Source organism: Taurulus bubalis (assembly GCF_910589615.1).
Source record: "Taurulus bubalis genome assembly, chromosome: 13".
Classification (NCBI taxonomy): Eukaryota; Metazoa; Chordata; class Actinopteri; order Perciformes; family Cottidae; genus Taurulus; species Taurulus bubalis.
Window position 1 is genome coordinate 21,198,981 of NC_136601.1, and position 120,000 is coordinate 21,318,980.

Here is a 120,000-nt window from a genome sequence, read left to right on the forward strand (position 1 = left end):
CTGACTGTACCAGTGCTTTGTGCAGCGTCCCATGTTTGATTGGTAAAGTTTAAACCTGCATTCATGGATTCTTTTGACCACTTGGGGCTGCGGAGCTACAAGCTCCTACCTAGAGGATACGTTTTGATAACTTTGGTGTGCATCTGACTTAATCCAGCACCATCATTAAGTCAATATTTAAATGTGTCCAATACTTATCTTCATGACCAAATACCTACAAAACGAATCACACCTTTTTAAAGCCTGTGAGATGTATTTAGTCACACACTACGCCTGGGAGTAGAGCTGCTGATGCATTCAACTCTTCATGTAGCAGCATCTTTAAATACAAATAAATGAGGGTCTTCTTCTAAGGAGCATGGTGTTTCATTTTATGCCATTTGTTGCATATTCACATGGGAGGATTATGAGACAATGGGCCCTTGGGCACAGACATGCAAAAAACCCACTGACTCACAGAGGAGCTACAGACTTTAAGTTGTTAAACCTCTTTTTGTGGTTGCTTTTGTGTCTCTTTGCAATTGTCATGCTTCATTTGTAGTTTTTTTTAGTCATTCTGAGTCTCCTTGGAGTTGTTTTGTGTCTCTTTGTCGTTTCTTTGTGTCTCTTTGTGGTGGTTTTGCTTTCCTTTATCGTTGTTTTGGTCCCTTTGTCGTCTTTTTGTAGTTGCTTTGTGTTTCTTTGTCATTGTTTTGCTTTTCTTTGTTGTTGTTTTTGTCTCTTTGAGTGACATTTTGTAGGTGAAGGCCTTACACATGTTTGGATATAAATCAATTAAGAAATCAGCCATAACAGTGGTTATTTCACTCTGGCTACTGCAGATTCACTTATCCAATAACATAATTTTTGCCTTCAGAGAAGCACTGAAAAATAAAACCAAATCTCCAAATTGCGAGTTAATCCATTTACTTTATGTTAAACTTTGGCTCACGTCCACCAAGGGTGCATTTATCCACAGAGGCTGCACTTCCATGCCTCGCTCAGGAGAACCCGGCTTACTGTAATACGTGCTGAGGGAAGCATGAGCAGGAAGAACGTCCTTCAGCTGAAAGACAGAGATGTCGTTTTGTAGTTGACCATGACCTCTGACCTACCAGTAGAGGCGGAGGCGGAGCCAAAAGGAGAATCTCCCCCCAGGGTTAAAACTACATATGAAAAAAAACACCTTCACTGACATACAAGTCTATAAAAATAACATGAAATTCTACTCATCCATGTTCAGAGGAAAGCATATTGACATAAATCCTTTCCTTCAGGGGTTCTAGTTAACACCTCACAGCCCACATTGCTGTTGGCCATATCAAAATCAAATTAATGCAGCTCAAAAAATGTGTATAGAAAAACCCAAATTAGATCCATAACTGTGCATTTACTGCCAGGTTGTCAGTAGATATTGTGACTGCAAAAAAAATGGATTGGCAGATGGATTTGGAAACATGATAGATGTGGTCATATTTCCAGTATTTCACAATAAAGCTTGCATGACCAAAGTATTGGGATTGTAAGGCACTAAGGAGTCCTATAAGAAGATGACATCTTCAGAGGAGCGTTCAGAAAAACAGTGGCTTAATATCTTAAATCTGATTTAGTACTCTTTCTCCAGCGCTATTACTGCCCACTATCATGGTCGATGAAGTCGTTCTCTCCAAAGGAAACATCAGCCTGAACCATTATCCACTTGTGAATCTGATTGGGAGTTATTTATGCTCTGCAGCGCCCTGAAGGCCTCTCATCTGCTTCGGTAAGCCGGCCCACCCATTACATGCAAGTACTTGACAAAACTTGAGTGCCCTATAATGTACAGGTGACAAATTTCCCTCTTTCTAGGCAATCCTGTCACTCTTACATGAAGTTTGTGTCTGGGCTGATGAGCCACTGGAAAACAACCAAAGAGGTGGGCGCTGAGCTCATCTTCATTTGGAAGGGCATCGCATCGAACCCCTCCAAACAGCCTCATGAGAGGTGGGACTGGAAAGAAGTGTCCATAATAAGAAGCGTCCACTCCTTTACGTCAATGTCCCACAGCCCTGTTTTGTCTGGCTTCCCGGATTCCAAGTTTAGACACTGCCCTAATTTAAGAGGATAGTTTGATTTGGGGGAATTGTGCTATTTTTTCTCTCCATCTGGAGTAAAACTCATGCAATCCTCCTTTATGTTTCTGTGTGTGCTGGATGCCAATGCAAAGAAGAGTGACTGTTAATGACCCCATACACACACACATGGTTGGTGCGTCCTTGGTGAGAAACTTGAATAAACATAGCCGTTTGAAGGAGATGTTTTCACTGTAATATAAATATATATTAGAGATGAATTATGACCTGTTTACCCAAAGCTTTTTTGCAGCTTTTACTACATCATTAAAATTACTCATGGCAAGATTTCTGTTCTCCTTATCATTTAAATAGTTTTTATTAAGCAAAAAAACAAGTACGGCTAACAATTAAAGTTGCTGATGGTTCAGTCTGGAGCCTTGTATGCCGGCTGCTATAACCAAGCAAAACCAAAAAAAAGGATCTGTATCTGCAAAATAAGGTGATCAGGGATCTTTAAAAGTTATATTTGCTCCGTTTTATTTTTTGTGTTGATCCAATCCGTGATGATCCGTTGCACCATAGTCCTTGTTGAGGTGTCGCGATATACCAGTATTTACGATAACCATGATATTAAAGAAATTATAGTATTTATACCACGTTATCGGATAATATTGTTTTAATCACCCAGCGGCTCTCATATTTATAGACACAGTTACGGACTGACTCCACCCCCCTATTTTGAGTGTAATTTATTTGTCAAAACACACAACTTAAGGATGAATACCGATAGCATTATTATAGTTTTTCCCCCATATGTGTATATATATATATATATATATATATATATATATATATATATATATATATATATATATATATATTGCAATAATGCTGTTATCCTGAATTGTTTTGTTCAAGATAATCGATCAAATCTGATATTCTGACAGACCTAGTTAGACAGATACATGTGTGTATATAAATGGATCAAATATTCTGTCTGCGTGCCTCCTTTTCAGCGTCAGCTTTCTCTGTACCTTTTAATGTTCCAATCTGCTTCGCTTTTCTTTTTTTAAACACAGGCATAAATGAGGCGTTCACACATTTATAGATTGTTTCTGGTGATGATTTTGAATCCATCTGTAGGGGACGCGGCCAGTGGGAGACGCAAGAAGAGGCGTAAATGTTGGTGGGAGAAGGTTTGCCCTGCAGCAAATGGTGTGCGAGTGCAAGTGCAAATGTGTTTGTGTTTCTGTACAAATCTGCATATAAATGTTGTTTTCACAAAGAAATGACTGCAGTGGAAACAGTCCTCGCATCAAGGTTTTAGAGCAAAATTATAAAAGGTGAAGAAACGATGAGGGCGGCCAGATGTGAGGAGGAAGAAGAACAAACCATGTTAATTTATTCTCCTGCGTTATATATACACATACTAAAATACATTATTGTTGGTTAGAATCACTTTAATGACATTTTATTCTCTGTGCAACCAAAACAATTAACGAATCCCGTCCTCAGGACGAGGCTCACAGCGTTTCCTGGTGGAAGACATGTTGGAAACATGGTCCCAGTTTGCTCCTGCTCCGCTTCCTCCGTCGGCTCCACAGCAGCCGCCCCCCCGCCGGCAGCAGCAGATGTAGCCACAACACTTTATGAGCCGTTTTGCTGAGCCATGAAGAAAAACCAGGGTGACAGCGGATAACCTTGGTTTCATTGACAGAAAACCATATAGTGACATATAGTCCGCCCTTGTATGCACGTGCACACACAAGGCGGACTATATGTCACTAAATGGCAACTGTGTCATCATTTTTACCTATGCAGGCAAGATGAAGACAATGGACCCCGTTTGGAGGTGTTTGACATGGTAGGGACATTATGGTCTGAAGGAACACTGAATACAGAAAACACTGTCCTTGCAGAAAGTTTCTTGAAAGGAACATTTATACCTGAGCAGATCTTGTGCTGAAAAACATGAAGCAGACTGTTCCGCCGCCCTGGAGGCATTTTAGCAGCAGTAGCCCGAAGCGCACATATTAAAACCTTCCTCCAACACGCAAGTTTCAACTTTAAGCGGCCACCTGTTTCTGTGACCTTTTCCTCATTAAAGGGGATGAACAGCTTTAAGTTGTTATTGTCATGAACAAAACATGTGTGACGGAAGCTACCATGATTCTTATAAAAACTCTTCTTAAATGGGAGATTTTGCAGGCAACAGATTTATTAAGAGCCACGACCTTTCCCTCATCTCTCATGTTTCTCATGCAGTTTTTGAAATACTCACGAAATGCCATCTATTGGTTTCGTGTACATAGACAGGAGTTGACTGGTTTAATCTTTGTGTTACTCAGGTGTAAAGTAGTGCCAGTGGAAAGTCAAATAGGATCCTTTTTTTGTAGCGGACACACACATTAAATGTCCAATGTCTAAGTGATGAAACCAGTCAGAGAAAAATACGGACACTTAGTGTCCCTGTACACAACACAATGTATTACATTTCCTGACTATTTCACAAACTGCCGTGAGACTGTGTCGATATATCCGAGTTACAATAAACAGGCTTCACTATGAACCTTCATCAGATAGAATGTGGACCCCTTATACAGTAATGTAAAGCCCAAGGGTGCATGTATCCAGGCAAAGTTAATGCTGAATGCATCATCACCTGTAATACCAATAACTAATCAAACAGGGGTTTTAGTCCACCGCACACTTACTTACGAAACACAAGGTAATGTTGCATTGATTATATTAATTTGGGGAACTGTTGCAATGGTGGAGCACGTTCACGTCTCACAGTGGAAATGGGATTTTAATCCATTGAAGCTCCTCCTCCGTTTCCTGGCCTGATTGCTGGGGAAATTATTGCTTCATTTCGCCTTCTCTATTGAGGCAAGCGCTGTATAAATAGGCACGCCGGAAATAGACCCCCACTCTCAGAGGAGCCTCTCAGGAGAGGACCGATGGCCAGGTTTCCAACACTGAGATATAGGCCATAACTTACAGACATCTGGGCTGCCATGATGGTTTGTGGAATCCCTTCAGTTTGTGAAGAAGCAGTGGCAAACAGTCAAATATTTGCCTGTTTTAGACTTTCATAGAGTAAACTTGGATGCACGGAAGTCGTTTAAAAAATAAATGATTCCTCCTGCAGCCAAAAACTGTTTATTCATTTACTATCCATTTACTCTGCTCTGCCTCATTTACTGTGTGCCATGACGTCCATAGCAGTGTGTGCAGGTCTGTTTACCCGCCCTGTTCTGAGTAATGTTGTGGCAATTATCTGTTGCACATGAGCGGACATGTTTCCCCCAAAGACTTAGTGTTCCCCACAAGGCGATAACGAACGATGATCTCACATGTCTTTCCGGATCTGTCAGATATATGATGACTATGCAACTCCTGGGTATAACGTGTGAACTTTTTGATTAGATCCTTTTTTTAGTTTTGATTCAGCCTGAGCAACTTCAATTGTAGTCAAGTCGTAGAGGTATCTGATATATTTTAACATCTGACAAGAAGAAAAAAGACAACCCAAAGAATAACTCCATAACTGTGCATTTACTGCCAGGTTATCTATAAAAAAAAAAAAAGATTAATCATGTGGATGGATATTGTGACTGAAAAAAAATGGCTTGGCAGATGGGTTTGGAAAATATGATAAATGTGGTCATGTTTCCAGTATTTCACAATAAAGCTCACCTGTTAAAAGATCCCCGATACTCGATGATGACCGGGTGTGACCACATCTGCTCTGATTTATGATGTCTTATTGACACCAGCCATTTTTGCCAGCATTATGACATGAGGGCTGATCATCATGTCAAAGTAATTTATTATGGTCCAGTTGCACTGCCCACACAGTCAGAAGGTTCTGAAAGGGGTTGTTGAATGGAGTAGCTATGGTGTCATGTTGGCAGTAAGAGAGACGAAGACAGAGAACAAAAAAAACACAGAATTATCATGGGAGTAAAATGGCTGCCGAAAGGAATCTAACCCAAATCTCCTTCATCTTCTGTCCCTCGAGTGGCACAGCTCTTCAAGGGAAACAGATTTTCAGGCAATTGTCTTCTGATTAAATCCTAATCTATTTTAACACTTCAGTGATGAGACAGTCTTCGTTATAAGTCTTCTTTTACACTGAGGTCTGTCAAACAAAAAGACGGTCTTTCAATCAGGAGACTGCTGTTCGTGCCCAAGTGTGATAATCCAACGTTGATTTATTTGTTGTGTAACTTCCGTACTTAAGTAACGTCACCTCCATAGATATTTAAACCCAAACTGCAACCTTTTCCTAAAACTAATAAACTAGTTTTGTTGCCTAAACCATACCAAGAATTTTACAATATTTTCCTAAACCTAACCAAGTAGTTGTGTTGCCAAAACCAAACCAAACGCCCCAGTGAATGCTGGAGGTCACGGTCCGAGGAGGCCAACAGGACCACATCATCAGCAAACAACAGAGAGGTGATCCCGAGACTCCTGAACCTGAGACGTTCTCCAACCCCCGGCTGCGCCTAGAAATCCTGTCCATGAAAGCCACGAACAGGACCGGTGATAGAGGGCAGCCCTGGCGGAGGCCAACACCCACGTGTCTGACTTATTACCGTTGCAACGGGTCCGGCACACCATACTCAATCACTACTGAAATCAAAAGTGAAATCATTAACACTTTTAAGTAGCCTCCCAGAGTAAATTAATCCACATTTGACATGATTACTGGGTTTAAATAAAGTACATTTGTGGGCCAAGGTGAACGCTCATTATACTTTGTCATTAGTGGTGTAGTCCAGGAGATGGATCCCATAATTCTCAACGGCAATTACTACGTTTGTAGTTGAAGTACTTCCTACTATGGTCAATTCAAGATGCTAATAGGAAGGAACTGTTGAACAACCAACAGTATATACTGTGGGCCTACTGTATGTCTGAGAGAAATACTTTTGCATTTGCCTTAAGGCGACTAGTTCCCACAGATGGAATACAAAACTCTATTTCATTCCACAAGTTTAATATTTTACCCTTAGGATGTCCTTTTGCTGCAAAATAGTCATCCGAGTATCCAAATACAGACAGCGTTTTCTCCAGACAAGGCCAGGCGTCTGTCTGCTAACAAGTTTTTAATTATATGAGGATTAAATCTTCTGGGATCGAAGCCAACAGGCATGGACGGCTCCCCCAAATATGAAGTTGTACAGTCCCACAGCCACAAGAACACTTCGCTCAAGTACCTCCATTTGCAAATATAAACATGAAAGTATTAATTCATTAGGGCTTATAGGACGAACAATAAATGCAATATTCATAGATAGACTGGAATAAGTCGAAGGTGTGCCGATTGTATGTCTTCAGCAGCATGTTGAAGAGATTGCTTGTATGACTCACTAGTGATTCAACACAACATGCATAGAGTTCAAGTGGCTGAGTTGAGAGAAAACCGCTTCTAGGCAACAGCAATACGTGTCTTGAACCCAATGAGGCAAACAAGTTAGCAAGCGGGCAACGTTATGCAGGAAATACAAAACCAAAATGACAAGAGGAAAAAGATGAGGCCGTTGGGAACATCAACATTTTCCTCATGCATTATAAAATTACAAATGCGACTAAACTTACAATACTTTTTTGAATCATCCTCTACAAAATGAACGTCCATGGCCATTTCTTACAACATTACATCACAACTCGTGAACTACAACATTGTGATGAGCACAAGAGGAGGACGTCCACATGGACTCTCCTCAAGAACACGACCCCATTGGGAGACAGCAATATTCTCCTCTTATAGCAGCTGTGGCCAGTGTTGGGCTAGGCACATTCCTTGAAAGATTGAATCAATTGCTCATCATTGAAAATGTAGAGTTCTTCACAAAGTACTCACCCAAAAAAAAAGGAATTTGTTAGATTACATTGATTAGCCAGCTACGTCAAAGACCTCACACCCACAAGTCACGTCTCTTGTATTTATACACATGTAGAAATAGAAAGCAAGACATTGTGGTTTAACAAGCAGCCTACTGAGCATCAATAGCTACCTCAGCGTTAGCCGGAAGTTCAACAAAACTCATTCTGGAACTGATTAGGCTAAGCAATGGCTATCAAAGAAGCTGAGACGATATCAAATAAATAAGACATGTAACATGTATCTGCCAACAAAGATTTGACAGATGTTTTTTTTGGCAGAGGCTAAAATAAAATGTATATTAGCCCTCCATCAAACCTCTCGTTGAGACAGCAAACAAGCTCACGTCCTAACTGTCAAAGTAACGGAGCATTACTGGGAGTGGGATAAGTAACTGTCATGCAATTACCGAGTATCAAAGTGTGAGCCCTTGCACTAAACATTCCTGAAGAGAGTGATTACGCTACTGTAACGTCTTCTGAAGTAGTGTGTTAACACTGGTTACGGCTAACACGTTAGCATACGCAGCAGGTAGACAAAGAGCAACGCGAGTGTCCATTTGGAGGTTGAACATCCGACATATTTTGAGGCCAATACTAACCATCTGCTTAGCTGAACCATAAACCCTGAGCTCTGTAGTTCATCGTCGTCACCAGCTAGATTCTAATTGTGTATGTCGTTTGATGTAGTGCACTGTTGGTTTATCAGCTCTTTGCTGAAAACAGCTGCTGTTGGAAATTAGGTTGATGGGAGCACTGACACTGAACCAAGCAGCTAAAAGAGGACACAATGCTTCAAAGAGTGAGATCATTATCTGCCACTGTGACTTACCTCTTTGACAGTCACACTCAACATAAGAAGAACAGGATAGTAGAGAAAAACCACCCACCTTACACCTGATAATCAGCCAGGGTAATTGGAAACACCTGTGTGGCTGTACACAGCCATTAATTTGCACAATAAGAAACAACACCTGTTCAAGCAACAATGGCCTGACTTGAGAGAAATTGTCTTGGAAAGATTGTTTTATTTAATTTCTTCACCAGGTTGACTGTTTTGAGTGTGTAAAAATGAATGTTGTTCATATTGATTTAAATTAAGACTATATCCTCTTATATTTAGAGGATTTAAATAATGTCTTAATTTCTGTGCTTCATGTCAAACTGAAGATTAACTTATTTGCCCAGTAAATAATTATTTAGTGCAAACTGGCATTAGACATGCTTATAAGTGTCCTATATTTAGAAAATGTCTTTCTAATTCACACAGCAAAAATCCATTCAATTAAACCGATTGTCTTCGACTACAGGAGAGGAAACCCATAATACCAAATATAATCAATTAAGCATATTCATTACATTTTGAGGCTTTGCCAATCACGGCCCTTCAATATCAATTGAATTATAACTGGCATGGTTAGTATTTGACAAGAATACATGTACGAGTCAGGAAGTGAGGGCAAATACTTTTCCATCGGAGCAGAAGCGATGGAACCAAAGCAGAGGCCTTCGACTTTGTGCTGCAGTTCTTTGGTACTCGGCCATAGTGAGTGACACGCGGTGCTGTGAGAGGACGCACCTTCCATCAAAGATGTTGCTTCGCTAATAATATCAAATGAGAGCAAACTGATGGGCCCCTGCTGGTTGTGTGGAGAAATGGCATGCTCGTCAGAAGTCCGTTTCCACAATATTTTATAAATCAAATGTTATTACATCGATGGAAAAGATAGAAATAGCTTTAAGCCTCTGAAGGAAAGAGCGTTTCTGTTCATTTACAAAGACTGTTGGCTTCTTCATTTGTGTGGATGTGTTTCTTTTGAGATTTTAAATGCAACATTCAAGCTGATTACATATCACAGCCCTTTGTGCCCAGAAATAAGTTGTTTTTTACTGTTTAGTAACTGTTTAGTAACAAACAAACACTAAATTATTGACAATCTGGTTAGTTATTCTAAACGCAACCTAGTTGTTCTAGCTTTTTGCCCCTCAAAACGTTGGACCTCATCTCATGGCCTTCCTCAGCGAGCGATACCTGCCCAGGTGTCATCATGTCACCTAAATATGCAACTTCCTTCACGTAACTACACACAGTTGTCAACTTTTCCGTACTCAGGCCACTCGATTTACGTTTAAAAGCGAGTAAGTGAGCCTCGAGTTTTGAATATTAAAGATCAAGAATGAGTCTCCTCATTCAAATTGCTCACTAACAATGTGAATTATCAACGTATGTTTACATATTTGCCTTTACCCATAGTGCTAACTTTGCTCTAATGTTTGAGTCATAACAGGAGGTCAATGCTGTGTTTACTTGTTTTGCTCTTCCACCTGAATTACTGAAAAACATGAGGGAGAGAATTATCTTAGAAAAATCACGTTATAATTATGAGCCGATTTGAAATTAATATTTTAACGCCTTCTGTTCTGACTTTTTCTGTGTGTATTTATTCATCTGGGCGTTCATGGATCAGCATATTTTTTTGTGTTCATTGAAAGTGGCTGTGTTAATTATGTGTAAAGAAAAGCCGTCTGTGTCATTATGCACAGGGCTGAACGTTCACCTCTTACATAATACCAAATATCTACTGTCTTTGGGCTACAAAGCGGAGGAGGCGGAGGCAATCTGAAATGCTCAAACAACCCATGCAGCGCTGCAAGAACGCAGATGCTTACAAGCTTTTCTGCATTGTGTTACTGCGATACTGTAGGCAGAGCAACTTCCTGGGAAACTGTACGAAAGGAGTGGTTTTAGAAACATTCATTTAACTCGAGAACAGCTGTGCCACGCATTTTAAGACGTTACAGTAATGTATTGAAATGTAAAGCACTTAAAGTGCTTGCTTTGTGTTTTCCTTTCCATCCCTGTCGAGCATGAAAACTGATCCTTCAAAATCTGAATAAAACATAATTCCCATTTCCGAACACAACGTGCCCTTTTCTGTTGCGAGAGCCAACACTCCCCCATACATTTGAGTTACTTTGGCCTGGCAATCTGACACTGGGATTTCCTACAAGCAAGTGTAGCGTGTGGGCTGCTGTGTTGAGCTGAGATGTGCAGGGTCATGTGTGGATGCGTGGGTGGATATGTACAGTACCGGGTTCTAAGTATATTCACTGGTACACACTGTTGGCAGCCAAATCAACTTATCTTTGGAAGAAATTATCTATCACATAACTGTAGTACTCACAAACATTAATACAAGCATGTCTACATGTCTCTAAACAGCATCTAATGTAGTCCTGAAGTCAGGGTTTCTCTACCTCAGAAGGCTATTTGACAGAGGAAATAGTTCTGTAGAGACAAATTACATGATCTGTTTATGCCATCTAGTGGAGAATTAATATGACTGGCTGACAGAAATGAAGACCAATTCCTGTAACAGTTGAGCAATCATCATACCAAAGTAAAATACCGAAGTGTTGTCATTCTACAAGCCTTCTGTTAATTTTTAATGATGTCCTTTTTTTATATTTAGTTTTTTTCTAGTCACAAAATAATCAATGGAAAATTTCCCATTTATATTTTTATTTCATTCATTTATTTATTTATATATATACATTAATAAATACATATACATAAATACAAATATATATATATAAATAAACTATATATAAATATTTAAATACACTATATTTAAATATATTTAAATACAATATATTTAACAAATATATATATATATATAAATTATATATATATTCATATTTATACATAAAATTATAGCAGCCTAGGTAAATGGCCACAAGCTATGAAATCAAAATTTACAGGATTACTAGGAGGCCGTGAGAGCAACGGTTACCAAGACAACGGTACACATAAAACAGCCCGACCTGCATAGCAACGTTGTGGGACTACTTTATGCTAAAGCAGGTTAGTTGTTCTGCGGACACGGTTCATAAATATATGTATATATTCACAGCATTATCAGGCGGTAGGTTGTATGCATTATTAACATCAAATTAAAGAAGTGTGTAAAACGGTTAGCATTATGCCAACCTGTACGGCAACTAGCGTTAGCTAGACTGTGACGTCACGTTAGCTAGTTCGGCAAAGTTAGCCTGTTAATTACGGGATGCAGAAGGAGCTAAGAAAACGTCTCCAAACGTGATACGTTCCTAAAATAGACAGCGTGTTTGAAGGAGCTGAAATAGAATACTATGCACCCTTTAAGCACAATATAAGTGGAAATAAAGATGATATAATAATTGTCAGTCGCAGACTGGATGTTGTAAACAATAGTGTCTTGAAGTTGAATCTCACGCAAAAAGCAGAAAGGGGTTCCAAAGCTGAGGAGCCTTACATAGTATGTCAATAGTAAATTGACTATTTGGTCTCATGCTGTTTGTCCTCCACAAAAAGGCTTTAATACTTCTTCTTCTTCTTCTTTTTGTAACCTGCAGCCAAACAAACCGCTGAGCCATTGCGTTGCCAGATGTAACCTCAGAGATGGAGTCGCCACATCCAGGTAAATATTTCTTCATAATGCCACGAGTCACACAGGCAACACATTGTGAATACAGTCAGTGATTGATCATGTTTCCAACAGAAGCACCAGCGATGCCTTCAGGCAGCGATGTTGTTTCAGAGAGTGACAGCGCTGTAAAATCACCTGGACCAGGTACAGTGGGCCATGACAGGCCAGTAAAATAGGAAGCGGAAAGAATGAAAATGCTTCTTTTCTTCTTACAAAACACATTTACATCATTGCGTTGTTTACAGACGTGAGGAAGAGTAGGGAGACTCAACAGAGCCCATTCAAAGTGCCAGACAGTAACAGCATTTCCCTTCTGAGTGAGAGTGAAAGAGTGGACCAAAAAGAGGTTGGTGTGCGTTTTTTAGTTTTTTTAATACAACTGTGTAAATACAAACAAGTCCTTTTGCACACACTGCACGATACCCGTGTGCGACAGTGACTGCAAATAGAAAAATCGAGTCCTGCTGCCGTCCCCTCCTCCATGCACAGGAGACGCGTAAATTCCTGGCTTTGCCAATCGATAAGAAGACGACCCTTGATGCTCGAATGACAGCCGGGCTGAGGAAGGAGCTGGGGGAAGAAGAGAAGATAAAGGGGGTGAAGAATCTCAAACAAATCAAGAGTAGGACAGGGCTCCCCAAGCAGACGCCCATCAGACACGAGCTGATGAAGGCCATGATGAAACGAGGTGAGCGGAGTGGGCGAGAGTAGAGTGCACGCCATTGGCGAACGTTAATGTGACCGGTTGTCTGTCCTCCGTCCGCAGAAAACATTGCCAAAGACAGCAAACATGACTTAGTCGCCATGGAACGGCAGAAGGTAGTGTTGGAGGTAAATGATTCCAAGAGGTAAAGCCGTGTCAGCAATCTGGATTCAGTTTCTGAATCTACTGTGACGGATGCTTTTTGAACCTTTGCTCTCTGGGGGTGAAAAACAACAATTTGTCTGTGTAATAAATAATAAAAACAGTCTCTCGCTTCCTCCTCTCCCACAGTTATCTCTGATGGCGAAGAGGTTAGAGATTACGAAGATGGACAAGGCCATTGCGAAAAAGGAGAAACAGCTGGCTCAGTTTGAAATGTACATTGGGGAAGAAAACCTCGAATTTGAGGAGTTCCTCAGGGAGAACGAGAAGAAGTCGGTGGAGGCCAGGACATTGTAAGAAGAAGCATCGAGAGACCTCACGTCAGGCGCACGTTGGACGTTTCAGTCACGTTGCGAACACTTGTCTTCCCTCTGTCCACAGTTTTGAACGCGAGGCCAAGTCCAAACAGGAGAATAATTCAGAGATCAAGAAACTGACGGCTGAAATAGGGGCGGTTACAAGGTTGTACTCTGATGATGCTGTAATATTAACGCGTATGAGTGTGCACTTTGCCCATGTGAGAAACATTGAGGGTTCTGTCGTGTGGCTTTGAAATCTAGCCTTCTATTTCTCATAGCGAACTTGCCAAGTTCGAGGAAATCCTGATAGGCTGCAATAAATACAAGGAGCTGCTGTTCGAGCTGTCTCCTCCAGAGTGGCAGGAGGCCCAGAAGGCCAAGGCTCTGAAAGTCCCATCTGATGGAGACGCTGAGGACAAGCAGGAGTCAGCTAATAACAACGGCAAGTACAAAACCAAGTGAATCAACAGTAAAAAAATAAACCACGAGGCCCAGGGCGATACTGTTCCATGTCCTGATTTTTTCATTCTAACTCCAAGGAGCGCATTGTTACGGTAAATATGGATCGTGCTTGTGGAGTGATTTGAATGGTAACGTGCCCACAGATTTGAAGAGCAAGGGGTCCGGTCCAGGTGGAGCGCTGCCTTCCATTAAAGAGACCAGGCTCGAGGACACACTGTGAGGAAACACCAAGACACCCAGCGACATCACACCACATTACATTTAGCTGACGCTTTTATCCAAAGCTTACAATAAGTGCATTCAACCATGAGTACAAACTCAGAACAACAAGAATCAAGGAAGTACGATTTCTTCAATAAAGTTAAAAGTGCCATTTAAGTGCTACAAAAGTGCTACTACACTGATGGCTGCACATCCCGTATTTATCCTTCACATTCACACACACACACGCTAATAGATGGGCTAAATCAGGACTATGACTTCCATTAGGTGTTCAATGTGAGGCCAAATAAATATGTCTGACATAATAAAGACCTATGTCTTTGCATAAAGTCTATAATTTCCTCTTATGGCTGTACAGTATGTTTATGTGTTCATTCAAACATCCTTTCACAATAAATGTCTCTCTGTTGTAGCAAACAGCATGCTGGTATCCTTCTGAACACCTTTCAGTAAAATCATGTTAAGCGGCTTAAAGCCTTCTTTGTCCTTCTCAGGAGCACAACCACTAAACTTGACAGTGACAACTCAGAATATGAGGTCAGTTGCCCACCTCCCAAAAAACCCTTGAAAATCTACTTCTCTGACTTATCGTCTCTTTTCATCTGGGGTATTTTCGTTGTTTGTTTCGCTTCTGAAGGATGAGCCGGAGCTGTTCTTCACCGATCCCCAGCAGCTACTGGATCTGGTGACAGACCTGACGGAGAAGAACTTGTCCCTGATTCAGAACTCCAACAGGGTGGAAGAGACCGTGAATGAGCTGCGGAAGTCTTTGGAGACAACCAGGAAGAAGATGTAAGCATCAGGAGTCGAGGGAGGATTTTTGGCATTTTGCCTGCTGTGTTGCTTTAAGGGGGGTTTCACTGTTTACCTTGATGATTCAGACTTGAAGTAGTTTAACCCTTTGTCTTCTCTCTTTACTCCCTTATCCTCTCCACTTTACACACATCATCAAATGCTGAATCCCTTCTGTCTGAAGCCAAAAGAAGAGAGAGCAGTTAGCACTGCAGATAAACGACATGAGCCAGAGGATCGACGAAGAGAAGGCCAAAGGCAGCAAGCTCCATCAGATGATTCAGTTCCATATGTCGTTGAACACAGAGGACCAGGTCAGATATCCAAGATCCGATTGCTCACAATGCTTAGCAATCCTGTACAGTGGCGCTAGCAGTGTTTGAGCAGCAGACGCTTCATTCATTTGTCTCCTCTCACTCAATAGGACGCCATGTGGGACGCTCTGGGCGAGAAGGTGGGGGACGTCTACCGCCGCTGCGTGGACGACAGGCTGACCAACCTCGGCACCTTGGAGAAGCTGGCCCACATTGAGAACTGCATGGTGCTGCTGCTGCAGGGCCTCGAGAACCTCCCAGAGGAAAGCTTCATGATGATGAAGAAGATCAAGGACAGCGAGAAGAGGAGCAGGTATGTCTCCGTGAGCAGACAGGGCTCGCTTTCTCGTGCCTGCAAGAAAAAGTTGATAGAGCAATCTTTTGTAGGGTCATGCCAAATGGCAATGGGAGTGCTTTGCATTGCTTGTTTTTTTTTTCTCCCTTCAATATATCGTTTCCAAACTTGGTAATAAGAATTTGTTGTTGATGACTTCATTGTGTCGCAGGCAGCGTGATGAGAAGCAGATAGAGAAGAAAGAGAAAGAGAAGGAAAGGATGAGGAAGTACTCGGCGAGATCTTTGGCTAACGCCAAGAAAATAGTAGGTCTTTTATATGTGAATACATTACAGTTAATAATTAAACATAAATAATTTGCTTTTTTACATGATCTTTTAATGAATTTGAACACTTAACAGAGGCTCACAGCGTATCCTGATCCAATTGCACACTTTTTCTTTTTCAGAGTGGTAGAAAGCTCATGCCCAAATCCAAGCCTGTTGCTCCGAGAGCCAGAGTCAGGGACGTGGACAACACCCCCGCTGAAGATGAGATGTATTCCTACCTCTTCACCTATGAAGAGTAAAAAAAACAGAAATCATCTGGTAGAATAGAATCAAATAGAATCAGTACATCAGCTGAAATGTTACTACAACAATAGCATTAACCAGGGAAATACTATTCATGTGTAAGAGAACTATTACATTACAATAAAGCAGCGGGGTTGCAGTGATAACCGAGTCTCTGTTTGCATATTAGCATTTTAAATGTTTGGATTGTTACGATCACACTTACGTATTTATTTATCAAACATGTTTTCTTCCTGCAAAACTGCTGCTCGGTTCTATAAATAGTCTACATGTCTAATTTAGTCTAATTTAGATACAGCATGTATCCGAAATGAGGAGCCCCCGCCGCTAGGTGGTGCTGTTGCAGCGTCTCCTCGCCGCTGAGGAGAAGGAGGATGAGGAAGTGGCAGCAGCAGCAGCAGGACTGGACTTGGAGATGTAACTAGTTAGCTGCCTCCACTATCACACCAGCAGCTGCCGGGACACCACTAGCGAGGAGACCCCTTACTCATATTTGACAATGCGATGGGTAACTGCTGGACATACTGTGTCGGCCTCTTCCGGAGAGAAGCCAGCAGAATCCAGAGAGGAGGCGGGTAAGTGAAGCGCGAGCTCAGGGAGCTAGCTTAGCTTAGCTACCGGGGAGGCAGCAGCAGCATCATCATCATCATCATCATCATCATCTGAACCGTATCCGGTCGCTGCTGCCGGTCGAACCAAGACCCCACCCCTGTTGTCAACAGCTGTCAACGACTTAGCTAAAATACTTAGCTAAATGAGCTCAACCTGGCTGTTATGCTAACGTGACGTTAGCATAACAGCCAGGTTGAGCTCATTTAGCTAAGTCTCTAAACTTTTACTTCCCAACGCAGTGCATTTTGTCTGTTTGCAGGCCGTTTTAAGCGAGGGGTTAATAATTAATGTATTTCAGTCGGACTTTTCTTGGTGCTTTGTTAAGAGCACCAAGCTGGGTCACACCTCCAGCACGTCCGCATGTTTGCGTATTGAAGCTGACACACAACCCGTAGTAAGGCAGTTATGAAAGGTGTTAGTCCACTTTATCTGCTCCCACTAGGTCGTGTCTACAGAGCATCTTACCTGGAGTAATGCCACGTAGGCTTTGTGCCAAAGGGAAATAATAATATTCAGTTAAATTCATTGTTGTATTGTCTCGGAGCTTAAATCAACCTGAACCATGGCCCCTTTTCCCTGCACACGTTTAGTCATGTCCCAGTGTACAGACATCGGTGTCATCAATGACGTCATTGGGGCTGGTTCCAGGGTCCTGGTGGTGGGACACACACATACACACACACACGTGGGACTGAGCTTAAGCTTAAGTGACACCTGCTTTTCTTCCTGTTGCAAGTCAAATATCTGCCATGAAAAAGCTTTGTTTCACCCCATAAGTTAAATGTTTATTCACCTCATTAACTCTTTCGTTCATACATTCCTACATACCTTATCACAGATATATTATGCCATCGTGTGTACATTTATCCAAACAATAATTAACCCCCAAAACAGCTTGTTTGTCACTCATTGTTTGTCGATAATTTTTCGATTTCAAACAAATTGATGACTTCCAGCTTATGCTTTTGTATTTTTTTATATTTTAAAACCTTTATTTAATCAGGAGAGTCCCATTGAGATTAAACATATCTTTTTTGAGGGAGACCTGGTCAAGACAGGCAGCAGCATAAAAACACACAGTTACAGACAGAAAACACAGAACAAGACAAGTTAAAAGAAACTAAAAACTAAGAGACAGTGACATAATGGAGTCAATTTAAGAAACATTTACATTTTTGGGAACCTGCCTCTATTCTTTCATTCTAGATTTAAAAGTGGTATCAGTTCTTTGAGCTTTAAAACATTCTGCAACATATTCCATGATGAGGGGGCTGAGTACACAAAAGCCCTTTCCCCCATTTCCATTCTGGCATCTGGGACAGTGAGCATAAAAAAGTCCTGAGATTGCAAAGAGTATTTGATGCCTATATAGATGATGTCAGTGTGTTACTGTAACTGATGCTTACCAAACCGCATTAGTCAGCACAGCGATCACAAATGCGTTTAGATGTGAATGGAATAAATTAAGTTTTTTATTCGAAAGGCAAATTGGCCAATTTGAGAATATAGGCCAATCATTTATGTTGTGTGAAGTCGCTGGGGTTGATTCTTGGGACGGGTACAGATGAGAAACAAAATGATTCACTGTGCAGTTTTTCCTGTATACAGTCTGGCATTGTCCACATCAAGCTAAACCAGCAAAACTGTTTAAGAGAATGACAAATACATGATAATTGTTGGTATAAAGGGCCAGAGCTACTGATCTACAAGGAGCACAGGCGGCTTCTTTGTGGATTTTAATGATAGTGACGGTCTGTTTAATAATCTGTCGCGTGAAAATGCAGCGTTTCAGACTAAATGTCGAAAGCGCCTTCTACTTTTTCACATGTTCCAGATCATTGCCGGCGTGTTCATACTCTCTTCATTACTCCTACAGGTCAAAGTACTTCCGAAGCAGCACCACGGGGGAACATTATACAATAGAGGTATGAGTCATACATGTATACTATTGTTTTCTGTTATTAATGATGACTATTCAGCATCGTGCTATATGTCTGATTGTGTCTTCTTTTTTTTCCTTTTCCAGTTTGAAAATCTGGTGGAGAGTGACGAGGTAAGTCTGATCACGTTAAGTTTCAGGAAGCTTCAGTACCCGGTGGCATTGCAAAAGACTGAGTGTGTTTTATTAGACGTACAGGCCAATTAAAGCCGCATTACGCTGGTAGTCTCTGCATAGATTTAACTTCCAGACCCCCGTCAGACTCTCCTCTGGTAGCTGTTTACTCTAGTGATGGATGCAAACTGACGTGTGCAGCCTCTCTGTGGGAGTAACTTGATTACTGTCTGCAGAGTCCCAGACTAGTAGCCCTTGAGTCAGACAGTGCAGCAATGAGGATGCACTGATTGCTTTGTGGTGAAATGTCGTGTTTGTTGCATTGCAGGCTGAGAGTCCGCAGCCCTGCCCGAGGTAAGAGACCTGCTGGGAATTTAAAAAACAAAAACAAATCTGTGTTCCTTAAGAAACCTTTCCCTTCAAAGTGTGTTTTGTTGCTCTTTCACAAAGGCCCATCAGTGAAGATGAGATCAAGCACCTCAAAGAGCACCGCTACACCGCTCTCTCAGATCATCAGATCCTGATCGACCAGAAGATCCAAGCCGAGGTAAAGAGCCACCTGTCTACATTAACAGCCACCGCTGTTTCATTTTCTGTTTTACAACCTATTTTGCTTGATTTTTGTAAAAATGTTATTATTTGCTGCATTGTTTTTTCTGTTTGGTAATTTTCTGTGTTTGTTTAATTTTTGTTTGTTTGTTTATTTTTGTTTATTTGTTTCTGCTTCAGTTAGAGGCACAAGAGGAGAAGTTGAGGCTAGAAGAGGAGGCTAGAAATGCCGCCCAGCGCGAGGCCGCCAGGTTGGCGCATGAACGCAAAATGAAGGAGGTGAGGCGGCGCAGAGCGCTCCCTTCTGCCGCTTTTGACTTACTGCTTGGCAAAAACAACTTCTCCTCTAACCCGCCGCTGGCCCTGTGCAGAGGCTCCCCCCGTTTTCAACTCCTCGGCCTTCTGGGTCATAAAGGGACGCAGGGATATTGTCACCTGTTCTGTCTTCTTTTTGTCCTCCCTTGTCCAGCCTGGTAAACTGCTGACTGTCTCAGTGCTTCATTCAGCTGACAAACCACTTGTTAGCATTCTGGATCCCTTTGTAGATGGAAGATGATGTAGAATACACAGCGAGCACCAAAGCGTTAACAGACATTAAACTCGCCGTGACCCTTATTCATAAGAACCAGCAGTGAAATGAGGAAAAGACGGGGCCCACGCTGCAAATAATGCCATTACTGTTGCAGTCTCCACATCAATGTGGACTATTGGAATATAATAGCATTGCAGCAAGATAAATATAATGGATATATATATTTACTATAGTGTTTCAGGCAAAGGCCTGCTGCAGGAAAATGGCTTTCTGATGTAATGAAAATGTGACTCCACAGCTGGGATTGAGATTTCTTTCTTTTTCATGCCTCATTCCACTGCTTCTCTAGTCTTTTCTCTTTGCTTTGTCAAAGTTATTGGCTCGCACGTTTCCTCAATCGCACCAAAATGGTACCAAAATGTTATTTCTATGTTAATATTGTTAATATAGTCTGTATTTTCTTCATGGGGAAAACAGGACTATCTTTTTTCTTCTTCTTTTCTTTACTAGATCTGTGTGATTCTGTGTTTTTGTTGTTGTCAGCAGCTGCCTGCCCAGAGGACACGCGGGAAAGCAGATGGCTCCGGCGGTGAGCCTCAGCAAAGAAAGTGAGTCACTGAAGTTCATGAGACAACAGGATAGCTGTTAGCCGGGGACAAGCCACGGTCATGAGGCGCCGCATAGATTTTAGTATTTGTACAAAGTAGACCGTAACGCTGGATGTGTTTTAAAGTCTTTTATCTGCGGCAGCTGCAAAGAGACATTTGGAGAACCAGCATCTGGCAAATCAGTCCTTCAGTAATGAGTATTATATCTATCGGCCCCTCAGATGTATGATATTTACACGTGTTTATATTTGGCAGACAGAATCTGACATATTTATTTTTTCCGAAGCTCTCAACAGAAACATGAATTTTGTTATGTGAGCACACCGTTTCTTCCTGCTGCAAAACAGATGTTAACGGTACTGCAAGGTTTAAATGCTGAACCCACGTTCCCTATTCACGTGCATCATAAGAAGCGTAGGGAGGCGTTTGCTGTTCAGGCCCACTGGGCTTCGAGTGACTGCTTTTACACACCTGTTGTTGTTGTTGTTGTTGTTGTTATGGTGACTGTTGTCCCGGTCCGTTCCAGACCAAACGCGGGGGAGGATTTTGACGTCTACCTCCAGAACGTGAGAGCCCAGTCGGACGCTTTCAGGGGCAGCAGTAAGTGATTCTGTTGGCTCTACGTAAAGGTCTACATGCTAAAGGCTCCTGTTGTAACGGCTGACTCTCTGTTTCCAGGACTGCCATCCGACACCAACGTGGTGACTCCCAACACCGAGTGCAGCTGGGACTTCACCACCAAGACCCGCTCCACCAACGACGACGGGACATCGCTGGATCTGGAGTGGGAAGACGAAGAAGGTGAGGGGGGGCTGTCTGTACATTCAGCTCTGACTATAAGAAAAGATCCTGTATACACGGCAAGAAACGTAGTTTGTTAAGTGTTAAATCTTGGGTTGGAACCCTCTGAGCCACCAGTTTATGGCGTGCTGCACTTTTCTTTTTTCACCTCTGCTATCGCAATGACCGCTGGTGTGCCTGCGTTTTAGGAATCAATCGCGGACTCCCGGCCTGGGAGAGGTCCCGGACGGAGGAGGACATCCTGCGCGCGGCCCTGAGGCCCGGCAGCAAGCCGGTGACCAGCGGCCCGGCCTCGGCCTCGGAGGATTCCACTGCGCTGGAGTGGGAGAACGACTTTGTGGGCAGCCACCCAGAGGACAATGCAGACTCTGAGTTCGAAGGGTTCGTCAACCCGGTCCTAGACACTCCCTCCGAGGACGCCCCGGACTGTGGCCTCAGGTCGGACAACCAGGACAGATAGTGTCCAGCACCAAAGCAGACGTTCCCGTTGTGTCCCCTTCACGTCAAAGCTCACCAGCTTCTTCTTCTTCTTCTTCTTCTTCTTCTTGCCTCATGAAAAGGACGTGTGCGTAGTTGCTCTTCATAATCCGTAACATGAGACTGATTCTGCAGGAAAAAGTTGCGTATCTCCACACTACAGTACAGCGTGGCATTTTTATCAAATACACTTTTTTTTCCAGTGCCTTCATTTGCCACAATTCATTTTTATTTTTTTTAGCAGAAGTCCTCCCTCAGCCTCCGTTTCAGCTCCGCCCTTCACTTCTCTTCAGTTGTTGCATGAGACACAGAATTCCATATAAAAGGAATAAATATTAGACCAAATCATTTTTGACAAATCAGTGGGGGCAGGATCGTTTCTTCAGTCGCTGATGATGGCTTATCATCATCATCATCATCATCATCATCATCATCGTCATGGATTGATCAATCTTCAGTCCTACGCCTGTCTCGTGTCTCTCTCTGTTTGGTTTATTATCTATTATTATTAGTATTAGTATTATTATTATCTACGGCCGATAGCCCAGCATGTTGTCAAGCAGCAGCGCCCTCAAATCAGTGAATGTTCTCTGAGCAGAAAGCTCCAGTCCCACTACCGATGTGGTACCGATCAAAAGATCAGCCGCGTAACTGTCATGTGGATCTTCTGATATTCGTGTCGATCAACATGAGCTGTGAGACATTCATTTACATTCAAAACGACTGAAACAACGGCATTGAGCTCTTAAATGCATAATTAAGCACACACACACACACACACACAGTGACTCCCCTCCATCGGTACATCGTAGGCCATCCTTGTTTTAAACTGCCATTTTTCTGTCTTTCTTTCCTTTTCACTTTTATTAGAAGATCTTAGATTTTTTTTTACGTCAGAAACAACAGCACAGAACAGCGATATCATTGCCAGTTACCGTGACATCCACCACAAATGTGTATATAATGGATTATTAAGGACAGCAGGTCTTTTATCTCTACATTGTTTGCATAGAATTATTCATTATTCCATCAAATATATGATCTACACTGGGCTTTTTCAGAGGCAGACCGCTCCCTAGACGGCCAGCTGATGATGTTGATCATACTTCTGGTTCATTTTGATATCCAGTGTTCCCACAGTGGAAAATATGGAGAGATATAGCAATGGAAAATGCATATGCAACATACGACATAGGTGGAACATAACGGGAGACGATTTTTCTCAACAAAACCCCCTTCATGTACCACGACTGATTTCTGATCGGTTGCCGGCTTTTTTTTAGTGTTCAGCAGGAGTTTTTCTTTAATCTGGCGTGAAATCCAAAGCCGTTACTGTGAGCTGAAGAGATTCAGCGTCATAGTTAGTATCATCATTTCTGTTGAGGTTGTGTGAGTCTAGAGGAAAAAGAGATGAAGGTTATCAAACGTACAATCATGACTCTGGTGTAAACTTTGTTTTACTCCTGTAATCGATCCAATGCTGCTCTCCCAAGGAATCTGCTGTATACTTAATTTATATAATATATAATATCCTTTTTAGACCAATCTTGTTGTTCACACTGATTAGTTAATCTGTCTGAATCAAAAGTAGTTCACTGATTGCACTGAAACGAGCCACGCGTGTGAAGAGGAAACTGATCTGAGAGCTGCGTTCTGCTGCTGCAGACGACACACAGACGGTCCTCCTTAATGTCCGAGTGTGTCATTTAAACTGAGTTTTGCTTTGAACACATTATGCACAAATTATGCTTTGCTGTGATCACGTGAGCTCTGATTTAATCACTAACGTCCTGTAAACAAAACAAAAACAAATGTAACTCAACATTCCTTTGTCACACTGAACCTCAGAGAAAATGAAAAGAAAATCTGGAAAAAATGTATGGGGCATCACATACAGTTCCTGTAATATCAAACTAAGTTTAACAGAATGATCATCATCGTCATCACATGATTGATGATGAGTAGATGGTTCATGTGGTTTTTGTCATTTTCACACCGGCACGACGTTTGTAGTTCACACGCCTAAAATACAAGCCTGAGGGCTTACAGGTTCTACACCCGTTTAAAGGGTCGGTTCTCTACTAGGAGCTCGGGACGTTCTAATGAAGGTCTCTGGAACAAGGAGGCACTATCAGGATGTCCTCTCATGTTTACATTGCACTCTGTTTGATTGTGTTGAAGTTTTAAAAAACTGTCCGCTCATCCACCAAAGCCTCTTTTGCTGCACAGCTAATCACTTTTATTTTAATTGTTATTAAAGTTGGTACGAGTAAGTTACTAGTGATTTTTATTCATATGATTCACAAAAATCACATGACTCAGACAAACAAACAAACCAGGAATCCTCAACCTCTCTCGAATGTATTTGTCTTAGAAGTCAGTTAAAGAAACGACAAAATGATGCAAAGAATAAACACAGACGGGATGTGAAGAGTTGACGGGTCAGACTAGAATAAGTGACTTAACGTTGGGTCTCCTGCAGCAGCGGCTGCTCTTAAAAAGCTCCAGCAGACGTTTCACGCTGGAACCCGTGACATCAACCAGCGTCGACGTGAGAGCTTCTGCCCACACTGGTCCTCTGTCTGAGGCCGGTCGCTTCAACAGGTTGATGATCTGTAACTAAATGTCCCCTTTTTCTGTGTTAAAAACATAGCAGTGACTCGAGCGGCTGCATTCCCGACAGTTCATGACTCAAGTGTTACTCACCGGCTGCTCTGAACACTGCAGTGAGCGGGAAGGGATTTCATAATTCTGTGGGTTGTTTTTTTTTAAGTACGAAGACGTAGACACCAGTCAAAGAAAGGTGTGACGCCTAAAAGAATAGCCAAACTAACTAACCCTTATTTTATTTATTAAACCAACCCAACCAGGTGACCTCTGGGATGTGTGGTGACGGCACACCACCCTTGATGAAGGCTTGGCAGCAAAAAATATCAAAGCTGAATGTAGTCAACCCAACCAAATGTGTATGATAACGCATTCTCGTCTTATAAATATGATGATAAGTCATGTAGCTAATCACTGTGCTTCTTTTTAAATCACATTGCAGCAAGATGCTTGGCAGTTCCACAAACTGTTACTGTTAAAAAATAAATGAAACAGCATCTATTGTCATCGTTTGTGTGTCTCTTGATGCACTATTAGGGAGTCACTAGACTAGACTGCACATGTGGAACATGAACACCATAAGAGAGCGAACAGCTGGACCAGAGGACTTGTGCTTCGTTTGCAGCTTGGACTTCTCTGTAAATACACGTTGTCTTTGCATATCTACGTTTGAGATAGTTTGATTTATTTTGTACATGAATGAATAAAATACATGATTACATGAAACAAGGGTTTGCTTTTTTGAATGACAAACGTTTGGAGACCTGCCCTTTTGTAAGTTATTTCGGGGTGCAATGAGTTAGAACCGTGACGTAATTCAACGTTTTTCATATCCAAACATCATAATAAATCCATAGCTGTCTGAGGCCCTTTTAGTTGAGAGATTCATCCTATTGAAACAATATTCTGATGATTTTTTACTACGGGATACCGTGTTTCTTGTGGCACTTGGGGTTTCGCTTGAGTGCAGTGACTCCAGCGTTCTAAATAAACTGGCAGGTGTGTCATCTCGTGTGTAGTGATTCCTGTAAGAATTGACATTAATATGACACAGTCTGAAGTCATCACACTGTGGGGAAGCATCGGTTATTTCCATCACAGCTTCATCCTGACAAACAGTTGGCGGCAAACCTTCCGCCAACTGTTTGTGCGGGATAGTGTCCATCCACCTTTTAACCATAACATGCAGCATCAACAGAAATGTTCACATTTTCACTGTCAACGACAAGCGTCAAGCCAGGAAGCACATTACCGCCCTGTGGTTCATCTCTGCACGCATGAGATGGGAGAGGCAACCACTGCAGGGACAGAACCATTAGAACAGCGGTTCTCAAATGGTGGTACGTGAGATTTAAAAGATATATATATATAAAAAATTAGCATCCATTCAAAAATAGTTATTTCATAAATATTCAATAAAATATAAGTGTAAGTTCATGAAGAGAATTGTATATATTCTATATTAAATCAGACACTGATGGCACAGCGCTGTGTATTACATATTTTTTTCAACCCAAAATGATTTTGTACTAGTCTGAAAACTATATTTCACAGGGTGTGCATCACTGATCAAAGGTTGAGAACCACTGCATTAGAATAAAGATGTATTCTTGCAACTGTGCCAGTGAGATTGGGACGTCCGACAGTGTCCCTTTAACAACCCAGCGCTGTGTGTATGTCGCCCACTAGCGGAGGGACATGGACACTGCACTTCATTAGGAATTTGACGACTGAATGAAGAGAGAGTGTGTGAGAGTGAGTAGCGGTTCGTCTGCGGAAATGCGTGCGGAATAGTAATTATTAGTATGATTAATCAAAGTTAAATGGGTAATAACGCGGGGAGTGTTGAGGCTCGGAGCAAGTGACTACAAAGGACGACACCACACGACGGACCGCGGCTCCAGACTGAGTGGAGCCAGCAACTTGTGAGACGTCCCAGGGCCGCAGCACGACCGCCGTAAGAATCTCAACTTCACGCACACGGAAACCCCACGGAGGCGTTAAAAAGACCAGCGCTGATGTGTGATGTGTTTCAGGTGCAGCCGCCGATGTTCCGTTTGGCGCCAATGACCGTAATGACCTAGCTGTTGGGTCATGTATAACTGTCAACGGGGTTGAAAGTTTGTTCACTCCGGACTATCCCCTTATCTCTGCGCGAGGAACGCGAATTGGTGTTTTGGAAAGGTTAGTTATTGACTGGACTGCTTTTGTTAAAAGGACAATATGACTGTTCCACGGTGTGTTATGGTCGTGTTTTAGGGTCAAATAAATCAAATTATCCTCGCCTGTAACGTCAAAGGGAGCACTAGTTTGTCGGGGGGAGCGGAGTGATCCGCACTGCGCCTCCCCAGTCTACTTGTGTCCAGGATCTGGAGGACATGGCGGAGGGAAGGGACCGGGGAAAAACGGGAGAAAAAGCAGTAAGAGTAGGAACCACAGCCCCGGAGCAACACGAGAACTCATTGGCCATGGCTTGTGCGCGTTATTAAAGAGGTAATGTGACTACGCGAGCCGTTAGTAGCTTCACTAAAAGAGTGGAAGTGAGCCCCGGGGAGCTAACGTAACGCACGCCAGCTCCGCTGCGTCCCTTGGACGGCTAGCTGCTAGCTTGAGAGAAGTTCAAAAAAAGTTTCAGGAATGGAAGAAGAGAAGGAAGACTGAAGTAACTCCGGCTCCCCGTGAAGAGGTAGAACACGGAGGCTCGGGGAACTACGTTTTTAAAGACTTGAGCGACGTCCCGGAGACGTTGAAGCTCTCAGACTAGACCACGGTAGTTGTTACCGTGTTGAAGTTTAGGTTGAACAAGTTCCGTTAACGGCAAGCGAGGCTAGTTAGCACTGTCTCGAGGCTGCTTACATTAGCTCGCGACAACCCCTGGGTTGTCGCGAGCTAATGTAATCAGCCTCGAGAAAGTAACGCAGCAACGTCTCTGGAACGCAGTGTACGTCATGACTGTGTGTTTTGGGGTTACAGTTAACGTTAAATCAACTCTGTTTTACTACAGTTTGAGGACCCGTGTCCCGCTACCGTTAGTGGGTCTTTCCGTATCTCTTTACGTACCGACTCCTTCTTCCGTATTGTCCGTTGCATGTCGAGCATCGCAGGCGACCAACGGTTGGTTGTTGAGCTGGATGGCGGCCCTCCGGAGCCGTGTGACCCCCGACCAGTCACTCGGCTGTGATGACCTCACGTCATGCAGGCCCAGTGGATGTTTACCACTAACAAGTTGGCTCCTTGTTCCTATTTGTATTCAGTGGTTTGGGCTTTTTCGAAAGGGCCTCATATGTGTATTGATTCTCACATTAATCTACCGTTGTATCTTCTGTTCCTGGAACTTTTAAAATATGTGAACCAACAGGGAAAATGGAAAGAAACCAACCACTCCCTCTCAGTTGTACGAAAGTCACATTAGTTAGGCTGTATTTTTCAACATTTAGAAGCTGTTGGTCATACTCTTTGTTGTGACTTACTTTTGATCATGTACATACACACACACTGATGATTTTCATAAGACCGACCACAAACTATCTTTAATCACGGTTACAGTTAATTCAGGCAATGATCAGTAAATCAGGGACTTAAGTGATCTTCCCCCTCAACCCCCCTCTTTTTATGTGACTTTGTGAAAGCATGTTCGGTCAAGATTGATTTGCTTTTCAGCCTTTTGATGTCTTTGATGGTAAAAACGCAAAGAGCTATCAGTGCGAACCGTGATCAGTTTGTAGAGACGATCAGCTTTTATCTCGGGGCTATTTCATTCAGATGCTTAATGGCTGTCCATTCAGGCAAGTTCTGCCTCTTCAGATCTCCCTGAAACGGGCAGAAACGTACGGTTTGATCATCAAACCGTACGTTTCTGCCCGTTTCAGGGAGATCTGACATGTCCTTGTGTTGCAATCTATCGTTTGGCTTTGCTCACTCTTTTACAATGAGCTGATGAATCACTGCTGATCCGGTCTAAACAAGGCTGCATCCAGATCTCTTGACGGATTGGGCTCTGTGGAAACAGCTGCTGGTACATCGTCTGGTGAATGTCAGAGGGGAAAAAAGAGTTACAGGCTGGTACATTTTTTTTTGTGTGTGTGTATGCGCATACATGTTCCACTTCAGGAGGTTTCCCTCCGCTTTCATGTGCATGCAGAACAATGAGTAGTGGAAGTGGGTGCAGTGCTGTCGGACAGCTGTGTGTTGGAAGGGAGGGATCGGGGGCAGAGATGGGATGAGGGAGGAAGCAGCTCTTTGTGGTCACATCCTTTCTGACTGAGGCCAGTTTCTCAAGCCCCCAAACAGCTGCTGCTGGAGGCTACATGTGTTTGGCTGCATGATATGGGCTGAAGTGTCAGATATCGCAGCATTTCGTTAGTTGTGCATCAGGTTTGAGATGGTCAGCATCTCCTCGTTAGCGGGTGGGAACAGTAGTTTAGTTGGACGTTCTGAAGTAATAATAGTACATTAATTTTAAAGGTGGTGATTCAGTATTGTGTTTTTTGTGACTCATAGCTTTACAAAGAGAAACGATAATATCAAAGTATATTGAATAAAATGAGCGTTATTCATTTAAATTTCAGTAAGTTTATTTTCCTGTCTGATGCTCTTTTGCAGCATTTCTTAACCACTGTAGTTACTAATTAATTATTACAGCAAGACCTTGATTTTTTTTTTTTTTTTTTTTTTTTTTTTAATGTAACATTTGCTGCTCACATTCTCTGCTGGCATCCTCACGCTTTTGGAAAATAAGTATAAAACTGCTGATGTGAACATTTTGTTTTTCAGCCCACAAGTATATGCACTGAATTAGCTGACCAAAAATATGGATTCATTAAGGAATTTTAGGAAATGGTCAGGTAAAACAGTTGCTGAACATTTTCCCCTTGGGTCAAACATGTCTCATGTGTTTGTTTATTTTTTTTAATTTTTTTTTAATGTATTTATAAGTTCTACATGCAAATACCTATCGGATAATTGTATCACCCAAGTTTCAGCAGGACCTTAATTTAAATTATGCCTCGGATTTAAACAAAGGGACACACATGGTTTATTTGATCATCCCGTTTGTCACACAAGCTGTGCTGAGGCTCAGATTTAATTTGTAATAAGTTAGTGTATATATATATATATATATATATATATATATATATATATATATATATATATATATATTATTTATTTACAAATGTTTGGAATATTCGCTTGTTAATCGATTTACAAACGGTGCCAAAAGAAGCGAGTGTGTTGCTGACATGTTTCTGTTCTGTCTTGCAGAAAGCTGGTGGAGTAGAACACTGACTGCACCGGTTGGAGAAGGCCATCCGGAGAGGACCTAAGAGTTGTTGTTGAGCAGCAGTCCTCTTGCACCGGTGAGACCTGCTGCAGCGTGTCACTACGGCAGAGGTCCTGATCTCCGCTCCTGCAGCCTCCATCGGTGTTGGTGACCCAGCTCCAGACCGCTTGCTGCAGGGCCCTTCCTGAGCAGCAGCAGCTGCGTCCTGCTAGCTGACTCCCCTCCCTCCCCTGCTTCCTGTCCTTGGTCAGACAAGGCTAAAGCCTCCTCTCCCCTACCCCACCCCTCATCTCATACTTACACACTAAAGTACTTTCTTGTTGACCACACATTCCAACACCGCTTTAGACTACGGGTGCTGATCAGAGAGATCAGCAGCAGGGGACTTTTACCCCCCCACCCCCTGGCCCCTCTGAAGTGAGCAGCCACTGCAAAGGTCCTCCCTTTCACCTACAACACAGCATCCAGCATGACCACCATGTCCAGTCTCTTCTCCTTCACGAGCCCAGCGGTGAAACGCCTGCTCGGCTGGAAGCAGGGAGACGAGGAGGAAAAATGGGCCGAGAAGGCGGTGGACGCGCTCGTGAAAAAGCTGAAGAAGAAGAAGGGTGCCATGGAGGACCTGGAGAAGGCTCTGAGCTGCCCCGGGCAGACCAGCAAGTGCGTAACCATTCCACGATCGCTGGACGGCCGGCTGCAGGTCTCCCACAGGAAAGGTCTGCCTCATGTAATCTACTGCAGAGTGTGGCGGTGGCCGGACCTTCAGTCCCACCACGAGCTAAAGCCCCTGGAGGTGTGCGAGTACCCGTTTGGCTCCAAGCAGAAGGAGGTCTGCATCAATCCATATCACTACAAGCGGGTGGAGAGTCCTGGTAGGTACTTGCACTTTCTCCGAATAGTTTTGTCAAAAAATATTGACTTTTGTAACACTGAAAGGTTAATGTTTAACATGTACTCCCAACTATGTTATTTGTCCTCTCGAAACAAATTATATTTAAATTATCATCTGCGCATTTGTTATTTTAATGGCACATTTACAAACAGGTGGTCCATAAGGCCCAGTCAGTACCAGATCTGTTATCCGTATTGTAAAAAGCCAGATGGGTAAGACCAGCGTGGAGCTCTGTGTAAACTGGTGCTGGTAAACAAATCCACAGAGGTCAGAAGGCTGTCATCAGCCACCCCCCATTTCACAGAAAATCAATATTGCCTGCTCTTTTGGAGTCTTATTAGATTATATGCTTCTAGGCACTCCAGATGGGGTGTGGCATCAGAGTGGCGTTCTAAATGCATAAACCACTCAGACTAAACTCCCAGCGCTTTCTCATCACTGCCCCCATCTCTCTCCCTTTCTGTCACTAACGCACCGCATTGCATCCACTCGGACGATCCGAGGGGACAGCCTCTCTGACGTTGGTTTGGGATAGTCAGCTCTGCATTGACCGTTGGAGGACAGGGATCACATGTCGGTCAGGAGAGACTGCACGTCGTATCATTTTAAAGCAAAGCTTGCTGGGTGTTTTAGAGGGACAGCCTTGAAGACATTAAATTCACTCAAGATGATAATCAAGGCAAGGCGGAGGAAATGCGCTCTATCCTCTTGCCGAAGTGGAAAAACAAAAATAAATGTGGATGACCTCTGTGGTTATCTTAGCCAAGGTCTAAAGCGGCTTATAAGGAAGGCCAAGTTGTTGGTGAAACGATTTCAAGACGTAGGTCTGGATACTATATGCATTTTTGTTTAACAAAACAAAGAACAGCTTCTGATTATCGTCTGTGAGTAAAAATAGCTTCAAACTTCCAATGAAAGTGTTATATTATATTTGGGAAATTCTGCGGGTCTTTTTTGTCGTCTTCTGACATTTTTATAGGTCAAATGGTGAATCTGGAAAATAATTGTTAGTAGCAGCTCTAGTGTTACACAGGAGTGTGTGTGCCATGGCTGTGTTTCCTTATAAGTAATGGAAAGGATACATTATTAACAAGGAAACAGATTTATGATCCCTAAAAGCCATACTGATCATAAAACAATCCATTTGTTCTCTAAATGATAAAACGCCTTGGTGTTTTTTTTTTTTTTTTTTCCCACCGTCTGTGTGCGTTTGTGCAAATGATCTGTGCCAAACTAATTCCCCCCCTGCCTCCTCTGTCCCACCACCCAGTGCTTCCTCCTGTCCTGGTACCGCGGCACAGCGAGTTCAACCCACAGCACAGCTTGCTGGTACAGTTCCGCAACCTCACCCACAACGAGCCGCACATGCCCCTGAACGCCACCTTTCCAGAGTCCTTCCAGCAGCCGCATGGCGGGGGCGGCGGCAGCGGAGGAGGTGGTGGAGGCGGTTCGTTCCCCATCTCGCCCAACTCTCCGTATCCCTCTTCTCCAGCCAGCAGCGGTACTTATCCCAACTCTCCGGCTAGCTCGGGGCCCTCCAGTCCATTCCAGCTTCCAGGTACGCCAAACACGCCCATGTACCTGACCCTGGGCAAGGGGACAAACTATTTTGGTGGTCTGAAGCATTGCTGTCAAGTAGCCTATGACAGGCTCTGGTGTTTTTTGTTAAGTTGTGTCATGTAAAAAAATGTGGAGCTCCAGGTAAATCCATTTTAATATGCATATCGTCTTTGAGTATTTAGAAAAGTGCTATATCAATGAAAAGTATTATTATATAATTTACGAATCCCCCAGTATTAGAATGACCAATAGTTTAAAACCATGCACAATACACTTCATCACTATGCAGTGTAAATGCTTTTAACAATACTATCGAACCACGTCAAGTTATATTCATCCAAATCAAGCAAAACCCCTCAATGAGAACAAAGGAAGTGCCAGCTAAGCAGTGTCTGCTGGCTGCTGTGAAGGCTCTACCTCAGGGGAGCAGGCAGCCGTTCTGTCTCATTGTTACGGCCTGTAGACGGAACGGATACATGAGGACGCATCGCTTAACCGAGACGTTCCATTCTGCCATGTTCAATAGTCTTGATATATCAGAGAAATACCTTGTGGACTGTTCGGCTTGTACTCGTGTTTGTGTGTGAGGGTCTGGTGATTACTGCTCTGGTCCAGATCTGCTGACGCATCCGTTGGCTGCAGGGCATTCGGGCAGAAAAAGGTTTTCATGGTTTTATTTGTGCTGAATGGCCCTGGTTATTTGAGCATCATAAACATAACAAATGTCTTGCTGCATCTGAGTGGAGGTTTAGAATTGTTGTGCCTCAATATGAGCTCACAAAGCTCAAATTGCATCTCTGTTGGGAATGGGTTAGCTTGTGGCTTAGCAAGTGAGGGACATGTGACACCTTTTCTGGGGTTGTGTGTGTGTGTGTGTGTGTGTGTGTGTGTGTGTGTGTGTGTGTGTGTGTGACTATTTGCTAGCAGCAACAACTGGTCTCATCCTCACTAACTCTCTTAATGTCTCAGCTGACACCCCACCCCCAGCCTACATGCCCCCCGACGAGCAGCTGGGCCCGGAGAGCCAGTCCATGGAGACCAGCAGCAGCCTGGTGGTGCCTCCGAACGGGGCCAGAGGAGGTGAGGAGCACGCTCATTAGTATCAGGACCCAACTCTGAAAGGATGTAGTACCAACCAGGAAGTACAAGTTGACAGCTTATGGTGAAGATGCTGGACAGCAGTTCAGTGTACTTGAGGCAGGATTTTGCTTTTCTACTAAAGTTATGTAAAAACGTTCTTCTCAGTCTTACCATATTTGTGCGTGCAACTGAAAGCCGGGCGATTCCCACATGGCAGTGCATTGCTGCAAAAGTAACGCTGGCTTGTGTGTAACTGCCATTTTCCTCTGCGCTGGCATTCAGTGGTCTCATGGAAATTAACCTTTAATGCCAAATGTGCTGTTTGTTGAACATTTGGTTATTTCCATGTCTAAAATAATTTCCTCATCACTGTATTTGCCCCCAATCAGAGGCCTCTAGTTTTTGATATTTGCTGTCGGATCAAATATTGATTGTATACTTAGTTGGTTTTGTTCTTCGCACATTGGAATTTGCAAACCGGTTAAGATGAGTCAGACGGCTAATACATACCTACATTTGAAATATTGAATGTGTCATTCATTTCTTTAAATGCCTCTGTACTAATGTGGGCGGGGGGGAGATGACTAAATAATGAACTACTAAGTTAAAGTTGGGGGGGAAATACAAATTCTTTCCAAAACATTAAGCGTTAACGAGGCCCTTCGCTCTTAACTACACTCATCCTTGTTAAATAATGAATCCAGTCCCAATGGTTTTTAACAAGGCTTTATATGACTTAATAGACCAGTGAACTGTATGATGATGAATTTATGATCAGTTTTGTTTGAACTGTGAAGAATTTCACAATCCCGCTCTGTCCAAATGCATTCACCCTTTTGTTTGAAACGATACATCTTAATCAACGCGTGCTTTCTCGAAGATGTATGTGTGATGAGGTCATCAGCCACATTTATGACTCGCCTGTTTTGTTTTCTTCAGATGTGCAGCCAGTGGAGTACGAGGAGCCGAGCCACTGGTGCTCCATTGTCTACTATGAACTCAACAACCGTGTCGGCGAGGCTTACCACGCCTCGTCTACCAGCGTGCTGGTGGACGGCTTCACCGACCCTTCAAACAACAAGAACCGCTTCTGCCTCGGACTGCTGTCCAACGTCAACCGCAACTCGACCATCGAGAACACGCGCAGGCACATCGGCAAAGGTACGACTTGGCGGGCGTGAAACGTTTTGTTTTGTTCTCGCACGGCTGCGTTTTCTTTCCCAGATGTCCTGACCGTGGCTCGTCTGTCTCCGTTTCCCAGGAGTGCACCTGTACTACGTGGGGGGGGAGGTGTACGCAGAGTGCCTCAGCGACACCAGCATTTTCGTCCAAAGCCGTAACTGCAATTACCACCACGGCTTCCACCCGACCACCGTGTGCAAGATCCCCAGCGGGTGCAGCCTCAAGATCTTCAACAACCAGGAGTTCGCTCAGCTTCTGGCCCAGTCGGTCAACCACGGCTTTGAGGCCGTGTACGAGCTCACCAAGATGTGCACCATCAGGATGAGCTTCGTCAAGGTAAGGCCTCGCTACACGCACGCACAGTTATGCAAACAGGACAGGGTTCTTAAGGTCATGGAAAACCTGGAAAAGTCATGGAATTTTATAAAAATGGTTATTTCCAGGCCTGGAAAAGCCCTTGAAAAAAATAAAGTCCCAAAAGTCATGGACATGTGTTATATGCATGTGTTCATGACGTTCATTTACGCTGAGTTTGAAATAATGAGTATGCTTTTTAAAAGAAAGACGCTCAAAATATAAGCAGGCATACATACAGGAATCTATATAAATGTTTATTCTTTTCATCAAACTATTGTCTCATTCATTTGTGTCATTTAAGATTTACTGTATGCTTTGGAATTCTCATTGTTAGTTTAAATACTGAATTTTTTCACTTTCTTGTATACACCGAGATTTCACAATGTTTGGGTCATCATAATGGCGTTGTTGTTAAATTGGTTCTGCCTCCTCATAGGGCTGGGGAGCTGAGTATCACCGACAGGACGTCACCAGCACCCCCTGCTGGATCGAGGTGCACCTGCATGGGCCCCTCCAGTGGCTGGACAAGGTGCTCACACAGATGGGGTCGCCCCTCAATCCAATCTCTTCTGTGTCCTAATAATGGACTCGTGGGAGCTTGGGAGATCCCTTCTACTATATATATACTTTTTTTTTTTTTTTTTTTTTTTAACTTTTCTTCCCCCCCTCAGCGATTTGATAATTTAAGGTGGTCTTAATGGCTGAACTGTTTACACTTAACTTTGGGAAGGGATATTGAACTCTGGCTGGATATTTGACAACAGCAACAGTCGGAATGAGTCGTTGAAACGGAGTACCATTGCGTGCGGGCGCCCGGAGACAGAGCGGTAACGGCATGGACACACTACTGCTCGACAATGCCAAGACGCTTGCAAGAATCCAGGGCTCTGCTGTCGCATTTGAATTCGTCAAATGTTCCTTTTTTTTTTTTTTTTTTTTTGCATCAAGTTTTGATTGTTTTTCTCAAATGTTTTTATTTCTCTGTATGTGTAGTTTTTTTTTATTTTTTAAACGTAGCAGAACAGTCTCACTACTCCGCTTTATGACCGACTGACACATTTTTAATTCTACCAAACTTTTTCTCACATCGTTGTTTCGACATCAGATATTTACAATGAAGACCGACACGAGGGTGTTTACCATTAGGATCAAATGTAACGGAAGCGTTTTTAATTTTAACTTTTAAATAGTCTCTACTGCTAAAAATGAACACTGAGCTACTGCCTGTTTCAGAAGGTGGTGTATGCCGACCTGATAGTTTTTGATATGGGAGATCAATCACTGAACACGTTTAACATGCCATGAGCTAACAACATTGTGAACGTCACGTCTATTGCAGCAGAAGTAGTCGTCTATGATATAATCCCACAATGGACATTGTCGTTATTGATTCTTGTTTTTACTCTAGTTCAAGTCGGGTTGACTGTATTCTACCATACTCACTGTATTAACAATATTGTGCACTCGTGGATTTTGTGCAGGCATATTAAATTTTGACGTGGGTACCAAGGCATTATGTTGATAGATAATTGACTTCATTAGCACAATGAAATAAACAGGTTATTTGTTAACGATGATTGTTATTTTTTTCTTCTGTTTGTCGTCTTTTACATTTTAGTAATACTTTAATCAGGATGAGCCAGGATGTGCACAGATGTCGACGTAGTAATTTACACTATTTATACTGATGATGGATTTACAACACTTCGCCACCGAGCCTTCCCTATTGAATATCGGTCTACCTCTGATTATACTTGTTTGAAGAGCTTAAACCCGTCTAATTGTTGCCATGGCAAAACCATAAAGGCACCACAGCAAACAAGGGCAATAGTACATTTTAATGAAGCCTACATCCTTTTCAGGTAAAGCTTTCAGAGTCAATACATCTGCTGTGTTCTTTATAATCAAATACATATTTGAAAAACTCAATTAAAAGCAAAGCAGTGTTGATCTTGTGCTTTGAGTAGAATTACCGCTTGATTTCCATGTGTTGTGGTTAATTTAGCAGAGCGGCTGAATGTCGTCTTTGTTTTGTACTTCATCTTAATCAGGAGTAATCCAAATAAGAATCAAGTGGGAAGACCAAATCTTAAAATATTAGACTATACATTACAGTAGTTGGCAGAATTGCATACCCACATAACTTAAAAACTGAAATGCTATAATGCAAGAGCATTTTAAGGACAAGCGATACATCATAGAGTGATTTGCGCTGCTCTTTGTTTATTACATGTTTCATAATCTCTTAATATTTCTCCTTGAGTTATGCCTGTGCAGCAGTCCTCCAGTCCAGGGATGATCAACGTAACCATGCGACGCAGGACGGCTTCCTATTGGTCCACGTCGATATTTACCGTAAGTCTCCGTGTAGCTGGGTATGAAGCCGCCTAACATTCAACAAATACGATACAACACATCTCACGTATAAATACAACTCGAAACGTGCCACTTAATACCAAACATCGAAAAGCGTTTCTTTCCAACTGCGTCTGTGCTGCCGGTAACCGACAGAAGACGCGGAAGCTTTCGGTGATGCTTGAAAATGCTCTTGCGTCAAACTACCGTCGCAGCCGGATGTGATGTGGCTCCCGAGGAGCAAGCCCAAGATAAACACGTAGCCGGACGGATAGGGGCGAGGATAATACATTTATAAAGAGGCTGCCTGTAAACTGACGAAATGGAGTAGCCGCTGAGAAAATAAAGATTTCAGTAGGCAAGGAGACGTCCGTCAAATTAACGAAGGAGCAAGTCTTCCGCAGACATCGAGTCGGTGAGTCCAGAGCTGACAGTTGGTACCTGCTAGCTAGCTGCGGTTAGCTAGCGCTAGCTAACTAACCTCATTAGTTAACTCTACCTGTCTCTGACACCTGGGTTAGCTAGCGAGGTAGTAAGCGGTTGTAAAGTACCGTCACGAGTACAAACTGATGTATAGTCAGCGTGCTGACAAGTATGAAGCCCGCTTATTCGCCTCTTATTGGTTAGCTATCCCATATTTTGTTCGGGTTTTTTAAACTTAATGTGTTACCACGTTAGCTTTGAAGTCCGCGAGCTGAGTTCGCTGCCTCTTCTCTCGGGAAGATACACGTTGGTGTTGAGCTATTTTTAATATACGCGGAAATAAGAGCTGAGATAGTTTGTTACGTGTTGCATTCAACGTGAGAAACGCAGCTCGGGAGCTGTGTTAGTGGGAGTGTACGCAATGCTAACCAGGTGCAGGAGGAAACGAAGCCAAAGCAGCAGTTTATTTTCACCTGCAATGACGTATGATACGTGCTGTTCTGTCGTCTGGCCTAATAAAATACCACTAACATATGCACCCAATGCTCGAGCAGGCCCGCTGCTCAAAGCTCATTAAAATGTTGCTGATCAGATTGATGATGAATTACAGAGTTATTTGTAGTAAAGATTGACTCCTGGCTTCTCAAACGCAACCCTTTTGTTCACCTGGCAGGTTGACAGCTCTCTATTTTCTCCCCATATCTTACTCAAACAGCCCTAAAAGCTCGCTGTTGGGCAACCAGCTGTTGTTAACGCATGAGAACAATTTGGCTCATGTAAAACGCTGGAGGAAATCCTCCGTGCACACAAACAGTGCAAATAGGCCGCCTCAAACCAGTAAGGAACACATCACTGCATGACTTTCACTGGAGCCAAGTTTTCTCTCAAAATCCATAAATTGAAATGCTGGTTATTGACATATATATGTGAAGGTGCATCTGGTGCCTATATTTTACAAATCATGTCAAAGGATGTGTCGACAATGATCTTGAGAGTTTCGTCTTGTTTTTGTTGTTTTAATGCTTTCAGCACAGTTATCCAACTGTTCCAAAAGCAGTGACATGAATGGTAACACAAATCAACTTTAGCTGTTAAGCTGTGGATGGATTATAAACAAATGATTTCTCCTCTTATTATTATTATTATTATTATTATGGATGACTGACAGGCTGTCAGGGCTTTCAGACCAAACGTTTTAGATATGCATTTGCAGATAATCTGTTCATTCAGTAAAAAAGAAAAAAAAGAAACATTCCGAGAGAGAATTTTATTTGCATGCCGCTCCACTACAATAGTCAGCTTTCACTTGCAACAACCTTCTTCTTCTCTTCCCCACCGCAGTATCTGTCGCAGAGTCCAAAATGGTGCGATCAGCCTTGGTGACTGCCACCAGTCTAGCTCTGACTGGGGTCGTGGTGGCACACGCCTACCTCCTGAAAAACCAGTTCTACCCGACTGTGGTCTACCTCACCAAGAGCAGCCCCAGCATGGCGGTAAGGGCCGGGTTCGGTGTGAATTGTATAGATATTTGACCCATCTTTTAAATATCAATGTTGTGACAAATCCGCTTTTTCCTTCCTGCCATCAGGTGTTGTACATTCAGGCCTTTGTGTTGGTGTTCCTGCTGGGAAAGTTCATGAGGAAGGTCTTTTTTGGACAGTTACGGGCTGCAGAAATGGAGGTAGAGTTTTTTTAAATTCTATGTATTCTGTGTACTCTCTTGACTCATCACAACACATGCGTCTCTCCTCTCTCCAGCATCTCATTGAGCGCTCCTGGTACGCTGTGACCGAGACGTGCCTGGCATTCACTGTGTTCAGGGACGACTTCTCTCCTCGCTTTGTCGCCCTCTTCACACTCCTGCTCTTCCTTAAGTGCTTCCACTGGCTGGCTGAGGACCGGGTGGACTTTGTGAGTGATGAGAGAGAGAGAGAAAACAAGCTCCCTATCTTACATCGCCCACAGTTTACTTAATCTACTGTATTTGTGTATAGTATGTTGTTTAAAGGTAGAAAGGAAACACACAGAAAAGGATGGAACAGATGTCGTGTGGCTAAGACTTCTTCAACAAGAGTTGAAGAAGTCGACATGCAATCGCATACATGAAGATCATTCAGAATCGCAATCGATGTGTCAGTGGCTAAATGCACTTGAGTGATCGTACACTTACCTTGTAAATAATGTTCATCTTTCTCCTTCAGATGGAACGAAGTCCAAACATATCTTGGATTTTTCACTTCAGAGTGTTATGTAAGTACAGGTTATCAGCCGTGCCAGAAATCATTCTGCTCTACACTTCTTTCGGCCTTTTCTTTTTCTCTCTGTCTCTTCCTGTCGTATCGACTCCACGCATGAAACTCAAGTGAAACTGTATGCAAATCAGTGCTGTTTACACACGAAGCCAGGTGCGCCCCGGTGTAACGGAGCCCCACAACGGACCAACAGAATGGTTAACATTGACAGACCATAGTAACCTATGTTTCTAAACCCTACTAACAAAATCCATTCAGCCATCTTGTCGGATGCAATTTAGCAGCTGACTGCGTTTGAATTGAGGACAGCTGGTGGCTCGATCAGGGCGTCTGGCCATATATCCAGTTTGATTTGGGCCCATTAGCCATTACTGTTTTAAATCAGCTGTCAATCCGTTGTGGGGCTCCGTTACACCGGGGCGCACCTGGCCTCTTTAAATACTGAACATACTTGTTTATTCTGGGCCAAAATAAAGGTGTTGTTTTCTATGTTTCTATGGAGCTTCTGTGTGGTGATACCTCAGCCCCCACAAGAGTGTTAGTCAGTGTTCTTTGTGTCCTGCAGCTCTCATGGGACTGCTGGCTATCCTGGACTTCCTGTTTGTCAACCACGCCTGTCACAGCATCATCACCCGAGGCGCCTCGGTCCAGCTCGTTTTCGGATTTGAGGTTTGTCGTACTTTAGTTGAAACTGAATTTGAGCTTCGTGTTTTTCAGCTGTGAAAGGCTTCAAGGCTTCAGACTAACTTTTCGCTGGATATACAATGTGTTGTTATGCAGTAAAAAAAAAACACCCACTGGTATAAGAGATGAATGGAATCAGCTCTACTGCAGTCAGCTACACCATTAAAATGCATCTAACATGTTACTGCATTCATAATTATAATTGTATATAATTATATATACTAATCTATAGGGCTGCAACAACGAATCGATAAAAATCGATTATCAAAAGTGTTGGCAACGAATTTCATTATCGATTCGGTGTGTCGCGAGATTATTACGCCGGGCAATAAGTGCAGAAAGAGAAAGAGAAGGAAAAAAAAGAGCGGAGCAGAGCAACTGGCCGGCCAGCGTTTCTGAGATTGGAGTGAGACACGAGAAAAGCTGAGGTTGTGATGTTCTCAAAAATAGAAGATCTTTGACAAGTCGAGTCTTGGCCAATCAGCGTCTTCATGTTCCTCAAACTTGTTTTTAATGGAAGCTAGTCAGCTTGCTATCGCGTTAGCTAACGTGTTTGGTTGTGTATTGTCGTTTAAGTTACGTTATGTTCCGTTACAGTTCAGTCTTGCTTGTAAAAAAACGTAACGTGATGAAACATGCCGTCACCCCCCGGTCTGGTTCAGTTCACGCTGTCACTCGTTAACGTTAAACCGGCACACCGGCGGATCTGGCTGCAGGTTTTTTTAAATTTTTTTTACTCAAAGTAGAATGAAGCAAATCACGTAGTTGGGCTTAGCCAACAACGTGACGTCGTGGTCTTAAGAGACCCAGAATGAAAGAGTTTAAGGAAGAGGACGCTCTATATGGAGCAGTACAGCTTCCCTCAGTATTTCATACATATTGATAACGCAGGGTATGTAAATGCAGCCTCTGGAGGGATCAATTACAGTAAAAAGGGCTCACATTTGGCGGATGTAAAGCATAGATGTGTATGTTTTTAGTGTTAGTCCATTTTGTTGTTTTAATTAACAGCTCAGGGATGTTCAAGGAGCAACCTGTTTGTGCACTTTCTGAAGATGTTTTGCACTGTCACTTCTGTTTTTGAATAAAGGGTTGGAAATGAACGCTTTTTTGATAAAAACATTTTTTTATCCGATTAATCGAAAAAATAATCAACCGATTAATCGATTATTAAAATAATTGTGAGTTGCAGCCCTACTAATCTAATGACTAACTGGACCCATTTGTTTGCATAGTGAGTACTTTTATTTTATACTTTAAGTACATTTTCTTGATTATATGCTTAAACACTTTAACTGAGGTTAGATTTTGAATGCAGGACATATGTGACCATTCTGTTTGCAGTCTAGAGTCCTGAGCTTATTGAACCCGCCATATGGAATAATTACCCAACATAGAGCTGGGCAATATATTGATATATCGTGATATGAATATAGATATCTCCCTTGGTTTTAGATGTTATAATATGGAATAATTCATGTCTTTTCCTGGTTTTGAAGGCTGCTTTAGAGGAAAGTAAAGTCCTTTTCTGAGTTTATTAGACTGGTCTAGCTAGTCTGTTATTTTCCATTACGCAATCATTACATCCAATTTACTGATATCAAAAAATCTCATTGTGTAAATATTTTATGAAGGCAAGGTATTGCATCATCGCCACACTATCACTAACGTCGGGTGAAAATCACCCGAACAGGTGCCTGTAGAAAAAAACAGTGATCGGAGCAGGAAGACACGCCCACCTTCAATAAGACACGCCCACCTCCACTAACGTCAGTGAGCAGCATAAAGCTACAGAAGGACCCACGCAACTCAGACAAAAGCAACACAATGAAAATAACGTAGCAACACACCATCTCTGGACACCTTCAAAAAACTCCTCAAAACTCACCTCTTCACCAAAGCCTATGTCCTCTAGCTACTGTTGCATTTGTTATGTTTATTTATGTCTTTAAGCGTCCTTGGGTTTCATGAAAGGCGCTATATAAATCCTAGCTATTAACTATTGCTCGGTTGAAAATCACCCGACGTTTGTGTTCTAAATAGTATTGGGAAATGAACCGATAGGACCCGTTTCCTCACCACAACCTTTCACTTGAACCCTTCTATGTCCTCGTGTCCCCACACAGTTGAGATGGATAACACTCGTATGCACATACAATAAAGGGCACCTCCTCTCTGTGTGCCCCTCAGTATGCCATCCTGATGACCATGGTGCTGACGACCTTCATTAAGTACCTTCTGCACACCGTCGACCTGCAAAGTGAGAATCCCTGGGACAACAAGGCCGTCTACATGCTCTACACCGAGCTCTTCACAGGTACCGGCTTCAGCTGTGGTCCAAACCATGACGCTGGAAGATCCTTGTGTGTGTCGGTGTGGTGGCGGCCATACTCAATAGTAGTTGATGTTCTTTCCCTCAGGTTTCATCAAAGTGCTTCTGTACATTGCCTTCATGACCATCATGATCAAGGTCCACACCTTCCCTCTGTTTGCCATCCGGCCCATGTATCTGGCTATGAGGTGAGTGGCTGTGCTCGGAGGGTTTATTACGGTGTTGTTACTGCCACTACTCTCACCTACAGTGTATGTGTGTATCTATCTATAAAAACAACAGAAAGTAGAGTTCTCACCCAGGTCGAAATATTATTTAAATGTGTGGAATAGGAGTTTGGACATCTTCAAATCTTGATGATATTTCATATTTAAGCAACATTTCTAAGCTGTAAGTTTAGCACAAATGTTTATAATTTGTTTGTAGTTTTTTTTGTTGTTGTCATTTTGTATTTATATTTAAGTCCCGTTTTGAGTTTGGTGCCGTTTTCCTCTTTCTCTCTCAGGCAGTTCAAGAAAGCCGTAACAGATGCCATAATGTCCCGGAGAGCCATCCGCAACATGAATACACTGTGAGTTCAAGGTTAAACTTTCATATATGTGGAGGGTGAGGGATGACAGCCTGAGGAAAGAAGCTGATCTCTTGCCAGGCGGCAGCAGGAGAAACAGGCTGTGTCCGAAGTGGTCGTGACCTTTTTAATATCCGTTGAGCTCTGCGCAGGCACTTCTTGTCACCGATGGCACTGATGCTCGGTAAACGGGGACCAGTGATGTTGTGGCGTTTAATCAGCCGCTGTAGTGCCGTGCTCATCCCATGATAGTTGGTAATGTTTGCAGGCAGGATGCTTTCTATGGCTCCTGTTTAAACATTAACAAGAACGTAGCACTTTAATGTTGTCCATTTGCAGCCCACGTCCACACTTTTAGTTTGCCTGTGTAGTTTTTCCCCTGTCTGTAAGGTCCTTTTGTATTCAGTGACTCTACTAATCTTTAGCCAGTGATATTTAAAAGCAGGCATTACATTTATTTTGTTTTCAACTGTTCCTTCCCCTCTGATCTTTGGCCGTGTTCAGGTACCCCGATGCTACTCCTGAAGATCTGCTGGCCTCCGACAACGTCTGCATCATCTGTCGAGAGGAAATGGTCACCGGAGCCAAGAAATTGCCTTGTAATCACATTTTCCACTCTAGGTAAGTCCTGTGGTCAGCAGGAAAGATGCTGGACAAACAAAACAAACACAAACAGCGTAGACGTCGGACGTGGTCAGCATCTACAGTAACTGATGACACAGTCAGTGAGTCGAATTAAACATGACTCTGAAAAAAACCCTCTGTGAACCATTTGTGTATAAAATGTTGCTGTTAGTTCTTGCGGTGCTCTGAATGATGTGGCGGCGCTCCTTCCCCACAGCTGCCTACGCTCCTGGTTCCAGAGGCAGCAGACCTGCCCGACCTGTCGCATGGACGTCCTCCGAGCGACCAACAACAATCAGATTCCAGCCGCGGCCCAGGCTCCGCCCCCGGCTCCTGCGGCGCCCGCCAACGCCCCCGCTGCCCCGCCCGCCAACCGTAAGGGTCAAAACCACGCGAACACGACCCCATTCCTCCCGCTTCCAGTGGTGCAGATTATTAGAGCGGAGCGCATGGCAGCCCCTGTACGAGAGTCGGCGAGCTCTGAAACAGCTTGTTCAATGTTCCAATACATAAGAGAACATGCACCTGTTTCACTAGAAACTAAAGACCTCTGACCACCATATTCTATTGAGTCCGTGTGGACCTTTTTAAGCAAAGTTTTAAGAAATTCTGTCGACGAATTAGACGAAAGTCGGTTCACGCTGACCACGTTGCAGAGCATGCTAATTATATTTGTAAGCGTCCTCTGGTAAATGCATATTGTCACCTTCCTAAAATAATGGCCAAAGTAATTTTTTGACAGATGATTTTCTTGCCTGAATCATCTCCTCATGATACTGGCCTACATCATAAAATACTGGATAATGGCCTCATGATACAATCTCCTACATCCTCAAATGAACAGATCATGTGACTCTACCCCTATAGTATAACAGCCGATGTCAAGAGTGTGACTTAGGCCATTTTATTTTGCCTAAGTCAAGACAATGTGATGTCTTGCGATTTTACAAGCTTTTCAAGATGGCATTTTGAAGCTAGCATTTAAGCTAGCAATTTAGATAGCATTTTTGCAAGCATTTTTGTGAATGAAAATCTCACTCGAACATAATATTAGTAATCATAACATAATTTGACCGGTATTACAGTATGCCTGTTGTGCAGTGTCAGAGGCATCTTCTGCGCCACAATTACGTTTTTTTTTTTTTGTGTGTGTTTTCTGAAAAACATGAAAAAATGACCTTATTCTGTTTCCCCTGCAGTGGCCCCAGGCATGCTACCCGGCTTCCCCCCCGGCGTCTTCCCCTTCTGGGGTCCCTTCCCTGGGGTGCCTCCCCCCGCTGCAGCTCCGGGCGCCGCCGATGCACCGCAGAGCGGCACGGAGGCGACGCAGGCAGCCGGTAAGGACGACCACCGTGGAGGAAACAAGAAAGCGCTCACGACATGTGTATAGATTTTCATTCATGAAAACAATTTTACCCAAAATGTTGCGTGTTCTGTTTCCACCAGGCTCCAGCCAGGCCGCCTCGTCGACCGCAGGCGCCGCTGCAGCTCCAGGATCAGCGATGCCGGGCTTCCCCTTCTCCTTCCCCCCTCCTCCCTTCCCCGCGGCGCCGTGGCTCATGCCGCCCCCGCCTCCCTTCGGTAAGCACCGACTCTCCCGGGACATAAATGTACTGCCGTCGTGTCAACTAGAATATTAAAAAATGTTAAATGCATGTCGATGAGTCATGGAGGGGATAACATTATCTTGCTTCCTTGTTTGCGCTTCCGTTTAGAGACGTGCTTAGCATTGCCATAGCAACGTACTAGCCGGTCACACTGTGTGGAAGTCCCTGGCATTTCCAACTACATGTGCAACACTTTTTATTTTTCTGTCAAAACGCAGACAGTCTGTTTACGGCTGTCAATCAAACGGTCATGAACACCTGATGACTTTGAATGATTTTAGTGACACACACACACACACACACACACACACACACAGTATGAGTATATATTGTCCATCCTTTGCCGTTTGCGTCCCCTGGACCGGTTTGTGTTAACGCCTCCTCCTCCTCCTCCTCTCAGTGTCGTCCATGCCTCCTCCTCCTCCCTCTCTGTCCCGGCTGTCCGAGGAGGAGCTGAGGGAGATGGAGGCGGACGGTCGGCGGGGCCTGGAGGCTCGGCTCCAGTGTCTCCAGAACATCCACACCCTGCTGGACGCCGCCATGCTCAACATCCACCACTACCTCAGCACCGTCACCACACTGGCGTAAGAGAGCCTCCTCCAGTTGAACTGAATCCTGAAATGCAGCTGGCCTACGCATGCTTCTTTGCAGAATTTTCCAAATGTGTGATGAATTAAGGGTTGTAATAGAACTAATGGGTCAAATATTTTAATTTAAGATTAAACTAAAATGAGTAATCAAGTTTTACCACATGCAAAATATTGACAGAGGAAGACTTGTAGTTGAGTTTGGTGGAATGCGTCATTGTCAGGGTTCTTACGGTCATGGAAAAGTTTATTTCCAGGCCTGAAAAAGTCATTAAAAAAAAATCCCCAAAGTTTTGGAAAAGTCATGTAAATGTGTTATATCCATGAGTTCATGTCGTTCATTTACGCTGAGTTTGAGATAATTCATGTTTTTATAAGAAAGACGCTCAAAATATAAGCAGGCATACATACAGGCATCTATATAAATGTTTATTCTTTTAATCAAACTATTGTCTCATTCATTTAAGGCTTACTGTATGCTTTGTATTCTCATTGTTAGTTTAAATACTACATTTACTCACTTTTTCATGTTTGCCCCGAGATTTCACAAAATGTTTGGTCATGGAAATTTGGTTTAAAGTCATGACAATGAATTGGTCAAAACGTGTATGAACCCTGCATTGACTATGCTGCTGTTCTCCAGTCCTCCTCGGGCCGAGGGCGGTGGAGCCGCCGGTGGGACAAACGCCGCCCCTTCCCCTCCTGCAGCTGGCAGCAGCACGGACAGTCCCAGCCAGGAGAAGGACTCCTCCAGCTCTTCCAGCAGTACGTAGAACCACAGTTCACATCAACAATGTAAACGAATGAATACAAATAAATTGGAATTTTTAATCGCATTATTTCCCCCGTTTCCAGCCGAGCAGGTGGACGGAGCTGCGGTCTCCCCTCAGCCAGCGGACTCTACTTCCACCGCCTCGGACACGGAGAGAACAGAAGAGCTGGACGAGGGAGCGGCGGGCGGCGAGGACGGAGAGCCCAACGCCGCCGAGCTGAGGCGCCGCCGCCTCCGCAAGCTGGAGACGTCATCGTCGCCGTCGTCCTCGCCGCCTCCCGACAACTGAACCGCGCGCTCTGACTCGGGGACACGTTGCTCCGGACCAGCAGGAACTCCGAGCTGATAGATCGTTGCTTTGGTTCTTCATCGCCTCTCTTCCTCGTGGCTCTCGCCTTCCACAGGCTCAGGTTCCTAACTGTTGTCGAGTTGGACTCAGGCTACCGGGAGACGCGATGATCGGTACCGCTCACCTGGACCGCAGAAAGCAATAGTACGACTCCTGTTTTTGTTTTTTTCAAAACCTTCTCCTCCGCCCCGTCCCTCAGAATGACTACTGCAATAAGAGTACTGCAGGTGTTTGTAAGTTTAAATCAGGTGGAGAAGGAGCTCCACGCCCATTTCTGTGGTCAGTGTGATGGAGACGATGTTCGGATTTGTGTTTGGTAGTTTTACTGTCGACAAGATCTTTGCCCGCACTCTGATTTCTGTTTAATTCAGGTGGTCCCGCTCACCACGTCAACATGTTACACAGCACCTGGATCGGTGTCACAGCAACGGAAGTTGATCAGCTGCTTTTGGCTTTCTCTTTTCTTCCTTTAACATTCATCCCTCTTCTGTCGCCACTGCAGTCGCTGTATCATACCGATTTATTTGAATGTGTACATACTGTATAAAGAGTTTTAATAGGATGATCTGTACATAATGCAGAATAAACTGTTTGACTGACGTGGCACGACATGAACACGTGTGTGTCTGTTCACAAACTATTCCATAGATGGCCTGAAGAAGTGCTCAGGCTTTCTGGGTCTGAGATTAAAATCTCGCCTTTTGAATTGAAGAGTGGGAAATGTCTTATTGTTCACCTGATCTATGTTCAGAGTACCAAGCTAATTATTGGTACCAAATTAAATCATTCTTTCAGGGAAACTTCCTTAGTGATTTAATGAATTATGCAAAATAAAAAGTAGCCAAAAAATAACAAATCTGATGTTCACCGATGAATAAAACATTTTAAACTCAAACATTCTGGAGTGCCTTGGGAAATGTGGGCTCTATTTAAGAATGCAGTGTGTAGCTTAGAAAAAGGCCAAACAAGCTCAATTAGTTTTTTTGTTTTTTTTTATTGGTTTGCTGTTTACATAGTAAATATCAAGCGTGGTAAAACTGGGCGATGAGGAAGCCTCATTCCAGTAACGACAAAACGGAGAATCACATCTGATTTTCGCTCCAATTAAAGCACAGAACTGTTGATATAAAATAAGTTAAACGTACACCAGAATATAATTACACAGGAATGGAATAAGAAATCAAAAGCAACTTTTAAATTCAAAACGATTAAACTCTTTGCAAAAGTGACATACAAACCAAGATGGCCGACAGCGGCCCTAAAGGAAAACGACTCGGCGAGGTGAATACCTGCAGAGTAAGATTAGAAGAGGGACAACCTGCTGATGTGGAATTATTTAGCAAAAATGTCAAAAGACATTGCTGGTCTTAAAGAAACAGAATGCCAAAAGTGACCCGTTGATAATATTTCCTATACACTTCACACAGTATAAGAGGGACAAAACTGCATATTGGTCTGTGGTCGTTTCCAAGGCCATCACATGCTGCAAGCTTATGAACTACGTTATTCCCTCCGCCAGGGGGATGATGCGATTGGTCGTGAGTGAGCGTGCACCTCTGTGTCTGTCCGTGGCTAATCTCGCATTCTGCTGCAGGGAAAAGTCATATTTTGGGTGGCCAGTCGTAGCTGCACTTTCTCAAAGCACCTTGTTACCCATCCCATACTGCCTGCTGACTCCTCCCTCAACTCTCGACAGTAGGGGCCACAGCAGAGTGCCTCGCCGACCCTCGGTTCAGACCCACCTGGCGGAGATCTGCACTCTCCTGAGTGCACCTTTCTAGTTTAATGAGGAATGCTTACGAAGCTAGATTTTTTTTAGAATTTTTCAGGGAATTGTAAGAGCTAGTTCATCTTATTGCATCAACAATAGAACAATGAATTCATTTAAATAAGCTAACACATTGTAACTAAGTCTCATCATTTACAAGAAGATCACTGATCACTTGCGGCTTCTCCCAAGTTTGTTCTTTTTGAGCCAAGAAGAAAGAAAAAAAAAAAAAAGTATTCTATATATTCTCTGTTCCAAAACTACAAGGTGCATATTCACTGTCGATGAATTCCTGAGGTCTTCAGTGCAAAAACTGTCCACAGAGGGAGGTGCTGCTGGCTGGCAGCTGTGTGCGGTCTGCCCTTGAGGTGGTGGTGCGACGCGGAGGTCAGTTCTGCGGCGTGGAGTAGAGCGAGTGGTGCTGCTGGCTCTGGTCTGGAGGGTTGCTGGCGAACAGGAGAGGAGCCGTCTCCGCTCCGTACCAGCTGAGACGGAGAGAGAAGAACATGAGAACACAAGACCCTGAGGTCATGTATTTTAAAACTTGCATCCCCTGTCCCACAGACACCATGAAGACTTTTTTTTGGGTCTATAGAATGTTAGAAATCGGTAGAAAAAGCTTTCCACAGTTTCCCTGAGCCAAGACAGGGTCTTTCAACGTCTTGTTTTGTCCAACTAACAGTCCAAAACCCGGAGATAATTAGTTTACAAGGATATTAAATCAGAGCTGAAACCATTCATTGATAAGTCAGCCAACGGGGAAATTATCTTCAACTTTAATAATCGATCAAACCGTTCCAGGCGTTTATTTAGTGCCCCAAATGTGAAAATGAGTTGTATTTCTTTGTTTAGTGAAGACCTAAACAAAGAATACCTTTGATTTTTTTTTTTTTAACAAGTCATCTTTCACATTTCTTTCAAATAAAGCTGAATCGATTAAGCGTTAAAATGATCTGCAGGTTAACCAACAACAGAATGTATTGTTTATCTGTAGCTCTACGTAAAATAAACCACAACAGATCACACTGGAGAAGCTGGAGCCGAGGGAACATTTGCATTTTTTTCTTTTTCTTCTTGACAAGCAACGTAAATCATGAATCAAATAGGGAAAGTGCTTGAAAAGCTTTCTGTGGATTGAGCAACTGATCGACTGACTGATGAACCTGTGATGACAGTACCTTGCGTGTGGATGTGAACTGCGTGCCCACGGAACCCCTGCATCTTCATCGCTGCCTTGAGGGTCATCAAAGAAATAGGGACGAGGTAGGACCCTGTTGTTGACGGCCAGGCTGCTGGTCTGTGGAGAAGAAGAAAAACAAAACACACACACGGCTTTAAAAGACTTCCACTGCTTCATGTTTCATTTCTACGTTTTTTTTTAATCTGATTGTGCCGCCTACCTCTTGAGCCGGCCGGCGAACTCTGAAGATGAGGATGAGCAGACTGGTTGGGAGCAGCTCCCATATGAAGAGGATGGCGCCAAAGGCCAGGTAGCCCCTGTCGCCCAGTTCACTTTGCAAGTCAGCCTGCAAACAAACACACACACAAATATTGACAACCCGTTACTGCCAACTCAAACGTCTCGCTGTGCTTTGGACTCGAGCGTTCACCTGATCAGAGACGTTGTACCAGTCAAAGTCGAACGCCTCCACGCGGTGGCTCTGGGACAGAATGAGCACCGTCAGGTTGTAGCAGGCTCGGCTGGCAAACAGCAGGATCACTGCTGCGCCCAGTGCTGCTGTGCGGCACACTGTGGTTCCCTGTCGGGGGAGGGTGAGGAGGGGGGGAGGGACAGTCAGCCTGGACACAATCAGAACTACAGAGCAGTGGCTTATGTTTTAGGGGGCGGTACAGTGACTTGCATTGCACTTCCCTAAAGATAACATTTAGCCCCTAGTGTAGGATCCTACAATATTTCATTTCATTCGACTCTCCCAAAAAACAGCCCCATTTCCAGTTTTAAATGTGTAGTCTCTGAGCCCAAGCTCAGATAACCCTGATGATGTCACAGTGATGTCATCAGGGCCTCAGACTCCAGAGCCACAGAAGACTAAGAGTAGGACTAATCTGGACGTGCCCCTTTAATTGACATGTTTAATTCCACGTTTGACTCAAAGTCCGATGCCGAGCACACCTTGCTGATCAGGTAGGGGCTGGTGGAGCGCGAGTGTCTGCTCAGCAGCAGCAGCAAGGCGGCCAGCAGCACCGCATCCAGGGTGAAGAGCAAGTCGTTGACGAGGACTCGAACCAAGACCAGATTCCAGGTCCGCTCCCGCGACCCGCTCCCGGCATCTCTGTCAATGAGGGCCGCGCAGACCGCGTTGACACACAGGAAGACGGCGCTCAGGGCGCCGTACACGCAGCGCGCCAGCCACCTGAGGAGGACACGGAGGCCCGAGGGGAGAACGGGTTAGTGCTCGGTGTTGCATCGCTCTGAGGGCCACGGGGCCTTTTGCTGTGGGGTGAAACTTACACTCCTCTGTCCACATCCGAGCTATACGTCTCTCTCACTTTGAGTAGCACCTGAGGTACGAGAGAGAAACAAGCAACAGAGTAAACACAAGCATGTGACATTAAGAATGAAACTGAAAGCAAACAAAGTGTTTATTAGTTGTTTTTTCAGTCTCTTGATAGCTCCACACGCTCTCATTTAAAAGCCGTTTTGGCTGACGGGTACCAAAAAGAATTCCCCTCCTTAAAGACCATGAAACTTGTTTTCACTTTCGCTTATTCATCAGTGCTTCCCTCTACATTGCAGCCGGTGTGTCTGAGCTTCAAGAACATAACCCCGGTCCCGTTCTCCCCAGTCCTACCTGAGTGAAATACAGGTTGATAAGGCTGAGAGTGAAGAACTGCAGGCAGACGGGGAAGCAGTAGAGCAGCCAGTAGACTGCAACAGGGAGGTGGTTGGCCTCCAGAGCGTCGCAGAAGTAGAAGGAGAACAGCGTGGTGCGGATGGCAGCCCAGAGCAGGCAGAGGAACAGGAAGACGCTCTGGTAGCTCCATCGCTTGTGTCTGTATAGGTAGAGTAGCCAGATCTGCGCGTACACCACCAGGAACAGAGCGGCGTACAGGGTGGTGTAGAGGATGGTGAAGCCCAGCTGGACCGACGGGGCGAGGGCCGGGTTCAGAGGGAGCGGGGCCGGCACCGTGGAGGAGTTGGGAGGAGGGGGGGCGGTGACCTGAGCTTCCATTGGATCGCTGACGGGACCGACTAACTGTCCATCATCACATTAAACTCTCATCTCCGCCCGGACCGTTCACATGGGAAATCTGGAACAAAATCACCGGGGTCAGCAAGTCACGAGCAGAATGCCGAGCTAGAGATGGGCAGTATGGAGGGGAAATGTAGACATTCATAAACCCTAATATTGTGGACGATAAGACAATACACACCACGAGACCTTATGGGTTTGTGGCCAATACTTTAGTTGTTGTTATCTCATTGTTACATCACTATGATAAAGCTTCTTAATTCGTCCGGTTGAATTTGCTTGATTAGCCAAATAGCGTGAATCAAAAATGTATTTCATGAAATTATATAAAACCCTTATAATATTTTGTCCCCATTGCTCACAACCAATATAGCTCACAACCAATATATATATATATATATATATATATATATATATATATATATATATATATATATATATATATATATATATATATATAGTTTTTGTCTCATAATATTCTGCAAGTACTATTAAAACAGTGAGAAAACATTGCCAGATCACAAAAATAAATAAATAAAAAGGGAAGATGAAGTCAAAACTGAAACTTTCATTCCAAGGTGCATTTCTTTAGTATTTCAGAACAAATTCAGGCAGATATCTGACTTTAAACTTAACTAAAAATGTTTCAGCATTATTGACAATATAGGCAACACGGTATAGCTACATACGCTGACAGCTGTGTCTCCTTCTCCATTGGTTTAAACCACACAGTCACCGCATTAGTCTCAAGACAATAGCACTGCACTGTGCTAACTCTGACAGGACAGCTAACTAACACTTGTTCACAACAGCTCAAAGTTTCTCTTTCACTCTCGACACACGTCAAACTTCAGAAAAGTAAAACTCGTGGAGCATTACCGCTGCGTGTCGTTCACGTGCCCTAGGTGTCGTCGCGTGACCTTTGAGACCCCGTAGCCCCGCGAGCTAACTCTCCGTGGCACGTAAACAACCAGGTGGACTGGAGTCCCGTTCAGCGGCTCCCTGCCCGCTGACACTTCACTGCGTTACCCAGAAGGAAAGCCAGCCATCCATCCCGAGCCGTGGCTCGGTCACGAGAGAACAACAAGATGTAAAAGCGGTCAGTAATCGCGTAACGACGATAACAGACCTACTGAGCCGCAGACAGGACGGTAATCCCGTGTTTCCGTGATGTGTGACGTATGTCTGGTGGGCGGAGCCATCACTTTGAATCCAACCGCCAATCAGCTATGACAGGAAATCGCGGTTTCTTCAAGTTATTGTTTACTTCTCTCAAGAAACACGGTGCCTTCATATCTGATTAAATAGGGTTTATGTCACCGAGAAAGGTGTTTCAATAACTGTGGTTCAATGCAACCTTGCTCCCGACTCGACCTCAGCCGTTTGCCAGAGCCGAGCCTCATCCCCGCTCTCCTCACCAAGGAAACGCTGCTTCATTGTTAAAAGTGGCTCCAAGATGTCGATGGTGTTGCGGTCCAGAAAGAGTCTCCATCAGAGTCAGACCAGCGAGGTGGAGGCCCTGGCTCCGGTAACGCGGAGAAAGTCGACCCGCCCGCATGAGACGTTTACGTACGAGGTGGGTATTTTTATTACTCAGCTTTTCCGCCTCCTCTTCCTCCTCTTCCTCCCTCCGCAGCGGAAAACTTCACAGTCGGCCACGTAGCTCGCGAACCCGGGAGAAATACTCACGGTGCGGCTTCTAAAGCAACTTAAACTGTCGAGTATATATACAGATATATATCTATATCGATACATATACTGCTGCTACCACTTTGTGTGTCATATTTGTGTAGCCGATTAGCATAACCGTTAATAGTTAATAACTGCATCGCGAGCGCCCAGACGGAACTTCTTACCGAGCAAGTTACTGCGTCATGGTAAGGTATTTCTTTACGACGCCGACTGGGTCTACTTTGTGAAGAAGGGTGCCAGCGGCTTTACTTGTGCCAGCCCTTTTTTTCGATTTAAGAAACGAGTCCTTCGACCTGTCAGCGTTGGGATCTAACCGAGGCGTGATGACGGTGTTTCCTCCACTTTAACTAAACGTGTAACGGTCTCTCGTCCCGTCAGGAGTCAGACGAGTCGGACTCTGAGTCGTCCGTCCTGGGCCGAGTGATGGAGACGCGGCCGAGTGACCCCGCCGGGCTGGAGGAGGACACCGCGGAGGAGGCTGGAGGAACGGTAGGCTGTGGTTCACCTCGCACATACACACACGTTGTCCGGACCGGGACCGGCCGTAGCACCGCTCTTAATGACGCAGACTAGTGCGGGAGTTTCCTCGTCTCATCTCGCTATACGGTCTGTGGTGGTGCAGGAACAGCCGATGTATTATTATCAGTTATTGATTGTAAACATTGGAGCTCAGCCAATAGCTGAGAGGCTATTTTTGACTGTAGAACGATTCACTTTATCATCAAAGATAATAGATATTTAAAAAAAAAGATAACAGCAATATTTCAACAGTACTATACAATATTAACGAACGAAGAAATATCCGACTTTACCTTTTGCATATCTGCCCACAAATGTACTGTTACTTACAATATTAGCCTGTCAGTCAGGCTTAAAGTTAACGTGTGTGTGTATACACACACAACATTATTAATGTCACTTTGTGAGCTGACATCAGCGTCAGGCTGCCAGATAATCAACTATACTTATAGAAATATATAGATATATATGTAATTTCAGTATTAAATGTAAATCCCCAAATATATTTCCAGTAATTTAAAAACAATGTTTAAATGACGGTTAGTTTAACTGCAAAAAGTCCTGTTTTGGTATGTATCATGGCTGTGATTCTAAAAAATAAAATTTAAAGGATCTGTAAAGAAATGATGTATTCATGAAGAAAAAGACCATCGATGAAAATATAAAAATAAAAGGCACCCTGTTTGGCTGGATGGTCTTCCCAGCAGACCTTGTGTCTTGTCATTGTAGGACAAGCACAGGTGTTCTTAATGACACTGACGATGTCATTAGGATGACGTCTCAGATGAGACCCTGCTCTCCAGGTGAGCCGCTGCACAGCAGCAGGGCCCGGACACTGAGCAGCTCAATGGAATCCACCATACATTATTTACACCAGTTGTCCTGCTGTGACAATAAAAACTATGTCGCTGGACAATAAGAAGAGTGCAAATTAAAAACATTGGGGGGGGAATGACTTATCAGAGCTGGCGGCAGACGTTCAGTAGCATCACTGTAAAGTAAAGTAAACACACTGTTTGGGAAGTCATTGTTTGCAGGAGGACTACAAAGCATTTTGTGACATGAATGCGGCAGCCGCAGAAATATGACCTGTGGACCGGCCACGCCCCGATGAGCCATCGCAGCTTTATTCTTTGGGGTACTGAAAGGCGGTTGCAACGTTTAACGGAAACGAAGCTTGAAGCGAAGCAGAGTTGAGCGTTCAGCCGTCAGAATGTAAAGTTTAAGAATGTCGTTGCCACAGTAACACTCATATCTTGTTCATAAACAAGTAGGACAACATAATATGTTGAACGGTGTGTACGTGTACTTCAGGGAGAGGCTCATTTGAATAGGTGTGGTTACTCTAGCTATCGCAGTGCTACGGAAGCCTCTCCAGGTAATGTACAGTGTTGTTGTTACACGGCTCGAGACAAGGGATGAAAGACTGCAATGAGTTTGCAAATGTCTTTTTAGCTGCTGGTGTTTTTTTTTAAGGTATTTCAGGTGTTATGTGCAGCTAAGGGTGTTGTCATGAGGCTATTTTATTATTTTTTTTAAACTGTGTGAGATAGATTTTCATATAAGCAAAGCTACACACACTGCATGTTTTGTTTTGTTTTGATTCATAAAGTTCTGTCCTCCTCAGGAGCTGAAATATTGCAGTGTTGTGCTGGACCGCCTGCAGGTTGACGACAGTACAGCAAGGAAGGAGCTCGAGGAGAAAGACGACATGAACCGCAAAGGCGGGAAACCCGTCTCCCGGATCCCCACTTTCCACAAACGGCCCGCCAGTGCAAGCCAGACCCCGGAGCCACCCGCTCCCAAGAAAGATGGCCCGGTCCCTGGAGCTCAGCCTCCGGGCACAGCTGCGAGTGGCAGTGCGGAGGCCTCGAGGTCCAAGCCGCCCGATGTCAGAGAAACGGCACTCCCCCTGCCGGTGGTCCGAGTCCCCCATGTCGGCCTGGAAGCCCCCTCTCCGTTCGGCAGCGCAGAACTAACCTCTGCGGCGTCGGCGGCCCGTACCGCTCTGACTACTGCGCCCAAAAGCTGGGGTTTGCCCGAGCCTGCGCAGTACTCTTTAATGACTGCCAGCCCCAGGCCTGCCCTCAGACCAGAGTACAGGTCGGAGCACCACGTACCAGAGCGAGACCAGAGCGAAGCGTTCGAAACAGAGGCTGACACCGCGTGGGACCCCCCCGCGTCTCGCCATCCGGCAGAGGGTGAAAAGCCGCCGGAGGACCCAGAAAAGGAGTATGGTGTCGTGGTCAGAAGCAGCGTCACCCTCAATGCCTCTGGAGATGGAGATAGGAAAATGTCCAAGCCTGCGGACGTCCTTCACAAAACCGAGGTTAGCCAAGAGGAGGCTATTACGGACGAACAGCCGCCGTGGGAGACGGAGCCGACGCACACGCTTGAATTTAAGGACAGTCGATCCTCGTCAAATGTTGAATCCGAGGATGAGTTGGCGGAAGAAAAGTGCGAGGACCACGAGTCAGTGGAGGAGCGCCGAGAACCGCTCACAATAAGCCCGCCTGGGGTCTCGGGTCTGGAAGAGGAAAGAGCCGACGCCGCTGACTCCACCTCTCCTGTAGCGTCAGAGAGACCCGCCAAAGCTCGGTCAGCCAGGTCAACTAAGGTGAGCCACGTCGATCTTATTGCCTCGCACTGTTGTCTCGGTGGTCTCGGCAGAGTCAGATAAAAGGAATGTCACCACCACCACGCCCTGCAGTAACAGCTGTGGCATGCAGCACGGCCCCTCGGCTGTTTCCTCAGTCTCCTGTCAAAGCCGTGATTACACATTCGCTCACACGTTAAACTGGTGCTGGCTTTGTTCCGCAGAGCTCTGGCTGCTCCAGTTTCGCCCTCTTCTGCGTCCTGCCCACCGCCCTGCTGCTTCTCGGGGGGCTCGGCCAGCACGTCTGGCACTATGGCCTCCCGCTGTCCGTGGCTCAGCTCACGGCTCAGCTGGAGCTGCACTGGCTGGAAGGCTTTGTACCAGGGCCTTGCAGCACCGACTGTCGGTAAGACGCTCTGTTCTCGTGAGCATTAGCTGTGGCAAAAGTAAGAAATCCCGTCCCTTCTCTCTCTCCATTTTCTGCCCTATCTGATAAAGAGGCCAAAAGGAATCTTTAAAATGTGTTATCAGGACTCTTGTCAAAAGCATTCTGAATGAAACAACATTGCTCTGTGATTGTTTTTGCTCAGGCAGCTCTAGTTTAAGTTGTCGGCAGCATTCTGTTTGGTTTGTAAGATGTTGGAGCTTTAGTGTCTCTCTCCCCCTTATTTGCTCAGGGTGCATCTGGTGGAGAGCATCCCGGTGGGGCTCTACCGGTCTCCTCCTTCGTCCAGACGGAGCATCGCAGACAGTTGGCTCCGTCTGCTGAACAAGGCCAACAGCTCGGTGCAAATCGCTGCCTTCTACTTCTCCCTGCGAGGCGGCGACTCTCAGGTTAGCTCAGTGGCACGCTCTAATCTCACGATGCCGGGATCGTTTTAGACCGCTAATGTGTTCGATATCACTGCCGCACAATTTCCAGGGGAGACTGGTCTTTGAGCGACTTAAATGGCTCAAATCCAAAGGTGTGAAACTCCAGATTGCCGTCAACGCCCCCCAGACCTCAAGTGAAGACACGGCAGAACTGGCTGCAGCAGGTACGTCGTCACCCCACAATATGGAGCTTGTTGTGTTGCCTCTGTGTCGTGTGCAACGTAAAATGCGTATGTCTCAAAACACACACATTTAGGCTGGGCTGCACCAACACGGATTAATTTCATCTAAGATTAGTCCTCATCAGAGTTTCGCAAAAGAAAGTTTAAACTGAGCACATTCATTTAAGTAAGCAGAGCTCTGTTGCACACAAAAAACTAATCTTGGTTCAGTAAAGTTTAAACCTGAATCAAAGTTGAATCTGCTCTGTATTCATTCACGAAACATTACAGCTAGCCAGCTAAAAAGTCAGCTAGTTCAACAGAAATTAATTGCCGAATTAATGCAGCAATATGCTAAAAAAAAATCAGCAAAAGTTCCACTTAAGTGTAAATTATTTCTGGACCACACTTTTAATTGGCAATTAAAGTTTTGTTGCAACATAATCAAATTTAATCTAGGTTTAGAGAACAAAACCAGACGTTTAAGCTTTTTAAATTAAAATTTTTCTGAATGTAAGCTGGTTGGAAAGTCTGGTGCAACGTGATTAAAAGTTAAACTACGACTGAATCAGGTTTTGAAGTGAATTCCTGTCATCCAACAAGTTGGAGTCATGACTCTGGAGTGCATGTTCTTATTTTGTTTTCAGGTGCTGAAGTCAGAGAGGTAGACCTCCAGGCTGTGACCGGAGGCATCGTCCACACCAAGCTGTGGGTGGTGGACCAGAAGCACGTCTACCTGGGCAGCGCCAACATGGACTGGCGCTCTCTGAGTCAGGTACCACGGGGTCTGCATTATGGACGTAGCGGTAGATCTGATCTGATGTAGCAACCAACCAGTTGATAGCATTTCTGCAGACAAACGTCCGCTCTAGATGTACGACGAAAACTAAGGCGCCCTGTGTGCTTTTGTTGAAACGAGGTGAAGGAGGTCGGCCTGTCGGTGGAGGACTGCGGCTGCCTGGCCCAGGACGCCTCTCGGCTCTTCGGGGTGTACTGGAGCGTCGGCGGTTCCCGCAACGGCTCCCTGCCGCCGTACTGGCCCGCTCGTCTCTCGGCGCTGTCCAGCTCCCAGAACCCTCTGCGCCTGAAGTTCAACGGAGTGCCCGCTCGAGTCTACCTGTCTGTAAGTGCATATCTCCTCGATAAGCTTCCTCCATCAGGGATCGCGTTTCAAATTCAATATCCTAAAACGGCATATCCTCTCTCCTGTCCCCGTGGTTCTCACCTCCGGTGTTGCATCCGTCTCCTGCAGAGTGCCCCTCCGCAGATCTCAGCCCGCGGCCGCTCCGACGATCTCTCCGCCATCCTGTCCGTCATCGGCGACGCCCGGAGTTTCATTCACATCTCCGTCATGGACTACCTCCCTCTGTCTCAGTACACTGAGCCGCTCAGGTGAGCCGCTGTTACGATGGCAGACACTCACCGCCGCCTCGTGCAAACCGATGGTTTAAACCTCGACGGCGAGTCACTGATGTTTTAGATGAGGTTCACCTGCTGACTTTCCAGAGACGTGCATGACTGATCAGCACGGTGAAGCTTTTAGAAGTGTCCAAACCATCACCAAACCTGTTGGTCCTTCTCTCTCAGGTTCTGGCCGGCCATCGACTCGGCCCTGCGTGCTGCCGCCTGCACCAGAGGCGTGCAGGTCCGACTCCTGGTCAGCTGCTGGAAGCACTCCCCCGCCGCCATGTTCCCCTTCCTGCAGTCCCTGCTGGCGCTCAGCAGGCCTCAGCTGAAATGTGACATCGACGTGGTGCGTTGTGTTTCCTGCACAATGACTCGGACGCGGCGACTTAAACAGAATGCCGATGTATCCTAAACTCCTGGTGTTTTGTTTCCGTGCAGAAAATGTTTACAGTGCCTTCAACGGCGGAGCAGATGAAGATTCCCTTTGCACGAGTCAATCATGCCAAGTACATGGTCACCGACAGAGTGGTCTACATAGGTATGCTATCACCAATTACTGGCCTGTTTAAACCAAACGCATTGTTATAAGACTTCTTCCTTTACCTTTTCGTCTCTCTGGGCCTTGTCCACATCGTTGAAATCATCCAAATATTCAGACATGAAGTATATATATTCTAGGTAACATTAAGCTCAGCTATATTCATGATTCAAGAGTCATATGCACGGAGAAGACAGTTATTCTGTTCAATGAAAAGCTTATTTTGCTGGGTCCTCCTAACACACAGAATTAGAATAAACTTAAGGTAAAAAATAAATAATAAATGTACTCCAAAACAAAAACCCCGACTTAATCCGGCACCGGTCTCTCCAACTTTACTCACGTTTCACATTAACAAACGGAGAGCTAAAGAAAACGATTTTATTTCTCTTTCCATGAAGCCACACTCATATTGACCTTCTGAGCTGTCGGTGGCAAAAAAAAACAAGTGAGTTTTGAGTGAAATATCGTGTCTATTACTCCCCTACATTTGCCTGACGAGTACTACTAATTTTGCATATTTTTGCAGATATTTCATGCAAAACATGTAAATCGCTTCTAAAACATGAGGCTTTGTTCAGAGAAGAAATGGTTCTAATAAAGCCATTTTAAGTCTGGAATTGAGTTTGTTTTATTTTAAGGTTTGCCAGCGTAGCAAACACTTTAATGGAACCCAATACGCGGTGGGCGGGGTGGGACTCTCACCAACATGTCCGCTGTTGGTCCTGTTGTCTGTCATGCGCTCTCTAACTGGTGTGTCCGCGTTCACAGGGACGTCCAACTGGTCCGAGAACTACTTCACCCATACGGCCGGCGCGGGCTTGGTGGTGAACCAGACCGGCTCTGTGGTTGAAAGCGGCCAGCAGACCCTGCAGAGCCAAGCAGAGGAGCTCTTCCTCCGAGACTGGACGTCCGACTACGCCAGCAGGCTCTCTCTGGCCGACGTGGACGTCTGCCCCCGCGGCCCGCACTGAGGATTCCTTGTTGAATAAAGCTCGCCGCATCCCGCCTGCTGCCGCCAATTGAACTTTATTCGGCTTCTGCAGAATCCGCTTGCTGTGCCGTGTGAATAAACACACTTTATTTGTATTGCCGTTTCCAGGCCGGCTGCCTGGGTTTTGTATATAATTGCGTCAGCATTTTTGCCGTAGTTTGAACTGTTAGCTGCGAGCTGCCGGCTCAGCCGTCGCCATGTTGAGAGGAACAGAAACGCTCCCATTCCCAAATATTGCACCGGTAATTTGTCTCTGAAGCTGTCAATGGTGAATGGAATTTAATTTGTGGTTAAACAAGGTCAAACTATCTGCATGACTCCTCTTGATGAGAGGAGAAAGTTGTTTTCTGGGTCAAATGACCCTTAACATGTTTCTGAAGTGTTTTTATAAGTTACAAGAGTTGGACGAAAATGTTTTTTTTTGTGCAACATCAAATAAAAACCCAGAGTGCTTCTGACTTGTCTCAAGTCTGTTAATCAAGACATTGACTGATGGTTAAATGTATCTTTATTTTCACATTTGAGAATCTTGATTTCACACAAAACATTTAACAAAGTAAAAAACAAACAAATGGGAATCAACTAGAACCTACTTTAAATCTGAAGGATCTTGTTTTATGTGCAAAAAAATCTTCATAATGAACCTTTTTTTCTTATTTAAATCTGAGTATCTCAGTGACGTCTGCTGCAGTTGCAGGTTCATCACGTCTCAATCCATGTTCGAGTCTCTGCTCTGCCAGAATCTCCCTGTGCTGCTTCTCCATCCATCCAGCTGCATTTACTCCACTAGTGATAGACGGGGGAAAAAATGAGAGACGACGGAAGGTGAAGGAAGACACGTGTCGGCGAAGCGCCTTCGGCTCCGTCTCTGATCGGGACAGCCGTAGAAATCCTAACACTTCCACACAGAGGGCTTGAAGACGCAGGAGTGTTTCCTCTGACGGGGATGGATGAGCTCCTCCCTGCCCTCATTCCATGGAGAGCTGCACACTGTCCGTCTGTCCCTGCTGCTGGTCAAATTTCCTGGCTGAAAGACCGGAGAACATTTTCATTTATCCAGAATGTCAACGTGAAACATCTGTCTGTTATTAGGGGTTTACGCGAGTGCTGTTCCTGGTGTTTAACCACTTTTTGATAATCATATCTCTTCTCCGTAGACCTGGACAGGGTGAAAGACATGATGCTCACCCAGAGAGTACATCTCCAGCTGCTGCCGCAGGCGGACCTTCTGCAGGCTGTCGTAGAAGTTGGGCTCCGGGGTGCTGCCAACGGTGGGGGGCAGAGTGAAGATACGCATGATCTTCCTCTTGTTTCTAGAGAGAGGGGAACAGACAGATGTCAGGAAGAGAGAGAGGCCATATTGCCTCTACAGAATATCGCCTTTCATTTCTGGTGATTGACACCAATGATTTCAATTGACCGGACATAAAGATACCTTGAGTTTGGAGTTACATGAATGCAGAATTAGCCAGACTAATTGATGCTTATTGCTAACCAAGGAGTCCAAGGGAAAACTCTCTGCGTAAAACCTGCTGCCAAAAGGGAAGCAGACTGAACTAGTTGTAATTATTTCTCTTTTTTTGTTTGTTTTGACAAAGAAATGTCTGATATTAATGGGATCAAGATTAAATGTTCTTCCTTCAACATATTCAAAGTGACCTTTAAGTGAGACACAATACCCTACTGTGTGACACATGTCATAAACATATATATATATATATATATATATATATATATATATATATATATATATATATATATATATAAAATAAACAACACTGTATGAAAATGAGTTTCTGTTGTGCTATTTTTACATTATTTTCTTAATTGTTTTATGTAACAGTAGAGGACTATGTACGGTGCAGTTCAGTGAGATGGTCAACAAACAGTGAAAGAGTTTAGTGATATACATACATACATACATACATACATACATATACACACACACACACAAATATCAAATTTCACACAACAACATACACAAATATATATATATATATATATATATATATATATATATATATATATATATATATATATACACTCAAGTATAGTTGACAAATATGCAGCACAATACCTACATATATAATATATAATGTATTTATATATATTTACTGCATATTTGTCATCTACCCGGTGAACCTCTACAAATAATACAATGCGCATCAAATGTCTGCGTGAAGAAGCGACGGCTCACTTTCTGGCGTACATCAGCAGGCCGAAGCTGACCAGGATGACCAGCAGGTACACGTTGGTGGCCTCGTTCCAGGCCTCGTGCACGGAGTAGTCGATGGACTCGGGCTCGCTCCCGTGACCCCCCATTGCAATGCGACAACGGCGCGGGTAAACGTGTGAAACAGAGATTTTATTGCAGGCGCTCTCTTAGCTCCCGTTCAGTTCAGGCTCGCGACGGGACGGAACTGAGTGCCGTAAACACCGACGTCATTTCCGCCTTCTTCGTCTTTTCCTGTTTCCGGGTAGCGCGCGCGCGCTCTGGGGCGCATTGGTGCCTCCTACAGTCAGAGATATGCAGAGGTACTCTACCAATACTATAATGAATGTGCCTATTGGTTTCTTTTATTTAAAAAATACGCTTTTCCTTATCAGCTCCACTTCATTACACGCTATATAACACTGTTGCCTCATTGTATTAAGTGCAAGTATTTCTGCTCCTTCATACTTTATATTTCTACTCCACTGCATTTATTTGACAGCGTAGTTACCCAGGCAGCCAGCGGACTCGGCCCTATTGTGGCTGAGTGTCGTCTGTGTCGATTGGTATTAAAGGTACCCCACTAAGCTGGTTTAAATCCTATTTATCAGACCGAGCCTCAGATGACCTGCACTCAAGATGAAATCCTGCAAAAATGAAACTGAACGCAAGATCCTGCATTGTTTTGTGAAATCTGAATTAATGTTGCACGGTATATTAATACTAAAAAGGTACCGCGGTACCGTACATTAAAAACAATACGATTTTGCTTTTTTTTCCAGTAAAATATATTTCAAATTGGCATCCATTAAAAAATCCTTTTAAAAATAGTTATTTAATAAATATTCAATAAAATACAACTGTAAGTTCATAAACTGAATTTGATATATTCTTATTAAATCAATTTTATTCAACCAAAAAATATTTGTGCTGGTTAGAGGGCTCTTGACTGAAAAACTATTTCACAGGGTTTACATCACTAAAGAGCAGTGAGAACCACTGCTGTAAACTATAGGACAGTACAGCCATCTTCATTTTGAAGAAGAAAAAAAAAAATTTAGAATGCAGAGTTGGCTGATCACATGACCAGGTCACATGGCTGATGACATTCCGAAATGACATCATCGTTGGGAGAATTGGAATCTCTAAATATTTGATGGCTTTGATCACATATGACATCATCAAGTGGCATTGGTGCCTTTGATCAAGTGTTGAAGAGAGTTCATATACATCCCCACATAGTATCCAACTCTACTGCAGCGACCTCTTACCAGTTACTCTACAACTCTTCAACTTGGATTCCTTTGGGAAACATTTGCTCGTTAACATGACTTCTTCAGCGCTTGTACCCTTTCAGGTGCAAAAGGAAAATGTTCTCCGCAACAAGTCGACAGAGTACCTTGTGATGGAGTTCATCGGAGAAGGATGCTTTGGCAAAGTTGCCAAGTGTGTAAATCTGAGAACTTCTGAGACAGCGGCCATCAAGATCCACAAAGACCTTGCAGACCACTACGAAGAGGTCAACATGCTGCAGAGGCTCAGGACCCTCGATCCAGAGAAGAACCACCTCTTGGAGTACAAAGACAGTTTCATAGATAAAGACATGCCTTGTGTTGCCTTTGAAATGCTAGACAAGAGCTTATGGCATTTTGTTTTGCAGAGACAGGCACCACTGACTCTCAATGAGATTCGTCCGATAGCCCGTCAGCTATTGGTAGCATTCGAAGCACTGAAGGGTGTTGGCATCGTCCACACAGACCTGAAACCTGACAATGTCATGTTGGTGAATCAGGAGGATGAGCCCTTCAAAGTGAAACTAATTGACTTTGGTCTGGCCAGGCCGGCCTCAGAAGTCAAGAAAGGCATGATTATGCAACCGTTGGGCTACAGAGCTCCAGAGGTGGACCTGGGCCTTCCCATATGTGAAGCCATCGACATGTGGGGACTTGGATGTACCCTGGCCTTTTTGTTTTTTGGCCGGGACATCTTCTGCGGACAGTCAACGTTCGACACCATGAAGACCGTTTGCTGTCTCCTCGGCCAGCCAGAGGACCATGTTCTCGATGCTGGGAGTAACACCGAGCTGTTCTTTACCAAAGAACATCCGTCTCCTTACTACCATACATGGAGACAAAAAACACCACGGGAGCACAGAGATGTAACCGGCGTCTGGCCACAGACTTCAGAGTGGTGTTTTGACACAGTGGGAAGCTTGGAAGATGCAGTAAAGTCGCAGTCACGTCCGACAGACTTTATTGAAGGTGAAGACACGGCGGCGTTCGCACACCTTCTGGAATGGTTGCTCTCTCCTGATGCGGAGATGAGACTCACACCTGCCCAAGCTCTTCAGCACAACTTCATCACAATGTGTCACATCTCAGAGCACATGGAAACCAGCGCATATGTGCAGGAGGCATATGATCTTATGATCGTCTCCCCGCCATATGATTCAGCAGAAGACCAAGATGCTCTGAGAGATTTACTGTTGGACTTAGCATCCACTACACACAGCGTCCAATACACAGATCACAGAGGAGGCCTCCACTGTGATCCTTCAACTTTACACCAATCCTTTCCAGTCCAACGCAAAGGGTTAGGTGCAGAGATGAGGTTGAGACCTGGGCAAGCCCCCCAACATAATGTTGTGACGTTCCGCCCGATGGACCACATAGACTTCAGCTATTCCGTGCAGGCTGCCGATAGGCTGAAGGCCTTCTACCCCCCGGAGGATTCGGGTGATCCTTTTTCTCCGGGTGGTCCAGGTTATAAATAAGAGAAGGTTATGTAAACTAGTCTGTCCCTGAAACAGTAAGTGATTTACTGTTTCAGGTGTCAGACAAATTTACTTTTTTTTATTTATATGTTTTGTGAGTTTTTTCTGGTTTTCTCACAGAATGTCAACAGAAAAAAAGAGAGAGTAAATGTTCTCATTTACGTTCTTTTTTTTGTGGGTTTGTCTCCCCCTGGAGGATTCGGGTGATCCGTTTTCCCCGGGGGTCCAGGTTATACATAACAGAAGGTTGTGAATTGGTCTGTCCCTGAAAGAGTAAGTGATTTACTCTTTCAGATGTCAAACTAATTTACAACCCTTTTATTATATATAACTTATATTTTGTGAGTTTTCGCTGGTTTCCTCACAAAATGTAAACAACAGAAGGTTATGTAAATATAGCATCACTGAAAGAGTAAGTGATTTACTTTTTCAGATTTACATAACTTTTCTGCCCACATTCCAGATGTCTGCGTCAGTATTGACATGGACGAAAAAACTCCTGCGCGAATCGCCACCTTAACGTGGTGGAGGAGTTTGAGTGGCTCAGTGATCCTGGGAGCTGTGTTGTCCGGGGCCCTGGTGGGGTCTCCCAAGGCAAGCAGGTCTCGGGGGAGAGTCCAGACTAAGAGCGGTTCAAAAATCCATATATTTATATATGATTCAAAATCAAAAATGCCTAAAAGGTGTTTTTTTTAATGCAAGGTATTTCAATGGTTTGCTTTTTTTTTCTCACTCATTTGTAACTTTAGGTTACATCAAATAAAGTCTTGATTTTCAAATATATACAGGTAAAAGCCAGTGAATTAGAATATTTTGAAAAACTTGATTTATTTCAGTAATTGCATTCAAAAGGTGTAACTTGTACATTATATTTATTCATTGCACACAGACTGATGCATTCAAATGTTTATTTCATTTAATTTTGATGATTTGAAGTGGCAACAAATGAAAAAATCCAAAATTCCGTGTGTCACAAAATTAGAATATTACTTAAGGCTGATACAAAAAAGGGATTTTTAGAAATGTTGGCCAACTGAAAAGTATGAAAATGAAAAATATGAGCATGTACAATACTCAATACTTGGTTGGAGCTCCTTTTGCCTCAATTACTGCGTTAATGCGGCGTGGCATGGAGTCCATGAGTTTCTGGCACTGCTCAGGTGTTATGAGAGCCCAGGTTGCTCTGATAGTGGCCTTCAACTCTTCTGCGTTTTTGGGTCTGGCATTCTGCATCTTCCTTTTCACAATACCCCACAGATTTTCTATGGGGCTAAGGCCAGGGGAGTTGGCTGGCCAATTTAGAACAGAAATACCATGGTCCGTAAACCAGGCACGGGTAGATTTTGCGCTGTGTGCAGGCGCCAAGTCCTGTTGGAACTTGAAATCTCCATCTCCATAGAGCAGGTCAGCAGCAGGAAGCATGAAGTGCTCTAAAACTTGCTGGTATACGGCTGCGTTGACCCTGGATCTCAGGAAACAGAGTGGACCGACACCAGCAGATGACATGGCACCCCAAACCATCACTGATGGTGGAAACTTTACACTAGACTTCAGGCAACGTGGATCCTGTGCCTCTCCTGTCCTCCTCCAGACTCTGGGAGGCACAGGATCCACGTTGCCTGAAGTCTAGTGTAAAGTTTCCACCATCAGTGATGGTTTGGGGTGCCATGTCATCTGCTGGTGTCGGTCCACTCTGTTTCCTGAGATCCAGGGTCAACGCAGCCGTATACCAGCAAGTTTTAGAGCACTTCATGCTTCCTGCTGCTGACCTGCTCTATGGAGATGGAGATTTCAAGTTCCAACAGGACTTGGCGCCTGCACACAGCGCAAAATCTACCCGTGCCTGGTTTACGGACCATGGTATTTCTGTTCTAAATTGGCCAGCCAACTCCCCTGACCTTAGCCCCATAGAAAATCTGTGGGGTATTGTGAAAAGGAAGATGCAGAATGCCAGACCCAAAAACGCAGAAGAGTTGAAGGCCACTATCAGAGCAACCTGGGCTCTCATAACACCTGAGCAGTGCCAGAAACTCATGGACTCCATGCCACGCCGCATTAACGCAGTAATTGAGGCAAAAGGAGCTCCAACCAAGTATTGAGTATTGTACATGCTCATATTTTTCATTTTCATACTTTTCAGTTGGCCAACATTTCTAAAAATCCCTTTTTTGTATCAGCCTTAAGTAATATTCTAATTTTGTGACACACGGAATTTGGGATTTTCATTTGTTGCCACTTCAAATCATCAAAATTAAATGAAATAAACATTTGAATGCATCAGTCTGTGTGCAATGAATAAATATAATGTACAAGTTACACCTTTTGAATGCAATTACTGAAATAAATCAAGTTTTTCAAAATATTCTAATTCACTGGCTTTTACCTGTACATCGCTGAGATTATTGTTCTGGGTGCCCTGTCTTGGGGTATTAAAGCGTAGGGGACAACCTTGGAAATACTATAGAATATATAACATTTCACAAGAAATGTTGATGGTGTGGCGACTATTGCCGTAAGAAGTCTCTCTCTCTCTATATATATATATATATATATATAACCGGTAGAGAGGTGTGTTGTTGAGGTTATTGAGGAGTCATTTCTGTATTTGTGATGGACTTGAGAGCAGTTATTGCTTAATAGACACAGGTCACTGGTTACCATGGTGACTGGGGCACCAGGGTGAAGGGCAGAAGAGATAGTAAGACTTGTATGTCTCTCTATGTATCTAAAATAAGTATGTGTGTATGTCTCTATGCTTGTATATCAGAATGTGTGTGAGACTGCCCTGATTAGCTAATTTGAAGCACCTGTGTCACTGAGACTGATTATTAGAGGGAGACTGGACTGCGGATTTAACGAAAACTATGACTCCCATCGCAAAAATACCGGGATCAGGAGAAGCACAAGACTTCTGTGAATGTTTCCGTGTACTTCCATATTTGTAGAGATTTATAAATGAGAGCATAGTTTCAGTTCAGAAAGTGCCCACGTCCGAAAATGGTCCTAAACTTGAACAATCATTACATGAAAACTGTCATTCCTCTACATTAAATTATGGCGAGTCACTATGGGCACAAAGATGAGATCTCTTCACGCCGAAACCCCATTCAAGTGAATGGTCGCTGTTTTTTTCGGGGAAACGGCCGGTCGAATCTCTTAGAAAAGTCATAGCACACGATTCCCGATGCAAGCTGCATGTTTTGATGTATTTTGACTGGCAATGAGCTTTTGCTGGCATCACCACACTGAAAAATAAATTAACAATATAAAGTTATCTTTCAAAATAGTTCATATCTAAAAATACCATAACAAAATATACAGTAACAGCAATGGAGAACCACATTTGACTCAACTTTGTGATGAGATTATAGCCAGCTATCACAGATGTTCAAATATTTTATGTCAATGGAAGTTACACTGAGTTTCATACGTTTAGTCCACAGAGCACATATTTACTTTCGATACTATAAAACTGGAGTAAAGCGTTCTCTGATCTTTAGATGTTTTAACATAGCAACATATCACTGTGTTCTCCCCTAAATGACCAATTCAAAAAAATACCTGCACCCTGTTAGTTATCAGTGCATAGAGAATTGGACTTTCCAAATTGAGATGAGAAGGAATAAACAAACTAAATCTATATATCTGCATGCTTTAATTCGAGGCTGTAATGCACCCACACCTGAAGAAAACACCACCAGACGAGAACAATAGGATGCAACAATGTCAATTTATTGGTCAGGTTTACAGTGGACCACAACTATTGAGTGGTCTGCACACAGTCATGACATCTCTGGTATTCCATATGCTTCACCAGTGATAACACAGGGGACGACTGCAGGCAGCGCTGCTCCATAGCGGTCTGTGAGGAACCAACATGTAGAAGCACCATCGTAGCGGATGGTTCAAATCTACTGGACTCAACCCATCGAAAAGTTCAGTTTAAACTCAAACTTTTTTTTCTTCTCACCACATATAAATCATTTTAATTATCAGCAATGATACTTTATATACACAAACACTTTTGTTGCATCACGCTGGCTTATTTTTATTATTTTTTTCAAAAGTATCTTATTTTTCAAAATAGAGTTTTACTAATTCATAACTACAGAATACATAAAGCTGCATTTACCATAATTGCGGCGAAGAAGAACTTTATACATGAGACAGAGACGAGGCCCGGGACACACAAAGTAAGTGACTGCAGGCTTAAGGGCCGATAACCGCAGCGGTTCATCAGGTATGGAACAGCCGAGGAGCTGCGGGAAAGCGTTTCTTACATGGTGGACAAAACGAAAACGAGAAAAGAAACACACACACACACACACACACACACACACACACACACACACACACACACACACACACACTAAAGAAATAATCTGTCCTAGCGAATATGACGACAGCATGGTAGCCACGACTTCACAAAAAGCTGAGGGGTGAGTGCTTCGTCTACACTTAAAGTTAATGGCCCAATGTCGGATGCACACGCGCTTAAGAAACCAGCTCCAAGTTCAGCGCCAAAATTAAACTAACCGGCCAAACCGTACGTGGACAGACGCAATATGATCTGTAAAAACTTCTTGTAAAGACTCACCCGATGCTCGAATGCTTCAAAGTTATCGCACTGGTCAAATCGTTCAAGAAAATATGCTCGGAGAAGTAAACGATTATCTCGGTCCGTCTCAAAATAATAATAATACACAGTAGGAGTGCTGGCAGAGGAACTAAAGGAGGACTTTTCAAAAAGATGTCGGAGATGAGGACCAAACTCAAGTACTTGTGACATAACAGCTAAATGCTTCAAAATAAGACCTGAAATACAGCAAAGAGCCAGTGGCAATGCACAGCATTTCAGCTAGGATAGCCAATTAGTTCACTACCTTATCATATGTACGTGTGTGTGTGTGTGTGTGTGTGTATACATAAACAAAATGAAAAAGAAAAAAAAAGCATCAAATGAAACCTTTATCACCAAGTAAAACCTGAAAGCAAGCGGTAAATATGCTGTTATTTATCATGTATTTACAACACATAAGCTATTTTTCTAAGCAGGAGTAAGCAAATAGCGAAACCAGTTGTTAGTTATTGGACTACGCGAGGACTCGCTGTGGGTGACGCCTTTAAACATGCAGGTTCAGTGCTCCCTGTAGGCCTGAAAGGAGTGGAAGTGGGACCACGACACTCGGCGGGTAGAAAGACAGAGCGGCTGGCGTCCGGGTCCACATCGGGGACCTCTTGACCTCAGATGGGTATGCGTCAGCTTTTGTGGGGATGACGTCAAGCATGTAGAGAAATTCAATGCAAGGTCTCAGGATTGTTTTCCCCAGACTCCTATCTGCTGTCACGTTAAAACTGCCTACGAGTCTTTCAGGCCACTGACTCTGGGTGTATAGTCGCGCCGTAGCAGTTTAAACCAGAGCAGTGTGGATGTAAAATACTGCCAGCGTGCATGTAGCCCCGCCCCCTTGCACGTCAAAGAAGAAATAAACACCCGCTTTCCTGCACAACGTGGTCTGAACTCTGCTTCTCGTGCCCGCTCTGTCCTCCTGCCAGCGGGGGCTGCATTAGTAGCGGGGGATGTGTGCCGTTACAGCATCTAAAAGCTTGTTAGCCGTATTAAGCTGAAGTATCTGTCCGTCGTATCTCGTGTGTCGAGGTTGTTGCAGCATTAGAACTGGCTTTAAGCAGGCTGGACTGAGGTCAGCATCTAATCAAAGCGTCAGCAGTGTTTTAGCATTATTGCTGTAGCGAGGCTTAGCGGTGATCGCGGCGGCTATCGGCGCTACACTAGCATTAGCACGCGGTGCGTCAAGCTGTGTTTGGGGGCTACTGCGAGCTCTTCCTGCCCGGTGGACATTACTCGGCATGTTAGCCTCCTCGAGGCGGATCGGGGAGCAGCGTGGTCCGTGAGCTCTGAGGGGGGCAGGCGTAGAGGGAGCACTGATCGATTCACTGGTGTCACATCAGTATGTCCAGGTCGTCGCCGTGGTCGTCCTCCTCCGTCACCCGCAGCGCCAGCACCTCCTCGTTCAGGAACAGTCCGCTCAGGTGCTCCTTGCGGGCCTGCCGCTGCTCCTTCAGCTGCCGCTTGCGCATGGCCTTCTGCTGGAGCTTGCGCTGCTTGGAGCGTTTCTGAGAGACGGCGTGGCGAGAGAGAGGATAGCGAGATGTGGATCAAGGTGTGGAAAATGACGCGACAACACATAAACCATAGTATCACAGCTGGCAATGGACCTCTTTGGGATGCTTACACACACACACACACACACACACACACACACACACACACACACACACACACACACACACACACACACACACACACACACACACACACTTCTTACTTTAGAGTCTCGTATACGTTCTGCGGCGCTGGAGAGGTTGCCGTCGCTGTGAGCTCTGCTGATGTTAGCAACGCTGCTTCCGCTGCAGGCCGACGCCGTCCCACCTGGAGCACAACGAGACGCAGGCGGTTAAACAACCAGGAAGAACAGGGTTCATACACATTCCGATCAATGGATTTCCATGACTTTTAACCAAATTTCCATGACCAAACATTTTGTGAAATCTCAGTGTAAACATGAAAAAGTGAGAAAATTATTAGTATTTAAACTAACAATGAGAATTCCAAAGCATACAGTAAATCTTAAATGACACAAATGAATGAGAGACAATAGTTTAATTAAAAGAATAAACATTTATATATATGCCTACTTATATTTTGAGCATCTTTCATTGAAAAGCACATTAATTATTTCTCCTGCTCGGTCGGCCTGCTGAACCTGCTGCCACCGCGACCCGACCCCGGATAAGCGGCTGATAATGGATGGATGGATGGATTAATTATTTCAAACTCAGCGTAAATGAACGTCATGAACGCATGAATATAACACATTTCCATGACTTTCCCAAAACGTTTGGGATTTCATTTTTTTCAAGGACTTTTCCAGGCCTGGAAATAACCATTTTAAAATGCTATGACCTTTCCAGGTCTTCCATGTCGTAACAACCCTGCTTCAAAATAGTTGAAGCGGCTCTCAAATTTTAGCCTGATGTTACAATTTCGGGCGTCTCACCTGCCACGGAGTTGGAGGCCGTGGAGCCGGCGGAGGAGCTGGCGGAGCTGACCATGCTGGCGTTGCTGCTGCTGGCCGCGCTGACGCCGCCGGTGCTGGCGCTGCTGTGGCTGCTCCTCTTCCAGCTCTCTCGGGTGCTGCTGGCCCGTTGCCGGGGGCTGTGCTCCCTGATGTAGTTACGCACCTGGTGACATCACACGGGGGTCAAGGGGAGGGAAATAATGATAAATGAGCTTTTCACATGCTGCGTAAATATGGGTTACCGTCTCGGTATGTATGTGTGTGTGTTCGACACACAGTGACTTTGAATAGCCAAAAGTAATTTATATTTATGCTTCTGTGCTTAGTATATAATTTTACTGTCATGTTCATAAACACTTAAAGCTTCTCACGAAATGAATCCCTGAAGGTGTGGCAAAAATGCAGCCAATGACGATCTGTTTTCCTCTGTGAATCTGCGTTGTCCGCTGGTTGATTAACGGTGCGCTTCAGAGTTTCTGCCCACCTGCTTGAGTTTCTCGTCCGTGAGACAGTTGAGCTCTATGATGAACTCGCTGTCGGTGGGAGAGATCTGAGCACAGGGGTCGATGATTTTGATGATGTCCAGCTGCTCTCTCAGGCCCATCTCCGTGCTGACCTTCCGACTCAGGTACTCGATGTACTCCACCTGGAAAACACAGGACGCATCGGTTGTGAGCTTTGCTTCTTTCATGCAGGCGTCTCCGCCATCACTGAAGACTAAAAGGGGCGGAGTGTTTGACTGAGCGCGGGGTCGGTTTTGTTTACCTGCTCGTCGTTGGTCATGGCACTCCATGGTAACTCATCCAGGTTGCGATGAGGGTGGGTCTTGGGCTTCCTCTTGGAAAACAGACAGGGCGAGCTCGGCACGCTCGGGATGATGTCAGAGAGGACATCGCTGCCGCTGGCGATGTCACTTCCTGGCAACTGGGAGGACAGAAGTGAGACTTATTATCTCTTCCGTCCCCAAAGCACTTGAAATAAAACCAGCAGAAATCACTTCCAGGTTGGCTAACCAGCCAGCTAACAACCAACCTGCCACTCAAACTCGCTGTCGGACCAATCCCAGTAGGTGCTGATAGAGGAGGAGACGTCACTGCAAACGCTACCCTCTGGAAACAGGTCCAGGGAGGTCAGTTCCTGGTCATCCAGAAGGGAGTAGCAGTCGTCCTGGTCCCCCACAGACACAGAGGAGAAGAGCTCCTCGCTGCACTCCGAGCTGGCGACGCTGGTCCCACAGGAAGTGAGGTTCCACCTGGGGGAGAACAGTGAGTGAACATCAGAGCGCATTCTGCGAGGCGTTTCTGGAAATGGTTCAGATCGTTTTCCTGAGACGGAGAGGCGTACACACAAGGGAAGGAGCCACTTCAACCATGGAAAAGCCTTTTCACAATATAAACATTTGTCTTAACAAAGGATAGACAGCAAATATATAATGCAGAAGTCACGGAGGGCAATGTTTAGACCTAGGATTCTTAAAAATAACACAGCAAGGCCGAGCTCCTCCTTGTGGCACTAGCACCCAGGTGGCGAGTCTGCTGCGTGTCTGCGCACACGTGGCGAGTTTGCGACGAGTCAGTGGCAGTCGCCATTCAAGTGCCGAACAGCGGCAAGTGAACGTCACTCGTCGAGAAGCTGAGTGGGTGGAGCCACACAGTTTCATGATCATTAAATCCGTTTTATGATCATAGTAGGGAGGAGCTGTTTTTTCTTCTTCTTCAATACTTAAGCGTACAAATAGATAGATAGATAGATAGATAGATAATGTATTTTTGTAGACTTAATATTTCCAATATGCAATACTGAATATTGTTTTGCTACTACTACATTTCACCTCATAATATTACACTTATATACCATAATATACATACTGTCATACTGTTGTACCACTTTACTTTGAGGAGAGTGCACTGTTAGTCTAAGATAAACACTGGAATAATCTTTCCACCAGGTAAACCTGAACATGCACACATCTCTCGAGTGTGACAGCGATTATAACTGTATAACTATATAGATTCTAATTAACTGGAGGATATACTTTTTTTTCTACACTTAGATCTTAAACCCTTGAATATAAACAGGAGCCCGGACACCCTACGGAGGAAATTAATTTCGGCCACTTTTTTTAAATTAACAAAGAAGTTGGATAAAATCTCCACTTGTCCTCTCCTTATATGTAGTTAGGTGTCGGTCGGTGTCACGAACTGCCAGTGCCAGTAGCTGTCAGAGAAGTGCCCCGAGTCGTCAGATAATTGCCACCAGTAGTCAGACCGGTGCCACCAGTAGTCAGACCGGTGCCACCAGTAGGGTGCCAGTAGGCAGGGAAGTGCCGCTGAGTTGCCGCTCTCCTTGCACCTGGCTGACACCGGCGACATGCTTGCCACGGACTCGCCGCTGCCAGTAATCACACTTGCTGTCTCTCAAATAACGCTGCTCTTTCTCATGATGCACATACATTTTTGTCTACCACTACTTCAACTACTCTGACATAAGGTGGATATCTTAAATAACATTTCCAAAGAGTTTTACCTCACAGACACACAAACACCGATCCACTTGCCTGTTGCTGTTGAAGCGGTGCAGGGGATCTGTTCTGTGGCAAGATGAGAGTTGACAGCCAAAGTCGCTGACATCCAGGGTCCCCACATCGCTGAGGTTGGCTCTTTGGGAGAGGAGAGGGAAAGGCTCCTCCGGGGCCAAGAACTTCTCATACAGAGACTCGGACATGGCTAGATGTACTGGACACGGAAACAGAGGCAACGGGTAAGACAAACGGAACGGGGCCCTTTTTAATAGAGCTGCGGTCTCAAAAATCACCGCCACATTGAATAAACACATCTGACACGCACTCAAAAAAAAGCTTTACAAAAGGCAGTATGTATTGGCCAATACGGCTGTACTGGCGACTGTGGCTCAGTAAGTGAGCAGGGTTGTCCTTCAATCGGCAGTTCGATCCCCGGCTCCGCTCGCCCGTGCTGATGTGTCCTTGAGCAAGACACTTAACCCTAAATTTCTTCCGTAGTTGCGCCTACGGTGTATGAATGGTTTATAATCCTGATGTGGCACCTTGCATGGTAGCTCCTCTCATCAGTGTGTGAATGGGTGAATGATGTCATGTAGTGTTAAAGCGTTTGAGTGGTCGGAAGACTAGAAAAGCGCTGTACTGTACAAGTACAACTCCATTTACTGGTGTCCATTACCGTGTCCACAGGATATGCAGCTTTCATTTGATACGGTTTGTTTGTTTACAAAAATCACTGATGCCACGTCTTCACAACAGACACACTGCTGATGTTCTTCTATACCAACTATGATTGCTGCATTTAGAACGAATAAATAAAATCATCAACACTGGTGTCTGTACCAAAGTTGAAGTGTATACATAACGTTATTTTCTGTAAAGGACATAATTGGATCGAGTCAGGCAAATATATATATATATATATATATATATATATATATATATATATATATATATGTGAATAATTGGCATAATTAGGTTATGGGATGTAATGTATCTATTTACCCCAGATGTGCAGATATTTATCAATAGGGAAAATGTGTACATAAGTGCTGCAGATTCATGTATTTTATGATATTGTACCTTCCTTCTGTTGTTTGTGCTTGCAGGTGAAATAAACTTGTGCTTCTAAGGTTAAGTGATCGTCCTCCAGCTGTCTGCCCCGTACAGAGAGACACCTTCCATACAGACATGAGGAGCTAAAAGGTAAATAAAGGTAGCTGCAGTACTACAGCAATGTCGCACAGTCACTTGACGAAGCTAAACTTTCTTACAATAAAATATGATAAAGCAGCTACTCGAGATGATTTGCATTGGGGACCATCAGCGTGCAGAGCAGAGCACTCGTGAATGTCGTGGGCGTAACTTAGGAAGCTAAGGAGAATGCTAACGCTCGTGTTAATTGTTTACACTGGGTGTCATCCACGTTTAGCATCAAACTCCCGGGCTTGTTGTTTTTCCTCACCAGACGGAAACGCTTTACTCCCTGCAAGCACATTTGTCGTAAAAATAAATAAATAGGACCAAGTGCAGCATTAGAGACGGACAGCTGCATCCGTTTGGACACTTTAACGTGATACAAGAGACGTGTTCGTCTCGGGTGAAGGCGAACAGCCGGTGGCTAGAGCACAACACAAGCTAGCATCGTGAGCTAACGTTAGCTGCTAATCCTCCAAACGTCCACGTAGCGATCACCAAGCCGACCAACCGACACCGAGCTCCCGCTGGCGTCGGTCTGTTCCCCGCAACAAACACACACACGGGTCACACACCTGGCGACGCGGCGGTGGAGGCGCTAGCTACATCAAAACACCAACCTTTTGTCGTTCAAAGAATGTCCATTTCTGCCACCTCCATTTGCAAATCCTTTCTTTTCCAGCGATGACCTAAGTTGTCACCGCGAGACTCCCGGGAGCGAGCGCAGCGTCACGTGACGCGAAGGCGGAAGCTGTCACGTAAACAGAAACTAGCTTCAAGAAAAGGGAGCACAAACGGCTGTATTTTGGTTAAATATTATAATTTAGCTATTTATTAAGGCGTATTAGTGCACGGCGAGTCATGTCTTCAAGCCACACAAAGGACTCCAGCTTTTTGGGAGGCAGGATACCAACGGAAATCGAGTCACTGTCGAAAAATCTGAAGGATGTGGACCAAGAGACGTTCAGAAAGATACTGAAAGGTGAAGGACGTTATTAACTTTGTATTGTTAAATGTTAATGTCTCTTTAAAACAGTTACTTTTAGGTTTTATTGTTTGTCGGTAATACCTGTATTCGTGGCTCAATGAGTTTACCAGCGACCTTAAGTTACTATTCAGTGTGAAAAGTAACGGTTTCTGCTGGAGACTCTGGACCCGTGACCCCGTGACCCCGATCACTTGAAGCCGTTCAATAAGTGAGTGAGCTAAACGTGCCTGTGGATCCGTGTCTGTCCAGCTGTGGTCAGCGGCCTGGAGGGGAAGGACTGCAGGGAGGCGATGAAATCCATAGCCGAGAGCAGCCCCGTCCCGCAGGAGAGGCTCAGTCACGTGGTCGCTGGGACGTACAGGGTGCTGTCCGAGGCCATCCGCCTGCCCACGGCGTCCCTGAAACAGGAGGTGAGCTGCTGGAGATGAGAGGATGTTGGAAGTACATACATACAGGCATTTGCACTGCAGACGTTTTGACATTGAGAAAAAGTAAAAAGCACAGACCTTACTATAACATTAATGGTGACTGCTTTGTATTAAGGTGTTTTACTTCTACGATCCTGGTTTTGTGCTTGCCAATAAGCCGAAATGGAGAGAGAACAAAACATTAATGTTATTAGTTTCACATGTCCGTCTCTTACAAGACAGGCCATTTTTCCTGATCCTATGCTCCCTACTTCTTCTTACTGAGTATGTGTGTGTGTGTGCGTTGACACTAGAAACCGTAGGGCCTTCTCACTGAAGACATTTTACACGTCACAGGAAAAAGGGAGTGGAAATAATACAACTACTAATGAATTACACACAACAAACCTGTGTGGTATCAAGGGCAACACATGCTAATGTGATCATTAGCACAGAACTAGACATGTTTAGGCCGTAAACATGATTACATATTGGATCAAACAATACTTAACGTTGTGTTTGTGTCCACGTTTAGGCCTTTAGAGAAGATCTTAGAGAACTGAGGTAAGGCTCGTCGTTTCATCACACCCACAATGTTTTGATGCACTTTCACTCGCGCTTACAACCCAGAATGCCTGAATCTGCTGTTGTCTGTTTGGTCTGTTAGGATACCGGAAGACTTCATCACAGATTTCTCCAGTGTGGTTTTTGGCAGCAGGTGTGTTGAATTTACAGCCTCTGAATTTAGACTTTTATACATTTAGTCTCGTTTTTGTGTGTATTTTAATGAAGCTCACAGTGTTGTGTTTGGTTTTCATCACCATGGGAATGGGGTCAAAACATTCATGGAGAAATGGTTTCTGTGTGACCCCCCCCCCTCTTTGTACTGGCAGGCGTGCAGCTCTCGACGCAGCGACCTCCCGGAAGGACCCACACCTCCCCACGGTAGAAGACTTTAAATGGAGGGTGGATGTCGCCATTTCTACAAGGTAATGTACCGGCGGAGAGAATTTGCAACCTCGAAACAGTGCTTTTGATGTCTCTGGTTTGTTTGTAATGGGGTGACTGTGACTCAGTCGTTAGCATGCCTGTCTGTCAATCATGTCAATCAGAGGATCGGTGGTTCGAGCCCCGTCTCCGCTAGTTCATGTCGATTTGTCCTTATGCAAGACACTTAACCCTGAATTCCTCCTAGCTGCTATGTCTACGGTGTATAGAGCAAAAATGTAAGTTGCTTTGGATAAAAGCGTCAGCTAAATGAAATGTAATGTAATGATGTAATGGATACATGACGAGGTGGGAGGCTGGACTGAGGGGTAATAGTCACCGTGCTGGAACAGTGAAGGCAGACGCCTGAAGAAACAGATGTGCACCTTTTGGAAACATTTGTCTGAGAAAATGTCATTTGTCTCCACAGCTCTTTAGCCAGGGCCCTGCAGCCTTCTGTTCTGATGCAGATGAAACTATCGGATGGGAGCTTTCACCGCTTCGAGGTACTCGAACAATTGATTTGTTCCCGACGGTCTCTTTGAACTGACCTGTTTTCACTCTGAATGTATGTGTTCCAGATCATGAATACAGAAGCTACTCAGTCTAATCCTTCTTTTTTAACACCAATAATGCACCTGATTCATGAAAGAAACATGGACTCTGTGGTGGTTGAAAGAGAGAACTCACCCAGATACACGTGCAATACCTAATTATTGTGCAATGTATCTAGATATCAGACCTGTTGCATTCAGATTGCATTACAAAGGTCTCTTGGTTGGGTGTGAAAGGTTTGTCTTCCCCATGGATGGTCCTTTTGTCCGCATGGCTACTGGTTCTGCACCTTAGTGTGCACGTGTTTCCAGTTTATCTCCAGCCTGCGGCTACAACGCAGTTGCTGGTTAGCCAGCAGGCTAATGTAGGTCTGTTTTAGTTGTTACATAACAGGATCACAGTTGAATAACCAAGGTAACATTTATTAATTACAGCCTAACCTAGAACCTATTTCTGATACACTGCGACTGTAAAGTCTACTTGTTTCTGCAGTAACGGCACGTTACACTTTTCTACATTCACTACAAAGCAGAACAGATACGATAGAACTGTTCTATCTCTTGGCAAATCAGCCTTTTTCTAACACTGTGTTTTCCGTTTTTACAAACCTATTAGTTAGAAATGACAGTATGCAATCCGACAAAGTAATGTGGTTTCATTGTGCCAACGATAGCAACCTTTCTGCCTTCACAACCCAGAAACAACCATTATAAAATCAGAATAACATTTATAACTTGTGTTATAAACATACAAATGTGCTCATTTTCAATAATGAGTTATACAACACAATTATAATACATAAAGCACAATGGATCCAATCTTGAACAAGCTAGTGAGATGCATTGCTCAACAGGGGGCGCCATACTCCATACATACTTGCCTGATGAGTTCAGGATAGATGCAGCTTTCAAAGGAGGCTCCTAATGTAGACAGAAGCGGGAGGGAGGACTTGTACTACGCCTGTCGCTGTACACACTGCAGCAGTTACGTGATCAGATTACAGCAGAATTAGAAGATTAGCAGCAGCAGCAGCATCCGGTGGGCAAATTCTATTGATGGATGTACCTTATCTCCACCTGATGTGTGGTTCTCAGGATCTGATCCAGAGGCTGTCATCTCTCTTCTTAATCAGCAGATGTATCTTTTTTAGTACGGAGACAAAAAGGGATGATGACTTGAGTCTTTAATACGGGAATGAGAGGCACAGAGATGATAGTAGATATAAATAAGACCACATGTATGTGTGGTGGTTTTGAGTTCATTGTTTTGGGATTGGCCCTCCTTCAACCTGCAGTGAGGTCAGAGGTCAGACTCAGGCAAAGCTTGTTCAATGTGAAATTCAAGGCATGTTAGACTTCTAAGAACTCTTCCAGTGACTATTGTTGCCTTCCTTGATAAACCTTTAATGTTGGGGCAAACGTATTGACAATCAATGTTTGTTTTTAACAGAACCCACAGTTTTCTTTAAGTATAGGCCTTTACCAAAAGCTTGAGCCGTCATTTCATGTTTAACGTAAAATACAAACCGGTTATTATGCTAATAACATATGTTAGTATATGTCTGTAAGTTATCTTGGAACTAGAACTATTACCATTACCGGTATCATATTCACTAACATAAATGATATTTACAACAGAAGTTGTTTGTTTTAGTTAAGAATTATTATTACTTAATTTGACACAATACTTCTGAACATTAACTAAACAAAAAATACAAAAAGTCCCAGCAGTGCATCATTCCCAGACAGTTTCAAATCATAAAAAAAGTTATGCTTTCCCACATAACAATAATGTGTAAATTTCCTTTTTTGCAGTTCCTTTGCCCACATTCCAATAGGAAGTACATACATGTTCTTCCACAATAGTGCAATTATCCTGCTGGCTTATAAAAGTCCAACGTCAATGAGCAGTGGCATTATAAGGCTTATGCATTCAAGCACACTCTTCCAGCATCACTTCCTCTATCACTAAATGACAGTGCCTAGTGTGACTTTTTGTTTCCAGCTTCCCATAAGCCAGCGACCTGAAAAGGCGTACTATTTAAAGACAGCGATATCCTGAGTCTAGTTCAGTTCAACACCTATTCCAATAAGATGTCGTGACTCTTCACCAAGCAGTCCGGCAGAACATATACATACAGGTTTTAAAAGACCAAAGGAGACGGGTGTGGAGAAAAATGTCCATCGCTAATATTCTGCCGTATCTTCACTGTTGTCTTCTCGTTCAGGTGCCGGTGTCTAAATTCCAGGAGCTCCGGTACAACGTGGCTCTGATCCTCAAAGAGATGAACGATCTGGAGAAGAGGAACATCCTCAAAATCCAAGACTGATTTACCACGTTGGACTGTTGGTTCATCCGTTGATTAATCTGCCTGTCATGGTGTTCTGATTCGTTCTAACTGCTGACAGGGTGCATGATGAGAGGAACAGTTACCCAGCTGGCTGCACCACAGCAGTACCTACCGGTGACCAAAGTGAGGGCAAAAGAGACGAGGGCTCGTAGCCTTTACTTAAAAGCAAATCACTCTTTCCCTTGCCTTGTTGTAAACTGTACATATTGTTGGATTGAGTGGTTGTTGGGAGATTGGAGACGGCTGCAAAGCCTCCATAGTGCCAAAATACAAACGCAGTCAAGTGAGCACTCAGACACTCTTAAACTAAGTAGACACTTTCTCTGGTGTCATGTGATGCGGTCTGAACATTTTGTCCACATGCTTCTGAAACACGAGGATTCACAAAAGTCAATGAATTAACCCTTTTCTACTCATGTTTTGTTTTGTATACAAATATATTTCAAACCACTGACAGAACATATATGTTTACTCGTCTCTCGGGTTGTAGCACTATTGTATACAAAGAAAAGTGGTGGATTTCCAATGGTTATTTTATATGTTTGCCGTAATGACATCAAGATTTATTGCTTCTCAAAGCCACGTTTCTCTAATAAAATCTGTCCATTCCTGTACAAGCCAAGACTGATTTGTTGTGATTTGAACAGAGGTAACTCAGTCGTTCAACACTTCTCACCGACACAACGCCATCTCAAACACCTAAAGTAGGAGCCTTGACCGAAGTGATAAATAGCTGGAAAATGATATAACGATGCGGTTTGAAAAGCTATTATTCAACAAAGCCTTCAATCATACAGTGAGTCAAGGATGATGCGCCTCGTTGTGTAAGCAAATGAACTGAAACAGAAACGGGGAGTGTCTCGTAAAGCCTGCACCCAAGGGTGCCTGGTTATATACATTATTCTCAACACTTGAAGAATTGCTCTCCAAATGATTGTTCACTGAAATCTCCATGACGACCGTCTCAACATATTGCTTGTCAGCCTCTTAAAAACCAGTCTGAGCAACATCGGTTCTAAGCTAGCAACAGCAAGACTAGATGATGTCTGTCGGCCCACCGCTTAATCCTAACGACCTTGGTGTTGACCTTTCATCCAGCGCCACCATGCGGTCGACACTTTTTGGTTTTCGATGAAAGTTCCAATCTAAGAATATTGGCTGGCTGGCGATACGATCTGGAACACGTGTTCACGTTCCCCTCAGGATGATGAACAGTTATAGCGTTGTTGATCACTGGACTTTTTTCTACATTTTATTTTGTCCAGTAGTTAAGTTGATGATCAAGTAGCTGCAACACTAATGGCCTTCCCGTCAGCCTCACCGGCGCTTTGTGTTTACCACCCATGATCAGATATTAGCATTCAGGTATCCTGAAATAGAACCACGCGGATGTCCACTTAATGAGGCCGCACACCAAGAATGATGGGACTCAAGTTTCCCCAGTTGAGCCTCCCAGTAGCTTCCTGGAGTCTGTGCCAGCAGAGTCTTGAAGGCTGGTACTGTAGCATATAAATATTTAATATGATAAAGTACTATAATTAAAAATCTATTGCCTAGAAAACACATTTATATTCACAAAGCACTAAATGGGCTTTTAAAAACAAGAAGTGCGGGAATAGAGAATGTAAGGCTCAATCACTAATTATAAAGTATTTTAAATCTGTAAAAAACACGAGACGTCTCTAGGGGTTAGACAAGTTCATGCTTGTCATCCATCACAAGAACATTTCTCTTTCTTGTTTAACGGCGCGCGAGGAGAACTACCCGCCTCTCTCAGTCCAGACCGTCTGTGCTGTGAAGAGCTAGCTAGACTGTGTTGTTGGCCTATTCATTTAGATGCACACATACGGGACACACAGATCTGTGGTTGTGTGTGTGTGTGTCTGTGTGTGTGTTGGACTGCTTGCTCTTGATTGTCCTCATTTGCATATATATGTCAGTCGGTCTGTTTCTGCATGTGCGTAAGTCACCGATTGTGTCTGTGATTGAGATTGAGTTCACGGGCCAGACGGGCCGACCTATATTTCCAGCAGCGCTACTACTGACATGGACACAGATCGACTGACCTGCCTCTAATCTCCGCTCACACACCTGGCCAACTGGTTTTATTTTGAGACTGCTGAATACAATACTTCAGGTCGTGCTAATAATACCACAAGGTCTCTGACCTTAACCCACTTCTGGTCTCACAGTGAGTTGATTGAGGCAAGACTTGTGTGACGTGTCTGAGGTTGGGTTTGTATTCATTCAATCACACAATACAGAAGCAAACACACTTCTGGTTGCTTATGAATGCAACTTGCAAAATGAAAACACGCCATTGATCCTTTATTAGTCACAGACATTAGCTCTCACCAAGTACCAGTTTTAAACTTTTTAAACTTTTTATACGCAAACAGTATAACATTATATCGCACCAAGTGAAATGTTTTCACTCCTGGGACATTTTTTAATTAGTTGTGAAACTAACAATCATAATAACACAGCCTTGCTTAATGTGTTACGTAAGTACGTTTTAAGATTAAGTAAGTTCTCACTTATTGTTGTTATAAATCCTTTTTGCCACAGTGACTGAGAACGACGGCCGAGGCCTTAAAGTGCTGGTAAAAGACTTCTGCTCGTCACGTTGATCAAACAGTTTGATTAGTTCATATCTGGCCTTACGTTGTCCATCATTCAGGGAATTGATCTGAGGACCAGTGACCAGGGATGACGTGCAACTTGTGTCAGTATATGTGACCAGATGACTCTCCAGATGTAGTTAGTGTTGAACACACTCACGTCTCTCCACTGTACTCAAACTGCTGCCTGTGTGTCATAACATTTAGCATAGCGATTCTAAAGATATGGAAATGTGTATTTTACTTGATCCATAAAAGAAGAAATTATTCTATGACGCTATTCTTTTTGACGTAAAGCAGTTTTTAACCGTCACATAACTGCCTTACCTTGTTATGTGATGCCTGAGGCCGCCACATAACAGGAAACTCCCACAATGTGTACGGGTCACATATTTGCTATTTCTCCTGCATGGTTATATGAACATTAGGCAGAGAGACGGAAGGCCTCAAAAAGCCAACTCCTATGGATTAATTATTGTGACACAGAACCAAAACCTTATATTTATGACAATTAAAAAGGACTGATAGATGACTGTGTCCACTTAATGACCATGTTTGGAAAGATCTCTGTGGAAACGCCCAAAACAAATAGATAAACAATTAAAATAATCACTTTTAAACACAAACTACCTGGGATAACTTCTTGAAATGTGATACCAAAAAAACAACTAATTATTAGGTGCCCCACATTGGGCTCCCATTATCCCATTAAACTTCTCCATGCAGGTCAGACAGCGACACCGACTCTGTTACATGGCAGATTGTTTTGTAAGCCTTTTCCTAAACTCGTCCAATGAGAACAGCTGGCCGACATCACATGACACAACTTTTACGTAACGTATTTTTTTTCCTCCTGCGTCGCTCCATTGACAATATTACGGGTGCTTCCCGGACCCCATCATGACCGCTTCAGTAGACTTCCCAGCAGCACGCCAACATGTACCGCAGCGGCTGTTTTGAGCAGATACGCGCCGAATAGGTGAAGGAGGAGTGAAAAACTTCGACCTGGCCGCGGATATCTACGAGTGCCAGCTGGCGTGCCTCGGAGATACAGGGGGCCGGCAGGAGCTGATGGTCATGCGGGCTGATGCGCTCACCTTCAGGGGCAAATTCACCGAAGCTTTCGACGCGTACCGCCAAGCTTCGGAGACGGAGAGACTGAGACCCGTCCACCTGAGCAACCTCATAGAGTACCTGTCGGGTAGTATCGGTGGGCAGGGCCGACACGGGACCCCGAGGAAAGGAGGACAGGTGGCGGTGGCGGCAGTCGGGCGTCCGGCCGGAGCCGCGGGGTCCGGGTACGAAGACTTCTCCTGTCGGATATGTCTCAGCTTTCTCTTCGAGCCTGTGACTCTGCCGTGCGGACACTGCTTCTGCAAAAAGTGTCTGGAGAGGGAGAAGAAGGAGCGGCCCGTGGTGTGTAAAGAGTGCCGGGACAGCTCCAGGGTGGCCGACGTCCTGAGTTACCGGGTCAACGTGGTCCTCAGCAACCTGCTGGCCAAGTGGTTCCCGACCCTGCACCAGGCCGGCCGGCTGCGGCGGGAGGGCAACGCGCTGTACGCCGAGAGGAAGGCGGAGGCGGCGCTGGAGAAATACAACCGAGCCACACTAATAGGTAGGAAGGACCGCGTTATATGTGTGTGAGGGAGAAACTGGCTTCACGGGTCACTACTGTGGCGAACTCTTTCTTCTGGTTGTTGTTGCTACTGTGAACTGTTATATATTTGTATGTATTTGTATCCTCCGGCTACTTTTCCAGCACAACACGGTTGCTGCTCTATAATTGTCACTTGAAAGCGAGACAGGAAACAATAAAGCGCCGTTACGTGACTTTGTTGCGTAAGTGTGTCACATACTCCGTGACACACTTCGTGGCGGCTATCGCTGCCTCTGCTGGCTCCCGAGAGCCACGGCGCCATGTGTTGGATAACACGGTTATGTAGGCTGGGCTCGCGGACCAAACATTGCGTAAGCGCGTAACACCCCCACCTCATTGTGTAACGACAAACAATGATGCAGGCTAATGTGGGTCAAGGGTACTGTTTCAGGTCTCCACTAGGGACTCCATCCAGAGGTTTGACAATAGGCAGAGGTGGTGGTGGCGCAGGTGAGCTGTGGCCTTCAGAGAGGGATTAGCAGTAATGACGTGTTGTCAATCAGGACACCTGTGTGGTGTGAAGTTCACCCCTTTAGAGCCTTAATGCCACATCACGCTGTGTGCCGCCTATAGTGATGTCATTCCCTCATTTCGGTGTTTTTTTTGACCGACGAGAGGAAATGCAAAAGAACGAGAGAGCCCGTCAACTCTAGCGAATTGCATGTAATAGGTCGCTTATAAAGTACGAGTTTATTGTTTTTCAACAATGATGCAAATAAAGTGGCTGCAAAGATATCCGGATGTCGATTTACGCACAAATTCGCTCGTGTCTCTCCGTTTGTAGATGTGGCCTAGGTCGGTGGGTTTGTCCTAAAAAAAATAGTTGATTATGAAACACTGATATATATATATATATATATATATATATATATATATATATATATTTTTTTGGAAGGCCCAGCGTGACTTTGATATGCTGGAGAACAGGTTGCTCCATCAGTCTCTGGCTCAGTTCCCGTTATTAACTAAATAACTTCCTAAAGGAACACTTTCTTCACTGAGGAATCTATGCAAATTAGTTTGTCAGCTGAATCTCGGCTGACGTATTGTGTGTTAAACTGCATTTCCAGCTACATGGTCACCTCATATCTGTAAAATTATCCTTTAAATGTAAATACTCCCCGTTGTCTGTGTGTGAGGTGATATATCTCGCCCTCGCTAGCTGCGACATTTGCATACTGTACTTCCTTATAGTTATGAAACCTGGAATGTGGGTGACCTTGATGGCGCTGCACTGTTTCGTAAGGCGGCACTTTTTCTTCCTTTTGTGTAATGCGTTTTGTAATGTGGAGGGTCGTGTTCCATTGAATCATTCCTCCTTTCGACTCACCTTTTTATATAATCAGTATATTCAGCCTTCTAAAAAATAAGAAAATAAACAATTATTATTTAAATTCTGCAGTATGTTGTGAAACCGTTTTCTTGGTATAATAAGTACAGATCCACTGCTTCCAGCTGCTCATGTGTGACAATCTGCTGCCCTTTCTCTGTTTTACACCACAGTAAATGAAATATCTTTGACTTTTAGCTCTTGGACTCTTTTAACACCAAGAGTAGAACTATCAACCTAACTAACGCACTGTCCCTCCTCTCCTCCTCAGCACCCATGGACCACATACTCTTCAGTAACCGCTCCCAGATCCACTCCAGCCTGAGACACTATGAAAAGGCCCTGAGAGATGCAGAGATGGCCTGCAGACTCATGCCGCACTGGTCCAAGGTATGGCAGACAAACGCTTCACATATATGTATATTATATATTTCATAATCAGTTGATGTTATTCAAATGTATGGATGCTAGATAGCTGATGCATCTTCCTCCTTCCTGCAGGGTCATGTCCGTAAGGCCCAGGCTCTGGTGTCGCTGGGCAGGACCGAGGAGGCTCTTAGGGAGTACCTGGTCTGTCTCTCCATGGAGCCGGACTGTAGACTGGCCAATGTTGAGGCTCACAGGGTAAATCAATCAGTACACAGATGAATATCATTTATTCCATGTCTCACCCCTCAAAAGACCAAAAGTACTAATAGATTATCAAAGTAGTGGATTGGTTTAATAGAACAAATCGATGAGCCGTTGAGGCCCTGAACATTTAAATATTTTAAATGCATGTAGACTAATCCCATCCTCCTGTGTCGTCTTCTCTCAGCTCCTCTGTGATCTCCTGGCTCCGGTCACCGGTCAGGTCCCTGAACACATCTCGGACTACTCCAACAGGCACATGTCTTTCAGAGCGCACGTCAAGAACAGCATCGGCATCAACTCTCCGCCCCAGGTAAGAGCTGCAACCGCAGTCGGCACTTTATGAAGAAACACGTGACTCTGGGCGGCCATGAGGTTTCACAGTCCTTCTCCCTCTCTCAGATCTTTAGTCCCAGCCTGTTGTCATCCGCGTGCAGTCTTGCCCCCACCCCTCCTGCACCCGAGAGGCCAGAGGGCGGTGAGGTCAAAGGTCAGGGGGACCCCGCGGTCAGGTGGCCGGACCACGGCTTCCTCCTCAAAAGGAAACGCAGTAGCGCAGAGGAGGACGACGAAGGGCAGGAGAGCAGAGACGACCACAAGAGAGCCAAGTCCGGTGAGTTTGCGCTCGAAACATGTGCACGTATCCGAGCAACACATGCTCGCTGCCTCTCCACTAGCGGCGCACGTGTCTCATTCGGTATCTGGGGATCTCTCCTTTCAGAGCCAGCGGAGGGGACGGAGCAACTGAGCTCCGTGGCCGGTGACGCCTTGGACCCGACAGACCTGGAGTGTTCTCTGTGTATGAGGTGAGGTTTGCTTCACAGCGTCAGATCTAAATATTTACTGACAGTCGACGCACCACCACGCAGTAGTTGTGTAACTGTGTGTCGGACAGTGGAGACATGTGATATGCGGCAGCTTTTATGCAGAAATGAAGCCTGAGAGAAAGCAACAGAATGGGTCTTTGTCTCTGCTAGTAGACGAATATTAATATATAATATTGATTTCACATATTTTTTGACAATTTGTCCACTCTGGCGGCCACGGTTTTGAGGTGTTGTGTCTGCTTGTTCTCAGACTTTTCTATGAGCCAGTGACGACGCCGTGTGGCCACACCTTCTGTCTGCGGTGTCTGGAGCGATGTCTGGACCACAACCCCAAGTGTCCGCTCTGTAAAGAGGAGCTGTCTGAGGTACGGCGCGGTGCCATTGAGTGTTGGTCTTATTGAATCCGGCACATCTAATTAGTGTATCCCTCCAGTTTCGAATCACGCACAGAGGTCATGGGGTTGAAGCAGAGCGGACCCCTACATTGAAACTCTCTGTGTTTCTGCCACTATGAATGTATTTCTGACCCAGTCTGTATCTCTCCCCAGTACCTGGTCCAGAAGCAGTACTGCAAGACGGTACTAACGGAGAACCTGATATCGAAGTATCTTCCCTCGGAGCTCATAGAGAGACAGAAAATCCACCAGGAAGAGCTGGCCGAGCTCTCTAAGTAAGTTTCTCTCTTAATAAACTCACTGACACAACCGTTCCAAAATGTGTTTTTAGGGGCATTTGGCCTAAAAGTTAGTTGTGAGTTATGGTGTAGGTGTTTTTTGGAATTGTAGATCGTTTTTCTGAACATTTAAAAAGACTTTTCTACAGAAAATGTTGTATTTCCTCATTAAACACGTGCCCCTTCATTGTTTTTCTCCCCTCAGTCTGAACAAGAATGTGCCTATATTCGTGTGCACCATGGCCTTCCCCACCGTCCCGTGTCCTCTCCATATCTTCGAGCCGTGCTACAGGCTGATGATTCGGCGCTGCATAGAGACGGGAACCAACAGCTTCGGCATGTGTCTGGCAGACAACCTCAAAGGGTCAGTGCTGGGACGGCGCCTTCGGCGTGTCGTGGTTACACGTGGTGTTTTTAACAACGCGGTGTCAAGAGTATGCATCCAGGAAGTGTAATAACACGCCCTCTCCTTCCTCCCCCCTGTGTCTAGGTTTGCAGACTACGGCTGCCTGCTGGAGATCGCCGACGTGAAGTTCTTAGCCGACGGCAGCTCAGTGGTGAACACCATCGGCATGCGGAGATTTAAAGTCGTTCAGCACAGCGAGAGGGACGGATACAAAACGGCCGACATCGAGTACCTGGAGGACGTTAAGGTAAGAGGAAGCGAGGAGGAAGGACTGGACAGATGAGGCGCTGGGAGAGGGATGGCTTGATGGCGGGTTACCTTAAGATGTGATGACTCAGAGGATGGTGTGTGTTTGTGCAGGTGGATGGTCTGGCAGAGCGTGAGCTGCACGCTCTGCACGACGCGGTGTACGACCAGGCGCTGCTGTGGGTCAACTCCTTGAAGGCCGAGCAGAAGGAACGCATTGAGGGACACTTTGGGCCCATGCCTCAGAAAGACTCTGAACTTAAGGTACGCACACAATTCAGAAAGTTGATTATTTTTAGAAATTATGACTGAAAACATGTTTTACGAGGCAAAAGGTTGATGATGATAATGATCATTACTTTATTTGTAGAGCACCTTTTGAAAACATAGTTTACAAAGCGCTTTGCCGAGCAAAGCCAAAGACTGATTGATACAATAAGAACAAACTAAATATTATTAAATATACATGTTTTATTTATTAAAATAAAAGCAATAAAGCATAAAAGACATTGAGGCTCCCAGAGGCAGACCAGGTCGAAGGAAAGGGACTTTACTAAAGTAATAAATATGATTACAGTCATAAAATCAGCTTGACCCCATTGCCACACACATTTATCGTTAAGATCAGATAATCCTTTATTAGTTCCGCAGTGGGGAAATTGCAGGATTACAGCAGCAAGAGATAATAGTAAAATAAGAAACAAGTAATAAATATAAGTAAACAGTCAAAATAATCCACAATAGCAAGAGACCCGAATAGAACGTTCCTCTGTTCCTACGTTCTCGTGTCTTTAAACCTCTCCCTGTGTGCCCTCCTCCTCCAGGACAGTCCTAACGGGCCCTCGTGGTGTTGGTGGTTACTCGCCGTTCTTCCGCTGGACGGCCGAGCCCAGCTGCCGTTCCTGGCCCTCGCCTCTCTGAAGGATCGCCTCAGCGGCATCCGCAAGGTGCTGCTGTTCATGGCCCACAGCAGGCACCGGTGACATTAACTCTCCACACCTGGGAAATGCAGTAACCAACAACCCTTCTACAGCACAGACACACACACAGACACACACACAAACCCTCTTCCGAAGCAGCAGTTGACCTGCTGTTCTTCCCTTTCGATGCGCAGAGGAGCGGACGTTGTAGTCACATCCCACTCGGAGAGCAGCGCTGGACTCGCCTACAGGCGTCAACGGCAAACCTTAACGAGAAAACAAAAGGCAGCCACAGGGCGCTCGATGTGAACGCATTGATATCTTCCATTCATGGCATTCTCTAGAAAAAACAACCGTGTGGACTTCAGCTATGTTCAGACGGGAAGGAAATGGATTTTTTTTCTTAATTTTTTTTATAAAAGTATATGTTTTTGTCTTAACGTTTTCACGTGCTCAACAACAAACTGCTGCCGTGACTCCACTTGTCCAGGCTGCTGCCTTTTATGGCCTTCGTCCATTTTTGTAGTTCATGCTCTTCCTCTGGAACGCAGACAAACCACTCTCTGTCTTTAAATGTACATATAAGCACCATGAGGGACCAAACAATGGATTTGCCTCACTAACGATGAAAGTACTGACTAGATTAATTGGTGTGCCCGTTACTGAGTGTAGACATCTCCAGAAGATGTGTTTAATGTTCATATAACTTTAACTTCCTTTCTTTTGGCTGCTATTCAGTCTTCCTTCCCTTGTGCCCCTGTCTGACTCACACATCGTGCAGCTGAATAACAAATGACTGAACCTTTACATTGGCGTGCGTTCAGGCTCTTGTTCTTGTGTTCCATTCAGACATTATTATTTATTATTTTGGCATTATTTATGAATGCAGTGACATTGTTTACATTTCACAAAAAGAGATGTTGAGCTGCTCACTTTCCAAAGGCTGTCTTTTTATTTTATTTTTTTACTTAACATTTGACCCCAAACATCAGCAATAATACCCTCCCAGACCACCCGTTGTTCAGATCTCTGCTGACTCCAGGCAGCGTGGGGTTTTATTGGACGCTCTCAATCCCAGCTCTTTGGACTAAAACCATTTTTGGGTTTCCTTGCCGTCAGCCGCCTCTCTACGGCTGAGATACTTCCAGGCTCAAAGAGAGCAACATCTGGATTTCAGATACCGTTATGTCCTATGTGTGTTTATTCACTATTTATTCAGACTTTATTTTGCACTTTCACTTGAAGTAAGGGAAAGAACCGGTCCAGACCGGCTCACGGTGTGTATTTACACTGAGTCAGAGTATTTGGGTTACCACAGAAGTCAAGTCTTCTGGTGGTTTAATCGGTAGACGGTCCCTAGGTGATGCATTTTTTTTTTAATTTTTTGTGTGATAATTTCCCACAAACGTATTGCTGAGGAAATGATGATGTTTGAAGATGTCTTGAGGCCTTGCTGGTTGGTGTCTGTGACATGACTGCTCTTACATGGCAAGGGCAACTCTCAAGAGAGTATTGAGCTTTGCCTTCAAACTCTTTTATTTTATACACGTGTGTTTTGATTTTTACATGCTTCCATGTCATTGGGTTCTTTGTATTTTATCATTTTTGTCCCCTTATTTCCTGCGTGTATTAGTGCAGGGAGGGTCACGTTGAGTCATCCTCATTTATTATTTTGTATTGTAAGGGCCAAAGTGGTGTAATGCTATAAAACGGAGCAACTGATTTCGGTGTAATACCACAATCTTTTAATATTTTCCTGAGAAATTAACATTGCATTATATCTATTGTACAATGACCCTAGTCTTAAATTTCATTAGAAGATGCTTGTCTAAAGAGACATCTGTACAAACACGCCAGTACTGTTGGAACGTGGCTCCAGCATGTCTGAAACTATCGCCCTGTTGTTTACTGATATCCTCACTGGCAACCACTAAGAAGCTATGGCGCTCGGACTGGGCGGGAAAGGGAAAAGCCATTAGTCGGATGAAATCACCCCTCCAGTGTAAAGGCATATCGCGTCCAGAGACAAATCCAGATGGATGTGAAGAGGTGGTATAAAGGGAAAATCCACCTAAAACTAAATTACATGCTTATTCTTTTTTTTTCACAATTTGTAAAAGAGAAAAAAACAGATCTGTCTAGCCATCGTCACATGAGAAGCTGGTGCTTTCTTTTCTTTTCTTTTTTTCCATCTCCAAAATTGAAGCATGACACCGAAATGATGCTTCGGTTTACAACTGATATCTGTGAATTATTGTTCATCTGTGACAGCAGTTCTAGTGCCTTAAGTTGGACTTCTTCCATTCACACTTTGATGTATCAACTGCAATGGTGACTACTGTGTGCTGATGTTTTGAATCCCATCTTACCGTAATGTCTTTGAGAACCTCTGAGAAGGCTTTTGGTGCCGAGATGAGCTGAACTGAAATCCTACATATCCGCTCATTGAAGGGTAGCTCATTTTGGTCAATACGCTTATGGAAGTTAGATGAGAAGATTGGTGCCCCTCTCATCATCACTAGTTCAAGCGTCAGCTAGCACTAGCAGCTGGCTAGCTTAGCTTCACACATGACCGACCTTTTAAAGGGACAGTTCACCCCAAAATCAGGACATCCCTTTGGCCAATATCACCAAATCCATGCAACTCACACCGAAGGAAACCTATGTATTTTTACTCTGAGGTGAACTGTCCCTTTTTTTTTTTAACCATAGTTCATGACCATGGGTTCTGAAAGACACACTGGCAACCAACACGCTTAGCTCTACAATCCTGGTTAACTTGTATTAATAACAGAGATTACAGCAATTACAATTGCTGCTATTGTGTGTGCTTTCTAAATGTATATGAAAAAGGATTGACTGTTTTCGTCACTGATGAGAGTCCCATGTGCTTGGATTCTCACAGAGATGATTTCAGAGGAGGAGGTGTTGATCAGGACACAGCACAGGTTATAAACTACCTGTGCTGGGACGTGAACACAGTGGCTTTGGTCAAGGTTTTGAATCCTGAAAGTTCAGGGAGGGTTTAAACTGCTTTTTTTCACATTCTGTAGCACTGCAGGCTCATGATGACTTCGATCATGCTGACAAACCGGCGCTGACGGCAAGCTTTTATTTTCTTAAGTGCACTCCCACTTCCTGTGTAGCTGTAAAAATGACTCGTAGAAGAAGTGGGATCTTGCGGATCGTTTGTAATCCAGCTACGCTAAAAAACCACAAAAAGGGTCATTGCCCATTGATTTCATGACCTTTCAGAATTCAACCACTGACCATTTGAGGAAGTGTAACTACCCCTGGCCTCCTAGAGCACTTCCACAAAGAGAGGGAGAGAAACGGTGCTTCCTAATTTTGTTGTCTTCCTGTCATTGTTGTGTTAACCTGTGTGGGAAGTGAAGTGTAATTTGATTATACAAACTAATAATGTCTACCGTCCTTGTCAACTGCTCCCAAAATATACCTTTAAAAAAAAATATGGTCACCACATGTCGACTAAAACTGTGAATTCACAGTGTAATGTATTTGACACTGATCCCGAATATTTGAAGTATTTGGGGGAGCACTTGTTTTCTCTCACCTGGCAAAGTGAGCAGCTCCTTTGAAACAAAGTGTGTGTCCTCTCCTGTTTCAGGGAGTTGACTTAAAGTCTGGCCAAACATTCATGCTTTGTGAACTCTACAAATAATCTCAAGGGCTCAGACTAAAGCTTAGCTGAGCGCTCCGGATGTCGTCAGATGTTTCTGTCGCTACGCCCCACTTCCTTCAGAGCTCCACGGCCTCTAAATGTGTCCGTGTGGATTCGCACAAGATGAATGTATGTATGTCTCGGCATCTCTCTGATGTTCTCTGTACTGTTTTTTTTGTTTTTTTTTATAGTAAAACTTTAGTATGCATTACTTTTGTACAGTTCTGAAGCTGCAACTTGTGAATAAACCAAAAGGTTGCGTGTTCTCGGTCCTGCATGGGATGGTGAACACGCTGGACTGGACTTGAGTCTGACGTCTCGTTTGTTTGTTTGTCCTCTGTGGTTCTTAGAAAGTAACGGATCAGATTACTGGTTCATAATTCACAAGATGAATTAAAACCTCCAGTCTGTAAGGTGAGTGATGTGGGAGGTAGTCAGAGACTGATGCTACTCTCGTGTTGGCACGATAATTATGAAGCTACAGACAGATTAGCTTAGTTTAGCTTAGCATAAAGACTGGGAACGGGTACAACAGCTAGCTAGCTCTGTCCGAAGATAACAACATCCTCCTCCCAGCACCTTTAAGTCCACTTAACACTTACAAATTAACACTTTATATCTTGTTTAATTAATCTGGAAACTGACCGTCATGCTAAACTAAGTACTAAGCTACTACTAAGATACTTTTATTTTTTCGGTTTTCTCAAACTCTTCCCAAGAATATAAACAAGCATATTTTCCAAAACGTACAACTATTTATCACCTCCGCCAGGAGAGTCACGCGATTGGTCGTGTGTGAGCTCGCTTCCACGAGTGACTGTGCAACTCTGTGTCTGTCCACGGCTTTCTGCTGCAGGGAACATATTTCAGGTGGCCGGTAATGGCTGCACAGTCGAGACGCACACTTTCTCCAAACACCTTCTTGACTTCCTGCTGACTCCTTCCTCACTAATATAAATCTGCTAGGGGCCGCTAGCTGGTTGTGGGTCGTGTTCATTCAATCCCACAATACAACAGTGGCCCTTGCAGACACACACTGCTGTTCACCGCCCTGCCAGTGGGATTAAAGATGTCAGAGAATGGAGGAGAGCAGCACAGAAAGTGGGGTCACGTATCAAGTTGCACAAGGTTAGATCATTTGAATGCAAAGCCAGATCGTACATACGCATGCTGCCAATGCGACCAGAGTTGTTGCATTTCATAAAAGCGAGCCCTGTTATATACCAGTTATGTAACGGCTCGCATTACAAGCTTTCAGAGTGGAGTTGCTCTTCAGCTACACTTAGTATTCGGTTAGGTCAGTAGAAGGTAGAGTGAAACACTGTGGGTGAGGAGGTTATTGTCAAAGCCGACCGTGAACCTGCCCTTCTGCCGTTAAAACCAATTCGGGTCGAGAAAACATTCCTGTGAAGTAGAAGGCCTCTGGAGGAAAGTATGCTAACCACGAATGGACTCCGATTCAAGCAGAGGAGTTTGTGTGTGTGTGTGTCTGTGTGTGTGTATGTGAAGCCAAGAAACGCCTGTTGAATAAAACAATACTTACAGTCAGAGAGAGAAAACAGTTTTTCTTTGTGCGAGAGAAAGGGTGAAAGATTTCGCACTTGTGGACGGACAGAGAGAGATTCAAGCTTTTGAATGTTGGGACCAGAGAAAGTGGCAGCTTGTTCTCACACATACAAGTACATGATATCTTTCTGCACACGAAAAACACACACGGGCCGCTGATGTGCAGCTGAATGACAGAGATATACAGAGAGAGAGACAGTTGTTTATGCAAGCGATGCAACATGTAGGTCACTCAGTCGGAGTTAGAGACTTACAAGGAGGCAGAAGAAGTATTAGGGGAAGAGAGACGGAGGGGAAGAGCGGCGTCTCCTTCCCTTCCTGGCTCGCTCTTTATTTGTTGCTCTTCAGTGTAATCACACTGCAGATTAGCGAGTATTAGCTCGCTGCAGTCCCATGAGGACTCTTAGAGATTTAAGGCCTGCCCGCGTCGCTAAATATAAAGACGCAGACGCTTTAATGAGAGCAGCATATTGCATGCAGTCAATTTCTACCATTAAAAACCTTGAATCGATGTCTAGGATGCACCCTGTTGATGCAAGCGCTCTCTGTGGACCGGACTCATTCAGACACGGCAGTTTGAATCCTCGACTGCAGCGCTTAGTCTCACTGTCGAGGGAAATGTCTTGACAATGATTGGAGGGAGTGATTCCTGTTTGACTTAAAAAGCAGAAACGTGTTCAATTGTTATCCATAGGTTTGTGAGCGGCAAAAGGCTCGTCAGCCAGGGATTGGCTTCATTTTGGCAAAAAAAAAAAAAATCACATCAGGATGTTTTTGCAAGGAATTCCGAGAAACGCGTCTCAGGTCTTCAGGTTATTTACGGTGGAAGATTCAAGATGTCTCAATGCGCCTATAACACATCAAATACAGAAATAAGGTGAAATAAAAAATAAAAAAAACATTGTTGTGTGTATTTTCTCTGTTATGCATGCATTTAACTATAAGTTGAATTACAATTATTTAACTGTTTGATTAAACTAATAAATATAATTTCATCACGCCACATTGAAATCAATACTTTAACACCAATGTGTTTTGGGTGTAATGAATGAGAGGGAAGGATAAGGCTGAATCTGGTGAGGAGGACCTGTCCTCTGCCTCTGGCTGTACACATATATGAGGACATGATGATATGATGTAACGTCCTCGGCTGCACAGTTGGGCCTGAATATCTCTCTGGAAACAGAGTGGTGTGCCTCTGCTGCAGGTCTGAACCAGCCAGTGATGTCGTTGTCGTGTTAATTGAAATTCTTTGCCACACGGTGGATTATCAAGTGGTCACCTATGATGTCACTGGAAACAATGACGGTTGGAGACTCTGAGGTCAAAAGAGGTCGTGCCAGTCCGGCGGTCTGACCGAACCCCAAAGCGCGCTGACTTGTGTGTCAAATCTGCTGCCGTGTTTCCTGTGGAAGTCGAGCTCGTCCTCTGCAGCCAGAGAGATGACGTGTCCCAAGAAACATATCAGTAGCTTTAGCAACCTATCTGACCATCTGAGCCCGCCATGTAGCTTTTTACAACCACTGCAGAGCGTTTTAGCGTCTTCCGGTTTGCTCTTCCCTTTTATACTCGTCACTCCTCTGGGCGGATGAGTGTCACATAATGTCCGACACACACATGACCAGACATGGGAGTGCTTTGGCATGACATTGAATCATGAGAGCTGTAATTACTTTCATCACTAAGAGGACTTTTCTTCTTCATTTTTTACAGCTAGATAAGTCGTGTTTTCTGGTCTTCAAAACTTTGTGTGATCTCTACTGATCACACTGGCCTCCTTGTCTCCTCACCTCTGTGATTCCTGCCAAGTTGGTTAGTTATATAACCTGTGAATGAGAAGGTCAAGCACTCAGTAGTCATCGCTATGGATACCTGGCATGGACACACACACACACACACACACACACACACACACACACACACACACGCACACACCGTACATCTTGGCCGGGCCAGTTTGTGTGTGTGTGTGGTGGTGCATGGACCAGAAGTAGGGCAGCGGCGGCGGCGTTACCTAACTCACCCAGAAAACACATCTGTGGAGTTAAAGCATTACAGCTTCCTGTACACACACACACACATTCCCATGGACCCAAATTCTGATCGCACACACACACACACACACACACACACAGATGTGCATACGTGTACGATCCAAGACTGTACACTGAGTGTTCAAGCCACTCAAAGGGATGTATGTCGTCAGTTTAAAATGCAAGTTTGTAAGAAGTCAGTGTCTTTTGATGTGTAATAAAATCCCAAAGAGAGTCACTAGAAACACTCCAGGTCTGAAATCTGTTCGGTTAAATTGTGAGAAGTGGGCTAATAAGTCTCCTGAGAATGTTTTGGGTTGATTAGTTTTAAAGCTCGAGACGCTCCAATGAAAAGTGACTTTGAATCAGCGCGTAAGAATTTGGGGGTTTTGCTTTTAAAGGGTTATGACACAGATTTCTACACATGGAGGTCAGCTTACTCATCACAGGAAGTACGACTCAGCCTGCGAGTGTTTTCTGTGACTCGGGAGGAGCTCTCTAAAGTATTAAGTATTAATACTAAAATGCTGGTGTACTCCTTCAATGGCACACTAGACTGTTTTGAGAAGAGTCCAAGAAACGTTTCAGTATTTTTTTATTCAGTTAACTGATAAATTCTGCTTGGGAAATAATGAATGAATGAATCCTTTATTTATTTGACCGACAGCAGTGATTTCTACATATATTCATAATAAAAAAAAGTTGAAAAGCTATTAAACATCCACCAACTTTTCACCGTAAAACGTTAACTCTCCTGAGGTTGCTCCACATTCCTAGAAGTAACACGGAGGAGTTGACCTCAGTGACCTTGGTGGCTCCGGGCCTGTTGGGGACCAAAATCTATGCCAGAAAGAATGAGAACAGAAGTGCTGATATTATCATAATAAATGTATTCTTGTGGCATGGAAAGAAATAATTCCAAATGCCTTCTTTAGCCCCAGCCGTTCTTTAGCGATTGCATACCCATATTAAAACGAGTTTATCTCTGCAACCACAACGGCTATTTGATTAATTGTGGTGTCAATATAAAGGCAACACTTGTGAGATATGCCCAGGTGTGTAGATATCAGTATATATGTTACTGGTTAAGAATAAATGAAAATGGCACACAGGAAAAATGAAAAGCACACTAAGGATGATTATCGTGCGTTTTGGATTTGCGTGATACTCTATATATATTCACTTTCATATCACTAGTGGTGTTCAATACATCAAAATACAGCCGCAACATACAATATATAAACCAAAATAATGCTCTGTGCCCTCAAATCATCTTGCAGTATTAGCAGGAAGTTAGTCATCAGTTAGCAATGCGGATATCGCGGTTAAAACGAGGCAATCGTCTTTTTCCAGCTAAAGTACGTCATATTTCTCTACAGTCGCTTGGATTTTTATGCATGGCTGTGTTGGGTTATGTTTTGCTGATGCTTTGTTGGAGAAGAAATTGAAGGATATCTTGTGAATCTGCCGGTTGTTTACATTCTAGAAAGCTATTCCGTTTGCTTCTAGCATGAAGCTAACAACAACACGAGCCACAAAGCTGCCAGCTGGTCGGACTTTTTGCGAGGTTTTAATATTGATGACATTATGATGAGTTATGATGCACATTAAAGGCATCACAACTTTAAAAAGCCAAATGGCTGAACTTGGCTGTGCTGGTGTGAGAAAAATGCAGTCGACACACACACACACACACACACACACACACACACACACACACATACACACATAACAAAAGAACCCAGAAAAAAAAGGATTTGATTTGTTCTTTACTGCGCATTTTATGTACAAGACAAAATTATCCAAAGGCAATACAAAATAAAACAAAATGCATAAAACATATATAGTCACTGTGCGATAGATAGATTTAATTGATGTAAAGGAAACCTTTCAGCCGCGGACGCTTTCCTTTCGTGACGTGAAGCAAACCGATCCCCAAGTGATATATTAAAGTATTGATGGCTGTTTCCTCCCCTCAACACGCGGCCAACATGGCGCACTGAAAAGCATAAAAAACACGTGATGATGTCATGATACGTTTTCCTGGACTCCTGAACGAGGGCCTTTTGGGAGACGACAGACGTCTGTAGGATGCCGACAGACGCTGTGTAGTTTCAAAACATCATAAGAGACCCATTAAAAATATAATTTATGTGGACACGTTGGACACACTCGGCGCTCGCTAGCACGACACACATTGTTTAGTGTCAGTGGAACGAGATCCACAACATTTATGCGTCTAAAGAACCAGGATGAGGAAACATGGAGCAACTGAGTTTATAACAAAACTCTTTCTTTTCCTCCAGTTTAACTTCGATGTTATCCCATTTCACTCTGGTCACACACACATTCACACTCACACACACACACACACACACACACACACACACACACACACACACACACACACACACACACACTCACAGATTTTGGTTTCCTTACTTTAACCAACTTTATGAATAAATCTTTTTATTTTATAAAATAGTCCCGTCTTCCCTGAAGTATTTACTGATATCGGGTGGAATCATCGGAGTTACTTTGGATAACATTTTTGTATTTTTTCTGCAGGGATCTCCTCTCATTCAGGCACATTTTAACATACTAAGACTGTTTTTTGGGGGTCCCACCCTGCCACTTAGAAAACATCAATGTACAACATAAGGATGTGAAGAAAGAAGCAGTTAGACTGAGCCTGTCTTGAGCTGTGATTGGCTGGTTTGCACCAATCAGCCAGGATAGAAACCAGGAAGTAAGAAAACAACAGAAAACAGAAACTCTTTGTGTGCAAATGCATTCTGGTCCGCCTGGACTCTCGGCCCCGCTTCAACTCTCTGTCAGATGTGACCCGCTGGGCCCGTGTACGAGATCTCACTGAAACCCGTCACTGGACGATCTGGGGCATCTCGCTCCAGGCCTTGGCCTTTTTCTTGGCCAGGGCCATCCAGGGAGGCTCATCCTGGGGCAACGCCGCGGCAGGCAGGCCTCGCTGAGACGCCGGGGTCTGGCTGGAGAGCCCCGGGGCCCGAGAGCCAGACTTCTCCGGGGCGCTTCTCGAGGAAAAGGGAGGGGAGGTGGGCGTCGTGCTCGGGGACGTCTTGGATGTGGCGGCAGTTTTGGTGGGAGATGGCGGGCTTGTGCAAGAGGGAGATTTTTTGGGCGCGGGAATCGGAGCAGGCGGTGACAGGGCTCTTTGGGGTGGGTTCGGCTGGGCTGGGGGTTTGGCGGTGGCCGGAGGAAGCTGGGGTTTAGGAGCGACGGGGCAGGGCAGCGACTGGGATTTAAGAGGATGAGGAGGCACCGGAGTCGGAGGAGAGAGAGACCTCCTGGCCTCTTTTTCTACAGATGCTGAACGCTTACTGATCTCCAACGGACTCACTGGAAGAAAAGAACATAGAAACATAGAAACATCAATCAAACGTGACATACAGTCATCTTAGTATCTAACCTGACAGCATATCAATAATGAGAAAAACATTTGATGTACATATTTCTTTTATTCTTTTATTTTACTGTTTTATTTTATTTCTCTTTTAAATTGGCTTTTTATGGTTCCAATCTCAAAACATATTTTTTATCATCTATTATAAAACAGATGATCTGGAAATGTATATATAATGGAATAATGGAAATGTGTGTATATATATATATATATATATATATATATATATATATATATATATATATATATATATATATAAATAATAGTACCTAATTAATCTTGATGTAATTGTGAACACAGAGTGATCGTTAAACGCGCACTGAGGTGAATCGTGTGTGTCGGTTGCAGTAGCACAGTTTGTCCAGAAGAGGGCAGACCTGCATTAGTCAAAAGCTTCACTTCCGCCCAACAAGCCAGAACACAGTCCTGATGAGGGACTCAAACTACACCCGAGGTTGTTACAGAAATCCTAGAACGGTCCGTGTACGTTCTGATCGTTTGTTTTACAGTTTCGTAAAAAAAACGAAGATACAGAAATACAATGAGACTAAACCAAATAAACCTGTTGCTGCTGCAGCTGATGGCTCTTTTGTAAATGCACAACAGCACAACTTGCTTTGCAATTTCAAATAACTGTGTCTGTGTGTGTGTCTGTGTGTGTCTGTGTGCGTGCGCGCGTGTGTGTGTGTGTGTATTCTGACCTTTGGCGGGGGACTCCACTGTTCTGTTGCTGGGCTCCCGGCTTGCAGCGGAGCTGACATGCAGCGGCAGTGAACTCTTCCTCTCTTGCTCCTCCTGAGGACAGAGAGCAGCACATTGGTAAACAGACGCTTCTGTGGCTGCAAACGTGCGGCGAGCCAAAACAAAACAATACAACCATCTCATCGCACGTATTTTTGGGACCGTTGGAGAACCAAACCTAAACACTGTGTCAACACCAATGCAGTTTCAAACACACACTCTGATTACCTTCCTGACAGTAATCTCATCGAGCGAGTTTTCTTTGTAGATCTTCTGTTTCTGTTTGGCCATGGAGATCCAGCTGGGAGGAACCGATCCACCAGAAAGACCCCGAACTGGAGCCGGGTCTGAACAATAAGACAGGAGCAGACACTGTTACACCATGTTGAGTCAGGAGCCGCTTACTCTTCCAATTGGATTCAGCCCAAGATTTCGGGCAATTAATAATAATAATAATAATAATAATAATACATTGTATTTGTATTGCACTTTATATTTGAGCAATCTCAAAGTGCTACAGAGCAGAATAAAACAAGAACTTTTTTTTTTTTATATTTAAAAGCAAAGCCCATAAAAGATATTTTAGCAGTAAGCTTTCTTAAAAAGGTGAGTTTTCAGGTCACGTTTAAACGCCTCTGCAGTCTGTGGAAAAGGCCCGATCGCCCATAGTGCGGAGCTTGGTTCTGGGGACTTGGAGGGTATTTTTGGTTGCAGAACGGAGGTTGAATGAGGAGGTCAGTAGTTCTTTTAGGTATTGGGGGGGTGTCCGTAAATGCACTGATGAGGGAGGAGGATGCGCTTGTACTCAATTCTGTGTGGGATGGGGAGCCATGATTTCAGAACGGGGGTGATGTGGTCATATTTGCGGACTCTTAGCAGGATCCTGGCAGCGCTGTTAAATAAATGTTGTAGTCTCTGGATCTTCCTGTTAGAGATTCCGGTGAGGAGAGCATTACAGTAATCCAGCCTGGACGATACAAAGGCGTGGACAAGTTTCTCTGCATCTGTCAATTGCACGTACGTATGCAAAAGAAGGCTGTGAGCATTGTGCACTGAAAAGATAAGGGTGTATTTGTTTGTGTGTGTGTACACACACACCTGACGTGCGCTTGTTTTTCCCTCCGCTGTCTCCGTGTGCCTCTGGTTTCTTGGGGAGGGCGGGCTTGATGCTGACTGGCTGACTCATGGAGGGCTTCATGCTGATTGGCTGCTGTGAGTCAACTCTACAGCTGATTGGCTGAGCTGGAGGCTCCATGGGAGGCTGCAGAAGAATGAGAAATACAAAATTCAATACAAAAACTTTATTTATTTACATTTTTTGGCCACTTGGGGGCAGCAGAAACAAGCCACAAACACATTATGCAACATATCAATAGCTTATTCTTTATTTAAGGATCACCATTAGAAGCAGAAGGGACTCACCTCTGTGTTTTCCTCCTCCGAGCTGATGACGTGGACAGCCGACGTCTTCCTCAGACGAACTCCAAAAGGACTGTCGGGGTTTCCCTCCACCGCGATGGCGCTCTCTGCGGGGAGGAGAAGTCGTCTAAACTTGAGCAAGTCCACCTCATGTGACTCAGGGCGGACCACCAGGACCAAGAGCGGACCCGGGTACCCAGATGAAAACAAATCTACCGCTGTCCTTACCTTCTGTGCTCGCTGCGGCCGGAGGTTGACTGGATGATGGCGGCGGGGCGGCGGCCCCTGCACTCCTCACTCCAGGGCTCAACGCCGGTAACACCTTCGCCAAACTGACCGGCTCTGCTTCCACCTCGGGGTCCTTGCCATCCGCAGCCTCCACTCGTCCGGCGGCTGTGACGGCGGGCGGGGAGAAGGGCGGGGTCACCGTCTCCTCCGCCTCCCCCACAGAGGGTGACCTCTGCCAGGCGGGGGCGATGGTGAAGCGGGCTTTGCTCTGATCGGAACCGCCGGTCGGCCGGTTCACCGCTCGCCGCTCAGAGGCAGGAGGTGCAGCCTCCACGTCGTCAGCTGCTTCTTCTTCTTCCTCCTCCTCCTCCTTGGCTGCTGCGGCGTGACCTGGCGTCCCACTTTCGTCGGGGGGTGCGCCAGCCGGGGACTGTTGAAAGAAAGGCGTGGCTTTCTCTGCGCTTGGAGAGAGTAGGTTAATGTGGATAGTGGTGGTGCCCGTCTTACTGGGAGTGCTGGCTCCACTCTCTGGTGACTGAGCCTCGTCACGTGGCTCTGGGAGTGCCAGAGGAGGAGGCCTGGCTGAAACACGGCCTTGTTGTTCCGTGGACTTGTTGACGCCTTCCTGCTGCAGATCTCGCTCGCTCTCGTCCTCCTCTTGCGCCGCGCAATCGATCTCCACGCCGTCCTCCACCTTCCCCTCTCCATCTTCCCTCTCCTCTCTAAAGCTTTGATCGGAAGCGGCTCGACTCTCATCGTCCAGCTCTGTTTCACCATCATTCACGCGCACGGTGTCATCTCCAGCCACAACATCTCCACCTTCATCCTCCTCCTCCTTCTCCTGCGGCGCCAACATGGAAACTTCCTCGTCCGCCGCATCAGGAAGTGTCTCCGTCGTCTCCTCGGTGGCTTCACTCTCTTCTTCTATCGCCTCCTCCGCCTCCTCCACTCTCATCGCTGCCTCCTCCAGCTCTTCCTCTTCCCTCTTCTCCCGTCCCTCCTCCTCCACCTCGGGCTCCTTCTCCAGCTCTATCGCCTCCTCTTCTCCCTCACTCTCCTCCTCCTTCTCCTCTTCTTCTACTCCTTCTTCTCCTCCTCCTGCTCCTCCTCCTCCTCCTCCTCTTCCTCTTCCCTCTTCCTCTGCCTGGTAGACAGCGTTTCTTGTTTGTATATCATCTCGTTCCTCGGGAGTGACTTCCTCTGCCTCCTCTTCCTCTCCGTCCTTCTCTCGCTGGAAGATAGTAATGATTTATCATTTAGAAGTTTTAGAAGTTTGCAATGAACTTTACGATATGATAATATAGTTTTTTGGGGCCCAAATGGTTTATGTATTTAGAGATAAATATAATACCGACATCAACTCAAATAGAAACGATAAAATAAAATGTTTAAACATTGATAATTGCATCAGAGTAGTGCACTTTTAGGCCCGACAACAGATTTTATTACGCGAGTATTTTGGCACGACGACAACATTTTAGACCGTTAGTTCTCCCTTTAGTCGCCTCAGGATGCCGATGGAAAAGAACATTCTCCATCAACCTGACAGAGTAACAGCACCTCTAATGGAACATTTCAGTCAGGGAAGCTTTGTTTGTTTTTGTCTGCTGATTTCCAACGAAAGGGCTGGGTGACATTTTTGTGAATGAAAACTGGAATAGAACAAATAATCGTACATATATACACACTCAAAATATAAAAAATATATCAAAGATACGTACATCATGTTGACAGACTTGTTCCACCACTACTTCCTCTTCCTCTGCCGCTTCTTCTACCTGCTCTTCTTCAACATCTCGACAAGAAGCAGAGCTCAGAGTGGCGACCTCTTCCTCCTCCTCCTCCTCCTCCTCCTCTTCCTCCGCGGTGTGACCTGACAGGAGGGAGCCAGCGGGCTCATCCACCTCCTCCTCTTCTTTCACCTCCTCACCCTCCTCGACCTCGACGTCTTCTCTTTCCTTCTCCTCCTCCTCCTCCTCCTCCTCCTCCTCCTCCTCCTCCTCCTCCTCCATCTCCTCTATCTCCTCTATTTCCAGGACAACACCCTCGGTCTCCGTGGCCAGCGAGCAAGACGCAAGGGGAGTCTTCAAGGAGCTCAGCACTTCCTGTAAGAAGGAGCTCTCCTCCTCCTCCCTGTTCTCCTGGACCTCATCTTCTCCTCCGCTCAGCGCCAAGTCGCTTTCAACCCCCGTCTCCTCGGCTCCGTAGGCGACGCCTGGAGGGTCCAGCAGGTACTCTCTGGGACCAGCAGGGGGCTCTGGCGTGGCTCTGGAAGCAGATATCAAGGGGTCAGATGATGGGAGGAGAAAACAAAAACAAGAAAGACTGAGAGGAGGAGAGAACAAGGAGGAAATGACGTTTAATCACCCGGGACTGTCCAGAGAGTCCCTGGAGGCTTCCTGCTCTGAGAGAGGCGGCTCAGGAGGAGAGGAGGAGTCTGAGCCGTGAGACACATCCTGCTCTGCTTCAGACTGGTCCTCTCCCGGCTCCCTCTCCTCCTGCTGCTCATCTCTCAACAGGGAGCGTCTGGAATGCTGTGGCTGATCCTCCTCCTCCTCCTCGTCTTCTTCCTCTTCCTCCCTATCTCCCTTTGGTTTCAGCTCACTTACAACTGGACCATAGACACAGAAGCAAAGGTCTCAGGAGTCAACCTGATATGACAGCATGGCATCGAGCTTATGGAAGTCTTTGGCTGCCGATGTTGAAATGAAATAATTAACCAAATTAAAGTCATAGGCGTTGTCCATTTCTTTAAATTGGTGGACAATGCATGTCAACGATAACTTGAAAACAAAATTGAAAACTTGTTATAATGGTAGGAATATTTAATTTCTCCAAGTTAACCAATACAAAATGAAATCAAAAGAGCCATTTATATATTTATTATAAATCAGGACATTTAATTAGAGCAATTAAAGCCATAGGTTGCAAATTGTGGGCAAATTTGACAATAAAAAGACACATTACATTTCTTTGTCATTAAGGCAATGTAAATGTATTGCCAAGTGAGCTTTTATTTCAATTCAATTTGCAAAAACAAATGGAATACTTCAATTTTAATTTGATTAAATCATTTCTAATATGAGGCAGCAAAAGACATCCAGTCAGACTCCCTGATTTAAAGTTAAGATGAAATAAGATGCAGCGCATGGAGCAGAGACAAGAAGACGTGCGCTGACCTTCTGTCGTCTTGGGCCGTCCTCGCTCCTCTGCAGCTTCCGTCCTGGAGGAGTTCAGCGTCTCCTCCACCGCAGAGTCTCCCTCTGCTTTCATCTCCAGCCTCTGCGTGGACAGGAGACGTCATCATTCTCACCCTTACCACATCTTCCCTACAGCATGTCGCGACCCGTGTGCGTCTGAATGTCTTACAGCGACCGGCTTCCTCCGGTTGCAGGCTTTGTGTCTCAGGCCCAGCTTGTGTTTGGCAGCAGAGTTATCCAGGCAGCCGAAGGGGCTGGCCGGCTGGCTGAAGTCCCCCGGGACCACCAGGGGGCTCACCGCTCTGCTGGAGGCGCCGCAGGACCGCTGGAGGAGAAGGAGGAGGAGACAGACTTTAACAAATGACTCGTTCACCAAGGGGGAAATGCTCCAGAGGCATTTGGAAACACAGGTGAAGTGAAAAAAAAGGTGGATTTCCCCCAAAAATGTTGACGGCAGCAGATAAAGGAAGCAGAGGGAGTAAGAGGAGAGAGGCCAGAAAAGAGAGAGAGGAGAGAGAGAGGAGAGAGAGAGAGTCCAGCTGGATAAATATTAGCTGTCTTTATCTCTATGTCCCTTTACACTTGTTTTAACAGAAAATCGTACAGGTTTTTAACTTTTTTTCTCAAAGAAAAAGCGTGCTCAAAACTTTGAGCACTCTTTGCTCCACTGTACTGGGTTTGTGGCAGAAGTTTCAGAGGTGGATGTCTCTCAACAATGAAAACTCCAAACTGTTTGCATGGCTAGATACCAGCAGAGGTCATGTGATACGTCTTCATGCTTTGGGTGAACTGACCATTTAAGACTCACATTACTGTCTGATATTGACACACTCATCCCTACTTAGAGGCCGTGTGGCGGTTAGAAGAATATGATCCCGGTTCTTCTTTGTTGACATCAATATTTCCTCTAGTTTATGGAGTTTTCAGGTCTCTGTGTGTGTGTGTGTGTGTGTGTGTGTGTGTGTGTGTGTGTGTGTGTGTGTGTGTGTGTGTGCGTGTGTGAGAGTCAATGAGAGAGACGAGTTGAGGCAGAATTCTAACTCTATAACTACAAGCAGACACGCTGACTGCCAGAGAAACCATCGGAATGCACTCTGAACACACACACACACACACACACACACACACACACACACACACACACACACACACACACACACTGGGTCAGTGGAACAACACGTACAGTATTATGGACAGGGAAAGACAAAGACGGTCAGATAAACTGAGATTAGAAAGTGACACAGAGATGAAGAAGAGGTCAAGTTAGACTTCTGGTTACGGTTTGAAGAGCAGCTAGAGGGTTGTGACCAAACCACCAACACACACACACACACACACACACACACCCTGAGGTTCTTCTTCAAGCATCACACACAAAGCACATGAAAGCCATTTACTTTGCCTCGCATACAGTGAGCGTTTGTGTTTGTGTGTTTATTGTGTGAAGCAGAGCTGCAGGAGATCGTTACATCCTCCGGGGGAAATACAAAAGCCTATCTGACTTGAGAAGCATCTAAACGTGACACTTACAACACTCAAATCAACGGCAATGTTGAATGGTTGAACAGACAGAAGAGAAATATCCATTTGAGTTCAGTCCCATGAGAAGAAATGAAGTAGAACTAATGTTCCCTCAGTTGCCCTTTACACATGCAGCCGGCAGGTAGCAACATTGGAGTTCATTTGGAGTCGTGTTTCTGGCTTCTTGAAGAACGTAAGTCCAACAGTCTCTCCTTTTTGCTCTGTTTTAGTCTCCACCTACTAAATGTCCACATAGCCTGTATATTAGAAGTGGACGTAGTCATCAAGCATTGGTTTGTGGACCGCCGTTTTGAAACCTTTTATGGCCGTCGCCATCTTTTTTTTTTTGCAACCAGAACTGAGGGTGCAGCTACAACCCAAATCTGAAGAAGGCATTTTTAGGCAACCAAAAATGTTTACAACAATTAACAATTAACTTCCATGAACTTTTTCGACTCTAAATGAACCATCATTTACTAAATGAACATCATAATGTATTGAAGAAGACTTGAAACTAGAGAAGTTATTCCTTTTTTCATCTTATTTCAATCTCAAAACCAAAAACCTCATCTAAACTACATGTCAACAAACGACAAAGTCTGCGTTCTTTCTATTGACAGTAAACATGAAGACAGACCGACCCAGACCCAGACACAGATTAGAGGCTAACGTGGACTCGTTGTCTAGCTACAAACTCTCAGCCCTGCAATGAAATCCAAGTTAATTTTCAGAATAAGAAAAAAAAAAAAAAACACTGTGTGTTTCTGCAAAGACTGTCGTGAGTGCTCAGCGAGTTGAAAAGTGCCACTGCAACTCATAAGTCACTGCAGTCCTTGACCGCATTCCTGTGCGAGGAATGCTCTTTAAAAGGAGATATTTTGTGTGTGCAAGTCTTTGTCGCGTGGTCCTTTGTGGTTCTTTTCAGAGGGAAAATGACTGGCTAAAAGAAACGTTTTGAAATTGCTAAAACGGCACTGTCATTAAATGCTCATTTGTCATCCTTTGCTGACTGTGCTTTTTGCCCACATTATAGCCAGGCGAGACTTAATGAATAGTTCATGAATTGGACATTTTTTCCTTATCACGAAATGTCAATGTCCATCTGAAAAGTACTCATTGCAGTCATTGTATTGGCTGACCTATGGGACGTTTCAGCGACACAGGCTGAAACCACAAACACTCAGACGGTCGGAAGAGGAAAAAGAGGAAGACGGTAAACCAGAATGATGATTAAGGGACTGAGAAGAATGTAATTGCACTATGGGGACTTTTATTTAGTTGCGTTTCGGTGATTAGATTTGATCATGAGATGTTTTTCCTCGCCATGGTCACATGAGGAGAAATGTCACCCTCGCACAGCCGGGAGGTTCCTCTGCAGAAGGTTCCTTTATGAAGCACATATTTCAGGGGAATTCCCTCGCCAGGTTACTCAACGGCTGTTTGTTTTACAATCGCACCACGAACTGGAGTTGAGAAGTTGTGGGTTCAGTTGTGTTCCTGAGGGCAATGATGTAATGTTGCAATGTTACATGTTGAGTTCCCCATCAGACAAAAAACACTAATTAATAATTAAGCTTAAGGGGTAACTCACTCTGTTTGCAGGAGGTCTAACTGTATGGAAACGTTGCATAGAGCCTCTTGTGTCTCCAGAGGGAGCTGTGTAAAAGCCTAAAGACTACAATGTCCCATAATGTCATAGGAGTGCAAAGCTAAATTGGAGGCGTACTCTACCTGGTCACCGTCACTGTCTACTCCCTCCAGGCTGATGGAGCTGTTCCTCTGAGCCTGAGATGCAGAGAGAGAGAAAGAGAGGAAAGAATGAGAATAATTCTGCAGAAAGCATTCAGTGGACCACAGTGTGGGACGCTACTCCGTCAAAATGTGTCACCATGACTGTGTGAAGCGCCGTGTACTCGGGTGGACTACAGGGCAGGCCGTCGTCCTCAGACATGGCTCCAGCGTCGTCCGTTTTCTTCACACACATGAGGGACGGAGGGGAGCCCAGTCTCATGGCCTGCCTCAGCTGGAGCTGCAGGGAAAAAGATAATAATTAGAGTTTGTATGCGTGTGACATCTATTGGGATGAAAAAGAAATAAACAATTAGTATCACGGCCATCAAATGTTTTCCGTGTTTTGTGTCGGCCTGTTTAATAAACTACAGCTTTACAAAACGGTAACAACGGTGCCGTTTCACTGCTTTTACAGTCCCAAACTCCCCACTAGTGTGGAGTATGATTAACAGATAGCGACTTGCGGGGACAGTCACTCAAGGGGGGGAAGTGTTTATTTTTGGCCGTTTGTTTGGCAGGTATCGCTGAAACTCAAACTAACAGACCTGTTATCTGCTACGTGTGGCCCTGTAACTGCCGCTCAAGGACTCACAGACTCGGGTGCAAAGCAAACAGAGAACAATACAGCTTTTCTTTAGCCGGGCTGGACGCTGGCACACAGCAAGACCTTGACCGAAAGACACCGACAGCTGCAGCTTTTCAATGTTAATATTGAAATATTGTTACAGTAACTCGAACACGTAGAGAAACAATGAGGAGGCTCCAGCTAGAACAAGGACATCGGAGTAGCTTCCCTCGCCATTAGCAGTTGTGCTGGGAAGCATTAAAATACATTAAATTGTTAATTCTGAGCAATTTGAAAAGAGAGAGGGAGCATTTCTCGTTTTCACGTCTTTTGTAAGTGCTGCCTATTTAATGTTAAATGATTTTCTTGAGGGGATACCTCAATACGCCAACTGTTACAGGACATGCTAGCAGAGCCGTTAGCATGCAAACTCAGTTAGCTAACGTGATATCCTGGCCCTGTGGTGAGGGATCTGTTGTAGCATTTTGTAGGGCGATAAAATACAGAGAATGTCAGGTGTGTGTTATTTATTTATATTTATATATATATATATATATATATATATATATATATATAGGAAATGTTAAGAAACAAAAATCTAAAATAATACAGATGTTGGTGTCAAGTCAAACAAAGGTTTGTACAGGTGTGGATTTGGATCAATGAACTCACTTCATGAATACACCAATCAGTATTTTCACCTTATTCTCAAGGTCATTTTTCGATCTAATCTACATACGTGTGCAGTTTTACTTGTGAACTTGATTTATAAATGATTATTATCGCCTGTGTGTTTGCCTTCTCATCTGCCAACAGACCCAAACTAAACACTTTCTTTGCGTTTTAGCTCCAGGAGAAAGTTTTTCCTTTTTGGCTAATCCTGATAAGATGTTATTTTAATTCCCACTCCTCCATAGGAAGCTTAGTAGACCAGTTTAACTGGAGGTCAGTCAGTCTGTCTGGGAGTTACGTCTTCCCGTTTTAGCCCGTTGTTGTGACAGACATTTGTTCTGTCTGTCTGCTTTTCTTTTCATCAGCCGCTCCTTCATTTTGCTTTGACAGACGCTTCAGTTTTAACCTCCGTGAGTGATACTCATCAGCTCTGCCCGCCTGACTGAATGTACTCCGGATCAGCTGCTTTGTCGCTCTTTATCACCTCCTGTATTGTTAATATGGTTGATGAAAGCCCAGCACAAGGTCATAGACACTCTCACGCCCAAACATACAAACTGTGATTCATTTTATTTGTCTACTATTCTTCATTATTCCGCCGTCAAATCCTCTTCTCTGCTGCTTGTCTCCACATGCCAAGTCTTTCTCCAGGAAGAGACTAAAGTACTTGTTGACACAGGAGCTCAGACTTGGGTTGAACGTTATCTCAAACCTAAAGGGCTCGTAGACTACTTATGTGTATTTACCTGCAGTGATTTCACTTTCCCATGAATGCTGTCCTGAGATGCTCCCAGAGCCTCGTTGGCCTCCGACGAGTCCGAAACAAAGACGGAGTCGTGTGACAAGGCCTTGCTGCCCAGGCTGGTCTTTGACCTTTGGAAGGAGGAAGAGGAAGAAATAAAATAAACAGAAAGGGATGTTTCGCAGATTCTATGCCATCATAAACTAAATAAAGATAACTGGATGTTGAGAGGCCCTGATATGTCAGTGGTTTAAAAACAAACACCATTGATCCACAATTGTTCAGCCCAGTAGAGTGGTTTCTCTTCTTTTGTCAAAGAAAATCATTGGAAAATAAAATCAATACTCTCTTTTTCTGCTTTTGGTCGATTGTGTCAACTCCCCTAATGACTAGGAGGAGGAACACTGAACGGCATCGATAAAATTGGAACAGACATTTCATGTAACACAGAGGAAAAGTCAAGAGTGGACGAGGCAGGAAGTGGCACAGCTTAAGGAAACAAAGGAAATTAGGACTGTCCACAGGAAGACACAATCCGCTTCTTGTTACGAAAACAGGAAGCCCCGGGCCTCAGCTGAGGAAGAACAGGAAATGGATGTGAAAACATAATCTTCCTTTCTTAAATTATCTTTTTCACACAAGAGGAGGTATTTATCTAAATGGAGAGGAACCAATACACTGGGTAGAACCATAACACTGGGCTGCAGCAATATATAAGTGGTATCTATTATCAGCGGCTGTGTTTTGTTGGGGAAGCTCGTAAAAACACTTAGTGGTGCCTGAATTATACTGGGAGGTTGAGGTATATCTTTGAAAAAAACAAGGTGATATTGCCATATTGCCAATATCTATTGGGGTGTTTCTTTTTTTGTTATGCAAAATGTAGCCGTTAGTAAACCATTAACCAAACCTTTCCCGTATAAACCACAAAGAAGTATTTCAATCCGTTTTTAGGACCTGTTGACAGGCACCTAGCATGTGTACGTAACTGTGTCAATGTTTGGATAAGAGTTATCGTGTTGTTATGCATGCGTGTATGTGTGTTTCTGATCTTACCCAGAGCCCTTATCCTTCTCTGATCGAGTGAGCGGGTTATTTTGGGATGTTTTGCTGACATTGTCGCTCGATTGGCTGGCTTTAAGCCCCGCCTCTGCTCCAGCGGCCGGCGTCTCCTTTCTCTTCTTCCTGGCGAAGAATTTCTTAAACGTCTGGAACTTGGACTTCTTCTTTGCTGCGAAGGCAGAGATGATCAAAATCGAGCAAACAAAAGAAACTGGTTACAGTTCCCTTCCTCTTAGAGCTCTCCAGTGGAGCTTTACAACTAACTGCACAGTGATATGTTAATGAGACAATTACACACACAGCATCTTTACACACTGCCCTCGCATGAACTCGATCTTGAGCAATTAGTTGGCTGTAAAGTCACAGGTGGGCATCCCTGGAGAAACTAAACTCCAACACTGATGTGTGTTTACACAGAGACGACGCACACACACAGACACACACACTCCTCTGCTTGTAAATCCCCCTTCCCAGTGAGTCCACCTCCATTAGCACCGCAGTGGAAAAACTCTACAACTCTTTTATAACTACTTAAACAGCTACAAAGTGCTTTCACTGCTTTCAGTCAGCGAGGCGCTCATCCAGAACTTGAAATGCCCCCTGGTCCCCTCTCTCTGTCCCACATTCAGCAGGGTCCAGGCGTCTCAACACATTGGCCCTTCAAACTCCTGGATCTGTTACTCACACTGGACTTCCTGGATCCATTTAATGTCGAGGCTGGAACCTGAAGCAACACAGCCCCTTCTGTTCAGGCTGCGTTCGGCCCACTAAAGATCGTGCTTTGAGCTTCACGCTAACATCAGCAATGCTGACGCACTGGTGCTCAGCGGGACAGTACAGCATGTTTAGCATCATAGCTTTAGCTTATCACTTTAGCACGTTAACATTCGCTTATTTGAACTGAACACAGAGCACAGCTGAGGCTGATGTCATTAGTTGAGCCGGTATTGGAGCAGTCCAGGGTAAAATAACCTCTGGAGACCATGAAAGTAGAAACCAAAATTTACAAAAATGAACATTGAACAAAAAATCCATCCAATTCCAGCTCAATTCTTGTTGATAGTTTAATCCAAAGTGGATCAACTGGCCTTGTGAAGGGATTGTAAAAGAACACTGCAACACAGACAAAAGCCATGATACTCATCACAGACGGACACGTCCTCAAAAGAATGATTTGGAGTATGACCCGTTGGAGAAAGGAAGTAGATACACTCCTAGCGCACGGATAGATGATGAGTTGAGACACGAAACAGAGGGGAACAAATTCACATCCTTGGGCCATAAAAATGCTTTAGGAGAAACACATTCCTTCTATACCAGCTTTGTAATTTCTGCCTTTCTGCCGGCGGGGAATCCTTCAGCATTCCTTCCTTTCTCTAAATATACACTTTCTGGTTGGAACTAAATCACAGTGAAAAATGTCTGGAATCTCAGCCTGTTACGAGACGCCAAGACGTTTAAGGTTTCTGGGTCATTTGCTCAAGACCACGCCAGGCTTATTTTTACGCTACAGATTTAACATTTTGTGTCGCACGTTGAAATGCGAGCCGCTTGCTTTCTTTTCTTTTAAGATCTCGTGTGAGATATATTTGATAAATATCATACAAAGCTTCACAAAAAATGAAGCGCAAAATCAAATGGCAGTTACAAACGTCTGCATGGAGGGCTAAGTAGAGCACCTGCCTCACGATGTTGATGAGTTGCCACCAAATCACACAAAGATGGCAATGTTTTCTGTGAAGAAATGTTGGCTGCAAATTCTCCCCTCTTCTGTTCTGTTCTGCCTCCAACCAGCTTATCATGGTGCCTCAGAGGCCTTTCTGCAGTGCCAAGATGAAAAATCAGGGGGAAACACCAGCCGGCGGTGCCATTTATTGGGCTATTTTAGGCACAATACACTATTAAGTTAAAGGTCTGCACTCAGAGAGACGAAAAAGGCCACTGCCTAAATGGAAGGTCAGTAGAGCTCCTGGTCATTGTAGCTCGAAGATACTGTTATTTCCCCATATAAATGTTCTCAGTCACAAATATGACTACATTCACATATTAAAAATAACTGGACCTCGGCTCACACAATGAGAAGATGGAGACCTTTGATAGGAAAACAGTGTCATCGGCAGAGCGAGAAAGAGGACGAGAGGGACGCTAAAATGCCTCTCCAGTGTTTTTGTGTCAGGACATGGTCGCTGCCCAGAGAGCTGGACAGACTACGAACAACATTTGTTATGTTGTCCCAGAAATGTCACGAGGAAGAGGAAGGTGAGGAAGTGGGGAGAGGAGGGAGGGGGTGTCTGCAGTGTAACAGGTAGATATAGATTTAAGTTTCATTATGATGATTTTTTAGCTTATATAAGCTAATCTTTGAAGGCCACGACAACACATTCCTTCAAATCAGCAAAAGAGCAATGGGGTCTTACATGAATACATATATTTTCTGCCAAAGGTAGAACAATTTTGTGCATTTCGCATGAGAGGCGTACACGTGTTCCTCAGTTGTCAAATTCACTATTCATTTATAGCTTGTATTCCAAAAGGAAAGAGGAAGCTTGTTAGCCTAGCTTGCTAACCTTAGCATTGATTCTAAAGGAATCGTTACTCTTCTGTTATTTCAACAGCTGCCGGGTCTCTTTGCTCTGCTTTCTTTCTACAACAGGTCCAGTTGTGATGATGGCAAATGACAAGACACTAATCACAGCAACTGGTGGCTCCATTTGTGAACGCAGGGCTCAGATGCCTGTCTTGAAGTGACATAACTACCGAAAACACAAACTAGTATTATTTGCCGCCCACTAGATATCGCACCAGTCAAATTATAGTACCAATATTGTGGGGCTACATTTAAGGAGTATCATACATTTAAGGAGTATCATGCCCTGAAAGCAGCAGGCCCTAAACGTGCCTCACTTCTATTTGCAGACTTCAACCCTCTCAAACTGCAGATCCAATTAAAAAAACTGGCCATTCAACTGGGCAGTGTTTTAATTTGATTGCAGCTTATCGCACCAAATCAGCACTAAGCTGGTCTGGCAACGTCACCGGCTAAACACCAACAGATTGATATGGACATGACTGGCTGACATCCTGATCTGTGGAGTCACGCCTGACGTTTAGCTCTCCCATGGAAGTCAAGTAGACGTGACTCACCAAACTTAGTGCTAATGGTCTGTTTCCTGCAATAATAGAGTCACGCTGAAACGTGACAATTAACAGAGGAGCTCGTTGAGACAGTTTCCACTTTGGTGGACCGTCCAATAATCTCAACAGCACTGAAACCTCTGCTTCACATCACCCTGACCACCCAACGCACTTCCTCTTTCTTCCCATAATATGAGCAGCATGTGTGCTTCCGTCTGTACAGACAGTGTGCGTCTGGGGTTTGAGTGAGAGAGATGACGATAGCTTTCGCTGTTCCTTCATTTCCTGCCAACAGCAGCGAGGCTCTAGATCTCGATTGTTAAAGCCGGCCTGATCTTCTCTGCTGTGTCTGTGTACATAATCTCATTACTGATATGACGTAGACTTCCATATAATGTTACTCACCCATTCTGACAACAATATAGTTAGTTATTTTGGTCCCAGCAGTTCCTGAGAAACCATTTTGACTTCTTAGCACATACATAGTTTCAGATGGCTCTATTTCCTCCTAAAATGTACACAAATTAGGTGACAGAATATAAAGGAAGTGACCCATCAAAACTCGTCTTTGGCGTCCCACAATTTGAAATTCAAACCCTTCAAATATTCATTTTGGTTGATAAACTTGACATCACATGAATAAACTACAACCTAACTCACTGAAATCGGACACCATTTCATTGATCTGAGCGTTTCATCAAATGGTTACCTGAGCACTCTTCCACGACTTCAGCGGGCTCCTGATGGTCCATCACATCTGGAGGTCCCGATGCCATGACAGCGCTGTCACCGCTGCAAGACAGGGAGAGAGATTGATGAGCTCAACTGCTCCTCTATAAAACATGTGTGCGATAACGTGATGACAACACGACTACTTGGATTGATTTACTGTATTTATCTAAATCTACCTCCATCTCCTTATTGCTCATATGCCAACACCTGCAGTGTGATCAGGCTCGCTGGATTAAATGCGATTAAAACCCCCGTTTTGGGAGTGACGTGACTGCCAGTGAAAGTGGCTTGACATGAGCAGGTGGTCGGATCTGAACTCGCACAGGACGGAGCGGACAGAGCAACTTCCTTTGGAGGATCACACGGTCGTCTGCTGCTGCCTTATGAAACCATTTTCAAAGCCTGATGGATGAACTCCTGCGTGCGTTACCAGTGCTCTACCCTCTTCACTCCTTAAAAGTTGAGCTCTTGTGTTACACTTCAGTCCGATCTGAAGCCCATCTCCAGTGCGATCCTTCACATCAATCCAAACAGTCTTTCCAGAGGCATCTCGACAACAGAGGTTAGTATCGGACACATTTCAACAGCTCCAGCATGCTGAACCAGTCAGCTGCTCTCTCATAGAGGGGGCATTACTTTAACAAGTTTTACGTGACTATATTCTAATTGTAAATTTAATTAACCATGTGCTTTATAGAAAAATACTTCCTGTGCAGTTTGGCAGGACGTTGAGTCATATACTGATTTGGTATTCAGCAAATTCATATCTTAGAATAATTGTAGCAACATGGACGACAATAAGGTTGAAACCATCCAGCAAACCCAGAACATCAGTTAAAGCGCTACTACATACAGATATGCAATAAAGCAACTAAACCAAAACCTGCCTGCCTTACTTTTCACAGATTTGGGTGACAGAATTTCATGCGTTTTTTCTTGGCCGAACACTTTGAAAATACCTCAACAACTATTTATACAGACATCCACTGGCCTCAGAATGAATCCTCCACATCATCATCAGCTCAACATTGGAATCTGTCCAATACTTTGGTTTATAACTAAAAACATATGCTAACGACATTCCCATCAGCCACGGCTGTGCTTTGTGTGTAGCGCTAAATAGCTAATGTTAGCATGCTAACATTGTTACAGACTTGTTAGGGAATGGTAGAAAAACAAAAGCAAATGACACCGAAACTCCATTATTTCTACTATTTCTTGCTTCTATAATAAAGAGTAAATAAACCGTCTCTGAGCACCTATTCATTACACCAACTACGTGATATCATTAATATCTATGTGACAATATTGCAAATAATAGAATTGTATTCCTCACATGTCACTGAACTGATGACCCTGGTTTCAGTATTAAAGCTCTAAAATAGTTTACTGTAAACCAATAGCGAAGCTCTTGAGGTACTAAAATGACGACGCTGAGCATCCACGTCAACAGACCCGTTTCCATGACGTCTGAGCCAGCTCCTTCCACTGATGAAGACCAAGCAATATAGTTGACAGCTCCAGAGAAAACTTCAAGTCGACCTTGATTTAGGATCATTTTAGCACGAAACAGTAAAACATGTTTGGATATTTGTAGACATTTTCATTTCTTCAGTTCCTTTGCGAAAAAGGTTTACAAGACCGCCATGTTTTCTACGTTTGCTGTTAGTGTGAACCGCTCTCTCTTTCCATTAAGGAAGCGGCTGGAGAGCTTCTTGTCAACTGTGTTTACAGTGAGCTTGTGTTAAAGAAACACATGGAACATTCCAGAGGGTTTGTTGACGTGCTGAGGGGCTTTCGTCAGTGTTACCGTTACACAACCTTTAGCTATGATCATCATCATCATCTTCACCCTCGTTAAAGTCACGAGAACCGCCTTCACCTTCCTCTTTGTTTACAGCGGAGAAAGAGAAACGCCCGATGTAAACTGCTACCGTCTGTAATGCCACT

General features: G+C 44.4%; 11 protein-coding genes across 12 annotated transcripts in view; 7 read left to right on the top strand and 4 right to left on the bottom strand.

Moving 5' to 3' along the window:
* Positions 1 to 12,480: 12,480 nt before the first annotated feature.
* On the top strand, positions 12,481 to 16,214 carry cfap100 (cilia and flagella associated protein 100; the record flags this gene model as incomplete). Its single annotated transcript, XM_079228881.1, has 13 exons — positions 12,481 to 12,541; positions 12,643 to 12,743; positions 12,887 to 13,085; positions 13,164 to 13,228; positions 13,392 to 13,555; positions 13,644 to 13,724; positions 13,840 to 14,019; positions 14,740 to 14,782; positions 14,883 to 15,037; positions 15,222 to 15,351; positions 15,462 to 15,664; positions 15,858 to 15,951; positions 16,095 to 16,214. 13 exons carry the CDS (start codon positions 12,481 to 12,483, stop codon positions 16,212 to 16,214), a joined length of 1,596 nt encoding a protein of 531 aa, XP_079085007.1.
* Positions 16,215 to 16,722: 508 nt separating this feature from the next.
* On the top strand, positions 16,723 to 21,999 carry ap1ar (adaptor related protein complex 1 associated regulatory protein; the record flags this gene model as incomplete). The annotated part of the gene is made up of 10 exons (XM_079228928.1): positions 16,723 to 16,793; positions 18,707 to 18,755; positions 18,857 to 18,883; positions 19,212 to 19,237; positions 19,334 to 19,430; positions 19,613 to 19,711; positions 20,511 to 20,572; positions 21,099 to 21,172; positions 21,251 to 21,373; positions 21,562 to 21,999. The coding sequence occupies 10 exons, from the start codon at positions 16,723 to 16,725 to the stop codon at positions 21,831 to 21,833; spliced, it is 900 nt and encodes a 299-aa protein (XP_079085054.1). The 3' UTR covers positions 21,834 to 21,999.
* Positions 22,000 to 30,207: 8,208 nt separating this feature from the next.
* smad5 (SMAD family member 5) lies at positions 30,208 to 35,743 on the top strand (the record flags this gene model as incomplete). Its single annotated transcript, XM_079229072.1, has 6 exons — positions 30,208 to 30,610; positions 31,901 to 32,188; positions 33,160 to 33,270; positions 34,210 to 34,431; positions 34,532 to 34,788; positions 35,246 to 35,743. 6 exons carry the CDS (start codon positions 30,208 to 30,210, stop codon positions 35,387 to 35,389), a joined length of 1,425 nt encoding a protein of 474 aa, XP_079085198.1. The 3' UTR covers positions 35,390 to 35,743.
* A 1,771-nt stretch (positions 35,744 to 37,514) lies between these two features.
* Positions 37,515 to 48,117, top strand: syvn1 (synovial apoptosis inhibitor 1, synoviolin). The gene is made up of 16 exons (XM_079228920.1): positions 37,515 to 37,579; positions 38,929 to 39,080; positions 39,176 to 39,268; positions 39,346 to 39,498; positions 39,789 to 39,837; positions 40,405 to 40,508; positions 42,714 to 42,840; positions 42,944 to 43,043; positions 43,361 to 43,426; positions 43,928 to 44,044; positions 44,265 to 44,422; positions 45,247 to 45,384; positions 45,494 to 45,628; positions 46,055 to 46,238; positions 46,885 to 47,006; positions 47,097 to 48,117. The coding sequence occupies exons 2-16, from the start codon at positions 38,949 to 38,951 to the stop codon at positions 47,300 to 47,302; spliced, it is 1,884 nt and encodes a 627-aa protein (XP_079085046.1). The 5' UTR covers positions 37,515 to 37,579; positions 38,929 to 38,948; the 3' UTR covers positions 47,303 to 48,117.
* Positions 48,118 to 49,346: 1,229 nt separating this feature from the next.
* On the bottom strand, positions 49,347 to 52,324 carry gpr137 (G protein-coupled receptor 137; the record flags this gene model as incomplete). The annotated part of the gene is made up of 7 exons (XM_079228930.1): positions 49,347 to 49,615; positions 50,309 to 50,427; positions 50,531 to 50,656; positions 50,741 to 50,890; positions 51,265 to 51,505; positions 51,604 to 51,653; positions 51,944 to 52,324. 7 exons carry the CDS (start codon positions 52,322 to 52,324, stop codon positions 49,519 to 49,521), a joined length of 1,164 nt encoding a protein of 387 aa, XP_079085056.1. The 3' UTR covers positions 49,347 to 49,518.
* Positions 52,325 to 57,671: 5,347 nt separating this feature from the next.
* Positions 57,672 to 61,577, top strand: pld7 (phospholipase D family, member 7; the record flags this gene model as incomplete). Its single annotated transcript, XM_079228882.1, has 9 exons — positions 57,672 to 57,697; positions 57,830 to 57,986; positions 58,075 to 58,189; positions 58,834 to 58,961; positions 59,106 to 59,309; positions 59,439 to 59,578; positions 59,774 to 59,939; positions 60,032 to 60,131; positions 60,903 to 61,577. 9 exons carry the CDS (start codon positions 57,672 to 57,674, stop codon positions 61,103 to 61,105), a joined length of 1,239 nt encoding a protein of 412 aa, XP_079085008.1. The 3' UTR covers positions 61,106 to 61,577.
* Positions 61,578 to 61,615: 38 nt separating this feature from the next.
* Positions 61,616 to 63,503, bottom strand: smim19 (small integral membrane protein 19). Of its 2 annotated transcripts, none has more exons than XM_079228985.1 (3): positions 63,335 to 63,503; positions 62,314 to 62,438; positions 61,616 to 62,152 (listed from the first exon to the last, which is right to left on the bottom strand). In XM_079228985.1, exons 1-3 carry the CDS (start codon positions 63,445 to 63,447, stop codon positions 62,094 to 62,096), a joined length of 297 nt encoding a protein of 98 aa, XP_079085111.1. In that variant the 5' UTR covers positions 63,448 to 63,503; the 3' UTR covers positions 61,616 to 62,093. The 2 variants fall into 2 exon arrangements, with proteins under 2 accessions (XP_079085111.1, XP_079085110.1); XM_079228984.1 differs by having other exon boundaries at positions 63,323 to 63,503.
* Positions 63,504 to 71,113: 7,610 nt separating this feature from the next.
* fam199x (family with sequence similarity 199, X-linked) lies at positions 71,114 to 77,596 on the bottom strand. Its single transcript, XM_079228973.1, has 8 exons — positions 77,546 to 77,596; positions 75,756 to 75,945; positions 74,243 to 74,462; positions 73,976 to 74,134; positions 73,695 to 73,856; positions 73,190 to 73,373; positions 72,458 to 72,561; positions 71,114 to 72,245 (listed from the first exon to the last, which is right to left on the bottom strand). Exons 2-8 carry the CDS (start codon positions 75,932 to 75,934, stop codon positions 72,072 to 72,074), a joined length of 1,182 nt encoding a protein of 393 aa, XP_079085099.1. The 5' UTR covers positions 75,935 to 75,945; positions 77,546 to 77,596; the 3' UTR covers positions 71,114 to 72,071.
* Positions 77,597 to 77,747: 151 nt separating this feature from the next.
* commd5 (COMM domain containing 5) lies at positions 77,748 to 82,790 on the top strand. The gene is made up of 7 exons (XM_079228337.1): positions 77,748 to 77,907; positions 78,163 to 78,323; positions 78,856 to 78,884; positions 78,988 to 79,038; positions 79,214 to 79,309; positions 79,738 to 79,813; positions 82,090 to 82,790. Exons 1-7 carry the CDS (start codon positions 77,787 to 77,789, stop codon positions 82,189 to 82,191), a joined length of 636 nt encoding a protein of 211 aa, XP_079084463.1. The 5' UTR covers positions 77,748 to 77,786; the 3' UTR covers positions 82,192 to 82,790.
* Positions 82,791 to 84,921: 2,131 nt separating this feature from the next.
* On the top strand, positions 84,922 to 91,585 carry LOC306746019 (LON peptidase N-terminal domain and RING finger protein 3-like; the record flags this gene model as incomplete). The annotated part of the gene is made up of 13 exons (XM_079228883.1): positions 84,922 to 84,937; positions 85,813 to 86,448; positions 88,092 to 88,210; positions 88,322 to 88,444; positions 88,638 to 88,763; positions 88,853 to 89,063; positions 89,172 to 89,256; positions 89,528 to 89,642; positions 89,826 to 89,947; positions 90,156 to 90,314; positions 90,441 to 90,603; positions 90,717 to 90,866; positions 91,427 to 91,585. 13 exons carry the CDS (start codon positions 84,922 to 84,924, stop codon positions 91,583 to 91,585), a joined length of 2,184 nt encoding a protein of 727 aa, XP_079085009.1.
* Positions 91,586 to 100,555: 8,970 nt separating this feature from the next.
* The window catches only part of LOC306746020 (uncharacterized protein), a gene marked incomplete at its 5' end in the record, with an annotated part of 28,820 nt that continues 9,375 nt past the window's right edge, over positions 100,556 to 120,000 (bottom strand). The window contains 15 exons of the mRNA XM_079228884.1: positions 100,556 to 102,178; positions 102,944 to 103,037; positions 103,212 to 103,330; positions 104,082 to 104,244; positions 104,406 to 104,509; positions 104,631 to 105,861; positions 106,352 to 106,898; positions 106,998 to 107,241; positions 107,810 to 107,912; positions 108,000 to 108,155; positions 111,083 to 111,130; positions 111,240 to 111,380; positions 113,126 to 113,252; positions 114,178 to 114,352; positions 118,028 to 118,110. Of these exons, the coding sequence (XP_079085010.1) occupies positions 101,685 to 102,178; positions 102,944 to 103,037; positions 103,212 to 103,330; positions 104,082 to 104,244; positions 104,406 to 104,509; positions 104,631 to 105,861; positions 106,352 to 106,898; positions 106,998 to 107,241; positions 107,810 to 107,912; positions 108,000 to 108,155; positions 111,083 to 111,130; positions 111,240 to 111,380; positions 113,126 to 113,252; positions 114,178 to 114,352; positions 118,028 to 118,110 (3,829 nt within the window). The 3' untranslated portion in view covers positions 100,556 to 101,684. The remainder of the gene's footprint in view (positions 102,179 to 102,943; positions 103,038 to 103,211; positions 103,331 to 104,081; positions 104,245 to 104,405; positions 104,510 to 104,630; positions 105,862 to 106,351; positions 106,899 to 106,997; positions 107,242 to 107,809; positions 107,913 to 107,999; positions 108,156 to 111,082; positions 111,131 to 111,239; positions 111,381 to 113,125; positions 113,253 to 114,177; positions 114,353 to 118,027; positions 118,111 to 120,000) is intronic.

Coding starts and splice junctions, on each gene's coding strand:
- syvn1 (XM_079228920.1), top strand. CDS start 38,949: ATGGTGCGATCAGCCTTGGTGACTGCCACCAGTCTAGCTCTGACTGGG. Junction 39,499..39,788: donor CTGAGGACCGGGTGGACTTT/GTGAGTGATGAG, acceptor TTTCTCCTTCAG/ATGGAACGAAGTCCAAACAT. Junction 45,385..45,493: donor GGAGGCGACGCAGGCAGCCG/GTAAGGACGACC, acceptor TGTTTCCACCAG/GCTCCAGCCAGGCCGCCTCG.
- smim19 (XM_079228984.1), bottom strand. CDS start 63,447: ATGGGGGGTCACGGGAGCGAGCCCGAGTCCATCGACTACTCCGTGCAC. Junction 62,439..63,322: donor CTGCTGATGTACGCCAGAAA/GTGAGCCGTCGC, acceptor CCCTCTCTCTAG/AAACAAGAGGAAGATCATGC. Junction 62,153..62,313: donor GCTGGAGATGTACTCTCTGG/GTGAGCATCATG, acceptor CCGGTCTTTCAG/CCAGGAAATTTGACCAGCAG.
- fam199x (XM_079228973.1), bottom strand. CDS start 75,934: ATGTCCGAGTCTCTGTATGAGAAGTTCTTGGCCCCGGAGGAGCCTTTC. Junction 74,463..75,755: donor AGCAACAGGCAAGTGGATCG/GTGTTTGTGTGT, acceptor GTTCTCCCCCAG/GTGGAACCTCACTTCCTGTG. Junction 72,246..72,457: donor AACGTATACGAGACTCTAAA/GTAAGAAGTGTG, acceptor GCCGTCTCTCAG/AAACGCTCCAAGCAGCGCAA.
- commd5 (XM_079228337.1), top strand. CDS start 77,787: ATGTCTTCAAGCCACACAAAGGACTCCAGCTTTTTGGGAGGCAGGATA. Junction 78,324..78,855: donor CGGCGTCCCTGAAACAGGAG/GTGAGCTGCTGG, acceptor GTCCACGTTTAG/GCCTTTAGAGAAGATCTTAG. Junction 79,039..79,213: donor AGTGTGGTTTTTGGCAGCAG/GTGTGTTGAATT, acceptor TTGTACTGGCAG/GCGTGCAGCTCTCGACGCAG.